This window comes from Diuraphis noxia, unplaced genomic scaffold (genome assembly GCF_037042655.1).
Source record: "Diuraphis noxia isolate RWA-SAM2 unplaced genomic scaffold, SU_Dnox_SAM2 contig0001, whole genome shotgun sequence".
Lineage (NCBI taxonomy): Eukaryota > Metazoa > Arthropoda > Insecta > Hemiptera > Aphididae > Diuraphis > Diuraphis noxia.
Genome location: NW_028301711.1, coordinates 13,467,238 through 13,599,198, shown reverse-complemented (window position 1 = coordinate 13,599,198; position 131,961 = coordinate 13,467,238). Strand labels below are relative to the sequence as shown.

At 30.5% G+C, this 131,961-nt stretch overlaps 7 protein-coding genes and 5 pseudogenes across 8 annotated transcripts; 1 reads left to right on the top strand and 11 right to left on the bottom strand.

Annotated features, from left to right (window-relative positions):
* Nucleotides 1-29,219: 29,219 nt before the first annotated feature.
* On the bottom strand, nt 29,220-42,140 carry LOC149059803 (DNA-dependent ATPase/E3 ubiquitin-protein ligase HLTF-like; annotated as a pseudogene). Its single transcript, XR_016191479.1, has 14 exons — nt 41,840-42,140; nt 35,957-36,148; nt 35,427-35,536; nt 35,220-35,363; nt 34,856-35,148; nt 34,642-34,794; nt 33,465-33,672; nt 33,187-33,400; nt 31,306-31,454; nt 30,970-31,243; nt 30,823-30,912; nt 30,239-30,367; nt 29,949-30,103; nt 29,220-29,559 (listed from the first exon to the last, which is right to left on the bottom strand). The product of XR_016191479.1 is annotated as a DNA-dependent ATPase/E3 ubiquitin-protein ligase HLTF-like (transcript).
* Nucleotides 42,141-51,049: 8,909 nt separating this feature from the next.
* Nucleotides 51,050-52,759, bottom strand: LOC149059802 (uncharacterized). Its single transcript, XM_089216584.1, has 2 exons — nt 51,651-52,759; nt 51,050-51,586 (listed from the first exon to the last, which is right to left on the bottom strand). The coding sequence occupies exons 1-2, from the start codon at nt 52,512-52,514 to the stop codon at nt 51,332-51,334; spliced, it is 1,119 nt and encodes a 372-aa protein (XP_089072710.1). The 5' UTR covers nt 52,515-52,759; the 3' UTR covers nt 51,050-51,331.
* Nucleotides 52,760-61,559: 8,800 nt separating this feature from the next.
* LOC149059801 (uncharacterized) lies at nt 61,560-62,251 on the bottom strand. Its single transcript, XM_089226243.1, has 2 exons — nt 61,808-62,251; nt 61,560-61,693 (listed from the first exon to the last, which is right to left on the bottom strand). Exons 1-2 carry the CDS (start codon nt 62,247-62,249, stop codon nt 61,560-61,562), a joined length of 576 nt encoding a protein of 191 aa, XP_089082369.1. The 5' UTR covers nt 62,250-62,251.
* A 150-nt stretch (nt 62,252-62,401) lies between these two features.
* LOC149059800 (uncharacterized) lies at nt 62,402-63,154 on the bottom strand. The gene has a single exon (XM_089215706.1). The coding sequence runs from the start codon at nt 63,152-63,154 to the stop codon at nt 62,402-62,404; it is 753 nt and encodes a 250-aa protein (XP_089071832.1).
* A 705-nt stretch (nt 63,155-63,859) lies between these two features.
* LOC149059799 (uncharacterized) lies at nt 63,860-65,088 on the top strand. Its single transcript, XM_089215707.1, has 4 exons — nt 63,860-64,178; nt 64,361-64,495; nt 64,565-64,761; nt 64,868-65,088. The coding sequence occupies exons 1-4, from the start codon at nt 64,140-64,142 to the stop codon at nt 65,022-65,024; spliced, it is 528 nt and encodes a 175-aa protein (XP_089071833.1). The 5' UTR covers nt 63,860-64,139; the 3' UTR covers nt 65,025-65,088.
* Nucleotides 65,089-68,276: 3,188 nt separating this feature from the next.
* Nucleotides 68,277-73,234, bottom strand: LOC149059798 (uncharacterized; annotated as a pseudogene).
* A 13,855-nt stretch (nt 73,235-87,089) lies between these two features.
* Nucleotides 87,090-87,613, bottom strand: LOC149059797 (uncharacterized; annotated as a pseudogene).
* A 9,839-nt stretch (nt 87,614-97,452) lies between these two features.
* LOC107171809 (uncharacterized) lies at nt 97,453-100,056 on the bottom strand. The gene has a single exon (XM_015522063.1). It carries the CDS (start codon nt 100,054-100,056, stop codon nt 97,453-97,455), a length of 2,604 nt encoding a protein of 867 aa, XP_015377549.1.
* A 408-nt stretch (nt 100,057-100,464) lies between these two features.
* LOC149059796 (uncharacterized) lies at nt 100,465-102,079 on the bottom strand. The gene has a single exon (XM_089226209.1). The coding sequence runs from the start codon at nt 101,443-101,445 to the stop codon at nt 100,465-100,467; it is 981 nt and encodes a 326-aa protein (XP_089082335.1). The 5' UTR covers nt 101,446-102,079.
* Nucleotides 102,080-102,707: 628 nt separating this feature from the next.
* LOC107171808 (uncharacterized) lies at nt 102,708-108,986 on the bottom strand. The gene is made up of 5 exons (XM_089226203.1): nt 108,935-108,986; nt 104,053-104,444; nt 103,572-103,749; nt 103,044-103,384; nt 102,708-102,872 (listed from the first exon to the last, which is right to left on the bottom strand). Exons 1-5 carry the CDS (start codon nt 108,984-108,986, stop codon nt 102,708-102,710), a joined length of 1,128 nt encoding a protein of 375 aa, XP_089082329.1.
* Nucleotides 108,987-110,439: 1,453 nt separating this feature from the next.
* On the bottom strand, nt 110,440-111,599 carry LOC149059795 (uncharacterized; annotated as a pseudogene).
* A 5,179-nt stretch (nt 111,600-116,778) lies between these two features.
* On the bottom strand, nt 116,779-119,082 carry LOC149059794 (uncharacterized; annotated as a pseudogene).
* Between the last annotated feature and the right edge of the window lie 12,879 nt (nt 119,083-131,961).

Here is a 131,961-nt window from a genome sequence, read left to right as displayed (position 1 = left end):
ATAGTTATAATGCAATCATATATGATATATATATATAATATATATTTACTATATGTGTATAATTTTGAGTTTAGGCTCCCAAAAATAAGACAACTTGTGTACAGCACCCAATTGTTGTGTTATTAATAATAATGTTTTCTTGGATAAAGCTAGTCCTGAAATTTAAGCAAATTATGTCTCATTGGATAACCATAGGATTGATTTGGGATTGAAAATAGTATCCTAGGAATGCCTAAACATTATATGCAAAGGTAATCCGAAACAGGATTGCCATAGGACAGGACATCAGGAATATAACTGGAGTAGTATTGGATTTCCCATTACTTACCCAATACTCCTGTTCCGGATTACCGGGGATCTCCTTGGGTAATTCTAGTGCCATGCGGGATGTGTGTGCGTAGGTAGGTGAATAAGTTGATATTAAACAACACAAATATAAGACTACACAACTTCTCTGCAACATAACAATGTTAGTATATGTTACTATTATACGACCTGTACTTAAAACTTCACACATTGTACTGCATGATATTTACTATTTAGAATGTAACCGTTTTATTTTTTTACAACACCTATGCCCAGTTAAAGGGATGTAGACATGTAGTTTTAGAGCAGTAATCGTAGATCATCTCATTGATGTGTAATAGACTTTGAATGAAAAGTTTGAGACTTTAAAACAACCATATCTGAGATGTGTTGTTGGTCAAATGCACAATGGGGACATACTTATTTTGAAAAGTATTTACAATATAATATATGTTTGAATACTCTGCAATAAAAGTTGTAATTGAGTGCCTAATATGAATACAAATACTTAAAAAAAAAAGTATTTATATATACTTTTAATCTTCAGCTACTTTCATTTTTTTTACACTACATTTTTCACGTTATATATCAACAGAATCAATTTTCGTGTTATTGTACGTTACATTTATAGAGCCTTTACGCCGTATAATTTGGTGTAATTATCAAAGTTACGCATTTGGTTTTTTTTGTTGTCGAATTATCAGAATTAGAATTTTAATTCATAGAAAAAATATTAAAATTAAATAAAGAATTTTTTTTATGCGATTATATTATATAAAACTAAAACGAATAACAAGTATTCGAAAATTTGAGAAAGCCTTCAAATTAACTTTGTTCAAGTACTTTTCAAAAAGTATATGATGTACTGTCATTATAATATATATCTATTGTCTTAAAGTAGCTAAAAATTAATACCTTTATTTCACATTGTGGTGCGGGTAGGTACTACCACAACTATTAAACTATTTAAAAGACAAAAAAAAAAAATAATAATTTGGTACACGGACTACGTACCCATACAATGTTTCATTTATAAAGTAGAAAGGTACACAAAAGTTCAATATTTTACTGCTATACATATTTATTTAAAATTGGATAGTTAATAATTCAGTGTTTTTCGTGTAAATAATTTCTGCTGATCATTGTCAGACATGCTATATTTTTGTCACCACAATGACTTTAGAATGGGTCTTGCTTCAGCCCTAAAAGCTGCAATTTGTTATGGTTGCGCAATGTCTCGTCCCTAGGGCAGGGCGAGTGGAGTCTGGGTACTCACCACAGCAGTGGCTTAATTAGGAATTTGGTTGGGGAGGAGTAGTATTATATGGTTTTAGCAAAATCTGTTAGCCTCATAAAGTAACCTACCACATCAAATATAAAATGTTAATAGTAAAGTAAAAGATTGGGGGGAGTATTTATCACCCTTAATTATGCAACACAGTTAGACAGGCTGCACTATTATAGAAACAAAAAAATTAAGTTTATGGAGAAAATAAAGTTCATAAAGCTAAATATGTTGCTTTAGTTGTTACTTTTTATTTGTATAAACTGTAAAATACCTACAAAACATACCTACCTAAGACTGATATGTTATCTTTTTAATAATAATAACATTTAAAAAAAATATAATTCTAAATGTTATCTGTAAATTTGGTATGAAGTCATTTCTAGACTTAAAATAAAACTACAATGTTTACTATGATAAAATGGAAAAATATTCATATGTTCATAATAATAATATAATATAATATCTATTATAGTAATTTATTGACCCACCTCAGTGCTTTAAATGACAAGCATATGGCCGTACCCATAATTACTGTTGTCACCCATCTAGATGCATCAAATGACTCAAATGTGACCATCTCACAGCGGACTGCATTAAAGACCAATCACTCCCGGCTAAGTGTGCTCTGTGCTATAGTAATCACATAGATTCTTATATAGAATGTATACTTAGCAAGAAATTAATCCAAGCAAAAGACAAAAACTAAAAATATCAGAACTTCAGAGTCAGGAAGCTCGTGCTAGTCATCATGGCAACAATACCAAAGTGGGTCTAATTTGTGCCAATATATTTATTTACATTTCTGACCAAAATACAAACTTTATTAAGATCTCTACTCTCCCTTTTCACTAAATTATAATTTATCAGTGATAAACAAACTCACAACGGCAACGCATTCTCCATAATTTTTTCACAACCAATTACATTCAACGTATTTATGAAATCCACATAACCTTATTTGTATAATAACCTTATTACTAACTACTATTATATTCTTTGTTTTTTCTCTTCTTCTGTGTATTCAATATTGTTATGATTTAATATATTGCTGTTAATTTAACTATGATGTATAGTCGATCTGTAATAGTTGTTATATGAAAGGCTAATAATAATAATAACAATAAAAAAAATATTAATTTCTTAAATGTAATTTATGATATTATATATTCAATATTACAATTAAAATCTTTTTATTTTTTCTTTGCAACAAACCGTATGGAATTAGCTAGTTCTATGAGTAGTCTATATTTTTGCACATTTGTGATAATCAACTACCTACCCAAATTTACCAGAAAAAGCATATTTTGGTAATTATATTAACGCTTTGGTTAGGTTCTATTATTGTCAGTGTGTTATTAAATATTACTGTTTATAGGTAAGTTAGCTACTGTGAAAAACCTATTGTTTTTAAATATTTGATAGATTTAAATAACACTTTAGTTCATTGACGGTGTTAGTTATGAAAGTCTATATGTACTGAAACGGATACAGTATTAAATTATGCTTTTGATGGGTAAGGTAGATTCTGTAAGTAGGTTATCTATATTGGTTAGGTTAATTATTTAACCAAGCCCACAAATGTACATCAATGTAATATAATAGTATAGTCACAAAACATAGTGTTGACAACATGAAATGGTATTTTTATTAAATAGTATACATACATGCATATGTTAAACTTCCTTATTTTGACAAATCGTGTAAAAATCATTAGAATTAGAATAAATTAATAAGCAAATTTAGTTAAGCCAACTTCAATAGTTTGATAATAAAATTATTCAAACATAGACTATCAAAATAAATAAAAAATAATACACTACACTACATTTAGAAGTAACGACTAATTGTAAATTATTTAACATTTACCTAGAACTTAATTATTTAGCTGTGTATATATATTTTTAAAATATACACAATGATTTTGTAAAGATTGCAATATATGTTTTTATTTTATTTTATACCTAACAAAAAAGAAATTGCTGTGTATTCACATGACTTCTTGATTAATTTTGTTAATTACAATATGCAATAAAATAATGGTAGGTTTACTAAATGTTATGACTAAGCAGTGAATAGAAACATAACTTAGTACAATATGAATAGAATCATAGATGGACAAATAGTATAAACATATCGATTAAAAACAAACATACCAACTATATTATAAGGTTAAATGACACATAATTCACACGTTTAAACGTTTTTAGTATTAATATTTTAATCACAGCTACATAAAAACGGTTTAAATGCTGAAGTTTTTCCATTAGCCAGTACCTTGGTAGTATGTCCCAGTAGGTTAGGCGTTAGGCATTTATTTTATTTATTGATATTGATTAAAGTGTTTTTGAAAAACTGTGGTCTCTGGATATCGCTTAGTGCCGTTAATCACTCCGCATCTTATATCTACGTGTACATCATATTATTAATTAATTATTATTAATAATAAAATTGTTAGTTGTAGGACTAGCAAAGTTATTGCGGTGGCTCATTTAAATAACATAGCCACCTGAGATCTTTTGCATTTTTTTCGAATTTTATTTTATTATTTTTTGTTATATTATTACTTAGTTCTTTTTTTAGTGAAGGTTGCTCCACCATCACTGAACACCAATTAGAGCTATATGCCTAAATGTATTTGGATATCCCACAACGACGATAAATGATAATTGATAGGTACCTAACCATTTACAATCTTTTACCGTCTTCCATAATAAACCGTTTTCAAGAAAAAAAAACCATTTAATTAAGCTATGTGTGTGTATACTGTATAGTATACAAAATAGTATATAGTAGTATATAATATAAAATAAGCCATTGGTTACACTAAATAAATTCCAATTCCTTAAAACATACAATATGTTGTCTTCAGTATTATTCAATAACCTATAGGCTACACAACTACCAGCAGTAATTTGTTCGAACTTATGATGACATATATAATTGTAATATAAGTTAGGTTCGATTATATAGGTATATAAAAAAAATTTACTATATAGGAACACCTTGAAGAAAAACACATATATAAAAGGAATATCTTTTATATTACTCATTTCATCAATGCAAATGTAACAGAAACACAATAAAAAAAATTATCATGGTATTAATACTTATTACTAATTTGTGACTAAACCATACTCTGTTAATCATAAGAATTTCTTCACGGCATGCACACCATTTTATTTGTGATATTCATTAATTTCTTAATTCACTTAATACTTTATTATTATTCATCGTGAATTTCTAACTGATGTCACACACATGAATATATATATAAATTCAAATTGATTAAATAACTAATTTTTGTTATCTTAAAATATAGTATGTTTCATACACAAATTATTATAATTTCAAAAGCACATACCTAATATGGTCAATGTTTGTAACTGATTTTCAATTTCATTGTATATATGTCTAATGTTATGATTAATTTCTATGTATTGCTGTCAATGCACAAATTGGTTAATTAATTAGAATCATTATTTATTTTTTTAAATATAACTAATGAGTATAAGAATTGCAACGTTAAGTACAGCGTTTAATGTATGTATTTTAATATTGTTCAAAATGTCTATCAAATCATCAATGATCATATTTATCATTATTATTATTTTTATTATTATTATTCTATTAGGTAGTAGGTACTACTTATTAAAAAAAAAATTGTAAAAGATTGTGATTGATAATATTTTAAAACCAAAAACTATAAGTATGTGTACAACACACACATAATATTATGTAATATATAATAGCAATAGGATACATTACATTTAATTGATGTTTTATAGGCTACACATATTATATGCATCTAACAACTATGTACTTAATTATGTATAAACAATAATAATGTTGTGATACACCAAACCAGGTGTCTATATAAATAATGTATAGCATTTATTATCAAGTTTATGGAACATTTTAATTTCACTTACTACGAACACGTCGTTCGCAACCAGACACCTACATTTAACAACCAAAAGCAGCAGACAAACGTAACAAAATTTTCAGTCTGTTTAAATGCAGTTTAGTTCCCACGCGATTTTTTTCGATTCCCCCCCCCCCCCCCCAAATGTGTGTTTTAAAGCACTGAACACAAAAGTCATATTCCAAAATTCTCGCAAATCATTATTTTAAAAGTTATAGTTAATTATAATTAACGACTTTCAAAAGGTAATAGAACTGATAATGTTTTATTTTCGTATTAAATATTACTGTTTGATGATTACTAGGATCGATCACGAGGTAGCCACTATATAATAATACTTAATATGTTACTTTAACAGACGGCCGGTTAGGTTAAGTTAAGGGATAAGGGCGGTGAAGTTAGGTTAGCTATTTTAGCCCCGGGGGGTTTGGGGGCCGAGCCCCCATCTAACGAGATTGGCGACCGGAGCCGGCAGGCGAAGGGAGCCACTATACTTGATAATTTTGTTGGTTTTAAATAAGCCATGTCAAATGCCTTTGTATTTTCGTTCACTAGTTTCAATAGTTTAATCTATTATAAAACTTTAAGGTAAAATTGTTATTGCAAGGCTCTACGTTATTGTTATTTTTAACACGATGTCCTCTTATTATTTTATTAATACTTCTAATTTTATAAATAATTGAAATTAGGTTTTTGGCTAAATTAGGAAATTGGTTTTATTCAATATCATAAGCTACAACACGGTTGAGGTGTTCATATTTGGCCTGATTGTTCATATTTGTAATATTATTATAATATAGTGATTTTAAAAAAAAATATAATATTTTGTTGGGACATTGATAATATTAAAATTATCTAGGTAAACTTTAAAAGATAATTTATCTAGATAATTCCCAACACTGACCAGGAGCCCATAACAATCCTACGATTTTGTGATAGACGTAATTTTTATAATTCCTTCACTTTCTCAATTTTATTTTAGATGGTTACTTTTAGGCCTACACATACCAGGGCCCCATATGAACGATCGCGGCGGTTTGTGGCGATCTACACCACCGGCGATCATTGCCCGTCCGGCATACGTCGCACGTCTCCCCAGAGGTGATTTTTTTTTAAGTATTCAATAATATTACAAGTACAAAAATAAATCAGTCAAACAATTAAGTATATCATTAAACACCATAGATGCTTTATATTAGATTAATATTATATCTTTAGGTAATATGCATTTTTTATAATGTAATCACGTGCGTATTAATAATACATTTAAATATAATATAATATAGGTATAACTTCACAAAATTATTACAGAAGACGTGTAAGGTGAGTGATATAATTTTGTTTATCGATACGTTGATATTCACCTACTTACCTATACATGTGTCATGTGTGTGCGTAGGTAGGTGAATAAGTTGATATTAAACAACACAAATATAAGACTACACAACTTCTCTGCAACATAACAATGTTAGTATATGTTACTATTATACGACCTGTACTTAAAACTTCACACATTGTACTGCATGATATTTACTATTTAGAATGTAACCGTTTTATTTTTTTACAACACCTATGCCCAGTTAAAGGGATGTAGACATGTAGTTTTAGAGCAGTAATCGTAGATCATCTCATTGATGTGTAATAGACTTTGAATGAAAAGTTTGAGACTTTAAAACAACCATATCTGAGATGTGTTGTTGGTCAAATGCACAATGGGGACATACTTATTTTGAAAAGTATTTACAATATAATATATGTTTGAATACTCTGCAATAAAAGTTGTAATTGAGTGCCTAATATGAATACAAATACTTAAAAAAAAAAGTATTTATATATACTTTTAATCTTCAGCTACTTTCATTTTTTTTACACTACATTTTTCACGTTATATATCAACAGAATCAATTTTCGTGTTATTGTACGTTACATTTATAGAGCCTTTACGCCGTATAATTTGGTGTAATTATCAAAGTTACGCATTTGGTTTTTTTTGTTGTCGAATTATCAGAATTAGAATTTTAATTCATAGAAAAAATATTAAAATTAAATAAAAAATTTTTTTTATGCGATTATATTATATAAAACTAAAACGAATAACAAGTATTCGAAAATTTGAGAAAGCCTTCAAATTAACTTTGTTCAAGTACTTTTCAAAAAGTATATGATGTACTGTCATTATAATATATATCTATTGTCTTAAAGTAGCTAAAAATTAATACCTTTATTTCACATTGTGGTGCGGGTAGGTACTACCACAACTATTAAACTATTTAAAAGACAAAAAAAAAAAATAATAATTTGGTACACGGACTACGTACCCATACAATGTTTCATTTATAAAGTAGAAAGGTACACAAAAGTTCAATATTTTACTGCTATACATATTTATTTAAAATTGGATAGTTAATAATTCAGTGTTTTTCGTGTAAATAATTTCTGCTGATCATTGTCAGACATGCTATATTTTTGTCACCACAATGACTTTAGAATGGGTCTTGCTTCAGCCCTAAAAGCTGCAATTTGTTATGGTTGCGCAATGTCTCGTCCCTAGGGCAGGGCGAGTGGAGTCTGGGTACTCACCACAGCAGTGGCTTAATTAGGAATTTGGTTGGGGAGGAGTAGTATTATATGGTTTTAGCAAAATCTGTTAGCCTCATAAAGTAACCTACCACATCAAATATAAAATGTTAATAGTAAAGTAAAAGATTGGGGGGAGTATTTATCACCCTTAATTATGCAACACAGTTAGACAGGCTGCACTATTATAGAAACAAAAAAATTAAGTTTATGGAGAAAATAAAGTTCATAAAGCTAAATATGTTGCTTTAGTTGTTACTTTTTATTTGTATAAACTGTAAAATACCTACAAAACATACCTACCTAAGACTGATATGTTATCTTTTTAATAATAATTAACATTTAAAAAAAATATAATTCTAAATGTTATCTATAAATTTGGTATGAAGTCATTTCTAGACTTAAAATAAAACTACAATGTTTACTATGATAAAATGGAAAAATATTCATATGTTCATAATAATAATATAATATAATATCTATTATAGTAATTTATTGACCCACCTCAGTGCTTTAAATGACAAGCATATGGCCGTACCCATAATTACTGTTGTCACCCATCTAGATGCATCAAATGACTCAAATGTGACCATCTCACAGCGGACTGCATTAAAGACCAATCACTCCCGGCTAAGTGTGCTCTGTGCTATAGTAATCACATAGATTCTTATATAGAATGTATACTTAGCAAGACATTAATCCAAGCAAAAGACAAAAACTAAAAATATCAGAACTTCAGAGTCAGGAAGCTCGTGCTAGTCATCATGGCAACAATACCAAAGTGGGTCTAATTTGTGCCAATATATTTATTTACATTTCTGACCAAAATACAAACTTTATTAAGATCTCTACTCTCCCTTTTCACTAAATTATAATTTATCAGTGATAAACAAACTCACAACGGCAACGCATTCTCCATAATTTTTTCACAACCAATTACATTCAACGTATTTATGAAATCCACATAACCTTATTTGTATAATAACCTTATTACTAACTACTATTATATTCTTTGTTTTTTCTCTTCTTCTGTGTATTCAATATTGTTATGATTTAATATATTGCTGTTAATTTAACTATGATGTATAGTCGATCTGTAATAGTTGTTATATGAAAGGCTAATAATAATAATAACAATAAAAAAAATATTAATTTCTTAAATGTAATTTATGATATTATATATTCAATATTACAATTAAAATCTTTTTATTTTTTCTTTGCAACAAACCGTATGGAATTAGCTAGTTCTATGAGTAGTCTATATTTTTGCACATTTGTGATAATCAACTACCTACCCAAATTTACCAGAAAAAGCATATTTTGGTAATTATATTAACGCTTTGGTTAGGTTCTATTATTGTCAGTGTGTTATTAAATATTACTGTTTATAGGTAAGTTAGCTACTGTGAAAAACCTATTGTTTTTAAATATTTGATAGATTTAAATAACACTTTAGTTCATTGACGGTGTTAGTTATGAAAGTCTATATGTACTGAAACGGATACAGTATTAAATTATGCTTTTGATGGGTAAGGTAGATTCTGTAAGTAGGTTATCTATATTGGTTAGGTTAATTATTTAACCAAGCCCACAAATGTACATCAATGTAATATAATAGTATAGTCACAAAACATAGTGTTGACAACATGAAATGGTATTTTTATTAAATAGTATACATACATGCATATGTTAAACTTCCTTATTTTGACAAATCGTGTAAAAATCATTAGAATTAGAATAAATTAATAAGCAAATTTAGTTAAGCCAACTTCAATAGTTTGATAATAAAATTATTCAAACATAGACTATCAAAATAAATAAAAAATAATATACTGATACACTACACTACATTTAGAAGTAACGACTAATTGTAAATTATTTAACATTTACCTAGAACTTAATTATTTAGCTGTGTATATATATTTTTAAAATATACACAATGATTTTGTAAAGATTGCAATATATGTTTTTATTTTATTTTATACCTAACAAAAAAGAAATTGCTGTGTATTCACATGACTTCTTGATTAATTTTGTTAATTACAATATGCAATAAAATAATGGTAGGTTTACTAAATGTTATGACTAAGCAGTGAATAGAAACATAACTTAGTACAATATGAATAGAATCATAGATGGACAAATAGTATAAACATATCGATTAAAAACAAACATACCAACTATATTATAAGGTTAAATGACACATAATTCACACGTTTAAACGTTTTTAGTATTAATATTTTAATCACAGCTACATAAAAACGGTTTAAATGCTGAAGTTTTTCCATTAGCCAGTACCTTGGTAGTATGTCCCAGTAGGTTAGGCGTTAGGCATTTATTTTATTTATTGATATTGATTAAAGTGTATTTGAAAAACTGTGGTCTCTGGATATCGCTTAGTACCGTTAATCACTCCGCATCTATTATATCTACGTGTACATCATATTATTAATTAATTATTATTAATAATAAAATTGTTAGTTGTAGGACTAGCAAAGTTATTGCGGTGGCTCATTTAAATAACATAGCCACCTGAGATCTTTTGCATTTTTTTCGAATTTTATTTTATTATTTTTTGTTATATTATTACTTAGTTATTTTTTTAGTGAAGGTTGCTCCACCATCACTGAACACCAATTAGAGCTATATGCCTAAATGTATTTGGATATCCCACAACGACGATAAATGATAATTGATAGGTACCTAACCATTTACAATCTTTTACCGTCTTCCATAATAAACCGTTTTCAAGAAAAAAAAACCATTTAATTAAGCTATGTGTGTGTATACTGTATAGTATACAAAATAGTATATAGTAGTATATAATATAAAATAAGCCATTGGTTACACTAAATAAATTCCAATTCCTTAAAACATACAATATGTTGTCTTCAGTATTATTCAATAACCTATAGGCTACACAACTACCAGCAGTAATTTGTTCGAACTTATGATGACATATATAATTGTAATATAAGTTAGGTTCGATTATATAGGTATATAAAAAAAATTTACTATATAGGAACACCATGAAGAAAAACACATATATAAAAGGAATATCTTTTATATTACTCATTTCATCAATGCAAATGTAACAGAAACACAATAAAAAAAATTATCATGGTATTAATACTTATTACTAATTTGTGACTAAACCATACTCTGTTAATCATAAGAATTTCTTCACGGCATGCACACCATTTTATTTGTGATATTCATTAATTTCTTAATTCACTTAATACTTTATTATTATTCATCGTGAATTTCTAACTGATGTCACACACATGCATATATATATAAATTCAAATTGATTAAATAACTAATTTTTGTTATCTTAAAATATAGTATGTTTCATACACAAATAATTATAATTTCAAAAGCACATACCTAATATGGTCAATGTTTGTAACTGATTTTCAATTTCATTGTATATATGTCTAATGTTATGATTAATTTCTATGTATTGCTGTCAATGCACAAATTGGTTAATTAATTAGAATCATTATTTATTTTTTTAAATATAACTAATGTGTATAAGAATTGCAACGTTAAGTACAGCGTTTAATGTATGTATTTTAATATTGTTCAAAATGTCTATCAAATCATCAATGATCATATTTATCATTATTATTATTATTATTATTATTATTCTATTAGGTAGTAGGTACTACTTATTAAAACTAAAATTGTAAAAGATTGTGATTGATAATATTTTAAAACCAAAAACTATAAGCATGTGTACAACACACACATAATATTATGTAATATATAATAGCAATAGGATACATTACATTTAATTGATGTTTTATAGGCTACACATATTATATGCATCTAACAACTATGTACTTAATTATGTATAAACAATAATAATGTTGTGATACACCAAACCAGGTGTCTATATAAATAATGTATAGCATTTATTATCAAGTTTATGGAACATTTTAATTTCACTTACTACGAACACGTCGTTCGCAACCAGACACCTACATTTAACAACCAAAAGCAGCAGACAAACGTAACAAAATTTTCAGTCTGTTTAAATGCAGTTTAGTTCCCACGCGATTTTTTTCGATTCCCCCCCCCCCCAAATGTGTGTTTTAAAGCACTGAACACAAAAGTCATATTCCAAAATTCTCGCAAATCATTATTTTAAAAGTTATAGTTAATTATAATTAACGACTTTCAAAAGGTAATAGAACTGATAATGTTTTATTTTCGTATTAAATATTACTGTTTGATGATTACTAGGATCGATCACGAGGTAGCCACTATATAATAATACTTAATATGTTACTTTAACAGACGGCCGGTTAGGTTAAGTTAAGGGATAAGGGCGGTGAAGTTAGGTTAGCTATTTTAGCCCCGGGGGGTTTGGGGGCCGAGCCCCCATCTAACGAGATTGGCGACCGGAGCCGGCAGGCGAAGGGAGCCACTATACTTGATAATTTTGTTGGTTTTAAATAAGCCATGTCAAATGCCTTTGTATTTTCGTTCACTAGTTTCAATAGTTTAATCTATTATAAAACTTTAAGGTAAAATTGTTATTGCAAGGCTCTACGTTATTGTTATTTTTAACACGATGTCCTCTTATTATTTTATTAATACTTCTAATTTTATAAATAATTGAAATTAGGTTTTTGGCTAAATTAGGAAATTGGTTTTATTCAATATCATAAGCTACAACACGGTTGAGGTGTTCATATTTGGCCTGATTGTTCATATTTGTAATATTATTATAATATAGTGATTTTAAAAAAAAAATATAATATTTTGTTGGGACATTGATAATATTCAAATTATCTAGGTAAACTTTAAAAGATAATTTATCTAGATAATTCCCAACACTGACCAGGAGCCCATAACAATCCTACGATTTTGTGATAGACGTAATTTTTATAATTCCTTCACTTTCTCAATTTTATTTTAGATGGTTACTTTTAGGCCTACACATACCAGGGCCCCATATGAACGATCGCGGCGGTTTGTGGCGATCTACACCACCGGCGATCATTGCCCGTCCGGCATACGTCGCACGTCTCCCCAGAGGTGATTTTTTTTTAAGTATTCAATAATATTACAAGTACAAAAATAAATCAGTCAAACAATTAAGTATATCATTAAACACCATAGATGCTTTATATTAGATTAATATTATATCTTTAGGTAATATGCATTTTTTATAATGTAATCACGTGCGTATTAATAATACATTTAAATATAATATAATATAGGTATAACTTCACAAAATTATTACAGAAGACGTGTAAGGTGAGTGATATAATTTTGTTTATCGATACGTTGATATTCACCTACTTACCTATACATGTGTCATGTGTGTGCGTAGGTAGGTGAATAAGTTGATATTAAACAACACAAATATAAGACTACACAACTTCTCTGCAACATAACAATGTTAGTATATGTTACTATTATACGACCTGTACTTAAAACTTTACACATTGTACTGCATGATATTTACTATTTAGAATGTAACCGTTTTATTTTTTTACAACACCTATGCCCAGTTAAAGGGATGTAGACATGTAGTTTTAGAGCAGTAATCGTAGATCATCTCATTGATGTGTAATAGACTTTGAATGAAAAGTTTGAGACTTTAAAACAACCATATCTGAGATGTGTTGTTGGTCAAATGCACAATGGGGACATACTTATTTTGAAAAGTATTTACAATATAATATATGTTTGAATACTCTGCAATAAAAGTTGTAATTGAGTGCCTAATATGAATACAAATACTTAAAAAAAAAAGTATTTATATATACTTTTAATCTTCAGCTACTTTCATTTTTTTTACACTACATTTTTCACGTTATATATCAACAGAATCAATTTTCGTGTTATTGTACGTTACATTTATAGAGCCTTTACGCCGTATAATTTGGTGTAATTATCAAAGTTACGCATTTGGTTTTTTTTGTTGTCGAATTATCAGAATTAGAATTTTAATTCATAGAAAAAATATTAAAATTAAATAAAGAATTTTTTTTATGCGATTATATTATATAAAACTAAAACGAATAACAAGTATTCGAAAATTTGAGAAAGCCTTCAAATTAACTTTGTTCAAGTACTTTTCAAAAAGTATATGATGTACTGTCATTATAATATATATCTATTGTCTTAAAGTAGCTAAAAATTAATACCTTTATTTCACATTGTGGTGCGGGTAGGTACTACCACAACTATTAAACTATTTAAAAGACAAAAAAAAAAAATAATAATTTGGTACACGGACTACGTACCCATACAATGTTTCATTTATAAAGTAGAAAGGTACACAAAAGTTCAATATTTTACTGCTATACATATTTATTTAAAATTGGATAGTTAATAATTCAGTGTTTTTCGTGTAAATAATTTCTGCTGATCATTGTCAGACATGCTATATTTTTGTCACCACAATGACTTTAGAATGGGTCTTGCTTCAGCCCTAAAAGCTGCAATTTGTTATGGTTGCGCAATGTCTCGTCCCTAGGGCAGGGCGAGTGGAGTCTGGGTACTCACCACAGCAGTGGCTTAATTAGGAATTTGGTTGGGGAGGAGTAGTATTATATGGTTTTAGCAAAATCTGTTAGCCTCATAAAGTAACCTACCACATCAAATATAAAATGTTAATAGTAAAGTAAAAGATTGGGGGGAGTATTTATCACCCTTAATTATGCAACACAGTTAGACAAGCTGCACTATTATAGAAACAAAAAAATTAAGTTTATGGAGAAAATAAAGTTCATAAAGCTAAATATGTTGCTTTAGTTGTTACTTTTTATTTGTATAAACTGTAAAATACCTACAAAACATACCTACCTAAGACTGATATGTTATCTTTTTAATAATAATTAACATTTAAAAAAAATATAATTCTAAATGTTATCTATAAATTTGGTATGAAGTCATTTCTAGACTTAAAATAAAACTACAATGTTTACTATGATAAAATGGAAAAATATTCATATGTTCATAATAATAATATAATATAATATCTATTATAGTAATTTATTGACCCACCTCAGTGCTTTAAATGACAAGCATATGGCCGTACCCATAATTACTGTTGTCACCCATCTAGATGCATCAAATGACTCAAATGTGACCATCTCACAGCGGACTGCATTAAAGACCAATCACTCCCGGCTAAGTGTGCTCTGTGCTATAGTAATCACATAGATTCTTATATAGAATGTATACTTAGCAAGACATTAATCCAAGCAAAAGACAAAAACTAAAAATATCAGAACTTCAGAGTCAGGAAGCTCGTGCTAGTCATCATGGCAACAATACCAAAGTGGGTCTAATTTGTGCCAATATATTTATTTACATTTCTGACCAAAATACAAACTTTATTAAGATCTCTACTCTCCCTTTTCACTAAATTATAATTTATCAGTGATAAACAAACTCACAACGGCAACGCATTCTCCATAATTTTTTCACAACCAATTACATTCAACGTATTTATGAAATCCACATAACCTTATTTGTATAATAACCTTATTACTAACTACTATTATATTCTTTGTTTTTTCTCTTCTTCTGTGTATTCAATATTGTTATGATTTAATATATTGCTGTTAATTTAACTATGATGTATAGTCGATCTGTAATAGTTGTTATATGAAAGGCTAATAATAATAATAACAATAAAAAAAATATTAATTTCTTAAATGTAATTTATGATATTATATATTCAATATTACAATTAAAATCTTTTTATTTTTTCTTTGCAACAAACCGTATGGAATTAGCTAGTTCTATGAGTAGTCTATATTTTTGCACATTTGTGATAATCAACTACCTACCCAAATTTACCAGAAAAAGCATATTTTGGTAATTATATTAACGCTTTGGTTAGGTTCTATTATTGTCAGTGTGTTATTAAATATTACTGTTTATAGGTAAGTTAGCTACTGTGAAAAACCTATTGTTTTTAAATATTTGATAGATTTAAATAACACTTTAGTTCATTGACGGTGTTAGTTATGAAAGTCTATATGTACTGAAACGGATACAGTATTAAATTATGCTTTTGATGGGTAAGGTAGATTCTGTAAGTAGGTTATCTATATTGGTTAGGTTAATTATTTAACCAAGCCCACAAATGTACATCAATGTAATATAATAGTATAGTCACAAAACATAGTGTTGACAACATGAAATGGTATTTTTATTAAATGGTATACATACATGCATATGTTAAACTTCCTTATTTTGACAAATCGTGTAAAAATCATTAGAATTAGAATAAATTAATAAGCAAATTTAGTTAAGCCAACTTCAATAGTTTGATAATAAAATTATTCAAACATAGACTATCAAAATAAATAAAAAATAATATACTGATACACTACACTACATTTAGAAGTAACGACTAATTGTAAATTATTTAACATTTACCTAGAACTTAATTATTTAGCTGTGTATATATATTTTTAAAATATACACAATGATTTTGTAAAGATTGCAATATATGTTTTTATTTTATTTTATACCTAACAAAAAAGAAATTGCTGTGTATTCACATGACTTCTTGATTAATTTTGTTAATTACAATATGCAATAAAATAATGGTAGGTTTACTAAATGTTATGACTAAGCAGTGAATAGAAACATAACTTAGTACAATATGAATAGAATCATAGATGGACAAATAGTATAAACATATCGATTAAAAACAAACATACCAACTATATTATAAGGTTAAATGACACATAATTCACACGTTTAAACGTTTTTAGTATTAATATTTTAATCACAGCTACATAAAAACGGTTTAAATGCTGAAGTTTTTCCATTAGCCAGTACCTTGGTAGTATGTCCCAGTAGGTTAGGCGTTAGGCATTTATTTTATTTATTGATATTGATTAAAGTGTTTTTGAAAATCTGTGGTCTCTGGATATCGCTTAGTACCGTTAATCACTCCGCATCTATTATATCTACGTGTACATCATATTATTAATTAATTATTATTAATAATAAAATTGTTAGTTGTAGGACTAGCAAAGTTATTGCGGTGGCTCATTTAAATAACATAGCCACCTGAGATCTTTTGCATTTTTTTCGAATTTTTTTCGAATTTTATTTTATTATTTTTTGTTATATTATTACTTAGTTCTTTTTTTAGTGAAGGTTGCTCCACCATCACTGAACACCAATTAGAGCTATATGCCTAAATGTATTTGGATATCCCACAACGACGATAAATGATAATTGATAGGTACCTAACCATTTACAATCTTTTACCGTCTTCCATAATAAACCGTTTTCAAGAAAAAAAAACCATTTAATTAAGCTATGTGTGTGTATACTGTATAGTATACAAAATAGTATATAGTAGTATATAATATAAAATAAGCCATTGGTTACACTAAATAAATTCCAATTCCTTAAAACATACAATATGTTGTCTTCAGTATTATTCAATAACCTATAGGCTACACAACTACCAGCAGTAATTTGTTCGAACTTATGATGACATATATAATTGTAATATAAGTTAGGTTCGATTATATAGGTATATAAAAAAAATTTACTATATAGGAACACCTTGAAGAAAAACACATATATAAAAGGAATATCTTTTATATTACTCATTTCATCAATGCAAATGTAACAGAAACACAATAAAAAAAATTATCATGGTATTAATACTTATTACTAATTTGTGACTAAACCATACTCTGTTAATCATAAGAATTTCTTCACGGCATGCACACCATTTTATTTGTGATATTCATTAATTTCTTAATTCACTTAATACTTTATTATTATTCATCGTGAATTTCTAACTGATGTCACACACATGCATATATATATAAATTCAAATTGATTAAATAACTAATTTTTGTTATCTTAAAATATAGTATGTTTCATACACAAATAATTATAATTTCAAAAGCACATACCTAATATGGTCAATGTTTGTAACTGATTTTCAATTTCATTGTATATATGTCTAATGTTATGATTAATTTCTATGTATTGCTGTCAATGCACAAATTGGTTAATTAATTAGAATCATTATTTATTTTTTTAAATATAACTAATGTGTATAAGAATTGCAACGTTAAGTACAGCGTTTAATGTATGTATTTTAATATTGTTCAAAATGTCTATCAAATCATCAATGATCATATTTATCATTATTATTATTATTATTATTATTATTCTATTAGGTAGTAGGTACTACTTATTAAAACTAAAATTGTAAAAGATTGTGATTGATAATATTTTAAAACCAAAAACTATAAGCATGTGTACAACACACACATAATATTATGTAATATATAATAGCAATAGGATACATTACATTTAATTGATGTTTTATAGGCTACACATATTATATGCATCTAACAACTATGTACTTAATTATGTATAAACAATAATAATGTTGTGATACACCAAACCAGGTGTCTATATAAATAATGTATAGCATTTATTATCAAGTTTATGGAACATTTTAATTTCACTTACTACGAACACGTCGTTCGCAACCAGACACCTACATTTAACAACCAAAAGCAGCAGACAAACGTAACAAAATTTTCAGTCTGTTTAAATGCAGTTTAGTTCCCACGCGATTTTTTTCGATTCCCCCCCCCCCCCCCCCCAAATGTGTGTTTTAAAGCACTGAACACAAAAGTCATATTCCAAAATTCTCGCAAATCATTATTTTAAAAGTTATAGTTAATTATAATTAACGACTTTCAAAAGGTAATAGAACTGATAATGTTTTATTTTCGTATTAAATATTACTGTTTGATGATTACTAGGATCGATCACGAGGTAGCCACTATATAATAATACTTAATATGTTACTTTAACAGACGGCCGGTTAGGTTAAGTTAAGGGATAAGGGCGGTGAAGTTAGGTTAGCTATTTTAGCCCCGGGGGGTTTGGGGGCCGAGCCCCCATCTAACGAGATTGGCGACCGGAGCCGGCAGGCGAAGGGAGCCACTATACTTGATAATTTTGTTGGTTTTAAATAAGCCATGTCAAATGCCTTTGTATTTTCGTTCACTAGTTTCAATAGTTTAATCTATTATAAAACTTTAAGGTAAAATTGTTATTGCAAGGCTCTACGTTATTGTTATTTTTAACACGATGTCCTCTTATTATTTTATTAATACTTCTAATTTTATAAATAATTGAAATTAGGTTTTTGGCTAAATTAGGAAATTGGTTTTATTCAATATCATAAGCTACAACACGGTTGAGGTGTTCATATTTGGCCTGATTGTTCATATTTGTAATATTATTATAATATAGTGATTTTAAAAAAAAATATAATATTTTGTTGGGACATTGATAATATTCAAATTATCTAGGTAAACTTTAAAAGATAATTTATCTAGATAATTCCCAACACTGACCAGGAGCCCATAACAATCCTACGATTTTGTGATAGACGTAATTTTTATAATTCCTTCACTTTCTCAATTTTATTTTAGATGGTTACTTTTAGGCCTACACATACCAGGGCCCCATATGAACGATCGCGGCGGTTTGTGGCGATCTACACCACCGGCGATCATTGCCCGTCCGGCATACGTCGCACGTCTCCCCAGAGGTGATTTTTTTTTAAGTATTCAATAATATTACAAGTACAAAAATAAATCAGTCAAACAATTAAGTATATCATTAAACACCATAGATGCTTTATATTAGATTAATATTATATCTTTAGGTAATATGCATTTTTTATAATGTAATCACGTGCGTATTAATAATACATTTAAATATAATATAATATAGGTATAACTTCACAAAATTATTACAGAAGACGTGTAAGGTGAGTGATATAATTTTGTTTATCGATACGTTGATATTCACCTACTTACCTATACATGTGTCATGTGTGTGCGTAGGTAGGTGAATAAGTTGATATTAAACAACACAAATATAAGACTACACAACTTCTCTGCAACATAACAATGTTAGTATATGTTACTATTATACGACCTGTACTTAAAACTTTACACATTGTACTGCATGATATTTACTATTTAGAATGTAACCGTTTTATTTTTTTACAACACCTATGCCCAGTTAAAGGGATGTAGACATGTAGTTTTAGAGCAGTAATCGTAGATCATCTCATTGATGTGTAATAGACTTTGAATGAAAAGTTTGAGACTTTAAAACAACCATATCTGAGATGTGTTGTTGGTCAAATGCACAATGGGGACATACTTATTTTGAAAAGTATTTACAATATAATATATGTTTGAATACTCTGCAATAAAAGTTGTAATTGAGTGCCTAATATGAATACAAATACTTAAAAAAAAAAGTATTTATATATACTTTTAATCTTCAGCTACTTTCATTTTTTTTACACTACATTTTTCACGTTATATATCAACAGAATCAATTTTCGTGTTATTGTACGTTACATTTATAGAGCCTTTACGCCGTATAATTTGGTGTAATTATCAAAGTTACGCATTTGGTTTTTTTTGTTGTCGAATTATCAGAATTAGAATTTTAATTCATAGAAAAAATATTAAAATTAAATAAAGAATTTTTTTTATGCGATTATATTATATAAAACTAAAACGAATAACAAGTATTCGAAAATTTGAGAAAGCCTTCAAATTAACTTTGTTCAAGTACTTTTCAAAAAGTATATGATGTACTGTCATTATAATATATATCTATTGTCTTAAAGTAGCTAAAAATTAATACCTTTATTTCACATTGTGGTGCGGGTAGGTACTACCACAACTATTAAACTATTTAAAAGACAAAAAAAAAAAATAATAATTTGGTACACGGACTACGTACCCATACAATGTTTCATTTATAAAGTAGAAAGGTACACAAAAGTTCAATATTTTACTGCTATACATATTTATTTTAAATTGGATAGTTAATAATTCAGTTTTTTTCGTGTAAATAATTTCTGCTGATCATTGTCAGACATGCTATATTTTTGTCACCACAATGACTTTAGAATGGGTCTTGCTTCAGCCCTAAAAGCTGCAATTTGTTATGGTTGCGCAATGTCTCGTCCCTAGGGCAGGGCGAGTGGAGTCTGGGTACTCACCACAGCAGTGGCTTAATTAGGAATTTGGTTGGGGAGGAGTAGTATTATATGGTTTTAGCAAAATCTGTTAGCCTCATAAAGTAACCTACCACATCAAATATAAAATGTTAATAGTAAAGTAAAAGATTGGGGGGAGTATTTATCACCCTTAATTATGCAACACAGTTAGACAGGCTGCACTATTATAGAAACAAAAAAATTAAGTTTATGGAGAAAATAAAGTTCATAAAGCTAAATATGTTGCTTTAGTTGTTACTTTTTATTTGTATAAACTGTAAAATACCTACAAAACATACCTACCTAAGACTGATATGTTATCTTTTTAATAATAATAACATTTAAAAAAAATATAATTCTAAATGTTATCTATAAATTTGGTATGAAGTCATTTCTAGACTTAAAATAAAACTACAATGTTTACTATGATAAAATGGAAAAATATTCATATGTTCATAATAATAATATAATATAATATCTATTATAGTAATTTATTGACCCACCTCAGTGCTTTAAATGACAAGCATATGGCCGTACCCATAATTACTGTTGTCACCCATCTAGATGCATCAAATGACTCAAATGTGACCATCTCACAGCGGACTGCATTAAAGACCAATCACTCCCGGCTAAGTGTGCTCTGTGCTATAGTAATCACATAGATTCTTATATAGAATGTATACTTAGCAAGAAATTAATCCAAGCAAAAGACAAAAACTAAAAATATCAGAACTTCAGAGTCAGGAAGCTCGTGCTAGTCATCATGGCAACAATACCAAAGTGGGTCTAATTTGTGCCAATATATTTATTTACATTTCTGACCAAAATACAAACTTTATTAAGATCTCTACTCTCCCTTTTCACTAAATTATAATTTATCAGTGATAAACAAACTCACAACGGCAACGCATTATCCATAATTTTTTCACAACCAATTACATTCAACGTATTTATGAAATCCACATAAACTTATTTGTATAATAACCTTATTACTAACTACTATTATATTCTTTGTTTTTTCTCTTCTTCTGTGTATTCAATATTGTTATGATTTAATATATTGCTGTTAATTTAACTATGATGTATAGTCGATCTGTAATAGTTGTTATATGAAAGGCTAATAATAATAATAACAATAAAAAAAATATTAATTTCTTAAATGTAATTTATGATATTATATATTCAATATTACAATTAAAATCTTTTTATTTTTTCTTTGCAACAAACCGTATGGAATTAGCTAGTTCTATGAGTAGTCTATATTTTTGCACATTTGTGATAATCAACTACCTACCCAAATTTACCAGAAAAAGCATATTTTGGTAATTATATTAACGCTTTGGTTAGGTTCTATTATTGTCAGTGTGTTATTAAATATTACTGTTTATAGGTAAGTTAGCTACTGTGAAAAACCTATTGTTTTTAAATATTTGATAGATTTAAATAACACTTTAGTTCATTGACGGTGTTAGTTATGAAAGTCTATATGTACTGAAACGGATACAGTATTAAATTATGCTTTTGATGGGTAAGGTAGATTCTGTAAGTAGGTTATCTATATTGGTTAGGTTAATTATTTAACCAAGCCCACAAATGTACATCAATGTAATATAATAGTATAGTCACAAAACATAGTGTTGACAACATGAAATGGTATTTTTATTAAATAGTATACATACATGCATATGTTAAACTTCCTTATTTTGACAAATCGTGTAAAAATCATTAGAATTAGAATAAATTAATAAGCAAATTTAGTTAAGCCAACTTCAATAGTTTGATAATAAAATTATTCAAACATAGACTATCAAAATAAATAAAAAATAATATACTGATACACTACACTACATTTAGAAGTAACGACTAATTGTAAATTATTTAACATTTACCTAGAACTTAATTATTTAGCTGTGTATATATATTTTTAAAATATACACAATGATTTTGTAAAGATTGCAATATATGTTTTTATTTTATTTTATACCTAACAAAAAAGAAATTGCTGTGTATTCACATGACTTCTTGATTAATTTTGTTAATTACAATATGCAATAAAATAATGGTAGGTTTACTAAATGTTATGACTAAGCAGTGAATAGAAACATAACTTAGTACAATATGAATAGAATCATAGATGGACAAATAGTATAAACATATCGATTAAAAACAAACATACCAACTATATTATAAGGTTAAATGACACATAATTCACACGTTTAAACGTTTTTAGTATTAATATTTTAATCACAGCTACATAAAAACGGTTTAAATGCTGAAGTTTTTCCATTAGCCAGTACCTTGGTAGTATGTCCCAGTAGGTAAGGCGTTAGGCATTTATTTTATTTATTGATATTGATTAAAGTGTTTTTGAAAAACTGTGGTCTCTGGATATCGCTTAGTACCGTTAATCACTCCGCATCTTATATCTACGTGTACATCATATTATTAATTAATTATTATTAATAATAAAATTGTTAGTTGTAGGACTAGCAAAGTTATTGCGGTGGCTCATTTAAATAACATAGCCACCTGAGATCTTTTGCATTTTTTTCGAATTTTATTTTATTATTTTTTGTTATATTATTACTTAGTTCTTTTTTTAGTGAAGGTTGCTCCACCATCACTGAACACCAATTAGAGCTATATGCCTAAATGTATTTGGATATCCCACAACGACGATAAATGATAATTGATAGGTACCTAACCATTTACAATCTTTTACCGTCTTCCATAATAAACCGTTTTCAAGAAAAAAAAACCATTTAATTAAGCTATGTGTGTGTATACTGTATAGTATACAAAATAGTATATAGTAGTATATAATATAAAATAAGCCATTGGTTACACTAAATAAATTCCAATTCCTTAAAACATACAATATGTTGTCTTCAGTATTATTCAATAACCTATAGGCTACACAACTACCAGCAGTAATTTGTTCGAACTTATGATGACATATATAATTGTAATATAAGTTAGGTTCGATTATATAGGTATATAAAAAAAATTTACTATATAGGAACACCTTGAAGAAAAACACATATATAAAAGGAATATCTTTTATATTACTCATTTCATCAATGCAAATGTAACAGAAACACAATAAAAAAAATTATCATGGTATTAATACTTATTACTAATTTGTGACTAAACCATACTCTGTTAATCATAAGAATTTCTTCACGGCATGCACACCATTTTATTTGTGATATTCATTAATTTCTTAATTCACTTAATACTTTATTATTATTCATCGTGAATTTCTAACTGATGTCACACACATGCATATATATATAAATTCAAATTGATTAAATAACTAATTTTTGTTATCTTAAAATATAGTATGTTTCATACACAAATAATTATAATTTCAAAAGCACATACCTAATATGGTCAATGTTTGTAACTGATTTTCAATTTCATTGTATATATGTCTAATGTTATGATTAATTTCTATGTATTGCTGTCAATGCACAAATTGGTTAATTAATTAGAATCATTATTTATTTTTTTAAATATAACTAATGTGTATAAGAATTGCAACGTTAAGTACAGCGTTTAATGTATGTATTTTAATATTGTTCAAAATGTCTATCAAATCATCAATGATCATATTTATCATTATTATTATTATTATTATTATTATTCTATTAGGTAGTAGGTACTACTTATTAAAACTAAAATTGTAAAAGATTGTGATTGATAATATTTTAAAACCAAAAACTATAAGCATGTGTACAACACACACATAATATTATGTAATATATAATAGCAATAGGATACATTACATTTAATTGATGTTTTATAGGCTACACATATTATATGCATCTAACAACTATGTACTTAATTATGTATAAACAATAATAATGTTGTGATACACCAAACCAGGTGTCTATATAAATAATGTATAGCATTTATTATCAAGTTTATGGAACATTTTAATTTCACTTACTACGAACACGTCGTTCGCAACCAGACACCTACATTTAACAACCAAAAGCAGCAGACAAACGTAACAAAATTTTCAGTCTGTTTAAATGCAGTTTAGTTCCCACGCGATTTTTTTCGATTCCCCCCCCCCCCCAAATGTGTGTTTTAAAGCACTGAACACAAAAGTCATATTCCAAAATTCTCGCAAATCATTATTTTAAAAGTTATAGTTAATTATAATTAACGACTTTCAAAAGGTAATAGAACTGATAATGTTTTATTTTCGTATTAAATATTACTGTTTGATGATTACTAGGATCGATCACGAGGTAGCCACTATATAATAATACTTAATATGTTACTTTAACAGACGGCCGGTTAGGTTAAGTTAAGGGATAAGGGCGGTGAAGTTAGGTTAGCTATTTTAGCCCCGGGGGGTTTGGGGGCCGAGCCCCCATCTAACGAGATTGGCGACCGGAGCCGGCAGGCGAAGGGAGCCACTATACTTGATAATTTTGTTGGTTTTAAATAAGCCATGTCAAATGCCTTTGTATTTTCGTTCACTAGTTTCAATAGTTTAATCTATTATAAAACTTTAAGGTAAAATTGTTATTGCAAGGCTCTACGTTATTGTTATTTTTAACACGATGTCCTCTTATTATTTTATTAATACTTCTAATTTTATAAATAATTGAAATTAGGTTTTTGGCTAAATTAGGAAATTGGTTTTATTCAATATCATAAGCTACAACACGGTTGAGGTGTTCATATTTGGCCTGATTGTTCATATTTGTAATATTATTATAATATAGTGATTTTAAAAAAAAAATATAATATTTTGTTGGGACATTGATAATATTCAAATTATCTAGGTAAACTTTAAAAGATAATTTATCTAGATAATTCCCAACACTGACCAGGAGCCCATAACAATCCTACGATTTTGTGATAGACGTAATTTTTATAATTCCTTCACTTTCTCAATTTTATTTTAGATGGTTACTTTTAGGCCTACACATACCAGGGCCCCATATGAACGATCGCGGCGGTTTGTGGCGATCTACACCACCGGCGATCATTGCCCGTCCGGCATACGTCGCACGTCTCCCCAGAGGTGATTTTTTTTTAAGTATTCAATAATATTACAAGTACAAAAATAAATCAGTCAAACAATTAAGTATATCATTAAACACCATAGATGCTTTATATTAGATTAATATTATATCTTTAGGTAATATGCATTTTTTATAATGTAATCACGTGCGTATTAATAATACATTTAAATATAATATAATATAGGTATAACTTCACAAAATTATTACAGAAGACGTGTAAGGTGAGTGATATAATTTTGTTTATCGATACGTTGATATTCACCTACTTACCTATACATGTGTCATGTGTGTGCGTAGGTAGGTGAATAAGTTGATATTAAACAACACAAATATAAGACTACACAACTTCTCTGCAACATAACAATGTTAGTATATGTTACTATTATACGACCTGTACTTAAAACTTTACACATTGTACTGCATGATATTTACTATTTAGAATGTAACCGTTTTATTTTTTTACAACACCTATGCCCAGTTAAAGGGATGTAGACATGTAGTTTTAGAGCAGTAATCGTAGATCATCTCATTGATGTGTAATAGACTTTGAATGAAAAGTTTGAGACTTTAAAACAACCATATCTGAGATGTGTTGTTGGTCAAATGCACAATGGGGACATACTTATTTTGAAAAGTATTTACAATATAATATATGTTTGAATACTCTGCAATAAAAGTTGTAATTGAGTGCCTAATATGAATACAAATACTTAAAAAAAAAAGTATTTATATATACTTTTAATCTTCAGCTACTTTCATTTTTTTTACACTACATTTTTCACGTTATATATCAACAGAATCAATTTTCGTGTTATTGTACGTTACATTTATAGAGCCTTTACGCCGTATAATTTGGTGTAATTATCAAAGTTACGCATTTGGTTTTTTTTGTTGTCGAATTATCAGAATTAGAATTTTAATTCATAGAAAAAATATTAAAATTAAATAAAGAATTTTTTTTATGCGATTATATTATATAAAACTAAAACGAATAACAAGTATTCGAAAATTTGAGAAAGCCTTCAAATTAACTTTGTTCAAGTACTTTTCAAAAAGTATATGATGTACTGTCATTATAATATATATCTATTGTCTTAAAGTAGCTAAAAATTAATGCCTTTATTTCACATTGTGGTGCGGGTAGGTACTACCACAACTATTAAACTATTTAAAAGACAAAAAAAAAAAATAATAATTTGGTACACGGACTACGTACCCATACAATGTTTCATTTATAAAGTAGAAAGGTACACAAAAGTTCAATATTTTACTGCTATACATATTTATTTTAAATTGGATAGTTAATAATTCAGTTTTTTTCGTGTAAATAATTTCTGCTGATCATTGTCAGACATGCTATATTTTTGTCACCACAATGACTTTAGAATGGGTCTTGCTTCAGCCCTAAAAGCTGCAATTTGTTATGGTTGCGCAATGTCTCGTCCCTAGGGCAGGGCGAGTGGAGTCTGGGTACTCACCACAGCAGTGGCTTAATTAGGAATTTGGTTGGGGAGGAGTAGTATTATATGGTTTTAGCAAAATCTGTTAGCCTCATAAAGTAACCTACCACATCAAATATAAAATGTTAATAGTAAAGTAAAAGATTGGGGGGAGTATTTATCACCCTTAATTATGCAACACAGTTAGACAGGCTGTACTATTATAGAAACAAAAAAATTAAGTTTATGGAGAAAATAAAGTTCATAAAGCTAAATATGTTGCTTTAGTTGTTACTTTTTATTTGTATAAACTGTAAAATACCTACAAAACATACCTACCTAAGACTGATATGTTATCTTTTTAATAATAATAACATTTAAAAAAAATATAATTCTAAATGTTATCTATAAATTTGGTATGAAGTCATTTCTAGACTTAAAATAAAACTACAATGTTTACTATGATAAAATGGAAAAATATTCATATGTTCATAATAATAATATAATATAATATCTATTATAGTAATTTAATGACCCACCTCAGTGCTTTAAATGACAAGCATATGGCCGTACCCATAATTACTGTTGTCACCCATCTAGATGCATCAAATGACTCAAATGTGACCATCTCACAGCGGACTGCATTAAAGACCAATCACTCCCGGCTAAGTGTGCTCTGTGCTATAGTAATCACATAGATTCTTATATAGAATGTATACTTAGCAAGAAATTAATCCAAGCAAAAGACAAAAACTAAAAATATCAGAACTTCAGAGTCAGGAAGCTCGTGCTAGTCATCATGGCAACAATACCAAAGTGGGTCTAATTTGTGCCAATATATTTATTTACATTTCTGACCAAAATACAAACTTTATTAAGATCTCTACTCTCCCTTTTCACTAAATTATAATTTATCAGTGATAAACAAACTCACAACGGCAACGCATTCTCCATAATTTTTTCACAACCAATTACATTCAACGTATTTATGAAATCCACATAACCTTATTTGTATAATAACCTTATTACTAACTACTATTATATTCTTTGTTTTTTCTCTTCTTCTGTGTATTCAATATTGTTATGATTTAATATATTGCTGTTAATTTAACTATGATGTATAGTCGATCTGTAATAGTTGTTATATGAAAGGCTAATAATAATAATAACAATAAAAAAAATATTAATTTCTTAAATGTAATTTATGATATTATATATTCAATATTACAATTAAAATCTTTTTATTTTTTCTTTGCAACAAACCGTATGGAATTAGCTAGTTTATTTTATTATATAATTTTCAATCAGCTAGTTTATACATATTTAAATTTAAATTTAATTGCATTGCCAAGTTTAACTACTCAGTCAATGGTGTACAACATAACTAAATAACATAAATGGCAATACATCAATAGTCTATCAATAGTCTTGATATTAAATTAGAAACAACATATTGTAAAAAAAGTATGACAGTAAAAAAATACAATACACTCAACTAACAAATTAATTTATACAAAATATTAAAATTGTTATATTTTCCTTTTGTGGATACTTAAAATAAAATAAATCACAAATTCCATTTTTAATTATACCAAGAATTATTCAAAAACATTACAGAATAAAATAAAATGTACAGTAGTAAGTATTAACTTTTAACTTAACCAAACTGTATGTTAACGAATAACAATAAAATATAGTACAACACAATAAAAAAACAATCAATTTATTGATGTATGAAAATATTGATATAAATAGTACGTATGTTATTATCTGTTAATATTTAATCATTTTTATTTATAAGTAATTCTGTTAGTTGATCAAGAGTGAGATCAACACCTAACGATGGGCCATCATTGATAAATGTTTTTGTGATTTTTTCTTCGATCGAATTTTCAATAATGAAATGATGTATACATGTTTGTCTAAAAATAATAAATAAATAAAAATATAATTAACAAAATGATTACATTTTTATGGTGGAGTGATAAAAATATTATTCTAGGATAAATTAGGATAACAATTTAGAGAAAATATAACAAAATTAAAGGATTGGAATTAAATTCAAAGAATTTAGTCATTGAAAAATAACTTATACTTTGTACAACTATTAAATAACTAAATTAAGTAATAAATTGTAAAGTTTGTGATTGTAAAAATAAATTGCAGGAATGAGTTTAAAATTAAACTTAAACCAAAAAATTTGGACTGAGAACTTTAAGCCTAAAATTAATTCAAACAGTAAAATGCTGCAACAAAGTATTTTCAATTAAAAATATGATGATACTGAACTACAATAAAACGATTGAATTACTTTATTTGTTTACAACATATTTGATCGACAATTTGGTTCTCAAATGATTTGTCCATAATTGGTTCCATAAAAAATACTGTTGTTGCAAAATTTAATTTCAAATTATTTAATCCTATGTTTAAATTGATTTATATTGTTGTCATCTCTTCTGAATTCTATTAACAAAAACAAAGAATATTATATCAATACAACTGAGGATTTGATTATATTTATAATAATACTGTATTAATGTATTATGTAAATTATGGATTAAATTCGATGTTCCCTACATATGTTAGTATTTTACTGACCTTAAAGTCGTTTAGGACAGTAGAACTATTTGAACAACCCAAATCCAATTGTGTAAACTTTATAGCATTTACGCTTAATGCTGCAGAAAGACAATCCAACGATGTTTTTAACTGAAATTCATTTGATATTTAAAAATAATATTTATGCTTAAGTAAATACTATAGATATAAGAAATACTCAAAGATGAAAAAATTATGACTTTACTACATTGATCTATAGTTATAACTTCTTTCAGTTTACAAACTATACTTCGTATCTTAGTGGAATAGGATCCAATCATTTGAATACTAGTTTTTTGGTTCTGTTTGAAGCACTCCATATTTTCCATAGAATTTGAAGCATGACATTTTAGGCATGTCAAATTGATAGAATTGGAACATTTATATGCTTTTATCAAACAATTATCGCATAAAATATGATAACAATATAACACTACAAGCTGTTAAGGAATAGTAAAATTTAACATTACTAAACATAACTAAATATTTCTACAGTTGTCTACATACTTCAGTTGGACTAGTCTTACAAGCACTACACATTAAGCAAATTTTTGCATGATAATATTGGAAATATATTTTATAACCTTCAAGAAACGTAAAGATTCATGATTGGTTTTTAATTTATCTACATAATGTTCATTTTCTGTTCTTAATGTAGACAAATGTTGCTGCAGCTGAAATATTTAAAAATAATTAATAACAAACAAATCTTTATTTCTCAGTTAACCTACCAAGTTGGTAATCTCAACACTATCATTCATCTTTTTTTATTTTAAATTGAATGTCCAGGTTTTTCAACCTCAGCTAAAACGTCATCAATTGTAGGCAATGACTTAGCTTTAATAATATGTTCGAAAGCGTTCTTACATTTATCAAGATTGAACCAAAACCTCCATATATTAAGAAATTCTGAACTAAGTAAGTTCAGAATTTCCATACATTCAGTTGCTATTTTCATATAATCATCAGTCAAACTATTATTGTCTCTTTCGCACAAAATTAAGCCTAAAAAAAATAAAATGTATATTAATGAAAAATGTAAAAGCTCATTTAATATTTTAACTAACTTCTTAATAAAATTTCATGTTGGGACATAATTTTTTCTTTATTAATTTCTGCAAGATTGTTCATGATATACTCATCAATATCTTCAATATTATTAACTATCAAGTTTTTATAACGATGTAATTGATGTTCAAATCGACAAAATAAACATCTAAAAACATAACAATAATTAATTCATCTAAAAAATAAACAGTAATTACACACAATAATTATTAACAAACTCGTTAATTTTAGCATATTTTAGAATTTATAGAATATTTTTCATTACAATATTTTTTATTCCATATATTATAGAAATTTTATTACTTATATATGGAGCAATATTTAAAAACTAGCTATTGATTTTGACAAATTATATAAAAAAAAAAAAAAAAATACATGAATATACCAACTATATATAGTAATTATTAAGAAAATAATACTAAAGATACCTAAAAGCCGGGTATATACTTTACCAAATTAAACCAGACATAAGCAAAAGGGTGTGCCAATATAATTCTAATAACATTTTCATTGGAAGCAGAGCAATCTACTATTTAATATATTCAAAACCATAATCTATTGTCACAGTTCACACATGATTTAGTAAAATACAATAATGATTATTTTTAAATATAAATTACACGTACAAAGTCAGCTATTCTACAATATTTTAAGAAACTTAACCTGAAATAATTATTGATAATTTATAGTCAATAAACACATATGGATGAAAACAATGTTATTCAAAAGTATATCATATTGTATAGTATCAAATACTGCTAAGATTTCAGTTGTTTGGTATTTTTGATGTGACAGTAACACAAAATAATGGTTCCTGACATTTTGCGTAATTCATTTAACCTAGTAATATGAAAATAAAACAACACTAATTTAAAAGGGTCAAACTAGAATATGATTTTCATTATAAATACAGGAATTGAGTTAATAGTTTATTTAAAAAATACACTAGAAGAAGTTTATTGGTAAGCTAATCATTAGCTAATAGCTGATATATGAGCACAGAAATTATATTAAAAACAATTACTGATGAATAGTATTTGGATGTTTATGTATCATGAATAAATTGGATAAATATGAAAAATGATACAATACGAAGTTAAATTCATAAAACATGCAAATTTTCAGAAAAGTCACTATAATATGGAAAAAAGTTTATACACTGATATTAATATTGTAAATAAAACTAACGTCAAAATTCAAATACAATAGCAAAGATTGAAATTTGTGTGCGTGTCATATTATTTATATATAAGTTCATTCAGGATATACAAATAATTAAAAAAAGTTTATAGAAATACAAATGTGTAAGTAATTAATGGAAATTTTATTTTCATTTTCAAAATCCAAAAACAAGACGTATTCAACTACCTCATCAGTTATGACAAAACTAGAAAATATTAAGTGAAATCAAAATGATGTTACTAATCAACTTGATTTAAAAAAAAAGTATGTTGAACTTCATAAAACGTGTACAACACACTGTCAACTAGGTAATAATCACCAGTTATTATTTAAATTATCTGCTAAGTTATATTGCAACAGAGCCAAATTGTAAGTAGATACATAATAAAATATAGTAAATAATATATGAATAATAAACTATGTATATTTTTAAAGTACTAGTTATATATCTAAAAGTGTATAAAAAACATGATGTGAGATGGTTTCTTTCTCGATGATTTTAATGTGTATGGCACAAATAAATGATAAAACATGTCATATTTTAATCAATACTTTAATTATGCATCTATCTATCTTATGTTAAACAAATTATATGTATCAAGTTTAATATAACTAATATTTATTATTGAGTAAAAACATTACTTGTCTTTTAAATGAGAAGTCTTAATAGTAAACAATTTTTCTATCTCCTGATAAAAAAATTTTCAATATTCGAAAATTGCAACCAATGAACTTTAAATTTTGGAACTGGTAAATTTAACTCATAATTAATATCTTTGATTAAATTACACCATAAAATATCTGAAAATAATAGGATAGAATCTTCCGGTTTTTCTTTAATCGCCTTAGTAAAATTAGCATAATCAAATTTGACTCCCAATAAATTCAAGTACTTCATAATACTAAAAAAATCTAAAAACATAATTTTCAAAACGTTAAAAGGTGTTGTAGATAACATAGTGTAGTAGATGTTTACTTTTTGAAGATTCTTGTACTAGCGTTCCGGGCAATATCCATTTATGGCCTGATTTTAAAGGCGATAGAATTTCGAATACTTTATCAATGTTACTATTGTATGTTTGCGGTTGATCGAGACAAATTCTCCACCATTTTAAGCAAAGTAGTGGTGATTGGGGATACTTCTTCAAATGCTGCAAGCCAGTGACAGTTTGATTTTCATCAACCTTTAAATAATTATAGGTATATAATTTTTAATAATTCTTAATTCAAATATATGTTATGGTTCATGATTTCATGAGCAATGAGCCAATGAAATACATTTATTTGTCTGAATTTTCACTGAGTTAACATTATTTATTTATTATAATACAAATATTATACAATTATTCAATATAATGATCATAAATTGTTTAATAAGTTCCATCAAATTAGCACCCAAATTTCTATAGGTACTATTCAAAATTGTACTAGTATATAGTAATATAATTTTGAAAATTCAATCCAATGTGCCCAGTAAGAAGCATTTTTCTTAAAAAAAATATATATCGAAATTGTATCACTTAATGATACGTCATGAGTTTTTTCTGTGAAGCATGTTTTTGAATAAAAACACAAATAATGTGCAAAAGGAAATAATCTCCGATAAAATTTTGTAATGTAATCAAATGTATTTTTAGAAAACTCATAAAAATTAATATTTGTATGTACTCATTAACATGACCCATTCAAACGCATTTAGACAATTGTCTACTATATTAAAATATTATTAAATTATAAAAAAATAAAAAAAATACCTAAAATCATTATTCTCCTCTTAAACATCTATATCCAAATCTAAGTCTAAAGAACTTAAATGGTTATAAACAAGATAAGTATTTTTAATATTTTTAACTTACTATTATAACAACATAAGAGGAACCTAATTTTTTAAAAGTTTTTTAACCAAACCAAATTTATTTTATCCACAATAATTTATAAAAAAATTATAAAAATTTCTTCGACATATAATTAGATCAAAAAGAGTCAAAATATTTTGAAATTTGTATGATTTACTATGACCTCTCGACACACATAACCATCTTTGTAAAATTGATATTTTCATCGCTCCAAGTGGTTCAGATATACGATTCTATTCTCTATACACTTCTTTGTAAAATATGTAAAATGTATCAACTATTAAATATAATACTTACATAACGTTGTCCATAGCTTAATTCTTTTGCTAGTTTACTATATGTAATAAGTACTACGTCAAAGGTATTGAAAATAGTCGGTTGCATAAATTTACATGAATGAATTCCATTATAGACAAAACACTTAAAGGGTGGGCTAACTATTTTCTGTATCTGAAATTAAAATTACAATATTAATTTTCATAAATAATGTATAATTAAATGAAAATGTTACGTCATGAATCCAGTGTTCCAAACAATAGTCTGGAACAATAATTAGCGTAGCTCTACATTGAATGGGATCATTGAATGTCCAGCAACTGGAACACAAATATGGCAGCCCTCCATATATTTTTGGATTATACACCACACAACTTTCATGTTGTGCTTCACCACACATTCCACAAATCAGTAAAATGCTATTTGATTGTCTATTGTTACAATAACAAGCAAGAATTTCCTCACTCTTGACATTTCTTTTTGACAATTTGTAAGATAAACGCTGAATTATACTTTGTGATGTATCTGCTGTAAATGTAATATAAATTATAATTGAAATATAGCAAGCATTTAATTACAAATTGATGGCATGTACTAACTTGTAAATCCATTGAATGCTTTTGGTATATTAACATAACGACTATTTATTTTTGATATTATACATTGGCATGCAACGGTATCATATAGTCTGATTTTAAATTTTTGTCGAGGTTATCAAGAATTTGGACTTTTTGCCGAAAAACCTAAAAAAGTTATAACAATTGATTCACTGAAATAAAATAAACGGAAAATTTAATATTAAATACTATTTGTGGTGGAAAATTTGCCACAATGCAAGATATCATTTCCAATCGTTTATCTTCATTCAATACATCTGCTAAAATACCCCCTGTAAACTGAGATTGATCATTTATAGCTGAAAAAAAATAAAATTTTCATATTAACTATGCAAATCAATAAATAAATAATTATAATTGAGTTATATATTTGTAAAAATCATGGTTTCATGATTTATTCTTGGACCATCAATTGAAAAGTTTTATGAATATTACACTCTATGTATGTTGATAATATTAGTATTTAATATCTAAAAATGTTGAGATAACTACTTTTGGAAAAATAATGTTTCTTTTGATTGCAATTTGGTATTTTCATTAAAATTTTTCTTTTTTATAAATTAAGTTAATACAGAAACAAAATTTCAAAAACAATAGCAACCAGTTCAATTCACTATTCAGTTAAGGTTTGAATTTTTGGAAATATAAAATGTTGTACCATGGTATTTAATTGGTAATTATAACATAATATAATATTTATCAATTTATCATCAACTTACAATTCCTGCGTTCAACATTCACCATCCATGACACGGTTTTACAGTGATATAAAGCATAGTTTTCATTCAAAGTAAAATGTGGTGGCATCACAAATTTCTCTTCAAAATCAAAATTATAAGATTGAATGGTTTCTATAAGTAGTGGGTCGTAAATATCATTTTCTGAGCACATCAAGAGTGGAAATATTTTTTCTAGTTATCTTTCTGGCGATCGATGACACAAATCTAAAATAAAAAATAAAAAATAGCCATTTAGGTAATGTCTGTAAAAAGTATACTCATCAAAATATTCTAAATTGTACACAATTAAACAATAATTTAATAACAACAAATAAAATGAACATTGCTTTTATATCCTTAATTATAAATTATTATTATAACGGTATATATTATTTAATTATAATATTATGTAACTAAAAAAGATTTTAGGAACCATGTTATAATGTTAAAAACTGCCTAACAGAAAGAACAAAGATGGGTTTTAGTCAAATTCAATCAAAAGATCTTTAGTAGGTACTTCAAACAGGATGCATCTAAGATAGTAAGATAGGCACACTACGTTTAAATAAAAAAATTGAACCATGGATATGGATGAGCTGAGAAAACAATAACATTTTTGATAAAACTGCCGAAAGAAGTTCATTTATGAATAACGGACTGATGAATAAACCATATATAGGTAAAGTGTTAAAAATGTTATAACACGTTACGCGCGTGTTTGCGTAAACTGTACAATTTTAGTATGACATACGTTTGACGTGACTAGGTAGGTACGATGCTCATAATTCACTTCAAAACTGGACCATCGTAAAAAAACCTAAAACACACCTAAAACCACGTAGGTAATGTTCATCAATTTTCATAAGAGGTCGATTCACTCTAAATTTTAAACTAACGCTGTTACAGGCAATCAGCTGAGCGTGAATTTTATAGGTATGATACGAATAATAATAATAATAAAATAAATGTCGGGTATGAAATAGGACGAGTAATATTTTTGACCATCGTTATCACAGATCAACTTTAATCAAATTTAATTAAACATCAAAAAACATGTTAAATAAAATTAGGCTGCCTATTTCGACCCACTCAAAAATTCGGACAGTGGTTTTCGTACTCGCAGGCGCGGTTTCTCGTCAGTCGCCGACGATGGACTGGCGGCGCGGTGGTTGCGCGGTACCGCCAGGCGTCGTTCGGTAGTTCGGTTACTGTTTGGTGGAGAGGTGTTTGCGGTGCGGAGGGTCGTAGGCTGTACGGCAAGAACTAGTGGAGTGGTCAGGTACCGCGGTACGATCGGGCGGTTTTTTTAGGTAGCGGAGAGGTGGAGGGGTGCACGCCGTGTTGCGCGCCTAAAACGATGCTATCAGACATTATACAACGACGTCAATATAAACTACATCACAAAATCAATATTTTCCCATACATTGAGAATATTGTTATCTAGCGGCGCCGACGGAAGTCTGCGTGTTATCGAATACTACACACACACACACGGCGCGCGCGCGTTCTCATAATATTGTACTGTACAACAATTATTATTATTATTATTATTTTCCCAATGACTTGGGCAATTTTGAAAATGAAATCACGCAGTACGTATACGCGCCACAAAACGTTATTAGTTATTACAATGTAGGCACGATGATAGGCGCAAATAACCAAAATCGGAATCGAGCACCCAATAGATTTTTGAAGAAGCGAATCTGCGGGGGCTTTACCCCTCACATTTCTCATATTATATCGACACTCCTCCTTATAACCATGACAGATTATAGATATTATGTTGGATGTAATAATTGTTTATGACGTTAAAATCGGTATGAGGTAAGTATTTTATTCGATATTGAAAATATCTAAACGTAAAAATCAACTTAAATGCTGTCAATAATTAATAGACTTTAGGTTTTCCGAATCAAAATTATACGCAGTCGTAGCGAAGCCCTTCAACGAAGAGCAAAACAAAATGGTTTTTTATTTGGCCACCACTGGCACTGTTCCGCCGCATCAAGCGGTCCACTGGATGCGTCGGAACAGTGCTGGTCAATTGAAATTTGAAATATACACGTAGTGCCGCGTGCAACAGCGAGTGCGTTGTCCGTGTACGGTGTGATCGAGTGGCGGTCGCGGTACGATCGTGGCATCGGGCGGTCGTTCTGTTGCGGTAGGGTGGAGTGGTGGTCGCGGTACGGGACGATCGGTTCTCGCGCCGTATGGTGGAGCGATGTACGCGGTACGACCGACCGGTCGTTTTGTTGGGGTGTGGGGGGAGGGATGACGCCGAGTTGCGCGCCGAATATTATAATAATATTATGCTTGTAGAGAGGAGCGTTGTCAATAGCATTTGGAAATTATAGCCATCACACACACGCGCGCACACACACACACGCGTGTAAACTCTCATGAAAAAAATAACGTCAAGTTAAATAATTTGCATAGTACTCGCAGCCAATAACTTATTCTAATGTTAGGTTAGGGTTAGGTTAGTCGGTCGGCTCGGCGTGAGCACACATGCTCGGTCTGTGCGTGCTCAGGTGTGGACGCGGCTTAATATTTTATATTTAAACGAAAAAAAGCGGGTAAGTCGTGGATGTCGCTCTGCTGTACAGTAGGTTACTGTAATAGATGGGATTAAATTTGAATGCAATGATAGGTATCATTGTATATTTGTATACGAAAAACGATTCTGAACGGAGATGATTTGTCAGTCTAGGATATATTATATTTAAATATTGTCATATATTCTATTTTGAAACAAATATTTTATCTTTCAATTAAGACGCATTTTGCATAAGGCACGGTTAATCAATTAGTGTAGTTATCATATAGTTATCATAATTCATAATACCTTATATTATCATAGATATACGAATACCTGGTTTGAGGATAAATCGTAATCATTACGCGATTTCATAAAAATTTAAAACTCAAACGCTCAAAACATTTTTCCTATAATAACACTTCAAATTTTCTCTATAGCTATTTGAAGCAAAACTTATGAAAAACTTGGTGTTAAATTGTATAACCTTAGATATAAATACAAACAATATTATGAATTTTGAACTACAAAATAATTTACAAATATTCATGGTTTTGACGAATTTTTGTCAATATTTGAAATTCAAATGCTAATAAAAATTTAATTTGAATTTCCGGTGGACATTCTTTTTGTTATAAAGATTGAAAAACTTGTAAAGAGCCTTGTATTAAATTTTCAAATCTTAGGTATAAAAGGAAAATTTTTATGAATTTCTAGAATAAAATAATTTACGAATTTTCGTGATTTTTACGTATGTTGTCAAAATTAAAATTTGAATGCATGTAAAAAAAAAATGTGGCTATATATTTATTTTATTTTTCAACTGCTATTGTAAAAATATATTATGAGCCTTGTATTAAATTCTCAAATCTTAGATTTAAAAAGAAAAACTTTTATAATTTCGATATAAGATAATTTGAAAATTGCCGTAATTTTTAAGTATTAAGTCAATATTTGAACTTCAAATACTAATAAAAAAAAATTGTGCCTATGTATTTTTATAATTTTTTAATCACTATAAGAATAACTTATGTGGAACTTTGTATTAAATTTTCAAGTATTTTGATAGGGCCATAAAAATTTTATCGACACATCAAAAGAAAATTTTCAGAAAAATTGAAAATTTCAGTCATCTATAAATATCTCAAAAAAAGACAAAATATTTTGAAAATTAAATCATGTAAAGAAAATGCCAATCTACATAACTGATAAAATTTTCACGTATCTACGACTTATACTTTTTGAATACTAACAAATATTTAAAATCGTTTCAGTATAAATCGTTATCGGAACGCTATTTCGTAAAAATTTAAAATTCAAACGCACCTCAAATTTTTCCTATAATGACGCTTCGAGATTTCTCTATAGCTACTTGAAGGAAAACTTATGGAAAACATAGTGTTGTATTCTTAATCCTTAGTTATAAACACAAAAAATTTTATGATTTTTCAGCTTCATAATTACTTGCAAATTTTCACATTTTCGACAGATTTCGTAAAAATTTAAACTATAAATGCTTATAAAAAAAAATTGTGCCTATGTATTCTTATAATTTTTTAATCACTTTAAGAATAATTTATGAGGAACTTTGTATTAAATTTTCAAGTATTTTGATAGGGCCATAAAAATTTTATCGACACATCAAAAGAAAATTTTCAGAAAAATTGAAAATTTCAGTCATCTATAAATATCTCAAAAAAAGACAAAATATTTTGAAAATTAAATCATGTAAAGAAAATGCCAATCTACATAACTGATAAAATTTTCACGTATCTACGACTTATACTTTTTGAATACTAACAAATATTTAAAATCGTTTCAGTATAAATCGTTATCGGAACGCTATTTCGTAAAAATTTAAAATTCAAACGCACCTCAAATTTTTCCTATAATGACGCTTCGAGATTTCTCTATAGCTACTTGAAGGAAAACTTATGGAAAACATAGTGTTGTATTCTTAATCCTTAGTTATAAACACAAAAAATTTTATGATTTTTCAGCTTCATAATTACTTGCAAATTTTCACATTTTCGACAGATTTCGTAAAAATTTAAACTATAAATGCTTATAAAAAAAAATTGTGCCTATGTATTCTTATAATTTTTTAATCACTTTAAGAATAATTTATGAGGAACTTTGTATTAAATTTTCAAGTATTTTGATAGGGCCATAAAAATTTTATCGACACTTCAAAAAAAAATTTTCAGACAAATTGAAAATTTCAGTCGTCTATAAATATCTCAAAAAAAGTCAAAATATTTTGAAAATTATATCATGTAAAGAAAATACCAATCCTAATAACTGGCAAAATTTTCAAGTATCTAGGACTTATACTTTTTGAATAATAACAAATATTTAAAATCGTTTCAGGATAAATCGTTATCGTTACGCTATTTCGTAAAAATTTAAAATTCAAACGCAATTAAAATTTTTCCTATAATGACGCTTCGAGTTTTCTCTATAGCTACTTGAAGTAAAACTTATGGAAAACTTAGTGATGTATTCTTAATCTTTAGTTATAAACACAAAAAATTTTATGATTTTTCAGCTTCAAAATTACTTGCAAATTTTCGCGTTTTCGACAGATTTTGTAAAATTTTGAACTATAAACGCTTATTAAAAAAAATGGTGACTTACGATTTTTAATTTTTTTTAGCTACAATAAGAACAACTCATAATGAATCTTGTATTAAATTTTCAAGTTTTTTTGGTCGTCCAACATTTTTTTACCGACACTTCAAAAAAAAATTCTCAAAAAAAGTGAAAATTTCAGTGGTCTATAAATAACTCAAAAAAAGTCAACATTTTTGAAAATTAAACTGTATATAGATAGCACTACCATAAACATTTGGTGAAAATTTCAAGTATTTACAGTGGTTAGTTTTTGAATTACAACCATATAAAATATCTATTTGGTCGAAAACTGATTTTGCGTAAAAATTCCCGTTTTTCTGTCATTTTTTTTTGTTTTTCTCGATTTTTTTGAAAAATGTTGGAAAATGTTTCCTTTGACATCTATAATGCACCAAGGTTCTTCACTTTTACATCGGAAACCACCCCCAAAGTTTGAAATTGAAGCATTATTTCGACTAGTTATGCTGTGCAAAGACACAAAAAAAAAAAAAATAACACACATCATTGTAAAATCAATACATTCATCACTTCGTTCAGAATCTAAAATGTGACATCGCACTAAATACCAACCCAATAACATAATGGACACAAATTATTCCACTAATAAGTAATATTATTCATCGTACGGTATAAATTATGAAAATTGATTTCAAACCAAAGTTAAATGTACGATATAGTTATATATTGTATTATGATTAAAATTGTATAATTACTTCGATAATTCTTGAACGTCTGCCACCGGTGAGTGGACTTCCACCTCCGGTGATTGGACTTCCACCTCGGCGAGTGGAATTCTACCTTCGGCAAATGGAATGGCACCTCCGGCAAATGGAATGGCACCTCCGGCAAATGGAATGGCACCTCCAGCAAATGGAATGGCACCTTCGGTGTGAGGAATTCCGTCTTCAGTGAGTGGACTCCCGCCGCCGGTGGTTGAGTAGCAGACGCAGACGAAGTCGGGTTTGCTACACCACTCGGTCCGGGCACTGGTGACGCGTACACGGAGTTTGGCATTTCGAACGCTTTTTCAACCAAATCACCGTCCGGTGAGATCAAACGTGGCGAAAAATAATCGTTGACGAACGTTTTGGACCGTGTACGGTTAGGTTAGGTGAAGGAGGGACGATTAGGAACAGCCGAACGGTGTATAATAGGCAGAGACGCGGCGGCACGAGAGCGGTAGGACGAATGAGCGGCAACAGGCACGGTACAAGAACGTTAGGCGGACTCGGACGACGTCGTCCGCACGAGGGGAGAATATATTATAATTTATAATTGCTGTAACATGTAGTAGGTAGTAGGAATGGCGTTCGACGATCTGATTGGACGAACCGTGCTCGATAAGTGCGCACCAGCGCAACCGATCCGGTGGAGGTGCTCTTGGGGGCGTGCTGCAGTGTGGGTAAACACGTTCGGCGTATGGTACACGAAATCCGAATAATTTTAACGCCTGCAGTGTCACGTTTTATGAACCGTCGCCCCCCTCCACCCCTGGAGGGGTCAACTTTATATATTATAAAACATTTTATACTTAAAGACGCGGTTTAAGAATTGTTTTATAGGGAGGGAATAATGGGAAAATGATAACGATCCACGCGAGTTTGTAGGGGACTTAATCCATCCCTTTTGAGGTTTCCAATATTTTGATACTAGATCTTGAACATCTTTCAATTGGTCGGTTGGGAGACCCGGCTGGAGTGAAGAACGACCTGTTGTCGTACTGTATCTCCAGCAGCTCCTCCAGCGATGGACCTGGCGCTGCCAGCCATGCGTCCACGGTGGCTGACTCCACAGTGGAAGCTTGGTCTTGTTGCACCTGGCTGGTGGACGCTTCCGGCTCTTTGGGGTTCTGTCCCTTAGCCACCGGTGCGCCCACCTCCATCGCCGTTGGTTGTGTGGTTTGGGACGGTGGTGCGCTGGCGGCCTCCGGTTCGGAGACTGGCGTGGGTAGCTTGGCGAGCCGTATTTGTTGGCTCGCGTTGCGTTCCCTCGTCTGTCTCTTCTCCTTCAGTTTTTGGAACTTTCGTTTGTTCCTCACCTGCTGCGCCTCCGTCCTTACCTTGTCGGTCTGGCTGGCAGTGGGCGTGGCGTTCTAGACTGTGAGCTGTTGTGTTACGCTGCTAAACGCGAACTGCTGAGCGTAAAATTTGCCATGTTACGCACTTGTCAGACGGAGACAACACGTCATGTGGGTGTGGCGTCCTCTTAAATGATAAAAACACAGTTCCTTCCTTTTTCCTCGACACGTTTTAAGTGTTGACCACTTAAGCGCCTCATACGTACCAGGACTCCATAAAAATTATATGATTTGTTGATAGACGCAATTTTTATAATTCCTTTACTCAATTTTGTTTTAGACGGTTACTTTTGGGTCTACACATACTAGGGCCCCATATGAACGATCGCGTCGGTTTGTGACGGCCTACATCACCAGCGATAATTGATCATCCGGCGACCCGTGGGCCATAATCAATGATATAAGTAGATACTTTTTAAAAGTATTCAGTTAGTACAGTCAGTACAGATACAAAAATAAATCGGTCACGTGTGAACCTTTTTGGCTAATTTATTGATTGTGCGATATTAAATTCGAAATTAAAATTCCCAAAATCAATACTGAAATATTAAAATAAATTATGATAAACACGATTAAAAAGTCGATTGCATTAAAATGTCGCTTGCTGCATAGTCTCAATTTTTTCAGTAATATGTAAAATATTATAATAACAATAAAATAACATACTAACACCGCAGTAATAAATAATAATAATATATATTATATAGCAACAATGAAAATGTGTGTATCTAATAGTTAATACACATATACTAGTCATTAATGTAGTACTTAATATATTTCAATAATAATAATAATAATAATAATATATTATTAATAAAAAACTTCGGACTCTTACTAACACTGACAATACATACAAAAAATGTACAATTTTTAAAACACTCATAACTCGCTTTAAAATTAAAACAAAATAAAAATCCCATGTGATAATCTAGATAATAAATTAATCAAAGGTACCTTTGATTTTTATAAGAGGTCGTTCACTCTAAACTCTAAGCTAACAGAGGCCAGAGCTAAACGCAAGGCTGGGCATTCACGTGTTAAAAAGTTCAAATTAAATTAAGAAGTTAAGTTACTTTGAACTAAGTTACTGATCGAGTAATTTTTATTTTCATAAATAACTTCTAACTTAACGAATTTTGAAACGTTTTAGCGGAGGGATCCTAGCCCAAAAAAACCGTGAGTAACGAAAATAAAATCGTTAGTCGCTATCTCTTTCTCTTTACCGCTCACGTTAATTCATTTATTTTTCTTAATATAAATTTTTTAGAGTTAAAATTGTATTTTGATTTTTACAACTTATTTGTATTATATATGCATAAATTATAATTGTGACAATAACCAAATATTATATATGTTTTAGTATGAGAGTGTTTTGCATTATTTCTATATTTGAAATAACAATAGGTATTAACTTAATAAGTTTATTTGTATGTTGTATCCAATATTTATGTGTGTAATCCATTTAATTAACTCCAAATCCAAATTTGATAATTACAATTAACAAATTTAGAGGATATCAACATATAAAAAATATTAAAGTTTAACCATAATTTTGGAAAACTTGTAGCCTGTAGGTAAAAAAAAAACACATTGAAATAATTTATTTGTTTTGTTTAATTTTATAATTTGTTTTAAGTACGTAAGTAGTATGTAAGTATTTCTTACTAATAGTACCTATTGTAATTATTAATTAATACAATTACGTATTATATTTATTAAAAATAGTAAGACTTCCACGTTGCACTATATTATGTTATTTGTTAAGCTTAAATAAAAATGTGTGATCATTTATTTTACATGAAAAAAGAAAATTAACTTATTTTTAACTGAGTTAAGTCAATTTTTTTTCAAATTAACTTTTAAATTTTAACGAGTTAAATAGGTAAGTAAGAAAAGTAACTTTTAGCTTTAGCTTAACTTACATTTTTGTCTTTTGTGTATTAACTTAACGAGTTAAAATATAGTTAACTTGCCCAGCCTTGGCTAAACGTGAACTGCTATTGAATTTGCTATGTCAAACACTTGTTTAGTTAGTTTGTTTTAAATAAACACAGTTTCTTACTTTTTCCTCGACGTTTTTAGTGTTGCTACTTAAGCATCCCATACGTACCAGGAGCCGTGTTGGGAATAGATACTAAAAAAATTAAATTTATTTAAATATAACAATACATTTATCTAGATAACAATATAGATAATAATTATTTTTTTTTAGACTTATTTCGTATTTATACAGCTAAGTATTTAGTATTCTTATATTGTTATATTTATATCAATATAATGATACGACGGCATAATATTCATAACAACTATGAATTGTGCCTTTTATTTTAATCATAACATTTATTATATCAACACCTCAAACCTAAATGATTCATACGCATATAATATATTAATTACTAACTAAGAAAAAAATAATATCTCAAGAAAAAGTTGGTTTTAAATAAGCCATGTCAAATGCCTTTGTATTTTCGTTCACTAGTTTCAATAGTTTAATCTATTATAAAACTTTAAGGTAAAATTGTTATTGGAAGGCTCTACGTTATTGTTATTTTTAACACGATGTCCTCTTATTATTTTATTAATACTTCTAATTTTATAAATAATTGAAATTAGGATTTTGGCTAAATTAGGAAATTGGTTTTATTCAATATCATAAGCTACAACACGGTTGAGGTGTTCATATTTGGCCTGATTGTTCATATTTGTAATATTATTATAATATAGTGATTTTAAAAAAAAATATAATATTTTGTTGGGACATTGATAATATTCAAATTATCTAGGTAAACTTTAAAAGATAATTTATCTAGATAATTCCCAACACTGACCAGGAGCCCATAACAATCCTACGATTTTGTGATAGACGTAATTTTTATAATTCCTTCACTTTCTCAATTTTATTTTAGGTGGTTACTTTTGGGCCTACACATACCAGGGCCCCATATGAACGATCGCGGCGGTTTGTGGCGATCTACACCACCGGCGATCATTGCCCGTCCGGCATACGTCGCACGTCTCCCCAGAGGTGATTTTTTTTTTAAGTATTCAATAATATTACAAGTACAAAAATAAATCAGTCAAACAATTAAGTATATCATTAAACACGATAGATGCTTTATATTAGATTAATATTATATCTTTAGGTAATATGCATTTTTTATAATGTAATCACGTGCGTATTAATAATACATTTAAATATAATATAATATAGGTATAACTTCACAAAATTATTACAGAAGACGTGTAAGGTGAGTGATATAATTTTGTTTATCGATACGTTGATATTCACCTACTTACCTATACATGTGTCATGTGTGTGCGTAGGTAGGTGAATAAGTTGATATTAAACAACACAAATATAAGACTACACAACTTCTCTGCAACATAACAATGTTAGTATATGTTACTATTATACGACCTGTACTTAAAACTTCACACATTGTACTGCATGATATTTACTATTTAGAATGTAACCATTTTATTTTTTTTACAACACCTATGCCCAGTTAAAGGGATGTAGACATGTAGTTTTAGAGCAGTAATCGTAGATCATCTCATTGATGTGTAATAGACTTTGAATGAAAAGTTTGAGACTTTAAAACAACCATATCTGAGATGTGTTGTTGGTCAAATGCACAATGGGAACATACTTATTTTGAAAAGTATTTACAATATAATATATGTTTGAATACTCTGCAATAAAAGTTGTAATTGAGTGCCTAATATGAATACAAATACTTAAAAAAAAAAGTATTTATATATACTTTTAATCTTCAGCTACTTTCATTTTTTTTACACTACATTTTTTCACGTTATATATCAACAGAATCAATTTTCGTGTTATTGTACGTTACATTTATAGAGCCTTTACGCCGTATAATTTGGTGTAATTATCAAAGTTACGCATTTGGTTTTTTTTGTTGTCGAATTATCAGAATTAGAATTTTAATTCATAGAAAAAATATTAAAATTAAATAAAGAATTTTTTTTATGCGATTATATTATATAAAACTAAAACGAATAACAAGTATTTGAAAATTTGAGAAAGCCTTCAAATTAACTATGTTCAAGTACTTTTCAAAAAGTATATGATGTACTGTCATTATAATATATATTTATTGTCTTAAAGTAGCTAAAAATTAATACCTTTATTTCTCATTGTGGTGCGGGTAGGCACTACCACAACTATTAAACTATTTAAAAGACAAAAAAAAATAATAATAATTTGGTACACGGACGACGTACCCATACAATGTTTCATTTATAAAGTAGAAAGGTAAACAAAAGTTCAATATTTTACTGCTATACATATTTATTTAAAATTGGATAGTTAATAATTCAGTGTTTTTCGTGTAAATAATTTCTGCTGATCATTGTCAGACATACTATATTTTTGTCAACACAATGACTTTAGAATGGGTCTTGCTTCAGCCCTAAAAGCTGCAATTTGTTATGGTTGCGCAATGTCTTGTCCCTAGGGCAGGGCGAGTGGAGTCTGGGTACTCACCACAGCAGTGGCTTAATTAGGAATTTGGTTGGGGAGGGGTAGTATTATATGGTTTCAGCAAAATCTGTTAGCCTCATAAAGTAACCTACCTACCACACCAAATATAAAATGTTAATAGTAAAGTAAAAGATTGGGGGGAGTATTTATCACCCTTAATTATGCACCACAGTTAGACAGGCTGCACTATTATAGATACAAAAAAATTGAGTTAGGTTAGGTAACTGCTATTGTAACAATATATTAAGAGCCTTGTATTAAATCTTCAATATTTTCTACCCAAAAAATAAATTTTTATCGATATTAATTATAAAAAAAACTAATAATTATCGAAAATTGCATATACCTGTGAATAGTACAACATAAGTCAAACATTTTTGAAAATTTCATGGCGGATAGAATATACTTATAAAAACATTCGGTGAAAATTTCATGTATCAATGGTCATTTGTTTTAAAGTTACTTCAATAATCAAAATCGATTTTGTCGAAAACTTATTTCCCGTTTTTCCCTTAATTTTTAGTTTGTTTATCCCGATTATTTAGAAAAATATACTTTTGACCACCAAAGTACCAACTAGATTCACTTTCTGATCGAATATAAGGTACTGAAGTCAAAAATTGAAGCTTTTTTACTGCTCCAAAACGAGATGACAGACACAAAAAAAAATATATTCATGGTTTTGACGAATTTTTGTCAATATTTGAACTACAAATGCTAATAAAAGAAAATTGTGCCTATATGTACTCTTATAATTTTTTAATCACTATAAGAATAACTTAAGAGAAACTTTGTATTAAAATTTCAAGTATTTTTATATGGCCAAAAACAATTTATTGACACTTAAAAAAATTTTTTTAGTAAAATTGAAAATTTTAGTTGTCTATAAATATCTCAAAAAAAGTCAAAATATTTTGAAAATTAAATCATTTAAAGAAAATACCAATCTAAATAACTGGTAAAATTTTCATGTAAAAATATCGATTTGGTCGAAAACTGGTTTTGCGTAAAAATTCCCGTTTTTCTGTCATTTTTTTTTTTTGTTTTTCTCGATTTTTTTGAAAACTGTTGGAAAATGTTTACTTTTGACCTCTATATGCACCAAGGATATTCACTTTTACATCGGAATCCACCCCCAAAGTTTGAAATTGAAGCATTATTTCGACTAGTTATGCTGTACACAGACACAAAAACAAACATAAAAAAAAAACACACATCATTGTAAAATCAATACATTCATCACTTCGTTCAGAATCTAGAAGGCGGGTAAGTCGTGGATGTCGCTCTGCTGTACAGTAGGTTACAAGTGGGTTACTGTAATGGATGGAATTAAATTTGAATCCAATGATATTATATCATTGTATACGAAAAACGATTCTGAGCGAAGACGGTTTATCTGTCTAGGATATATTATAGATTATTAATAATTTTCAAATCTTAGATTTAAATAGAAACATTTTTATGAATTTCTTGTTTAAAATAATTTTCGTGATTTTCGTGATTTTTACATATGTTGTCAAAATTCAAACTTTGAATGGCTTGTAAAAAAAAATTGTGCCAATATATTTCTTTTATTTTTCACCTGCTATTGTAAAAATATGTTAGGAGCCTTAAATAAAATTTTAAATTCTTAGATATAAAAGGAAATTTTTAATGAATTTCTAGCATAAAATAATTTTCATGATTTTTATGTATGTTGTCAAAATTCAAAATTTAAATGCTTGTAAAATAAATTGTGACTGTGAATTTATTTTATTTTTCAACTGCTATTGTTAAAATCTGTTAGATAATTTGAACATTGCCGTAATTTTTACGTATTTAGTCAAAATTTGAACTTGATTTGAACGTGATGACAGACACAAAAAAACACACACATCATGGTAAAATCAATACATTCATCGCTCCGCTCAGAATCTAAAAATGTAAAAAAGTTCCCTAGGTAATTGTATTTTTTTCATTTTTAATGCAATTTTTTCATTAATATATATTAATAAAAAAAATTATATGTTATGTACTAATTAAACCTTAAAAAAGATTATAAATGTTTTAATGAAAAATATTCTGAATATAAAATATTTTGAATGAAAAATCACGTTTTTCATTTTTGGTTACAAATGTCATATTTATAGACGGTGACGAAATCTCATATTGTCCGCCTTACTACAAGACACACGAGCAGGCCCTTCAATTAAGAGGACGTTCCAGCATTGGCATTCGTTGTCTCTTGCAGTCTTACAAGCGCGTAACATAGCAAATTTACGCTTAGAAAATTACGTTTTAGTTTAAAAATTAAAGTGAATTGACTTCTCTTAAAATTTATAGGTAAGAACATTATCTGTGTTTGTTCGTTGGTTTTTTAGGATAGTTCAGTTTTTATGTGTGCTATGAATATTTATATTCTATAATATATATTACAACATTTAAAGATAAGAGCGTTATCTGTGTTCGTGTGTCGGGATTTAACGATGGTTCAATTTTTTTTACTCACTGTGATTTACTACTCACAGTTCTATCATTGAAGGAGTGTTCATGTTTTTAGTATTTCAGCTCGCAAGCTGGGGTACCACACGATTGCGTACGATGTATCTTTTTGAGAACACGATTGCGTACGTTAACACGATTGCGTACGTTAAACCATTAACTTTAATATTTACCCCAAAAGTCAAACGATTGCGTACGATTTACTGTGCAACGTTGCCAAATTTATGTTTTTATTTTTGATCAGTAAAATTTAAATTTTATGACTTAAGCTATGGTACCACTTAAAAATCTCAATTTTCGACAAATATGTTATAATATAGTATACAAAATAAAATAATTAAAAATAATAAAATGTTTAAATAATATAGTAAAAAATGTTATACTTGGTACCACTTAAAAATCTCAATTTTCGACAAATATGTTATAATATAGTATACAAAATAAAATAATTAAAAATAATAAAATGTTTAAATAATATAGTAAAAAATGTTATACTTGGTACCACTTAAAAATCTCAATTTTCGACAAATATGTTATAATATAGTATACAAAATAAAATAATTAAAAATAATAAAATGTTTAAATAATATAGTAAAAAATGTTATACTTGGTACCACTTAAAAATCTCAATTTTCGACAAATATGTTATAATATAGTATACAAAATAAAATAATTAAAAATAATAAAATGTTTAAATAATATAGTAAAAAATTTTATACTTGGAACCACTTAAAAATCTCAATTTTCGACAATTATGTTATAGTATACAAAATAAAATAATTAAAAATAATATAATAAAAAATGTTATACCTTGGTACAACTTAAATAACAAATTTTTGATAAATATGTTATAATATTTCTATGAATTTTGTACTTGTTATATTCTTTCATGGCTTCTTTTATACGAATTAAATCAGCATTTTCCATTTTTTTAATCCGACCTTTAAATACTGATTGAATTTTCGTACATGTTTCCACTTGCGTTTCTTTTAGAATTGAAAGAACTACATAAACAGAAGGATGGGAGCTATGAAATTGAGCGTTGTAAGTTCGATGAAAACTTTCAGATCCATTTGTCGTACTTAAAAAAGATAAAAATAAATACAAAATAATAGTTATTATAGCAATTATATAGTTGAATATTTACCGGGGATTTTCGGATGGCTCTTGTGCCCAAATTTCTGGTGGAAATAAACAACCATTCTCCACGTATGTATTTAAAATATAGTCAGAAAACAAACATCCAATATTTAAATCGGGACAAATTGATATGAGTTCACCAAACGCATTTTGGATATCTTGAAAAGGTAAAAATGGTAATCCAAAAAAAAGTTTTAACCATTTTCCCAAATCGGAGTTTTTAGTGTAGGCCAAACGAAGTTCTTTTTCAGAATTAATCTACAAATAACCCAAATGTATTGATTAACTATTGACTTTAATTTATTTAATTTAATAAACTCACTTTGCGCCACCAAGACTGTCCTAAGTGAAATCGACATGCATCTATTTCGATGTTAGGGAAAACTTCTTTTGCCGCTTCATGGGCACCGATTTCAAAATCCAAATGTAGTTTAAGAACCAATAAATTTTTAAAAACAATTTTTTCGCATAGTTCTTGTAAAAACAACCACATGTCTGCGTACATTTTTTTTGATTTATTTGGTAATAAAAAGTATACCACTGGTATATAAAACCCATTTTTATAACCATTTATTGTGTATAGTTGGGTAAAAAATGTTGGTGCATAATTGAAAGTACCATCAGCGAAAAATTCACTTGTACTTGTCATAAAATTAAGATTCTGTTCTGTAGTAACACAAATAAACGATTTATTGTCGGGAATAAAAACAAATTGTTCACCTTGAAATTGTATTATATCGTCATTTTCCATTGCTTTAAGCTGTTCAATTGACTCAGTTAGTGATTTTGGAAAAGCGGGATAATTTTTTCGACGTTTATCGTACATCGCTTTTCGAATTGACCGTACATCTCTGTGCTCGATTTCAGAGTGATCGTTCCCCATAAGTTCGGTTCTAATTATTTTTATAGGTCTTACACAAATAGTATCATTTGATTTTCTTTTACAAGCTTCCCGTAATACTTGTCGTTCAATGCTCTGCTGTGAATTTTCAGTGTGGTTGTGTTCATTAATTGTTTCATGCACATACTCTCCATTTGTCAAAATATTAGCATAACATGTTTTTTTTGTACACAACCATTTTTTCATTCCGTCTTTTCTTTCTCTAATAAACCGATATTTATGCAGATTTAGTAAAACTAGAGGTTTACCCTTTTCAGAAGTTATAAAATTAACTTTATTTTCCATATTTCACTCGAAAAACACTAAACACGCGATGAAGTTGATTAGTCCAACGACGGTTATTCACTGAGTTATTAAATGATGATAGGTACCTATACTGTAGTATTCATAATATTTTATCGAGTGCGAGTATCCTAAAATATCCTAGTAAAATAACCGATTTCGTTATCGCCTATTAAATATCACCTATCGAATCTCAATTAATTTTAAATTATATGTTCTATAATATAGAACAATATTGAGCGCTTAACAGTCGATCGCAATCGACCGGTCGATCTTGGACAATTCCAAAGTCAATCATATTAGAATTTATTTTTAGGGCCACGCGCTCTATATGTTTCTTAATAAGTATAAGAAAATGGCAACAGTGCTTCAAAGTTGCAGATAAAAATCGTACGCAATCGTGAACATTTAATGTTCACGATTGCGTATGTCGATACAGACCGTACGCAATCGTGTTTTACCGGCAAGCTGTTGGATGACTAGATTTCATGACACGATAAGTAAATACAACTTTCTCTGGTACTTCCCATTGTATTTATTTTCCCAACCATTTTCAGGTGGCATGCAGTTTACATTTATTGTTGTACACAAGATTGGATTATTGTATTTATTATTGAACTCAGTATTGTTGTATCCATAGGCGTGCGTAGAGTTTCAAGTCAGGGGCAGCGAATATTTTTACCGGCCCATACATGGGTATTAAGTTAACATTTTTAAGCTCAAAATCAAAATTTAACTTTTGACCTTTAAATAAAAATATTTTAAACAATAATCATTGGTTAATCATAGATTGTTTTTGCTCAACACCGGTATACCAAATCAAAATTAAAAATACATCAAATATCAATAACACATTATTCTTTATTATTATGTTATGTTATTATTATATAGTAATAGTTCGGCCCATACAAATATATTCAAACCGTCCAGGAGCAGCAAGAGCACACCTTGCTGCCCCTGTGCGCACGCCTATGGTTGTATCCTTTTTAGACTTAATTTAATTTAATTATTAAAATGATACATGTGTAATATTTATTGTTTGAATATTCAATATTTGGTAAGTGCCAAATCGTCAGCACAGGCTACAGGCATCATAGAATTAATAATTGTTCTACAAAAAATAATTATGAAGAAACTAAAGATTAATTTTAAAATTAAAGTTCGTTTTTATATTAACATAATTTTATAACAAGTAATACTTTTTTTTTTTAATTTAAAATTATCATGTCTTTAATAATTTTGTTCTCTTAAAATAATATCTTAATTTATTATCCATGTGTGCCAGTGTGGCATTGTCACACGTTTAATGATGATTTATAAAAGTGTAAAATATTATTGAATACTTTAATATTTATAGTTTATTTTAAAATTAAACTGTGTATTTTTCAGGCGCAAGTGATCCGGGTTTTTCTTCACATTTCAATTCGGTTTTCCGCTGCATTTTCCTTGCGCACTTACTTCAGTGTTTCTACCAAGTGCTAATTCTAAACATTTAATTGTTAGAAATATTAATTATTCGATTTATTCCAAGCGCATTTACTTTTGTTTTCTGCGGTTATTCTGCAAAGTGCTAATTCTAAACATTAAATTGTTAGAAATTTACATTTTTTATTGGTTTTAATTGTGTTTTTATTATTTTTAGTTTTCATTTTTTATAGTGTTGTTTTATTATTAGATCATTTTTTAAACATTGTTTTTCTTTTCTTTTTTTTTTAGTGTTAGGTGTAGTTAGGTTAGGTGTAGCTGTCTAAGGTTAAGAAAGTTAATTTTAGACGGCTAAGATATACAAAAGTGTCGTTGAATTACTATTCAGGCATACTAAGTGTCGTTGAATTACTATTTCAGGCATACAATAGTGTCGTTGAATTGCAATCTCAGACATACAAAAGTGTAGTTGAATTAAGTAGTATATATTTGTATGTTCACAGCCAGCTTTTCCACGGTAATTTTTTTTTTTCAAGCGGAAAATTCTCCCTTGGAGCACTCTGATTTACCGCGTAACACAATACGGTGATTACACAAGATTGTCCACCTATTTGCGCCTTACACAAAAATATTTACCGTATCAACTATTTTTCCCCGTTTTTTAAAATTTTTTCAATCAAATATTTTTATAAAAATTATATTTCAAGTAAAGAACACAAATTATTTAATAAACTTTTTTTATTTTGTTCAATAAAATTACACAAGTTTTCTTACTTCTCTAGTAAAAGGTACATATTCTACAATACGATCATGAATTAACAAACAATAAGCAGTTACACCTGTAAGAGATTCCGATGCTTCAATTTCCAATTGAACATCCACTGCTGAGGCTGTTGCCGAATCATTCTGTTTTGAAGTATCAATAACTATAATGGGTGCGTTCGATAGAAAAGTAGATGGACTCAATATAGGGTTCCGTATACTTTTTTCGTAATACGATTCTTGAAACGATGTATACATATCATATAATAATGTAAAATTATTTTTTGAAAAATCTAAATTCAAATTATCATACGGATATGCAATCGAGTTTAGAAATACTTTAACGTTCGTTAGATTACAATGGTCGAATATACTACAATCTTTTGTTAGTGTATTTTTACGACCTTTTTGTAATCCAATTATAATAAATCGTGGTTTTTCTAATTTTGAAGCGGTTTTCAAGTTCCATACTACTTTTTTAGTAGTCCCGAGTTCAGGATATTCAAAAGTTTCAAAAGATCTAAAAGGAATAAACAAACTTTTTTCTTTTTCTACAAGTTTCAATAACTTTAACCTTTCTTCATCATCAACAGTAATATGCGGAACCTTCCAGACTATTTTATTTAATACAACTTTACCTGAAGCAGCAACTATATCACTTTTAAGACTTAACGCATTTAAATCAGTATGACTTCGAGTTAATATTAATTCCAATCTTGAATTTACTAATATTTTTTTATAATCTTCAAACAGTCCTAACCAATATTTCAATGGAATTGAAGTGTAGTCCACCGTCGAATGACGTTCAAAGTTTGGGTATTGGTGTACAATGTAGAAACACGAGGATTGAATAGATGTATACTTATCGATTTATTGAATTAAACACGGTATAGAATATAAATGAATAAAATATTAACACTGATAAATTAATACTATGAGAGGCTCTGATTAAAATATACGTGACGCTCTGTAATAAAACTTAAAAGATGCTTTGCAGAGTAACGCTGGTGTCGTTCACTCTTCTCATCAGACTTCACTCCACCGACTCTCGGGCACCGCCCGGGCCCGTCGCAACGGTCTGTCCGGGGACTTTGGTATGTGCTGACCCAGCCGAAATGGTCACGTAGGCCATCGTGAGAACCAAAATGGTCACACACTCATTTTCCCCTGAGTCAACACAACTGAGCGTTTATATGCAAGCCTCCATACACACTACGTACATACATGTATACATAATATATATATGTACACACATACATACTTGCCTACATACACACTCACCCATATACAACATACCCCCAGCGTTAAACTGGAGCAGTCCCTGCGACCTAATTCATTACTTTTACAAATCTCTTAAACTACGGGTACACCTAGTTACAATACCGCCACATGGTGTCTGTAATGCTTAAATTAACTTAACTTAACTTTTATCTTAAGGCAATACAAAATATATATATTTTTTTTTTATATAAACTTAAAGGTTATCTTGGTCATTATTTGAAAGATTGTCTGCTACCTCTGGACTATACATTTTTACAACCTTATTTCTAAACTTTATAACTATTGTACCTATAAATATTAATAAAAAGGTTATTGTTACATAAAGAATGGTTATGTGGAATTCTACTTTAAATATAAACAATGGTGCTATAGTTTTGGGCTCGAGTTTACTCGATTCTATCGCTTTATGGGCTAGGGAGTTCAAATCCTTAAAAATTTTTACATTAGTGAGGTTCTGCGGTAATACAGAGCAAAGAGTTTCTGTCAACATTGATTCTATATTAAACTTTCGATTTTCTGGTATTATATCTATCTGTATATCTCTATTGGTCTTAGAAAATGGTACGAGTACACAGCTGTCCGTATGAACTTCGCAAGACGGCGAGGCGGTCAACCTACCCACACCCGAGATCTCAACTCTAAAGGTCTGCGGAGGATCTGTGCACGTAATTGTACATAGGTCTGGTTTAGTATAATACAGCCAAGAGTTTGCCTTTGATAACCGATGCCAAATAGGTGTCTCTAATGTTACCAGTTTGAATCTACAGTCTTTCAGGGGGTTAAGAAAGTTAGTTAGATGTGACAACTCACACAAGTCGGATCCCGTTCGGTAGTGGATCGGTTGATCACCCTTACAAAGTGTATATACCCCCACCTTGACACATGATTCCCATTGACTAACCTCTAATGAAATAAAATGTTCGTTATCATTACTTAATGCCAGGTAGTCGACCTCAGGGGCAATTAGGGCTATGGTATTTTTATCATATTGGATGGGTAGTGAAATAGGGTGGTACATTGTATACTCCTCAACAGATATTAAAGGTATTCCTATATAGAAAACTAAGTATTGCTCTTGATGAAAGATTGTTAGGTCCGAAATTTGGAGGAATTCTGTTAGAGATTCTGTTTTAATGTCTAATGGTAATGCTGTTCCAGCTGGTAGATTCATCTTAATTTCTCTCAATTCTGTAAGGAACCTTTGTCCGTTGAAAATCCCGTTTTCTCAGAATCTTGCGGACGAATTGCGACTTGATGATATCCACTGGCGAGGTCTAGTGTGGTGTAATATCTGGAACGTCCTAGTTGGTCCAGAATCTCATCGATTCTTGGGATTGGGAAAGCATCCCCGATAGTTAACTGATTAAGACGACGGAAGTCTACGCAGACTCTGAATTGCGGTTTTCCATTCGCATCTGGCTTCTTAGGTACTACTACAAGAGGTGCATTCCACGGTGATTCTGATGGTTGAATAATGTTATCCTCTTCCAACTTTTCCATTTGTTCGACTATCACCTGCCGATGAGCGTAAGGAAGCCTATATGGCCTGATGTTTACTGGAGCTGTTCCCTCCGGAATTTTAATCTCATGTTGAATTGCTGTGGTGAACGATAGTGGCTCCCCCTCGAGATGGAACAGATCCTGATACTTTTTACAAATTCGCCACAGGCTGGCCTGTTCTTCAGGATTTAGATGCTCCGTCTGGATATATTTTGCTAATTCTGTCATTCGGTTAGCCTTGCTTTCCTGCTCTTCTATTTGATTACAGAGATAGACGCTTGATTCCTTGAAGACTTCATGTTGTACACCTCGTAGCTGGGGTGGGGAGAATTTTATGGAGTCCTCTGATGGGTTTATTATTGAAACCACAACTTGTCCATCCCTTACACAATTGATAATGTTTCCCAATAAAATTCCCTCTTCTCCGATGCTCTGTGCATGTATTATTAGGGTTGTTCCCTCTTTTTCGTCTGTCAAAACAGGTACGAGAGTTTCTGAACGTGGTTGGATGATTAATGTTGGTGAAAACTTCTGAGGTTCTGGAGGTTCTGGAGGTTCCGGCTGATTTATAGGTTCTATCGACAGCGTAGAGGTTCTGAAGTTAATATTTATTTCCTTGTCCCGAAGGAATGGGGTGCCCAAGATTCCTGCTTCTGATATCGGAAAGTTGTCATGTATGACCTGGAACGTGGCAGTCGTGACATTCGTTCCAAGTTGGACACTTAGGGAGACTGAACCTAAGGTGAACACTGGTTGTGAATTGATTCCTGTTAGCTTGTAGATGGTGGTTTCATCGACCAGAATATTTTTTTTTAACTCTGAAAGCTTTATCATGTTGACTTCACTACCGGTATCCACCAGCAACTTTACTTTTTCCTTTATACATTGAGCAATCCTGAGCGAGATCGAATTATTTATTAATGTGGCTGAGAAGTGGAGGGCCGTTGCAGGCTTAAGACAGCGCTTTGAATCTGCTGAACCGAACGCGCGCTGATTGTGCTCGGCTCGTGCCCGTTTTCCGCTTCCTGATTCTCTGTTGCCTTCTCTTGTTGATTCTCCTTTTTGCTGTTAACATATTTCCTTTTCCGGCACTCTTCCAATTCATGTCCTACTTTCTTACAATACCGGCATATTAATACTGTTTTAACGGCATTTTTTGAATTTTGGTTTCCGCTCTGCTGGCTGGCTTTATACTTTTCTTGGTCCCATTGTGAGGCTCTGCAATCCTTAGCGAAATGGTTAGTTCTGCCACACTTGAAACAACCTTTATTGGCGCTGACGTTCTTTCTGTTCTCATTTTGTTTAGACGTTCCGGGGTTGGGTTTGGGCGAATGTTGCTGCTGATTTTTGGCATTAAGTTGCAGGTTAAATAATTGTGTTTCCTTTGCCAGGTTCTGTTCCGTTTCCTCCTCTAAAGCGAATATCAGTGCGTCGCTCAGTTTTTTAGGGCTTCGCGCTTTTAATAATATTCGATAAGACTCGGGTAGACCACTTATAAAAGCGTTGAGCACTTGATTGTGTAACAGCCTGTCAATGTCCGTTTCGTTCGTATAACCTCCCCCTTCCATTGTTGCGCCGATTAAATCGTGTAACAGTTGCTCCATTTTGTTGTAATACTCCTGTACCCCTTCGTCAGGACTCATTCTACATGTTAGTAATTTCATGTGTAACTGTGGAAGCAGCTTCTTCGTTTCCGACATTTCCACAATATTTTTCCGGAACTCCTTATAGGTCGTTATGTCCTTGTACCTCAATGATCGCAATGCTCTTCCTGATAGCTTTATTATCAATCCCTGTACTAGCATCTCTATCTGTTCTGGATTGACCATCCTGACTGCAAAATCGCATGCCCTTAAGAAGTGGTATGCCTGGTCGGGGCTCGCCCCATCAAAGTTCGGTACTACTCGCATTGCTGCTTCGACACTTACTCCAACCTTGGGTGCTTCCGTCATAGAATCTGAAGCTACAGATTTGTGCTGGTCATCCATCTTTCTTATTTGTTGCTCTGGGTTGTTCTGATGTTCTGTCTTATGTGAATATTGTTGCTTTTCACGATTTGGTCGAGGTTCTGGATGCTCTGTTTTTCGCTGATGCTTTGGAAGTTCTGAGTTTTGTTGATTTTCTGTATGCGCTGATTGTTGTTGATTTTCTGGATGCTCTGTAATTTGTTGATGCTCTGGAGTTTCTGTGTGTGGCTTGGTCTTTCGACTCCTTAATAAATACCTAGTTGACCCTAGCAGTTCGTCCGTTCGGTCTATTGTATCCCTTGCCCTTTGTAAGACCCCACTACTTGGTTCATAAAATTCACCACTAGACGGCTCACTACTAGAGCTATCCAAATCTATTAAATTTAAATCAATGCCATCATTTGACCCTGAGTTCGACATGCACTAGCAAAAAGGCCTGATTATTAGATAAATTAAATATACTGAAGCCAATTATTATTATATTTTTTTTTTAAAAAGAAAATCCCACTGAATTAGATTAGATTTGATTTTTTTTTTTTTTTTAATTAAATTAGCAAAACAATACCAGCAATACTAGATAAGGAAAAAAAAAATAATAATAATAACAATAATTATTATACTAAAGAAATAAGTACTAGATAATTTAACTGCCCCAAGTAATTACAAATAAAACTTACGAAACGACGTATAGTAAATACTGTTGCATCATGATTGTGTTGACACTTGATTGTTGTTGTCTACCGCGTGATAAGATTGTGCGCTGTATAATTGAATTGTTCCACTGACCTACTGCTTGGTGTCGTTGACCCACTGCTGGCGACGTTGACCTTGCCCCTTCTCGTGCTGCGACGGTGCGTACCGAAACGAAGACTCCTCCCTGACGGTGACACTGTGTAACACGGCGGCGGCAACGACGACGACGGCGGCGACGACGACGACGACGACGACGACGACGACGACGACGACGACCGAACTCTCCCGTAGATGTGCTCGGAGCGCTGTCTAGTATCGTAACGTAGTAACGGGTTGTCCCGGCGGCGGCGGCGGCTGCGGCTGCGGCGGCGACGACGACGACAACGACGAAGCCGACCAAACTCTTTTCGCCCGTGCGTACGGTGCGCTGTTTCGCAGCTACTATGTATTAGCGACGCCGCGTATTAAAATTTAAATATTATATACGGCACGCGACAACGAATGTAATGACGGCGCGTATGGTACGAGTTACCACTATTTTTTTTTTTTAAAAAAAAGAAAAATCTTACGAACTCTGCGAACGGGTAGCCTTGACGACGGCGCGGGACGATAATGTCGGCGCGATCGTCCGGTGATATAATGACACTGAATATACGTATAATGTATATACCCGAGTGTATATATATATATATATATTTAATATCGTATACTCCGCTGGTCAGATGTAACGACAAGTAGCTACGACCCTACTGGCAGTAGCGCGTATGTTATCGATAAACACTAATACACTATATTACTTATATTATATGTATATTGTATACCTTATGTCACTCGTGTCTCTGATTACTGAACGATTTTCTGTAGGTTTTCTGACGATTTTCTGTAGATTTTCTGTAGATTTTCTGACGATTTTCTGTAGATTTTCTGTCGATTTTCTGTAGATTTTCTGTCGATTTTCTGAAGATTTTCTGTCGATTTTCTGTAGATTTTCTGACGATTTTCTGAAGATTTTCTGACGATTTTCTGTAGATTTTCTGACACCAAAACCGATTGAATTCAGACGGCGGTAGCTTACGTAGGTTCTTTAGAGATCTCCAAAATTGTACTATCGCAAAATAAATTACGACAATTTTTCCCTTTTAGAGATCCCACCGCTGCCACCAATGAAGTGTAGTCCACCGTCGAATGACGTTCAAAGTTTGGGTATTGGTGTACAATGTAGAAACACGAGGATTGAATAGATGTATACTTATCGATTTATTGAATTAAACACGGTATAGAATATAAATGAATAAAATATTAACACTGATAAATTAATACTATGAGAGGCTCTGATTAAAATATACGTGACGCTCTGTAATAAAACTTAAAAGATGCTTTGCAGAGTAACGCTGGTGTCGTTCACTCTTCTCATCAGACTTCACTCCACCGACTCTCGGGCACCGCCCGGGCCCGTCGCAACGGTCTGTCCGGGGACTTTGGTATGTGCTGACCCAGCCGAAATGGTCACGTAGGCCATCGTGAGAACCAAAATGGTCACACACTCATTTTCCCCTGAGTCAACACAACTGAGCGTTTATATGCAAGCCTCCATACACACTACGTACATACATGTATACATAATATATATATGTACACACATACATACTTGCCTACATACACACTCACCCATATACAACAGAATGCAAGCACTGAATTCACCTTTATCGTTTGTTAATTGTGTTCCATTTTTCAAATTCCAGCCAGAATTTTCGTAACAATTATAGTTATCTGGTGTACCAGATAAGTATCCTTTCAGCGAGCTTGTGATTCCAAGAACACGTGTGCTATCTACTTCTATTCCATTTATTTCTAATCGTATTTGTTCGAAGAGGTATGAATAACCATTATTACACAGTTTCACTTTATCAGGTTCAGATATTGTTCCTTCTAAAAAAATAAAGCTCTCGTGTAGATACGGATAAACATCTGTTTGCTGTACTGATATTCGTATTTCATCATTATTATTAAACGATGTTGTGTACGGTGTATATGAATGATATTCAATTTTCGTTATTTTAGAATCCGTCTCGTACCGTGAACTTATATCTAAAATATCACTTTCAGGCATTTTGTTTTAATTGATAACCTAGAGCTTGCAAAATTTTTTTATTTTTCAACGTCAATTTTTTTACTTTATTTGATGTTACCGGTACCACTTTAGTCTTATGACTAGTTGAACTGATCTGAAGTAGCGGATTTATATTGAATTTTAATCCCATATCAAGATCCGTAACGTTTAATATGTAACACGATTGTCAATGCCTCACCAAAATTGTTAATCAATTTATGATCTTGATCAACTAACTGAACGGTTATCGTATCAATATTTGTTTTATTCAATTTGTAATATATTAAATTTGACGGTGACTGTACTACTTTCGATCCTAGCGTTTCACTAGGGAAAAACTCATAAATCGAATGACTTTGAAGATGGTTGTTGAATGATCCTTGAGCTATATTACACATTACTTTTATAGAATTAATTGTGTTTAAATTCATAGGTTTTTCCGATCTATGAGTAGATAAGAGTCTTTCATACTCTGGCTTATATTCTCGTTTTTCAAAACCCAATACAGGTGCCATGCTATGTGCAATCTCAAAGTGTAGTATTCCATTACATTTTATATTTGATCTGAAATCGTTAGGATCAACCGAAATGTCACATGTTAACTGAGTTTTGAATTTTTCATTATAAATATTTATTTGTTCCTTAACGCGATGCTTAATATCTTTAATTTCATAACATCCCTCTTCCAGTTTAATATAACACCACATACGATCATTATTATTATTATGATCACCTACTTCTATAGCAAATTTATTATTATGTTTATTGATATTCGGGAATGAATTAAATGTCTGCAAACATAACAAAGCAATTTCTGAATCTTCGTAAAGGTTTATAGACGGAAAATAATTTGCAGATAATGTGGTTTTGTCCCCGGTTAAACTTAAAGTGACTGACTCGTACATTCTAATATCTGAGATATAAATTTAATAATGAAACTAGTGACGCTTAATATGCAGAGCAACTGTCAATGTCTCATTAAAGTTATCGATCGGATTATTGTTTTGATCAACTAACTGTACAGTTATTGAATTAATGACTGTTTTGTTTAATCTGTAATATATCAAATTTGGTGGCGACTGAACTACTTTCGATCCAGTTCTTCCACTAGGGAAAAACTCATATATTGAATGACTTTGAAGTTGATTGTTGAATGACCCATGTGCTATATTACACATAACTTTTATAGAGTTAATTGTGTTTAAATTAGCAGCTTTTCCCGAACGAAGATCTTCATGTAATGGTCCATAGGTTCTCTTTTCAAATCCAAAAACAGATGCTATACTGTTTGGAACATTTAACTTTAGTCTTCCATTGCATTTAATGTATGTTCTAAAATCGACGTGATCAATAGATACGTTGAATGTTAGCTGTGTTCCCCATTCATTATTGAAGTGATATAACTCTTTCTTAATTTTGTTGTTAATATCTTCAATTTCATAACATCCTTCTTCCAAAATACATATAAACGTTTTTTGTTTATGCGCATGATTTAATGACGGAATTACATCTATCTCCAGTCGGTTATTAGTTAAATTTATGTTTGGAAATAAATTTCGTGTTTTCAAATATAACAAAGCTATTTCCGAATCCTCGTAAACGTTAAGAGGTGGGAAATAATTCGTCTTTTGAGGTCATTAACGTTGTTATATCAAATCTGATTTTCAAGGCGGGTGATTATTTTAGATCCTGTTTCTTTAATAATTCATATAATGCCACTTGTGTTCATGTAAAACAAGTTTGTAGAAAGGTTTTTCAAGTCATTGCTATTAACATTAGCATTTTACATATATAAATTATTGTGGTAGTGGCTAATATCTGTGTATAAAAGCCAATGTAAAACCATTAACGTTCATCAGTCCTCAACACAGTCTACAACGCAGCTCAAAAATGTCTTATAGAACATCAATTATTTCTTCAGAATCAGAGGTAAGTAAAGTTTTTTTAAAAACCAAATAACAAATTGGAGGTCAGTCGTAACACTACTCAACGTTATGGTTATAATTATTAAGAAACATAAAAAAATAAAATATGTTTCTTTTAGATATCAGTTATAAAACCACTTGTACATTTTTAAATAAAAAAAAAAATATTATTTTTATGATCCATAGAATGAACATTTCAGTGAATCCGTTGACTCTAAAGTTAAACCGTTAGCATCAACATCTAAAACAAAAACCACTTTAAAACGTGGTGTTGAGAAGACGAATGAAAAAAAATCTACAAATAAGAAGCAGATGAAAATGGTTAGTTAAATTATTTTTTATTATAAATAAAATATATATATATATATAAATTATATTTTTCATTTATAGAATGCATCATACAGAGACAATGTTGGTGATCGTTTAAGATCAGAAGAATATGATGAGGAAGTTTTCAATTCGCTAACTTTTCGACAAGGTGACGGTTTAATTACGATAAAAACTACATTTGAGGAGAAGCCAACAGATTACTGGGTGATAACACATTATAAATGTTCAAATATTGAAAATGTTCCGGTTAAGGATAGGTAAATAATTTATAATTAATTTACTTTTTTTAAACTATTGTTAATCTTTTTCAATAGGTATTTTTATTATCACTTCATTTCATGATTTAAAAAATAATAATTATAGGTGGAAGTTTAGTGAAGCTGGTGTTAAGTTGTATACAAGCGAAAAGTCAAAAGACCAGACATTGAATGTAAGCTTAAATCAGACCATGCAGTCAATATTTGACACGATGCTACAAGACCCAGGACGTCGTACAATCAAAAGTAAAATAATAGGCTAATTATTATATGTTTTTTTAAAAAATGAGTTTTTTATTGAATAAACAATACAATATATTATATAAATATTTGTTTATTTTATACTATTAAATCCTGAAGTATTAAGTCTGACATTGTATTAAAATGGTATTGTAATATTTCATATAGGAATGATGTGTCATCGTTTTGCAGATGAGTGTAATAACTAAAATCATAGTTTTGTATATACTGGTTTGTGAATTCATTTCTCTGACAACTGATAGGTAGACCACGGACGTCGTTTTTTATTAGATCGTAAGCTGTGTTAAATGTAGCTTGGTAACTTGGTAGACGTTTCTGTTTTTCTGCAATGTAGAGATCTACACAATGTTGAAGCTGTTTAAGTCTACATAAATCTATATGTGATAAAGTGATATAATCATCATTGATATGTAAAGTAATTGAACTCTGCTTAACATTAGTTGAATATGTAAAGTTATCAGATATTTTTGTTCGTCTACATCTGGTGTGTAAATTATTAGTAATTGAAATGTAATTAGATTCAGACATGAGTGTAAACCATTGTTCTAAGTTTAAAGTAATTATCTTCTTTGATAATTTACATTCTAATAACACAATAATCGAAATTTGTTTATTAATTAATAAACCGACTGTAACGCTCTTCTTACTATACGGACGAATGTCGAAGGTTGATTTTGATACGATTATAGGTAGAACCATGATGAATAATATTTATAGTAATGTTTCAGACTATCAATATGAAAAAATCTAGTATAATGTAACTGATGGAACATATACTTTGAACTGAGGTTTTTTTTCATCAGTAAACATATTATATACTAAATCTGTTGTAAAAAAAAATGGTAAAAAAAATGTGAACGTACAGTTCAGTAGATTAGTGTGTAGTGAAGGGAGTAGAGGGAATTATTTATACTTACTTACCTGAAACATGAAATTAACTTATTAAATTAACCTAACGCACTAATCCACTGAACTATACGTCCACGAGATATTAGATTAAAAACTAACACATATAAGTTGTTTATAATATTTTTTTTTTATTTATTACAACATATAATGAAAAGACATGATTTAGCAAACGGTGTCGTATGACCTAGTTTCACAATTACAAATATATTCATTGTTACAATATTTACTTAACACTTTTTGAACAAACTGATTTCCCTTCATTAATAATACATATATACACTTTGGATTATATCTGCAATGTTCAATCCAAACGTCATCTTCTCGTTTCCAATTATGAAGAATAAGTCCACAGCAAAAGCATTCGACGATATCTTCTACTCCTGTATATTTTAACCCACATTCAGCTAGAGCATATTTATTTTGAAAACAATTTAAAGGAAAATGTTCAAAAGATCTTAATCTTGAATAAATTGAAGTACCTATATCCTGGATGGGTTGGAACTGAATTATTTCGTATACGATGAACTAATGATTGAAAATCGCTTGTAAGTTTTGGTAAATTCATTTCTTTAATTAATTGAAATAATAACTTGAAAAACACAACTCGAATACACGACGGATCAGCAGTAACTAAATGTAAAATTATTAACTTGCAACTAAATAGTAGAAATTAAAATATATAAATTTTTAAAAACTAGAACAGTGTAACCAACATGATTAAAAACATAAAAACAATCTCCCTGTAATTTTTATAAAAATTAGCGATATTTGATTGAAAAAATTTTAAAAAACGGGGAAAAATAGTTGATACGGTAAATATTTTTGTGTAAGGCGCAAATAGGTGGACAATCTTGTGTAATCACCGTATTGTGTTACGCGGTAAATCAGAGTGCTCCAAGGGAGAATTTTCCCCTTGAAAAAAAAAAATTACCGTGGAAAAGCTGGCTGTGAACATACAAATATATACTACTGAATTACTATTTCAGGCACACAAAAGTGTCGTTGAATTACTATTTCAGGCATACAATAGTGTCGTTAAATTACTATTTCAGGCATACAATAGTGTCGTTGAATTATTTCAGACATACACAAGTTTCCTACAAAAGTGTCGACGAATTACTATTTCAGACACAGAAGGTAAACAATTAAGTTTAAAAATGAGTTTAAAAGATGAATTAAATGAGGTAGCTCTTTATATAATAACTGAATATTCAAAATTGAATTTTGGGAATGTCTCAGTTTCTGACAGTTGTGTAAGTAATATTTGCAATATTGTATTTAAGAAAAATATTGATCACAAGTTGAAAAAATCAATAGTAAATGCTACACTGAAAAAAATAAGTAGGTAAAAATAAAGAAAACTTGGGTCAATTTAACAATATCTTTGTTACTCCTGAGCTGACAAAGAAATTGTCATTCCTACATCATAAACATTGTTAAATCAACAATAAGAATAAAACTACAATTCTCCTGATTCATATAACAAATACTTTGTTAAATCTACATTAACCATGTTGTTAATAATATGTATTGATAAAATTAATTCAACAATAAAATTTGTTGATACCAACATTAATAATGTTAAATAAACCATAGACATTTATTAAATTAAATTAAATCGTCTGTTAATATTATAATTTGATTTGTATGTTCTACTAAGTTTTTTGTTGTTATTAATATCACCTATACACTTGGTAAAAATAGATTAACCGATATATTTCATTTCTTTTCTTTATTTTTTTTATAGCAATACATTTATTACTTGTATAAACAAATTAAAAATTAAAATGTTCTAACAAAATAAAAATCAACAAGTTAAATATTATCTTTTAAATTTATTCAAATAATATTGATAAAATATATTATTATAAACTATTTTAACAAAATAATATTTAATATAAGGAACATAAATATTAAAACATATGTATTATATGTAGGAGCCTTTTACCACAATAGTTTAAAATAATATTACATTAAGTATTATACATAATAAATAATAATTAATACAAAATATATACAAGCAATAAGAGAATATTAATTAAAACAAGAATATAATAATAATAGTTTTTAAATTGATTCAAATCATGTTGCTTAAGTATACAAAATCATTAACTATTAACAAAATAATATTTAATATAAGGAACATAAATATTAAAATATATGTATTATATGTAGGAGCCTTCTACCACAATAGTTTAAAAAAATATTGCATTAAGTATTATAAGTAATAAATAATAATTAATACAAAATATATACGAGTAATGAGAGCATATTTTAAACAAGAATAAAATAATAACGATTAAAAAAGATATAGAAATATGTAAAAACAGAACTTGAAATATATTTTATTTATTTAGTTCTGAAATAATAAGACTTATAATTGGATGAGATTGATCTGACTTAATATGAATATTATAAAAAAATTTTTGTATAAACAACCATAAAATATAAGATTCATCAGGGTATAACAAATTAAATGTATGGAATAATTTAAAAACTACATCCACTGCTCTCTGGACAGTTAAAACTTTGTATTTTATATCATCGAAATATACAATAATGTCTTTTGGTTCTAGTAATTGACCAATAACAACAATGAACGGTTGTATTGGGATACCTAAACCTGTGAAAAAATAGCAAACAAATTTTTTAATTTTTTTTTTTAATAACTTTTTAATAGACACCTATCTATTTACTTTAACTATTATCATAGTGAATATGTATAATCAATGTTAATACTAAAAAACAAACCTTTTTTTTAGCTATGACATCTTCAAACTGCGAAATTGTATCAATATTAATTAAAAACGATTGCTGAGAATCTCTAATTGAGTACTTTATAGTGGATTTTTGTCCTTTATCATTACGGGTTGATTTTTTCGCAGTGGTAATAAATACTGCATGTAAAAGATGAAAAATACACGCAGCACGGCCATCTGAAAAATAATAAATAATTTTTAACATGTAGTATTTAATACATAAGAGAACCCTTACTTTCTAGTGGATTCTTTTCTAGAACTTCTTCAAGCAGTTTTAAACTTTGGGAATCTTTAATTTTGAATTTTAACAAATCTATAACCCTTTCACGACGAGCGTTAATTTTTGTTTTAATATGTTATACAACTAGCACACACAATTGTGTATGTAAATCTATACTATCTTCAGTCCTGATTGATTAATTGATTTTAGTAATAGGTATTAACGAACCTACACAAATGTGTGGTTGGTTTCTTAAAATTATGTAGACTAAAATAATTCAGATAGAACGTTTAAACCTTAACCACACGATTGTGCAGGTTATTCCTTATCTATACAAAAATTAACGAATATAATATTTCTAAAAATAACCATTTGTTTGGAATTTTCGTCTGGCCTATTCAATACCATTCCTCATTACATTAAAATATCATTTACCAACGGTTATTTGTGTTGGAATGATTACATAATATTTTTCGTACACTTTGACGATTCTTATAATTTAGAATAAACACAGTTATCGTTATTAGTTCCTTCGGTTCGGACGGCTTAAGTTAACCTACACAATTGTGTAGGTTGGTAATCATTTTCGTGTCTTTGCATTTTGTTTTATATTTGCGTTAAAATGCGTCGTGCAAAGCTGAATGCAACTGATATTTTAACAGCTTTAAATGAAGAATCGGAAATAGACGATTTTAGTGGTGATGATTCAGATATTGACACAACGTGGCAACCTTTGCCTAAAAGAAATGCAGGTCAATCGGATCTATCTGGATCAGATTCTGATGAAGACCAACATACATTAACCAATAACGAAGGTAATTATAAAAATAATTTGGATGTCAGTGTAAATACTAATGATACAGAAGTACCAACTCAAACTAGTACACAATCAACATCAAATATTGGATGGAGCCAAATGCCTTTTCTGGGTGTACCACTACCTGAATTTAATGGCCCTCAGTATCGTATTGAATTAGGCTCACTGATTAGTTATGTAGAAAAATATTTACCAGATTTACATTTCGAAGAAGCTGCGCTATATACTAACATGTATGCATTTAGTACTAAGGGGAAAGAATTCAGGGCCACTGCCAGTGAAATAAAAGTATTTTATGGTGCACAGGCATTGATGGGAATTATTAAATATCCTCGATTTTTTATGTACTGGCAGAGAGGTATCGCTTTGGATCTCATATCTTCTGCAATCACTAGAGATAGGTTTCTAGCTATACGCACACATTTACATTTTGTTGACGTAAATAACCGTCCTCCAAACAACAAAAGTAAATTTTGGAAAGTTCAACCGTTGATCGAATTTGTTCGAAATGCGTGTAGAAATATACCTCGATCCATTGGTTTATATTCTATAGACGAACAGATGGTACCTTTTACTGGCAGGTGCCCTTATCGGCAATTCGTAAAAAATAAACCACGTCCCGTTGGACTTAAAAACTTTGTGATCACGACCACCACAGGAATGGTACTCGATTTTGAACTATATCAAGGAGCTGAAACTCCTTTTGAAGACAGCTCTCTTGGATTAGGACCCGCTGTTGTTCTACATTTATCGAAAACAATACCCAAAGAATCAGTACTATATTTTGATAGATATTTTACAACTGTCCCATTGATGACCCGATTAAATGAAATTGGTATTCATGCAACTGGAACAATCATGCAGAATCGTTTGAAAAATGTTCATTTTTCAAATGACAAAAAATTTGAACGTGGTGTATGGGAGGAATTCACAAGAGCTGATCAAAAATTAACTGCCATTAAATGGAAAGACAGTAAATGTGTAACGATGGTATCGACAATAACAGGTGCAGAACCACACCAAATAGTTAAAAGGTGGAGTAAAACCGAAAATAAAGTGATAAATGTTCCTTGTCCTGCAGTAGTAGTATCATATAATAAAAATATGGGCGGCGTTGACTTGTGCAATCAACAAATGGAAGCTTACCGCACATGGTTTAAATCTAAGAAGTGGACGTTAAAAGTTGCAATACACTTCATAGACTTAGCAATAGTTAATGCTTGGATGGAGAAGACGCAACTAAAATGCAAATTCCCCCAAAAAAAATAAAAGATTTAATGGAGTTCAAAATCAATATCGCTAAAGAATGGCTTTCAACACCATTAAACAACAAACGACCAAATGAAGATGATAATCCTGTCTATGCAAATGAAGAACCTCCAAACAAAGTTCAAAATTTTAGAGCACCTATTCCAACAGAAAAAAAGGTGAAATATTTAAATTTATATTGTCTTATTAAAAATGTTATTTATTTTATTATTATTGTTTTATTTTATTTAGCGTTATGATGCGTATGATCACTGGCCAGAAGCTGACAGTTTAAACACTGCGCGGAACTGTAGAAGAGAGGGATGTAAAAGCAGAACCAGAAACAGATGTAGCAAATGCAATGTTTATTTGTGTCTTACTCCTAAAAACAACTGTTCTAGAATGTTTCATATAAAATAAATTATTATTATTATTATTATACAACTTTTTTTTCCAATAGTTCTAACATGTTTATGTCTTACTAAAAAGAAGAATAAAAGATATTTCATAAAATATGTGATTAAATATATTTCAAATAAAATTAACTTTAACTTTTTACGATAAATATGAGTAGTAATTAATTGCAATATTAAACTACGAACCTACACAAATGTGTAGGTTTATTTTTAAGATTTTAAAATGGTTTAAAATTATGTTTTTATTGAAAACGTAATCATGTTTGTATACAGATTTCATTTTAACAATAAAAAGTTGTAAAAATTATAAAAAAAGATCCAGGTTTTTAGAGGTTCCGAAAAAACCTGCACATTTGTGTAGGATCGTTTTAAAACTGATCACTGTATGATTTTAGATTAGTTTTTAATTAGGCATTCGCTAACCTACACAAATGTGTGTATTCGTCGTGAAAGGGATAAGTTTAAATGATACATCTGAATAAATTGACATTAAGTTAGATGCAGTTGGATAAAGCATATTAAAATCAATATCAATCTAGAATAACAAAATAAAATTGTATATTATTAAATAATTAAAATATCTCAGTCCACTTTTCAATAATATACTTGTACTTACTAATTTATAACCAGATGGGAGCTTGTAGCTTGTCCAGTATTTTAATGTATTAGTGGTACTTTGACTATTTTTTATATAATTTAATCTATATTTCACAGTTGCTCTCCAGATAATTTCAATTTCATTGAATGAGCAATTATCGTGTTTCAAACTATTTAAGTATTCATCAATATCAGTTTCTGAATCTAAAAAAAAAAAAACATACAAATATTATTTATTGTACTTACAAGATATTATTATTTAAAAAAGAAAAAACAAATTTAATGCAACAAAATATTTACCAAAGTTTTTCAACTGACGAACATTACTATTTTCATCATATTTTGAAAGTTTATGTTTCTTTGTTGCTTCGATTAGTCCACCATTCTTTAAATTTCTTATAACATTGTGATATTTTGCATATAATTTTCCTTTTGGCGCTTTTTCCCATCACGCATAAAGTAATAATCCTATTAAAAATCATTTTTATCAGTTTGCTAATTTAAAAAAAAAATTGAAAAAACAAATTACCTTAACTTCATTAGGAAAAGCGGCAACAATTTGATTGGAAATTTCTTCAGCAGTTTTAACTGTCATGATAATATTTTGTTTTATAGCTGTTTTAATAATAATATCAACCAGTATTAATCTAGATGCATCATTTAATGAACCAATTTTTTTGTAGTTGGCAAGCACCAAAGATCCCTGTGATTGGTCTTCAAGTATTTTGCTTTGACTTAATACTGGTTTTGTAATTACTGTTGTAGTTTCAGGTGACATCATAGGAATTGCATCTGAAATATGTTTGCCAACACTCTGAAGTTCTGTTAACTGATTTGGAACTTGGTTATTTGTTTTCCATTTTGATAAACAAATTTCAAATTTTATTTGAATGCCCAGGGGAAAATTTTTCACATTGAGCTGATGTTATATTATTCAAACATTCCAAATCAATCATTGAATCTAAACATTTTTAAATTTGTGATATTAACAAAACAGTTATATTTTATGCATTGTTTTTTTTTTACCAATGCATGTATTATACAAATAGCCCAAGCTCCAATCGTTTAACAATAACCACAATTTATATGAATCTTGTTCTGTAATCTTTGGATACTCATTCATTACAGAATTTTGAGGTTCATTCATGTTTTGAAAATTAACAAGATTATCAATATTAGTTTCATTAAATAAATCATGTGTAAAGCCATTTGTGACTTTACTTGCTTCGTCATCACTTAGATCCATTTTATCTAATATACATATAAGCAAATTAATTATTAAATATTAAGTTAAAACATATTATTTTATACAAACATATTGAAAAGATCTTAATAAGTAGGTAGGTACCTATAACAAGCAAATAAAAAAAGTATATTTATAAATATGGATGCAGTTAATATATATTGTATAAATGTAAAAAAAAAAATTCTTAAGAACTATCATTGATAAAGTTTTTAAGATGTTAATAATATTCTTTAAGCCGTATCATAATTTTATTATTAGCTACTCTAATAATATTAATTGGGGGCCCATTTAAATCATCAATACTAAAAATACTCAAACTACCTGGTTGTGTTAAATTGTCTTCAACAACATATGCATCAAAATGTGAATGATAATAATTTACTTTAAATTCTTCAGCAAGAATTAAACATTTATTTTCATCAGAAACTATAATTTGTAAAATTTTAAAAAGATTTAACGTTTCAATCACTTTGGTGACAAACATATCTACTTTAAACAAAGTTCCTCTGTAATCTACTTGGGTAAAACATTTAAATTGGTGATGTAAAATTAAACTTTTTATAAATTGTATATGTTCATTATTTTTTATTTCGTGAGTTTTATTTATAGTTAAATTAGTAGGAGTAGGATAGAAAAGTTGATATGCAAATTTCATTTGCATTTTTTTCCCAATGTATAAGTTATATTTTTACGAGAGGAAGTAGCATGTGCGTATGATTTAAGTTCTTTGTGTTTAGCTTCAAATCTAAAGCACCAAAAATGCCTTGGTGGACCAGACTGCCTAATAATGGTTGGGTAATGAATCAATATGTGATGCTTTGGTTTTAATGAATCGTGAAATAATAAAACATATTGTCTATTATGATTTTGTATTAAATTTTTTAGACTTATTATTTTTTGTTCTGATATACTGTAAGATAAAAGAATGTCAATAATTTGGAGTAAATTTAAAAAGAATAGCCAAACTTCATCATTTTCAGGAACCAAGTCCCCGACCATTAAAGAAAAAAAATGTGTAAAAGTCATCATTTCTCGGGCAGACATTTTGAGATGGACGTTTTGCAAATGTTTTGTATTTATGGAAGGAGAAATATTTCCTATTTCTATTGAACCATAATTAAAATTACTTTTTCTTGAATTTAATGTATCTAAAGAAAAATACTTGACATGTTCAGTGAAATATTTAATAATATGGCACATATCATAATGACATATGCCTTCAAACAAGTCGTGCATTACATCCACACAATAATTTTGTGTAACATGAAATGAAGGTATTCTATTTAAAAATGAATCACCATGAACTCCTGTGTTACGAATATCATTGATAACAACATCATTATTATAATTAGTTACATTCCTCATTAAGGGGGCTGGAGCAACCTTCATATTCCACGCATTTATACCAATAAGCAAAAGTAAAATAAACATACTTCAAGTTGCTTGAATTTAATTTTAAAAACTACATCTGATTTGTGCTTATTTATTCTAGGTTTGCTCGGAAGTGCATTTTTGATTTTTTAATTTTGTGACTATCTAAATTTTAGTCAAAATATAAGTATTTTTTGAAAATAAAATAAACTTACTATGCATAATACTCTATTAACTAAAAATAAAATCGTAAATCTATTTCCGAACAAACCTAGAAAATAGACCAACGAATACAAATCACTTTTCAAAATTAATATAAGTCGATCAAAACAATACGAATTTTTCTTTCTTTTTTGGTACTGTTGGCATAAAATTTGTGCCGGAGAACCGGAACAGAATATTATTCCTCGTTTAATTAGACATGTGCATGCGCGTACGGGCATTCGAACATTTCTAAGAATCTAGGTAGCCGCAACAAAAATAATACCTGTATGCCGGGCGATTATAAATCGATTAGTGATAAGTTGGTTTCCTACTCGATCAAATTTATACTATTACGACAAAACGAAAAAAGTATTACTTGTTTCCAAATAATCGGACAGTGAAGTTCAATTTTTCGTGTCACTTATTTTGTTTGAATTTCAAAATGAATAAAGACTGGCGATTGGGTAAAAAAGCGCGCCTCAGGTTGGGTGCACCACGAAAAAAACCTAACCTGGCTAATCTTAAATGTAAAAAACTTGAAAAAGAACCTGAAGATCATGGAAACGATAATGAGGTAATTATAATACATTGATTATGGTTTGATATATTATGGTTATATTTTTAATGAATTTAATTTTAATTTAATTTTTAAATCAATTTTAAATATAATATAGAATTATATAATATATTATATAGGTAGGTATGATTAAATTATATATTCAGTGGATAATTTATTGTATTGATATTACAATGGTCTGTGTGTGTGTGTGTTGACAAATTGGATTTTTGTATTTCGCTGTCATTCACAATGAATCAGGTACAACAGAAATTGAGCGAATATCTAATATTGTAATTCTAATGCTCATAAAAATTTAATACGACTTTTCCGGTAAAATTTTTTTTTTGATAAAAGTAGACAAACTCATGAAGAATCTTGTTTAGAATTTTCAAACCTTAGATTTGTAAAGAAAAATTTGTATGAATTTTTCTAACTAAAAATAAATTGCGAATTTTCGTGATTTTTACGTATTTTGTCAAAATTTGAACTTTCAATGTTTATTAAAAAAATTTTGACTATGTATTTTTAATATTTTTTAACTACTATTGCGACAATATATTAGAAGTCTTGTATCAAAATTTGAAGCTTTTTTACCCAACGAACAAAATTTTATTGTCATTTGTAAAAAAAAAACTTAAAAAGATTTGTACGAGAATTAGTTTTAGAGTTAAACCAATATCTAAAATCTAGTTTTTCAAAATTTGAATTTGCGTAAAAATTCCCGTTTTTTGTGTTAATTTTTGTTTTGTTTTTCCTGGTGCTTTTGAAAACTATTGGAAATTTCAAAAAATATAGGCATGATTTTTTTTTATAACCATTTTAAGTTCAAATTTTGACGAAATCTATTTAATTATTTTAATTGATATTAATTGAATATTAATATTGTATAAAATATCTAAAACTGAAAACTCGTCTCCGATCAGAATCGTTTTTCGTATACAATGATATTATATCATTAAATTCAAATTTAATATCATCCATTACAGTAGGTAACCCACTTGTAAACTACTGTATAGCAGAGCGACATCCACTTACTTACCCGCAATATTTTGCATATTTTGATTTTTTATGAATTTTTAACCGAACGTGTCTACCGGAGTAGTCGATATTACGTCTTATTGATACATATCATACGAAATAAAAATTACTAAAAATCCAAATTTTGTACTACCGCTTTCAAAATGGTATCCCTCGACTCTAAATGACTTACTCTATACCCCCAAATAGTTTTAAGTCCTCTGGGAAGCGTATTAGACTTGTGGTGGTGGCTAAACGAGGTATTTTTGTGTAGTAATCCTGCACAAAGTTACCATTTTCTGGACAACTCGACTCCACCACCACTTTATGCAAATTATAAGTATCCAAAATGCATTTCCCAAAAAAGGGACATCCTAACGAAGCCAGGGATGTGCTTGGCTAAGTGGAAGTGCAATATTTTGATCTTTTATGAATTTTTAACCGAACGTGTCTACCGGAGTAGTCGATATTACGTCTTATTGATACATATCATACGAAATAAAATTACTAAAAATCCAAATTTTGTACTACCGCTTTCAAAATGATATCCCTCGACTCTAAATGACTTACTCTATACCCCCAAATAGTTTTAAGTCCTCTGGGAAGCGTATTAGACTTGTGGTGGTGGCTAAACGAGGTATTTTTGTGTAGTAATCCTGAACCAATATACCATTTTCTGGACAACTCGACCTCACCACCACTTTATGCAAATTGTAAGTACACAAAATGCATTTCCCAAAAAGGGGACATCCTAACGAAGCCAGGGATGTGCTTGGCTAAGTCGTAGTACAATATTTCGATTTTTAATGAATTATAAACCGATTCGTTTCTACCGGAGTAGTGCAAATTACGTTCGCCGGCACTTATAATATGAAATAAAATTACTAAAAATCCAAATTTTGTACTACCGCTTTCAAAATAGTATCCCTCGACTCTAAATGACTTACTCTATACCCCCAAAAGGTTTTAAGTCCCCTGGTAAGCGAATTAGACTTGTAGTGGGGGCAAAATCAGTATTTTACCCATGTAATCCTGCACCGATATACCGTTTTCTGGACAACTCGACCTCACCACAACTTTATGCAAATTGTAAGTATCCAAAATGCATTTCCCAAAAAGGGGACTTCCTAACGAAGCCAGAGATGTGCTTGTCTAAGTGGTAGTGCAATATTTTGATTTTTTATGAATTTTTAACCGAACGTGTCTACCGGAGTAGTCGATATTAGGTCTTATTGATACATATCATACGAAATAAAATTACTTAAAATCCAAATTTTGTACTACCGCTTTCAAAATGGTATCCCTCGACTCTAAATGACTTACTCTATACCCCCAAACAGTTTTAAGTCCCCTGGTAAGCGAATCGGATATATAGCGGCGGATATACGTGGTATTTTACCTATGTAATCCTGCACAAAGTTACCATTTTCTGGACAACTCGACTCCACCACCACTTTATGCAAATTATAAGTATCCAAAATGCATTTCCCAAAAAGGGGACATCCTAACGAAGCCAGGGATGTGCTTGGCTAAGTGGTAGTGCAATATTTTGATTTTTTATGAATTTTTAACCGAACGTGTCTACCGGAGTAGTCGATATTACGTCTTATTGATACATATCATACGAAATAAAATTACTAAAAATCCAAATTTTGTACTACCGCTTTCAAAATAGTATCCCTCGACTCTAAATGACTTACTCTATACCCCCAAATAGTTTTAAGTCCTCTGGGAAGCGTATTAGACTTGTGGTGGTGGCTAAACGAGGTATTTTTGTGTAGTAATCCTGAACCAATATACCATTTTCTGGACAACTCGACCTCACCACCACTTTATGCAAATTGTAAGTACCCAAAATGCATTTCCCAAAAAGGGGACATCCTAACGAAGCCAGGGATGTGCTTGGCTAAGTCGTAGTACAATATTTCGATTTTTAATGAATTATAAACCGATTCGTTTCTACCGGAGTAGTGCAAATTACGTTCGCCGGCACTTATAATATGAAATAAAATTACTAAAAATCCAAATTTTGTACTACCGCTTTCAAAATGGTATCCCTCGACTCTAAATGACTTACTCTATACCCCCAAAAGGTTTTAAGTCCCCTGGTAAGCGTATTAGACTTGTAGTGGGGGCAAAATCAGTATTTTACCCATGTAATCCTGCACCGATATACCGTTTTCTGGACAACTCGACCTCACCACAACTTTATGCAAATTGTAAGTATCCAAAATGCATTTCCCAAAAAGGGGGCATCTTAACGAAGCCAGGGATGTGCTTGGCTAAGTGGTAGTGCAATATTTCGATTTTTTATGAATTTTTAACCGAACGTGTCTACCGGAGTAGTCGATATTACGTCTTATTGATACATATCATACGAAATAAAATTACTAAAAATCCAAATTTTTTTATTTTGATTCATTACATTGATATAAGGAAAAACTGATATTTTGAGAAGGGGGGGGGGGTATTGAGCACATTTCGTTTTTTCAGTTGTCGGCTTTGAAAATTCACCAAAAATCCAATTCTCGTACTATCGTTATGAAACTCACATCGTCAGATAGGTATAAGCGTTGGCTACTCGTCGTACAAGTTTCAAAAATAAGGACTAAGAATAACGGTGTCCAGGACTTATATCTGAAAAAAGGTAATTATCGATCTGCAATTCCGCGGTAAATCCTATACTTACCTTCCGGATGGCCGATATTTGGATTAATTGATTGATTGAATTTACATACATACAAGTACCGCTTTCAAAATGGTATCTTGCATGAACATTCGTAGCCTGGTATCGATTATTTTCCTTACCGCATTCATATAATATGGTTTACCGTGTTTATCTTATTTTTGATAAGGTGATTTGTGAGTCGCTTCAATATTCTGATAAATAACGGTCGTCATTACTTTATATATCCGTTTTTTTAAGAATTTCCGGCCCTTTTGGGCCCCCTTTCCAGTTTTAAATCGTCTTTCGGGTGTTTACAAAGGTTCCTCTACTGCGAACGCACGTGAAATAATATATATCGCGTCGCCGTTAGAAATTCGAATGCCCGTCTTAGTGGTCCTAAGTTTTTTTTTCGAGATTTCCTCAATTTTTTTTTCCTGGTTTTATTCGCATTTTGACCTCCCCTAACAACCGAAAATACTCCTAGTGCAACTCGCTATTTGATTTGTTAATAAAATCAATTGGTTATATCTGGTTAAATGCGCATGGTTTGTATATTACGTAATATTACCGCTCCCCCGCACCGCAGATCACTTCCCCGCCCTAAACCACCTTAAATAATGGTTTGCAATGAGCAGAAAAAATTTCAAAATTATCACAGGTTAGGTTATAAGGTATAATTCCCTGTGAGTTACCCCGATACCGGTGGCCAAACAATTATTTTGGCACCTAATTTCTCCAAAGATTTCATACATTTCAAACATATCATCGTATAGAGTTCGATGCTGTGATAATTTTGAAATTTTTTCTGCTCATTGCAAACCATTATTTAAGGTGGTTTAGGGCGGGGAAGTGATCTGCGGTGCGGGGGTATTAAATGTTACGTAATCGGTATTGCTCGCGCTGACCATGTAACAATGACGGGCGCAAAACCTCTTAACAAAAAAACAAATATAATAATAATAATTATAAAAAATAAAAATGTTATATAAGTGTAATGTTCCACACTACCCAAGGGGTCTTACACATAAGCGCGTTTTTTTTTAAGTGGTGGTCGCCATTAGCCCTAATCCACTGTTTTACCCTACCTAGTTTAAAGTTTTTTCGTGAAGGCTTTCACTAGCCAGCACTTAAATAAACCTTAGCAATCCTTAGTGCACTCAGTACCGTTTCCGTACATATCAGTGGTGTACACAGATATTTTCAATGAGGGGGTTTTATTAAAAATTATACATAAATATATTTATCAAAATATGTCGTTTAACAATTTTCATATAGGCACTGTATATTTAAAAAGTTAAAGGGGGTGGGGGGTTGAACACCGCCCATGTGTGTACGCCACTGTAGAATATTCCCCCTGATCCTAATTTGTTTAAAAAAAAAAAATTAAATATCGACATTTCATACAGTTTATGTTTGACAAATATTGGTGTTTCAATATTTTATTTCCATTAATCTCATGATTATTAAAAATAATTGCCAAAGTTATATACTGACCGAACTTAATGTCTTCATACCTATTTACTAAAAAAATTATTAAAAACCATATGGTTATAATGAAAATAAAATTTTGAAATGTCAAAATTTTCAGAAAAAATAACCTATCAAAATGACCTATTTTATTTTTTTTCGTAAATAATCAAATACAAAATTATTTTTTAACTAAAATATTAAATTAAATAGAAGCTTTTATTCCCACTAGTCTTATCACAGAAAATATCGTAATGTATCCTGTATAATATAATATAATCAATATATAATATATACGTGTGTGTTTTATAAAGGAGAAGAAAACCTAGTTCCGGAACTTTCAAGACTAGGTGTTTGGAATGACATAACCAAAGCCCGGAGTCTAATGACTTACCACACAGAAAGCTTGTTACTTAATTACAACAATAATGCAGCAGAACTATACAATTCTATATTGACTAAATTTATTGGAGGAAAACGGGTAAACTTTTCGTTAAAAGGTTCATATCAACTTAGGTGTAATGCTGCAGTTATGGCTTATAACACTGGATCAAATCGTTTATCAATCTTTAATAAGCACGTTACAAATAAAAGCCCAGGGAAATATACTAAAATGTTTATTAAAAAGTATCAAAAAACGGCAGAGGCCCGTAAAATCCGACGTAAGCTTTTTTCTACAAAATCTACAAGAAAAACTAAAACGACTTACGTTGGACCCGACGAAAACTATGGGAAAGTCTCGAATAGTAACTTAACAAACTTCACAACAGAAGAAATAGAAAAGTTGAAAAATAATTTCTTAAAACAATTACAACTAAATAAAAATGAAATCCATGATTTAGAAAAAAAAACTGTAAGGCAACACCAATGCGAGGAATGGCATTTAGAAAGAAAAAAAAGGTTTATTTCAATTATTTGTTGATTAAAAATTATATTTTTATTGTTACATAAATATTTATTACTTTTTACTTTATATAGATTAACAGCCTCTGTATTTGGTAAGATATGCAAATTACGTGAATCCACTTCACGAGACAAAGTCGCCAAGGAATTATTGTTTGGGACTTTTAGCGGCAATGCTGCCACCAGATATGGAATCGAGCACGAAGACATTGCCAAACAGCAGCTTGAAAAAGTTTTAGGTAAAAGTATTAAACATTCAGGCTTAATAGTAGACCATGATTCATCATTCTTAGCAGCATCTCCTGATGGTCTGGTGGACCATAATACTTTAGTCGAAATTAAATGTCCAGCATCAGCGAAAAGTATGAGTCCTGAAGACGGAATCACTTCAAAAAAATTAAAATGTTGTGAAATAAAAAATGGACAGCTGCATCTCAAACGAAACCACAACTATTATTATCAAGTTCAAGGGCAATTACATATTTCGTGTAAACTATACTGCTATTTTTGCATTTGGACCCCTAAAGGTTTTTAAATATCACTGTACTATATATTTTGTGCTTATTATCATGATCATCTATATTTAAATAATTAACTACCTATGTATATTGTGTATGTTTATACAGGTTTAATGTTTGAAAAAATAAAACGTGAAGACAGTTTTTGGGAAAACAAAATGAAAGATCAACTAAAAACATTTTATTTAGAAAGCATGTTGCCTCAACTAATTAATGAAATTTATTAATTTATCATAATCTAATAAACTTATTATTGTATTTATTAGCATTTTTATTTCATGTAATTTAATTTTTTTTAATATTGTGTACAGTTTACAGCAGTATCGTAGGTAAAGATTATTGAGGGGGGGGGGGGGTCGATATGTATTTTTTTATATTATTTCACATCTACTTACTCATAAAGAAATTTTCTATGTGGGGGTGGTGGGGGGGGGGTTGAATCCCCCCTTACACATGCCCTTGGTTTACAGTGATCACGGCATATTATGTACGCAAGTGGCTCCTGCTAAAATCAATTAAACGGCTAATAGGAAAATTCGACGAATATTTTGATAGTTATCGTAGTTCCGGGAATTCGTATTTCGTCGTGAATAGGCGATAACGGATTACTCACACTAATGTTCGTTTACATCTCACACATTGACAAGGCAAAATAGTCAATGTAATATTAAATGCCTAAACACTACTCCTTAAAACATGCCATGCTCCAGCCCCCTTAAAAGGCTATCTTCTTCAAATAATTGTTTTGTAATATCTTTACTAGCTCTACAAAATCTACAAAAGTATGAAGCTGAAAAAGATCTAGAAAATTCTAAAATCGAATTTAGCCCAAGATTATCTCCTAAAACAAGCCCCAATATAAAATAAACCCGTGTGTCTCCTTTATCAGGAGTAGAGATAATTATGCCTTCTTTTTCAAAACTATATAAAACATCTGTAAGACATTTAAGACAGGACTCATTACCATAATCTTTCATATCAACTGATTTAATAATAGCTGCCAAAAATATATTATTAAGCTTTGAATTGTTTTCTAATAATGGAAACGAATAATACACAGCACTAACAGCTTGAAATGTAGAATGAGATCCTAGCGGGTTGTTAATTTCAAGATCATCTATGAATAAAAAAAATGGAAACACTATTTTATCAGAAAAATTCACTAATTTGGTTTTCCATAAATCACCTTGTATGAAATTTTTTAAAGAATTAGATGAATTTAAATTATTTAAACGATCAAGTGATAGCTGAAAATTGTTTCCGTGTTCAAAAAATTTTTTAAATTGGAATTTCATGGGCATTATTAGACCTTTTGTAACATGTTCATCATATATAACTTCTCCTTTATCATATACAGAAGTTATTTCTCGATTTATAACTATCTGATTTAAATGATCAATGTACTGCTCTTCCATGAGCCAATTCATTAAACGGTATTCAGTACTACAGAGTGTAAATGTGTTTGATATATCTAATGACAATTTTTTAAATGATGATAATAATAGTGGGTCATTAATTTTTTCCTTTACGAAACTGTCCAATAGATCAGCAATAGGTTTAGTAATGAGTTCTATAATGCCTTTTTGAATATTCAAAACATCTTGAAACGTGATGTTATTCTTTACATGTAAACCGAGAACAAATTGTACAGCAGATTTATGAAGATCAGAAATTGCTGATTGATAATTAAAACTACTAAAAGTATCATTTTGTACAAATATTGAGGGTATATCAGATGTAGTACTAGTGGTACTAAGAGAATCAATACTGGTATTGTTAATCATAGGGTTTTGGGTAGGTAGAAAATCATTTGATATTAACTTAATATGTTTGTTTTTAACATGTCTTTTAAATGAACTCAAGCTATTAAATGACTGAAAGCATGACTCTTCACAACAATCATAAGAACTATCAGGCCCAAGCGAATGAAATACTTTGAAATGGATAACTAATGACTGTAATTGTCTACATTCAGTTTCACATATGTAACAAATCATTATCAAAACTAAATTAAAATGCCTACTTAAAAAAAATGATCAAAAAATCGGTTTAATTTCTTTAACTGTACCTATTCTGGAGTTACTAAATAATTAATTTATTAGATTATTTTATTAACGATAGCCATAAAATAACGATCTTAAACTTCGGAAGTTAAAATAACTTACCTACACAAGTACTTAATTATATTTAATATTTTAATATAACATGACATTAATAATTAATACATACCTTCTATCTTCTAACATGATACAACACGGGAACGTATAGGTAATAGGTATAAAATATTAAAATCACTAAAATCGTAGACAGACAAAAAAAGACAGACTTGACAGAGTTGACGATCAGCGGACGGTAACGTGCTCAGCGTATGGAAAATGCCAAATGTGAAATGAAACGATTATGTAGTTATGTAATAATATGTTTGCAGTCTGCAGGATGGGTCATTGTGGCGGAGCGGTGGGAACGTATCAGCTTGGATATCATAATGGAAATACCCCAATGATACAAAAATAATTGTAATCGTATAATGGATTTTTGTACATTTAAATTGAATATTTGATAAAACGACAATATCGTTATTGTTATTTTATTTTAAGATAATCTTTTCTCATTTTACAAAAGTTTAGTTAATGATGTAATGAAAACATATATTGAAATGACAATACTGTTTCATTATTTTAATAAAATTATTTGTTTTTCAATCATAGCGGTAAATTTTAGAACAATATTTTTTGTAATTGATTAATGAAGTATAATTTGTTATAATTACAATTCATTGTACAAATAACAAACATTTAGATTGTTAATTTAATAAATTATTAATGGAGTATACAATGAGTTCGTTAATTGTATAACTTAATTGTTATTTCAACACTATTATTATAGTATTAACAAAATAGATGTTCGTTGTTTAATAACAAAATTGATTTGTTAATTTTACCTAAGATATTTTTTTCAGTGTATTAACAGAAAAACTTCATCTCTTCGTAAGTGTATTGAAACTATGAAATGTGATAATGTAGTTAATACATCAAAAATGAATAATAGTGCAATAATAAACTATATTGAACATTGTAATTACAAGTCTGACGATTTCGTAAATTACAATAATAAAATTCTATCTGACATATGTAAACACATTAAAGTCACGGCAAATAGAGTCAATTGTTATAAAGTGTACAAACAATGTATAAAGTACCTCAATCTGCCTTCGTGTCTACCGATGGAAAACACAGAAAAAATTGATTCCAATAGTTTTTGTTTTTATGAAAATTCTGGTAATGATAACGATACTTTTGAAAATTGTATTTCTTACTCTGTGCACACAGAGTCTGAACTTCTACAAATTAACAATGTTTCATTGCAATATACAAATGGATCGCCAGAAATTGATTTCATTCAGACTAAAAGAGATCCACTAATACCTAGTAGTACTCCAATTCTACCAGAAAACATAACCGATGAATCTGTTTTTGTTACCCCGAGTAAAATAACTAACAAAAAACATGTTCCAAGCCCCCTCAGGAATGCCTTCTATAAGAAAACGCCTGTAAAGTCTGGTGTTGTTCTACCTTTGGAAACAAAAAATCAATTTCCAAAACAATATGACAACCATGATTTTAAGTGTTTTGAAGGATCTTTTAAATTTTCATTTGAAGAATGGTCTCTTATGAATTATACAAATTTCAGAGGTGAAACCTGTTTGGACCAGACTAAGTATCCTATTATGTTTAGGAAGCGCATAAGAACTGTGAACAATACATGCGTTGTTAATGCTAAAATGGTCAGATATTTTAAAAATCACTGCAACGTGTACATGTATTGTAGCCATGAGGGGTGTAAAACTTTTAGGATTAAAGTTCAGCCCGCAAACGGAGTGTTAGTGGCGGATGTGTATAGTTCTGGTTTGAATTATCATCACAATCCAGATGACACTGGTCTCACAAATCACGTAAAAGGGTTTCAGCGTGACTTGAGCAAAGAAGCACTAAAAAAAAAACTAAAGCGTTTTCCTTCAGGTCAGACACTATTGACTCGGCATCACCCACTCAGTTGAATTGTGGCAATTTGCAAGGCATTAAATCAGATGATGTCAGAAAAATCAGATCAGAGGCCTTGACTGCTGATGATTATGATAAAGACGATTTTCATGATATTTTATTGATGTGTAACGATAAAGAAAACAATTTTGTACAGCATGTCGGTATACCTTCAGTGCATTGCTATAGTAAAGAACAGTTAGACATACTAAGAAAACTGATTAAAAGTCAAAATTCAGTAACTGGTTATTTGGATGCAACTGGTACATTGGTAAGGAAAATTGACAAGAACAGCAAAAGAGTTCTTTACTATGTTCTAGTTGTGAATGTCCCTTTACCCAGGAACTCTAGTGTCACGTGTCCCGTTGTTGAGATGATTAGTTCAGCACACGACATAGTTGCAATTTCACAATGGTTGAATGCTTTTAAAGCATTTGTTTTGAAACACAAACTGACTTGGCCCGTATTCACAAACATAGTGACGGATTTCAGTTATGCACAAATGAATGCCTTGTGTATAGGTTGGAATGGTTTTACCTCCATATTCGATTATCTTAACTGGTGTTACAGAGCATTGGTTGAAAACAATAACGGGTCTAATGTCACGATCATAAACATATGTGCGAATCATTATACAAAAATCATAGTAAACCATGTCTATACATATTTTCAATCTGAGACAAACAACAGTAAGAGTGTTGAAAAAATGAAAAAAAATAATGTTATTGATTGGATATGTTTACTGTTTAACGCAAAGAGTTTGGATGATATTGAAAATTGGTTCAAAATATTTTCATTAATATTGTTGTCTCCGTGTGGTACAGGAGAAATCAAAAATGCCATTAGTATGATGAGAGACAAGTGTAATATTAACCACCAACTGTCGAATGAATCAAACGACGAGGGCAAAGATTATTCAGAAGAGATAAATAAATTTATATGCGAGTCCAACACGAGTAATTCCATGATGTACTGTAGATTTCAGTCTATCAAAGAACATGTTAAAACCGAAGTCTTAAATTGTGCTGTAAATAGTGATGATATAATTATTAATGAATATTATGATGAATTATATTTACACGAATTCATAGTCAAGTGTGTACCTTTCTTAGCATTGTGGACACCTGTTATGAATGATAAAGTCAACAATGGCATTGGAATCCGCCAGAGTAATGCTATCGTTGAGTCTTGGTTTAAAACGGTAAAAGTTGACATACTTGATGGCGACCGAAGGTGGAAATGCGGTCGTTTTCTAAAAGTTATGAGAGAGCGTGTGTTAAATGCTCACAAACAAATAAAGTATAATATTAGAAAAAAAACTTGTACGCGTGCACTTGATTTTGAGAATAAGTCAAGGCAGATAACTACCAAAAGAAAAATCTCGGACATTTCTAGCCATAACCATTTAGAGGCAATAAAAAGTTGGGGGGGAAAAGAGAAATAGCACAGACATCTCCAACACACCCAGTATCGTCCTTTCAAAGCCCTGTCATTAAAAATCCCAAGGTATTCGACTGCTACAGCAGATGAAAATATTTTGCCCATTGCGGTTGATGGTATTGAAAATATTGTGGTTACAAAATGTGACAATGAGACTAGGTTTAATGTTGTTGAGCCTATTAACAATGACATGGATGTACATGACTTGAGTAAGCAAATCAATGATAGTTGCTTAATGAAATCTGTTTCGACACCTGGCAGTCATAAATCTCCATTTCGATAATCAGTGCAATCTATAGATTTATATAAAAATATGCTTCCTAAAGATTTGGCATATTATAAACGAATGCCAAACGATATATTCCAGACAGATTATATAGTAGGAAGTTATGGGTACATATTACCTAGTTCCAGACATACTATGGACGTTTTGGACGACCTGTACTTTCAAGATTTTGATTCATTATCTGGGGAAAATTGGTTGACTAACTTTGTTATAGATATCTGCTTGATGTCATATGCTTTTAAGCTAGGCTCAATGAATATCCAGGTTTTATCAGTCAACCATGTCAGACGTCTGTTTGAAAAAAGAGAAATTGGTGAACAGCATTATAAAACTACTTTTATTCAGGACAGTACAGTTATTCTACCATGGTTAGTTAATAATAATCACTGGATAGTAATTGTTTTAAATTTCAAAACCAAAGAGTATTACAACATGGATCCATTTAATCCATATAACACAAAAATTCGATCATCAAAATTTCAAATCAATGTACCAAAAATGCTAAAATCAAATGTTATATACGGTGACGATTTACAATGTCCAACGTTATCACATATTACATGCCCTTTGGAAAACGTTCCACGACAAAAAGATGGGTATAATTGTGGAATTTATTTAATATACTACGCATTTAAAATTATGGACGATTCTGAATTCAGTTTAGAGTTTAATTCTAAAAATTACAGAGAATATTTAAAAAATTATCTCTTAGAAAATTCTGACGACATGACAAACATATGCTTATACTGTACCCGGCACTCAGATAAGCATCGGAGTCTCCCCGAAGATGACTGTGTAGAATGGGTGTCGTGTTCGGTGTGTTGCCGCTGGATAGCAATAAATTGCATTCCTAAAAAAGATAGAATTGATAGTTATGAAATAAATAATTTCTACTGTTTTCTTTGTCAGAAATTATGAAACTAAAACAATATATAGAAATATTAAATATTGAGTTTAAATAGGTGAACAAGTTTATTGTTCTATTATGATTTATTATTATATCAATAATAGCTGCTATGTTTGGAAAATATTTTTTTTGTTTTAAACCAAGGACAACTGTAACAAAACTAATTTGAAACCAGTGCCTTGTAATATAAAGTTAAACGCAAACAGTAATTTGCATGTATTATTATCATAATCATCAGACATAGCTTCAAAACACAATTTGTAACCACACCAGTTATGCATTTAATATATTATCTGACTTTTAATTTAATTTATTCATGCATAATTGACAGTCCGCAGTCTGATTCAAAGTGGGACGGCATTTTGTGTTTTACTTAGGTAGTTAATTTATATTTAATGTATGAGAAGAATTACTTACTATATATATATAAAGATATTCATATAAACAATCAATTAATTGTAGAAGTAAGAAGTTGCATCTTCATTGTAGCTTTTTATCCCAAGTTGTTAGTACATGACATTTCACTCCATACCATATTCATAAACGGCATAAACCAATAATATAGTAACTATTAAAGTTATTTATGAATATTGAATACGTATTCAAAAATTTGGCAGGCTCTGTTTTCTTGATAAGTTTTCAATTATATACAATCTGAAATCACACAAAAAGCCCAAAAGGTTAATTATATTAAGAACATTGTATTCATCTATATTCTATACTCTAGAGTGATTTTCCAGGGATGATGCTATACTCAATATTGTATCGACTTAAAATCACCAAATCATAAAATGTTAAAATTATATATTATTTAACACATTCAAAATTATTATTGATTTTAATAAAATGTCACCATTATTAAGAATTGAAATGTGGAAAATCATAATAACAATAATAAATTTGGGAATAAGAGTTTGATTTGAACTATAAATACTAATTTACAAATTAAGAACTAGGATATCTATAAATCATAGCAGAGCAAAATTAAAAACAGGTTTGTTTTAAATTTAAATTTTGAAAAAGATATTCTATTGGTACATAATTCACTTATAAATAAAAGCAATAGATATCCATTAAATAATTTATTACTTTCCACAGCTGTGTTTGAGAGAAAATACTAATCGTACCCATACATTTTTCTTAATGTGGGGCCTCCTCTAATTATAGGTCAGTAGGCTTAGACAGGCTCAGTCCTTTCCTGAATTAATTTTATCTAATCATAGAAAATAAATCAATTAAAAAATCACATACAATTTTTTGTAGAGGATACCTACTGCTCAAATGAATGGCATGCAGCGTTGGCTGTGAGTTTATTTTCAAATACATTTTCCAAAGCCATATTGTTGAGTGGAAACATATATATCAATGCTTATAACTAGAAATCAATAAAATTAATACACTATTAATTATTACAATATCTATACTTACTAATTCAAACTGTTTATGCTTAAGGCACAATAGGCTTATGATGATGATGTCCCAGGAGAAAAAGATAGTCAATATTGTCATGTATCTTAGATAAAATCTAAAAATATTATATTAAATAATAATTATAAATTGATTTCTATAAAAATTATATTATCTTACCAGGTGAACCAGGTAATGGAAGATCAAGTATTTCATTAGGTATTACTTTACTTTAAGTTAAGTATGATTTCGAACAACCTAAATGTATAAAGTTAGCAACAAAAACAAATTTAAAAAATATATTTACCAGGAGCATCAGTATATATAGTTGAATATTTGAGCAACAAAACAATGTTTTAATTGAATTGTTAAAACTCCCAACCTTATCACTAGTCATTGGCTCTGAAGACATATTCACATCACGATTATCTTTTCTATATGAACATTAATAAAAGGTGATTAAAAGTTATTGCTGTCGAATGTTGTATTAGTTCATAAATACCTAAAAATTGTGTGGGTGTAACCTGTTCTCCAAATCATTAAGAAACATATTTTTCTCAAAATGTTTTCCATACAACTTAACATTATTTTTTTGATAGAATATATTAGCTGGATTAGCTGTTGAATGTTGATAGATTTCTAACCAAATTTCACAGCTAAAAGTGGAACAAAAAAATTAATTATTTATACGACAAAACACAATTGACTTTTTACTCACTATGTTTTGTACATTAGTACGTTTTAATTTGTTTAGATGTGTCTTAATGTTTACTAGACCAAAAACATTAGGTATGTATAACATTATGTTGTACATTTAACATCGTTGTAATATAAAATACTTACCGAGCTTATTTTTGCGTTTTAATTAATCCGAACGATTTCACTACGCATTTTAAGGGGCCTGCTCGTGACTATTTAATAAGGGGCAACATTTAGGCAATTTGTAGGCTCGTCGCCGCCGCCCGGTACCTATGTGTTAGTCGTAAATGATTATTAGTGTGAGTGTAGACAGACGTGCGTACCACCGCCAACCACCCAACTATTTAGACAGACATCGTTATCTCAAAGTTATTTATAGCGGGATTACTATATATTATAATATTATCCGTAATCGTTCATTCGGAACGATTGAACCCTTATTAAAATATTATTTTTGCTACGTATTCAATTCTACTCTTATTTACGATTCAATTTCATTCAGATAGTGAAGGAAGTGAAAGACGAAGGTTGGTATTTTCATTTTTATTGCAATTTTCGCACTCTTCTTTTGTGTTTATTATATAGTGTAAATAGTATTTATTATGGGCAGTAAGTACAGAGTTAAAAAAAAAACTGTAGCGGCTTATAGGAAGAAGAAAGGTGGAAATAAAATCACGTAAGTTATACTTCGACTTCTAAGTAAAAATGTATGGTCATCAGGTGGTTGGTAGGTATATAATAAATTTAAACATCGTTTAGCAAACGCGTTCAAGATAATTTGACGACCTGCAGCGCTGCGACTGAAAAAAATACTCCAAACTCAGATGGATCAAAGTAATTATTGTCTTTAGATTTATTTATACCTGAGATATAAATGTATATAATACAGTAAGTATGGCTATATTTTTAACTATATTATTATGTTTACAAAAGGAAAACACCATCAAGTACCTGCAGTACTTTAGTTGACGTACCATGTGATGAAGAGCCAAATAATTGATCATTACATTTTATTTTAGATTTAGAGCAGAGCAAATAACCAATGAATATTTATAATTTATTATTATTGCTTTTTCAATAATGTGGATTTTTTTTTTCAAATGCCTATAAACACTGTAGATACTTTATAACTTTTTAAGCATTTATACCTAAGGTCAAAAAATTCAATACAAGTTTCTCCATAAGTTTACCTTCAAATAACTATAAGCTCGATTCATAATAGAAAAACATTTTGTGAGCGTCTGAAAATTAAATTTTTACGGAATCGTTTAAAAGAACGATTTATCCTCAAATAATTTTAGATATTTGTAATTATACAAGTTAAAAATACTTGGAACTTTCATTAGTTGTTTGGATTGGCATTGTCTTAGTTTTTTATTTTATCAATATTGATAAAAAAAATTTCGCTGGTACAAAATACTTGAAAATTTAATACAAGATTCCATACATGTTTATCTTACAGTAACTCAATAATTATTAACCCTTTCAGTCCCGAATTATTTTTTTTGTGATTGTTGGATCATTTGGAGTATTTGTTATGTATATTAAAAATTTTTTGAATCTTGGACTTCTGGTTAATAAATTATAGTCATGGCATTGTACGAGGCCACTGGGCGTTAAGGTAGTCAACATTTTGTCGTTTATTTTGGTACAAATCTACAGTTTTATGTATTATTAAATGGAAAAACAAATACAACTTAAATTATAATAATATTTATATTTATATTATATATAAATTGTTTAACAAAATAAACTTTAAAACCTTCATAAATATAATTTGAAAAAGAAAATCATTTAATAATTCTATAAAAACAACAAATTAAAATAAAGTCATATCTTTGACAGTAAAAATTAACATAACATTAAACTTCAGACATTAAAAATTAAAATAACATCAAACCTTGGTCAGTAAAAATAAAATAAAAACAAGTTAAAAATACAAATCTGTAGGAACTTCATTTTTATTGTGGTATAAGGTAAAACATTTGTTTCTTTTTGTGAAGCACAAGTGGACTTTACATTTTTTACAAAACACATGGCTGCGAGGCTTGCATCCTTCATACTTGCAACGGACTGCATTATCTAAGTTGTCAAAATCAGGAAGATGACCTACATTATCATGCCTCACTTCATTAAATGGTCGCTGGTCAATTCTTTTAATAATTTTTTTTTGCATTTCTGGAGTCGGTGATGATGATGGCGATGGTGATAATGAAACTGGACTATTTCTTGGTCTTCCTCTTTTCCTTATAACAATATTTCCAACCAAAATAAGAGTTTCAGCTAATCGCTCTTTGAAATGCAGTAAATCCATAATATTTTTGTTAACAATATTCAAATGCTTACAATCCATTTTATATTCAAGCCAACTGTTTACACATGCCATATCAAAGGCATGTGTAACCATTCGTAAGGTCCATTTTCGAGATTTCATAAACGTTCTAAAGAAACTTATTAGTTGGTCATATTTGTCGACACCTCCCATTGATTGGTTATAAAGTTTCACTATTTCAGGCCTCTTTATGGAAATGTATCTTTTTTCTTTTTTGCAATATCTAGACACTTCATCTGGAGTGCCTGATGTTATAAAATTTGACCCTAATGAAACTGGCTTGTTATCATACCATTTAACTAGTCCAATGTTGCTGTTGGGTATATCAGAACTTACTTCAAATGTAGTCCCACGACCCATTTTAGATAATACTTTATCATTTAAAAATGGTGGACTAACAAATCTATTAACTCTGATAGTTCCTGCAGCTAAAATTTGTTTATGTTGTAATGCATGAAGTAGGTTAAACGATGTAAAAAAATTTTCCATGTATAAAAAATGTTTATTTTTTTCAAGCAGATCTGTAAGATGTAAAACAATAGCACTACCTAAACCATATTTTTTTTGTATATCTTGTTTTACTTCTGTAGTAGATCCCTGATATATTATAAAGTTATAAACTTGACCATTTTCACCGCATAACAAATACAATTTAATTCCCCATTGATTGGGTTTTCCTCGCATGTATTGCTTCTAGAGATCAGCACGGGCCGGGCCAGCCCGACCCATACCGGGCTTGGTACGGGCCGGGCCATAATTTAAATATTACGGATTGGTTATAGGTGGGATCGTAATATTATTCATTGGGCCGGGTCGGGTCCGGGTCGGTCAAAAATAAAACTTATTAATTTAATTCGTAACACTATGTGATCTAGGTTATCTAAATTAATAATAATAATTGTATTCCCAGACTGTATGATATTTATAAATAGATCACTGGTAAAAACCAATAATACTATATACTAATACTTATCGCTATTGTTGTGCGATTATGTTTTTCATTTAATCTTTATTATTTCGTCGACTGGCAAGACATAACATTCAAATTCAATTAATACACAATTACACGCTGAACAGTGAACACGGTCCAGTCAAAAATTGATACTTCACAGTTTTAATTTTATTATTGTGCAATTGTGTTTTACATTTAAATATTTAATCTTTTTATTTTTTTTGTCGTCTGACAAGATATAACAATATTAAATTAACACACGTTGAACGGTGAACACTTGGACACTGGACAGGTCTCGCGGTCCGGTCTATAATGTCAGATAAATAAATGTTTTTTATTAATTTATTATTATTAAAGCTTTTTACTTGGAGATGTACTAATTTATATTGTATAGGTATATTTCACTTAAGATTTTAATGATTAGGTGTAGACAGTAGACACTGTAGACTGTACTGTAGGTACTAAAAACAAAAATATTATATTTGTACAATGTACGTAATATTATAAATATTATAAAATCCAGCCTTATGAATTTAAAAATTGTAAATAATAATAATAGCATGTTTTAAGTCTTTAAGATAAAAAGTAATAGACAATATTATTATTATAAATATAATAGTTGCATAACAGTATTATAAATAATATATTATGCATTAAAAAAATTTAATTGTAATAAATTCAGTCTTATGAACAAATAATAACATATTTAAAATAATGAAAACAAAAATTAATAATTCTTACATAGTTAAATAACAGAATAATGTATGAAAACCATTTAAATTTTATAAATTCAGCCCTATGAAGCATTCAACCTAAAAATGTATTTTTAAATTGAATTAAAATTGAATTTGTTTTTTTAGACATTGAAGATGATGTAAATGCAAATGAAAGAGAAGATGGTGACTCTACGTCTACATCATCCTTTCAATATCCTGAACCATTAAAATCAAAAAAAAAACATCCAGAGCAAAATTATTTCAGGTGAATGTATTTTAAGTAAAGTTGAAGGCAGAAGTGGTGTTTGGGAGTCGTTTGTAAAAGTTCTTTATAAAAATGAAATGGATACAGGTTTTGTAAGTTGTACAAAATGTAAAATACTTTTAAGTTATACTGCATCCAATGGAACATCACACTTAAAGAGGCATAAATGTGTATTAGTAAATAGATCTACATTAAGTATTGACAATTATTTTGAAAAAAAAATTGAAAAAAAATATTCCTACACAAGTTGCGAATGAAATGGTAGAAAAGTGTGTGAAAATGTGTAGCTTGGATTTACGTTCTTTTGAGTTTGTGGATGGAAATGGTTTTAAAGAACTTGGTCAATATTTAGTTAATTTGGGTGCAAAGTATGGACATCTAGATATTGATAGTTTACTACCCTATCCAACAACAATTTCTTGAAATACCATTAAAACTGCAAAAGAGTTGCGTGACAAATTAATGTTGAAGCTTATGCCATATTTTTATGAAAACCGTTGTAGTGCCACAACAGATATGTGGACGGATGATTATAAAAAACTATCTTACATTTCTATCACTATTCATTATATAAATGAAAACTGGGAACTTAATTCAAATGTTTTGCACGTTGGACAGTTCCCTTATGACCAAAAAAAAACTGGAGATAATATACGAAATAATTTAAAACAATTTTTTAATCAGTGGTTAGATAATGAAGAAAGCGGAGACAATTTTCTTTCAAAAATTACATGGGTAACTGATAAAGGTTCTAACATAATTAAAGCATTGGATAGAAACAACCGACTTAATTGCTCTGCACACATTTTACATAATATTCTACAAACAACATTTGATTTCACAAAAACCAATTCAAAGGATCAATTAATTAATGAATTGTTAAGTATGGCTGTTGATTTTAGTCCTATAGAAAAACTAATATCTGCTTCTAAGTCTCTCATTAGGTATATGAAAAAAAATGGTGACAACAATTTGCTTTCTAGACCTTTAGTTCAACATGTAGAAACCAGATGGAATTCCAATTTGGCTATGTTGCGTGCTGTACATGATATGTATGATGAACTTATAAAAATTTATGGTGCGGAAAATAGAAAAATGAATGACATAAACAAATCATTATTATCCAAATTGATCTTCTTTTTAACTCCATTCAAAGAAGCATCTGATCAGTTTGAAGGTACAATAAGACCTACTATACAACTTGTGCTACTTCATCGGGCTAAGCTATTAAAACATCTTAATAGTATAGTCTCTGAGGAAAAATATGACGATATATTTAAAAATTTAGCACATCGAACTCTAATTATTTTTAAAGAAAAATTTAAAACTAATATTTATCATGGTATGGCTTTATTTTTGTGCCCACCATTCAAAAAGCTGAGGATGGTCGAAAATATAGACGAAAGACAAGGTATTATTGAAAAAGTTAAAATAGAGTTATCAAAATTGCAATCCAACCTCATTTCTAACTGCAGTCGGTCTGAACACTCTGAACCTGTACCGATTGAAGAAACGATTCAATCAGAAGAGGATAATATTTTCTCTGAGTGGAAGGATGATTGCTTGCCATCAGACAATTATAATGATTTTAACAATGAACTGAACATTTATCAAATGGAATCATATAATCAAAATCAAGATATTTTACAATGGTGGAAGGAACACAGTGATAAACTTCCTCTAATGGCTAAACTTGCATCAAGAATTTTAGCGATCCCTCATTAGGTTTATTCAAAACAATATTTGGAGGAACAAAAGGCTGTCTTTTCCATCGAATATTGCGCTTTTCTATATATTCTAGACTAGAAGTGTTTGTTTCAATTGTTTCATTAGTAACTGTATTATTTGTTCCCTCAATTTCAGTAGTTCTATCAACAGTTATATTTCTCAGTGCTTGATTTTGTGGTTGACATTTTGGTTCAGTACTCACTGGCTACAATATGTAAACAATATAATTTACTTCCAGTAAAAACTTAATAATCCACTCTAACTTATAATATCACTTACAACAATTTCAGTTTCCTTATCATCAACATCTTCAACTAATAGTAAATTAATATTCTCATCATCAAAATTGTTCAATAAACAATCAAACTCTGTTGATTGAAAATATTCATCATCTTCATCAGATAAATCAGATAATTCTGAATTTGTACCATCTCCTAGTAGTTGGAGAATATGATCATCTGCTAAAATATTATGGGATGCCATTTCTAAAATTATAAAGTAATAAATAACCTAAATTAAAATTAAACAAATAAAAATTTAAATACAGAAGTATTATAATATTGTGTGATAATCACGATAACGGTGTTTCGAATATCTTGATACCACAAACGCCCAATGGCCTTCCCAGTGGCCAAACAATAAGCACATGTTGTGCACCGTTTGGCGGTTCAAAGTACATTTCGACTATTTGTCGTCAATCTTATACATGTTATCATGGAGGTTACAAAAAATTAGATTTTTATAACGACATTTGTGCGAATGATCGCAACTCACGCATTTGCAACGGCCCCGCGTAGTCGACACCTACGCAATCGAAGGGGCGCTGCGGGCGCACACGGGCAGCAGGCAGATCCGCCATTAAGGGCTGTATGGGCCGCGCATCTAATCGGACGCAAATAGTGCAATTTGCTAAAACTCTGTGCAAAACAGACCGGAGTGATACAACCCAAAATTGACGCGATATCAACGCTGTTAAAGCTCGCGGACCAGCATGACACGTCAACACATGCCACCGTCGGCACAACAACAAGGCGAAATGCGAGCTCTTAGCCAACAATACGGGGTGTTTACAATCATATGCGATTAGCGAATGACGTAACCGACCGCCGACGCGGATCACACCGTCGGGGTCAATGAACGGCGACAATCGCGCTAACGGTTTGGACGATACTCGTGTACCAGCCGATAACTCACGGAGTAACGCGGAAAAGTGCACACGCTGTGACTCAACAATCAACACCTGCGCGGCACCATCCAGGTCACATTTGCGCAAATATATGGGACCATCGCAACGAACAATCCTTCGTCGACAAAGTGCAATGAAACGACGCATGAACGTGACTACACGCAACATATGATCGTAATTTGAAAATCGCGTGAACCATTCACTAGGTCCGTCGGCAATGAGGGTGGTACAAACTACAGGTCGCATTTCCGGTAAATCACAAAGCGGAAGAGACGGACAGGATACGTCCCAAGTCGTCGGGTCGTTGTACACGATCTGTGGACCACGCCAATACAAATCAAACTGCGATAACACGGCCGGCATCACACCACGTGACGCGCAGTCGGCGGGGTTATTGACCGATTCAATGTGCTGCCACCGACAATCGGGTAATAACGTGTGAACTTGATGCACTCTATTAGATACATACACTTTAATTGATTCATGCGGGGCCTTTAACCAGGATAACACGATCATCGAGTCCGACCAAGCTCTAATATCAACAATATTAAGTTGTGCCGTTAATATATTGCGGATGCGACTAAGCCACCGGGCCAACAATAATGCGGCATTTAATTCGAGACGTGGAATAGTCATTGATTTTGTTGACGCTAATTTAGTTTTCGTACCTACCAAAAATACGGAGTCCCCTACAATTACATCCGCCACCCGCAAGTACACCACAGCCGCATAGCCCCGTTGCGATGCGTCGCAAAAACCTAATAAGTAACACGGTGCGCTCCGATGCGAATTAAAATGTCGAGGAACGCGAATCGATAGTAAAGATGGTAAATCAGAAACAAAGGTGGCCCATTCGTCATGGATATCCGCAGGGAGTGGTTCATCCCACGATAAACCACGAAGCCAAGTTCGTTGCATAATAGATTTGGCTAAAAACACAACAGGCCCGAACACGCCAAGCGGGTCGAAAATTCGAGCTACTAACGACAAAATACCACGTTTGGTGTATACGGGTGATTGCTCAAGGCTTAGCGCGCAACACAAATAATCACCGTCGGGGTGCCACTCTAGACCTAACACCTTGGTACCCTGACAGTCGACCGTTTCGAACGGTGTAGGTGTCTGTACACGATCCGCGGCCGGAACCGCATCTAAAATTGACTTAGTGTTCGATGACCATTTTTTCATTCCACACTTTTTTAACACACAAGTCAAATCGGATTGGAGCTTTAGTACATCAACAATAGTGTCGGCCCCGTCACATATATCATCTACGTAGGTTTGGCGCGTCAACGCGTTACGCACCCACTCGGAATCGGTGCAATCGTCGGAAGCAATCGACTGTAACACGCGCAATGCGAGATACGGCGCACAATTCACGCCGTACGTAACAGTATTTAATTCATATTCGAGCAATTTGTCATGTGGTGACGCTCGCCACAAAATGTGCTGGAATTTACGATATTTTGGCAAAATCAGTACTTGCCGATACATTTTGCATATATCGGTTGTAAAAACATGTTTATGTACGCGAAAACGCGTCAGGATATCTACGATGTCTTGCTGCAATTTAGGCCCGGGGAGCAAACAGTCATTTAGTGACGGTCCACGGCCACATTTCGCGGAAGCGTCAAAAACAACACGAATTTTATTAACATCGACCTCCGGGCGGTACACCGCGTGATGCGGAATGAAATAGCAACCCGGGGAAGTAGCTACCGACATATGTCCCAACGAAATATATTCCGACATAAATTGAACGTACAACGATTTTAATAACGGATCCGCGGACAACTTGCGTTCCAGCGACTCGAAACGCCGTACCGCAATATCACGGGACGCAACAAACAATTCGTCCGAAACTGGCACACGGAACGGCAACGGAACGGAAAAACGACCTGTGCGTAGGCGCACTGTTTCATTTACAAACAATTGTTCACACTGCCCTTCCTCAGTGAACGTTGCGGGAGCTACATCCGGCTCCTCAACGTGCCAAAATTTTTCCATGAGACTTTCAATAGACACGGTTAACGAAATTGGCAATGAGTGTAACGGACCTGGCTCATGAACAGACACTTGGCCAATTAAAATCCAACCGAAAATAGAGCTGAAAGCAGACGGTAGCGAGCCGTCAACAGAAATCTTACGACCGTCCATAATCGACGCATAAACGTCGCTGCCCAACAACAAATCAATAGGGGACGATACATGGAACGATGGGTCCGCTAGCGCAAGGTTGGAATACTTATCCTTAATATCGGCTGACAGCGTTTTGGTAGGTCAATGAAAATTATACGTCATAACTTTTTAAAAATAAAATGTTTTACAAACTTCAACTAAAATTGACATATTAAATTACCTTTTTAAATTCCAATTTTTAACAAATTACATTTTAACAAACTAATATTGAATTAACAGAATATAATATAACCTTTATAAACTTAAATTTTAAACAAAATTAAACTTAAATAGTTAACAATAAAACATTTTTTATAAACGTAAGAAAATTATTTAAAAATGTCTTCAGGAACTTCAGTTTCAAACTTATCAAACATAGTGTACACCTTACCATTCATTATAATCAATTTCGAACTTCATAAGGCCCCTTCTTTTGAGTTCTGGATGTTTTAATATACCCACAACATCAGTTTTATCGATCCAATAAATATCTTCATGTTCTGGAAAAACAAACATTTTTCCCGAATCTAATTTAGTTGGACGATATTTTAAAAAAGATACTTTTACTTTTGTTTTTTCTGTTTCCAAAATCGTACCAATAAATAAAATTGTTTTTGTTGAGCATTGTTTTGATGCAGTGCTGTTCGTGAAATCTCCTACTATCCAATCATTTACTTTCAGTACTTTAGTAATTTTAAACACGCCTTTCAAAACTTTACCATTTCTTTCGATGTTAGTGGCAGGTTGTTCAGGTTCATCCTCATCTTCATCAGACCCATCCCAATCTGAACCAATTAGAATTCCATCTTCAGAACTGGTATTTCCATTATCTGATTTATTTATATTGTCGTCTTCATTTACCGACATTTCACTGTCACTACTAACTTCCTGATTGTCAACTTCAACACTTTGACCCGGTTCAATCTTCATCCGTTGTCGTTTTGTCGGTGCCTTTTTCTCAGTGCTAGGGTAACGCATACATTTTAGAATTGACACTAATGAATCGTTAACTACTTCAGCCTCAGATTCAAGACTGTCATTCGCATTTGATTCAGGAGGAAGCATTTTTAAGACTGGTTCTCTATCCAAAGGAATAATTCCACATTTTCTAAAGCCCGCTTTTATGTTATCAACTTGATTTCCTTCATTTTTTTTCATTAATGTATTTAACAGTTGCGGAAATTGGTCTTTAGGTATAGAGCACTCTCTACTACCTTTACCTAATCTCCGTGTCGTTAAAATGCTACGCCAAGCTTGTTTCATGGGACGAAAAAAAGCAACATCAAGCGGTTGAGTGATGTGTGTTGAATTTGGGGGCAAAAACATAAATTCAATATTATACTTCGAACAGGCCTTAATTCCCTCCATAGTCAAATGGGTCGATAAATTGTCAACCAATTATTATTTTTTTACCTGGTTTGTTTCTAACGAACGGTACAACTATTTTGAGTAACCAATCTTCAAAACATTGAACATCAAACCACCCTGATTTACTTCTATTATACCTAGAATTTGGAGGTCCTCCCCTAATCCATGAATCGTACATATGTATTGCCTTGTAGACCGTGTAAGGTGGTAGGAGTTCTCCAGTTCCAGTACAGGCAAACATTATAGATGTCGAGGCCTTACTCGAATTCATTACTCTTTCAGGATACTTGCACCCTCTTTTAGTAATAATTTTAACTCGACCTGGGTCATCGCTCAGATTCGTTTCGTCGTAGTTAATAATATTTTCTGGCAAAACGTTATCTAAGGATTTTTCTAAATTATCAAAGTATGAATTTATAATTTCTCTACTCACCTGTGTCCTTGCACGTTTTATATTTTGACACAGTCGCTGACTTAAAATATCTTTGTGACGTTGTAAAAACGATAGTGCAAAATCTCTGCCAGGCATGTTACCTTTAAATATTTTAATTGTTACTCTTTTTCTATCTAAATATGCCTTTACTATACACCTCAAATCAAATGATGTTAAAGGGTAACCCCATGTTGAACATAAAATTAACTGTTCAGCTAAAAATGTTTCGGTTTCATATGACAAAATACTCTGGCCACCTAGTTTTTTCATTTTTTTATTAGGGTATTATTTTTTTAATTTATTGTGCCTATACAGATCCGTTGTCGGAATATTATGTTTTTTCGAACAAGCCCGAAAGGTTAAACCATTTTTCAAATCTTCTAAAGCAAGTTTAATTTGATTTTCAGTGTATTTGGTATAAGGTTTTTGGCGAACAGTTCTTTTGTATGTACGGGCCATTTTCACCACGGCTATTAATCAACAACAATAAAACTGTATTTTACAATCAATTAAATAATATTCAAATGAATAAATAACATGATTTTCAAGAATTAAACTTGTTGCATACCTATGTACCGATTCTTATCGAAGTAAAAGTCTGATACATATCGACAGTGGCGTGCAGAACATTTTTCAGACCTGAGGCAAACTATACAATTTGACCACCCACCCTAGTCCCTACCACCATCAGGTTTTTCGTTATTTTTATTTTTATTTTTTTTTTCATAAAAAATTATAATTATTATTAAGTTTTAAGGTATAATACAAAATAGGACACATACTTAATTTAAAAAAATATCAACCATTATATAAGATTATAAAAATGATTTTATTTAAATAATAAAGCTTTCTTTAATAAATCAGATGATTTTCCAAAAATATTTAGGACTTCATTTATATCAATGGAAATATCTCTTTCGCAGCTTATCAACATCAGGCTTTCTAACCTTTCCTGTAGCATTGTGGACCGCAGTCTTGTTTTTATCAATTTGACCTGAATGAATAAATGTATACAGATAATTTAATATTATATTTATGTACATAATTGGTTATTACATATTGTATAATAATATTATAGATTATACTCGTATATCTAAAAAAGTGAATAAAGAGTTCAAGTTTCTTTTATTTTATTCTAAAATTTGTCATCTGGGGAAAGTATTACCTTTGAAAAAGAACGTTCAGCTGATGCAGACGATGCTGGTATTGTACCAAGTGCTTTAAAAGCTTGATATAAGTTTGGAAAAGCAGCCACTAAAGTGTAATTAGAAAGTACATGAAGAATGGTCTCAATATTAATTACATTTTCTGTTCCTTCGCCAAAAGAAATGTCATTAATTTCTTCATCATCGTCATCACTGCTAATGTTTGCATTAAGTAGCTCATTGTAATTGGACTTATTATTATCCTCATGTAACTTAGTAGTCAAGTTTAATCCAGTTAGTAACTCACTTAAACTACTACTAAATTGAATATATTCTAATCTTAAACTTGCTGTATCAATACCTTTTACCCAATTAGAAATATAATTAAAACAATCTACTGGAAGTGGCTTTTTTTCTTTAGAAATTTTAATAATCTTTCAGGTGATAAAAGACATAAGTCCTTTAAAATGTCTCTTGCATCAGAGAATCGTGAATTTATTGACATTATAATTTGATCGAGAACTTTATAAAATGTATTTTTTCTGTACCTTTCAATAGGCGATTCAGGAATTTGGTCTTGTGTATTTTCACCGGGCATTTTTTTTTCCTTATCCTCACTGATTTAAAATCGCTTGGTAAATCATCATCAAGTTTATGAGTTCTTGCAAATAATTTTGCTTCATTTATAATTGAATCACATTCTTCTTCAGAACGCATGCCTGTTAACTTTACTTTTCATGAATTTACCAATTTTAAGGCTTGTATAAAATCAAGCGATTTACTTTGCAAATAATTGGAAAGTGGAGTTGTAATATTAAATATATTTTTTAGTAATATCATTGATAATACAAATTCTAATGTTGTTATTGTTATTATAAGACTTTTTGCTGTCGAAGCAGTTACTCTATCATTTGACTCCTTCAATATACTTAATGTTTTTAATAATTCCTTATATTTTAAATGTATTACATCAATAACACGACCATGCGATGTCCACCTTGTATCAGAAAAGTGCTTTAACCGTCTTACTCGTTCAGTTGGATTCAATTCTTTTTGACAATTCACAAATACAGCTGTTCTTTTTCTTGCTCGCATGTATGCTACTAATGACTGCACTTCACCAAAAAAATTCCTTGTGTCTTCACAACAATCACACGTATCGACTATTTCTAAATTTAGTTGGTGTGCAAAACACCATATATATAAAGCTCTCGGGTTTTCCTTCTGAATTAACGTTCTTAACCCGGAATATTCTCCCTGCATTGATGCAGCACCATCATAAGATTGAGCGCACAAATCTTCCCGCCAATTTATACCATATTTTTCAGTAATATTTTTAAAAGCATGAAATAGTCCCATACCAGTACCATCAGTTGCCGTTTCTAAAGCAGCCAATCGTTCTTCTATATTACCTTCTATGCCTATTAATTTTTTTAAATATCAAGAATTCAAGAATAAGAAAATATTAATTAATATGGGGCGAATTGCAACAGTTTTTTTGTCTATTTTTGTCAAAGAATATTCAATTTTAGTGTAATGCTTTAAATAAAAATATACTTCAATTCTTAGTGATAAATTTAACCTCCAAAATCATAATTTACATTACTCAATACTCAACATTCAAAGGTGGATTAAAATTAGTTGTAAAAGAAGAAAAATTGTAGGTCAAACAGTTAAAAGGAAATTTTTATTTTAATTAATAAAATAATAAAGTAATAACAAAGACTGAAATATGTTAATGTTTTGGATATTTTTATGTTTATAATAGGTAATTTAATTCAGTATATAAATGCATTCTGAAACTCTGAGCTTTTCCCAAAACTAATAAATTTTTCCTAATTAAGAAAAATATTTACTTACCAGAATTATAATTTTGACATATCAAATAATTATGCTGTGTATGTTCTGTACCATTTTCTTCAATACTAGAAGGTGGAATATCTTCGTTTTTAACTTAAATTACAAATTTACAAATATTATTTATTAAAAATTAAAATATTTAGAATTAACTATGTAGATATGTTAAGAGGATTTAAACAAACTAGCAAACTATAAATAAATACAGTACTGTAATAATATAATATTGTATTGTTGAAGATATTTTTCCGTTGTCCAAGTAAAAATTTAAAACAAATAAGATAAGTAGGTAGGTACCTAGAATTTATATTGTATAAGTATAATTATAATTTATAATTAAGTTTGACTAGTTAAAGGACTTCTAGTTCTAAAAAGCACTAAATAGTGAATATGCAAGTGGCAAGTCTAATGTCCTTATGCAATCAAAAACTCAAAATGTACATTTAAAAAGCCAAAAATATCCGATAAAATTTTTTTTATGATTTTATTGGTTAAATATTGTCAATTGTATTGTAGGTACTACTTAATTTGTTAAAAGTAAACGATAACAAATAGTTTAAAATGTTTAAATAACTTTTTTATTAAAAAAAAAAAACATAATAATCTAATATACCTAAATAAGTAATTGAGACAATTTAGATGTCATAATTAATAATTTACAGTTACCTTTTTTTGGAGAATCCTGTTCTTCATAAATCTTGCGTTTTTTAGTAAAAAAAACTAGACACATCGTTTACAACGTTAGATTTTTTTAATTTGGCAATACTACAAGAAGTTAAATGTCTTCTCCAATTGGTGTCATTCAAATTTAATCTTTTTTTACCACATAAACAATTAATATTAGTGGACATTGTTTTAAATTTAATATTCAAGTGTTCAACATAATGTCACAAGACACAAAAACATATTTTGACGACAAGAAAATAAAACAAATAAGTTGTATACGACAACAACATCGACGACGACGGGTTATGATGATTAAATAATATTGATAGACTCTTGGTAGTCGGTAGGTATTTGGTAGGGGAAAAATAATTTCATGATTATGCATTTTAAGCCTATTTCTATTTTTAAAAATAGATTATTATCGCAACAATTTATAATATAAAAGATCATACACTACACACGGTAAACGGTCAATCAGTCCCCAGACAATTGGTCCCCGCATAAAAATGCCGTATGCGGACAATTGGTCCCCGTCATAATTTTATACGCGGACAATTGGTCCCCAGTAATATTAAATAATAATAATAATAAACCTAATAAGCCCTTATCTTATTCTGAATTTATATTTAACTCCCAATTCACATAACGACAAAACACAATTAATATTATGAAGAAACCCAGAAATTATGATAGCAATGATAGCATGACAGTATTCATTATTATAATTTATTTAATTTATCATCATTGATTTATGTATAATATTATTATTATACCTACTTTTACAACTTTTGACACATTTATAATGCACTGATTTTAAACGTACTGATTAATAACATACTTCTAGGGCTTAATAAAACTATTAAAACTAATAATACCAGTTTAATAGGTACACTATTATTATTTATTGCATTACCATTATGAATTATTAAGTCTAATGAGTTACTATACACGTACTCCACACACGTTTTTCGTACTCAATTGATACTTTAACAAACTATATAAATTTATATGATATTTAAAACGTACGATCAAACTAGTGCTCAGTTCACAGTTGCACACCTACTTACCCACCCACCCACCCATTTTCCCTGAGGCAATTGCCTCAAAAAATAGCTGTTCAGCACGCCACTGCATATCGATACGTACCGAATCGTATTGGAGTTAAATTCCGATACGCATCGTTACGTACAGGTTTGTATCGGAGATATGGGTCGTTACAATACATCACTCGTATAAGTCGTAACTATTCTTGAACTATCGATTTGAACCACGGACTAAGATATACAGGACTGGTATCGAAAACATTATCAGTGATCCCCAAATGTTTCCAAAGGTACAAGTGTAGTATCTAGCGCCATCTATTTTAGGAATTACACATTAATCATAATATTCATTGTACAATGTACACCGGCAAACTTTTTGCAAAATTATTAAATTTGATGTTTTCTTTAAAATGAACATAAATTATTTTAATAACTAAGGGTATATTTATTTGATGCTTACTAATTAGTACAAATTACTGAAGCAATTTAAAGTTTGAAAAATGTTGATATTTCATAACATAAATGATCTTATGTAGGTATAGATCATAGACATATTAATAATTAATATGCATATGGTAGAGATGAAACTATTAGAATTAATAAAGTATTTGTGTGATATTCAATGAAATGTACTTAAAATTTAAGGTTTTTTATGACTTAAATTAATAATATCTATTATCTAACTACTGCCTTGACTAAATACTGTAAGACCATACTTTTACCGATTGGTATTATTACCGCAGTGGCGTGCAGACAAGACACAAATGGGGCTTAGGCCCCACTTGAAAATGGGGTGGGTGTGGGTTTTTTTATTTAATAAATATTGTGTTTTCATATAACTGTATAGAGGCCCTTAATAAAAAATATATTATTTGTAACTTTTAGTTTTGGGTGGGTGGTGGGTGTAATAAGTTAACTTTGCCCTACATGGAAAAAGGGATCTGCACGCCACTGTATTACCGGATATAACAACTTCTAAAAATATTACTTTATTAAAACAAACTTTATTTTTAAAAATATATACATATTACATGGATATTAGATAAATATATTAATTATATAAAAAACCAATAGTGTATATTTTATGGAAAAAAAAAAGAATATTAGCGAATTGTAATAAAATTAAATATAACAAATTAGCAATATAATAAATTATAGATAAACATTACCTAACTTAGTTTATTTTATTAAAATAATAGAAATGAAATAAAATTGTAGATTGTGTATTTGTTTACCTATTAATAGGTATTACAACATTTAAATATTATAAACATTAAGTGTTAACCAATTTAGCAAACTTTTTTTTTTTTGCATTCATTTTGGGTTTATTTTTATTAATAATTAGGGAATACTGTCTCATCCTCATAATTATGAAATTTGAAACTATGTGTGACAGGACTTCTTTCTTGTGTATTTTACAAGGAAAATCAATAGACTTATTACTATTGAAAAAGTCATCAATTGTTAAAAAAACATTATTATTTTTGCAATATTTTGCAAATAAATTTTCGACTGCCGTCAACAATCTAAAAATGAATTCATTTGGATAAGTCAAACCTCCCCGTGATTTTAAATTGAGAAATGTAGCTTCAGGTTTATCAGAGTACGTTTTTTTACCTGAAAATAAATTGTTATTGTCAAAATGCTATTTAAGTTTAGTTTATTGTAATTTGTTTATAGGAAAGATGTTTGTATAAGTACTTACCAGTTATTACAGTAAGGCAATCTTTACATTTTAATTGCTTTGTGAGATTTTTGGTGATATAGCCACAAATATAATATAACACACAGTCTTCAACATTTGCCTTGTAATAATTATGTATATTACCATCAAATATATCATCTACATCTACATCATTTATTATTAAGGAGTCAAGTTTTTTTTTAAGGTTTCAATTTTTTCAATTCTCTCTGAAACATTCTCAATATTTATAGTAGACTTAAAATCATTAATTGTAATTGTTTGTTGTGTATTTTGCTCTAAAACTTTACAATTTCCAGTTTTTGGTGGTTTTAATAAAGAATAGATAGATAACATTTTATACACTTGGAGAAATGTAGGTGTACTAGGGTGCTCATTAGGTCCAGAAGCCTGTCTAGTCATACCAAAAAATTGATATAAACAAATACAATTTAATATCTACATTATAATCATTATATGTAATAATATGTATAGTACTATAGTACTCTTTACTTAAAGGAGCACACAACACAAAAAATAAGTTTTTTTTATTTGAAAGAATGTTCAATTATAAGGATAATGGTATAGGTTTTACGTTTTACATTTAAAAACAATTTAAAGAATTTTTTTTTTGTGTAGTGTGCTCCTTTAATTATATACTTACCTCTACACGGTCTTGATTCATTTTGCAGGTTAGAACATATTTGAATCCACATTTATCTAAAAGATATTTTGTCAGTTCTAATGTTGATTAAATGGTAACACGTAATCCATCAGCAGTGTTTTGAGTCAAGTATTCATCTTTGGTTATTTTTTTAGTTTCTACTTGTTCTTCCCAACGGTTTAACCAAACTAGATTATCTTCCAACACCTGGTTCAAAAAATCAAAAAAATCATAGTGAAATAATAATATATTTTAATTACAGCCAAATGTACCTGAAAATCAAGACTATTTTTTTTTATTCCTTCTCCAGGGTGCTTTCTATTAAATACATCAAAAAGTTTATTGAAACGGTCAGTAAAAATTTGTGTTTCATAACTAATTTTTAAAGATTCAATTCCAACATACTCTCTATAGAATTCTATGCCCTTGGCCATAGAATCACTAAAAATCTAGAAACAAGTAATAGTTGATAATGACAAATATATTTTTCTGATATAAATTTACCTGAGTTGCTAACTTGACACTCATTTTACTAAACCCATCAACTTCTATGTGCCTTAATGAAATTCTAGGACAGACCCTTGTTGGAGAATTTAAATTTCTATTTACATCATTATTGTAGACATCTTGATAATGAGACCATCTTATAAATGCCTTTTCAGGAGATTCCTAGAAGTTTAATGTAAGTATTATTTAAATAAATTATAAGAAACATTATAATTGTATTTACCCTTAAACTCTTTTTACTATAGAGTCTGTTTCTAACATTTTTTATGAGATGGGGAGCATCGGAAAACATAAAAATTTGTCGTTTAGGGTCTAAGGGGTTTTGGAATGAATTAGACACTTTATCCTTTTGACCACTTATACCAAGTTCGACCCATAATTTTTGGTTGGTTGATGCCCCATCTGAAACCACACCTTCAACTCTACATCCAATATTTTCCAACAAGCATATTGCTTTAATGACCAATTGAGCCAAAACCAAACCTATGATATATTAATAAATATTGAATCAAAAAAATATAATAGATTATAAATCACAATAATATTTATAACTTACAAATAAAACATAAAAGTACAACACTTAATTTGTACATAATTATATATACATTTAGTATGTACACACAATACATAATATACATGAAACTGGACATTCAAATCATAGAACACAAATAAAACGAAGAGCAAAATACCTATAATCTAGAAATATACCATTATAACATAGATATTATTACAATATATTAAGACTGTATATTAAAATCATGCAACATTCAATAATTAACCACATACAGTTCCTAATATTAGTAATATTTAAAAACATAAAAATGCATATACCTACCGCAGTCCACAGTAACATACAACTAACATCTAACACATAAAATAAAGCATATACAATTAAATCATGAAGTTAAATATTATACTGATGTTTTTTGGTTGTTTATTATATTATTACTGGTTTGTCAAAACAATATTATTATTGATCTGATAAACAAATAACACAATTACAGTATTTCAATTTTAATACCTTTAACTGGACCATGAGTTGCAAAAACTGCAATAGGTTGAGTAAAATTTAAAGCTAAACTTTGGAACATAAAAACTAATGCATGATTAACTTTTAATTCAGAAGAATCTACTTCTCCGCCAAAATTTTCCAATCTACAATAAGTGAGAGTCTGAGAGTTTACATTAAGACTTTCTCTTAAAAACATTTCATCGTAAACTAACATACCATGTTTTTGTTCAGATCTAAGTATACCAATTTTTTTTTTTAATATTTGGAAAAATTTCTTGTCAAAACCACATTGAATGTTTATCATTGATAAATATTTTCTAATAGTTCTTGGACATGGTAGAGGTAATACTTCTTGTTCTCTTAAAAATCGGTAAGTAGTGGAAGATCTATCAACGTCAAAAAAAAAAAATGTTAGTCATCAATTAATATTACCTTAAATGGTAAATTATTCACCTAATTTTCAATAAGATGCATAATAGTATCCAATTTTCTGAATACTTCCTATTTTTAGTGTTTATAACTTTACTGGCATTGATAATTTCTTGAATAATTGTTTTTTGTGATGTATTCAAGTTGTTACTTTCAAATAAATCAGCTACAGATTCATTTGTCAATTTTTTTGATTTACATTGTACTTCATTCAATGTTACATTCAATTGTTCTACTCTTATTTTAAACCTTTAATAAACAAATATGATGAATGCATAGTTTATTGTAAATATTATTTTCTTTCACACTTTTTCACCTTTTATTGGATTGTTTAACCATTTTTGTTTTTCTCAAAATTTGTTTTAATATACTACGTCTAGTAGGAGTCAGAGTAGAGCCAACATATGTTTTATTTCTAATAGATAACCTTTTTCTATACACCCTAAAATAAGGAAATAATAAATTAAATCGTTGACATCTTTTTGTAGAATTAGTAAGAATTGAACATTCGTTATGGCGCCATATTGAACCGTCTTAATTAGTGTTTTTAATATGAATTCCTAAATACAAAATGTTTAATTTAAGATTATGTAGAAAAATATTAATTATTAACTAAGCAATTAGAAATATATAGGTACCAGGAAAATTGATGACACTTGGACCACCTTGACAAATTTGTTTCTGTTCAAACAATTTAATAGTTTCATTAATTTTCATAAAATCTAATGGGTATGTCAATTGTGATAGACCTGTAGTGATCCCTCACTAACGCCTATTATTTGAGTTCAGCGACGTTGGATTGACAATCAGGTTTTTCAAAGGGGACGGTGATAGAGTTACAAGTTACACAACGTTGAAAATATTAAGTATTTTTATTAAAGTAAAATATAAAATTATATAAATTTGAGGACAGAACGTAAAGTATCTGCCCGAGAAATTAGTAATAAAAATTGGAATGAACTTATGTATAGCGGTGATGTTGAGGACAAGCCCAACGACTATACTAAGTTCTACATTGAGTGAGACACAAACTAATTCTAATTCTGCAATGGACCTAGTCCTGTATTTATGCAGAATTTTTACACGGTAGAGATTGTAGGGAGTGGATCAAAGGAACCGCAAAGTGGTTGTTATTGCGAGTGTTTGGATTCCCAGTAATTCGGCGAGCCAACGCCCGTACATTCGGCAATATTCTAATCTAATTTATTGCTCTGTTTTCGGACTTATTTGTAATCGATACGCGGTTGAATCTGGTATCGATAAAACTGTCATTCTCGAGGTCCAGGAAGACAGTAGTATAATTGTAATGTGAATTGTAATTATAATATGTTAATGTAATTAAAAAAATAGTAGAGCGTCTCCGTCGGTTTACTAAATTCCTCCCCTCGAAGATGGAAGTCCCTGACTTCCTCAATTAAACCCATATGGTTTTAATTTGGTATAGTGGACCTCCGGGCTATTCCGTGGTGTAAGTGGAAATTCAATTATATCTTCACTTTGATGACCCGTTCCTGGTTTGTTAAGTTCTTCATTTTCTTCACGAACGTGTTTTTGACGTCTGTTTTTGAATTTTTCTGTTATTTTCTGTTTAATGCTGTGTATCATCATTAATATCATAATTATGACAATACAGCCTATAGTTATGTATAATACATAGTTACACAACTGTTGTATGTCTTGAATCTCTTCGATTTTTCCGTTGATTTTGGTTTGACTGTCCAAATTTTTCTTTGAGTTCGAAACTACGTGCAAGTCGTCCATGTTATTTGTTTTTACGTGATAGTCTTCCATTAAGTTGTTAGTCTCTATTCGTGGTGAAACTTGGTTTAGGTCTATTATTGCCCTTGGATTAAAATCTGCGTATTCAGATTTATAGTCGACCTTTCCTGGTAATAATATGTCTCTAGTCGCGTAGCCTTTGCAAGTTTCGTTTAAGTGAATGATTCCTACTCCTTTGAGTGTGTGGCTGGTTGATTCTTTGTCTTCATCACAGGTAATGAATAGTACATCATGGTTGGTTACGTATATCCATTCATTTTTGAATCTTTTTTTATGAAAAATAGTCGTACCGATTTGAACATGCATTATTTCACAACTGGGTGGAACTTCAGAAGGATCTTGCAATAGTAGTACTTCACATGTGGGTCGTGTGTTGCGAGGATGTAAAGGATTGCCTTCAGGACATAATAGAAAATCTCTAGCGTGTTTACAATGAGTATAGTAAGATTCATCATAAGTTGCATAATGTTCTTTAGATTTACTTATAGCTAGATACTTATTAATAGGTTTTATATAAACACAATCATTGTCAATACATACTGGTACAGGTATTAAATTATATAAAACAAAATCATTTTGGTATATTAAAGGTAAAGAAATTATAAAAACTAGGTTGTCGTTAGCATAATAAATAGCAATATCTGAGAGTTTCACTAGTTCATAAATGTTAGTTATTTCTAAGTCAGTGGGTAAAACTGTTCCCCCTGGTAGTGATATTTTAATATCTTTAACGTGTTCTAATAACTCCTGTGGTGTTATTAAACTTGGGTGTATAATTCCTATTTTTGCTTGGTGTATAATTTCTAATAAAGTATTGGTTTCTAATATATGTTTTGTAATTAATAAATTAACCTGTATAAAATGTTTGGTTAAATAATTTTTGATTTGTTGTTCCTTTGTAATATTTGTTAGATCATTTGTATCTAATGACACATTAAAATATCTGTGTGTTCCTATACCATGGTTCAGTTGTACTACTTTAATTTGTTTTTTAATTAATTTAGATTGTGAAGAGTTCTGAGCCAGTCCTATGTTAAAGTTAAATTTTCTTATGCATTCTAAGTTGCATATTCCATAGATTAACCTAACTGTTTTTGTTGCGAATTTAAGAAGAGCATTACGTTTAATAATTACGTGCCCTATAGAGTTCAATACTTGTTTTTTCTGTTGTAACTTGTAAATTTTGAATTATATCGTTAGCTACAATAAGTAAATTAGTACAGTCAAAATTATTGTTTACTGGGTGTACACAATGCTTTTGTTTTTTCTATAATAGTATCTATGTAATCAAATTGTTCGTTATATTTGGCTAGACTAATGTACGCAGTAAGGTCCCATTGAGACGTTATAAGTTTCAACGGTCCTCGATTTTCGTAGTAGATACCGGAATGTTGGTTTAAATGTTCGTCGGTGAATCGTAAAGTTCCTGACGTAAATGGTATTGTTAGTAGTATAAGTCTGGAAATGTTTTCAGTTCATTAGTCATACTTAAAATAAAATTATCATTATACCCAAACCTTATAAAAAAAAATGATAAAATAAATGATTCCCTTCTTCCCAATATTGTGTGTTTTAACACTTAAATCTAATAATACGCATATGTACTTATATATCCTTTATTTTTATTTAATTACTTATTTATTTATTTATTTATTTATTATATATATATATATATATATTTACTTAAGATATAACGTAATAGTGGTAATTCTTTTATTGGCGGTCGTTATCATTTTCATGATAGCGCTTAACGTTATTTATATGAATTCTATATTCGCGACGACCTTTTTGTATTGTTATATTTTCGTTGTCGTGTACCAAAATTATTTCATACGGTCCTTGCCAATTTAAATCAAGTGGGTTCTTCTTGTTATGCTCTTTAATGAGGACTTTGTCACCTACATGGAGATCGATAGCATTTATAGTAGTATCGTAATAATTTTTATTTTGTTCCTTCTTTTTTATCAAATTGTCCCTACCGATTTTATGTGCTTCCTGCATAACCCGTCGGAGATCGAAAACATAATCGTCATAGTTATATTGTGGTTCTGGTTCTTTATTAAGTGCAGAAGGAATATTAGGTTTGGTCCCGAAAACTAACTCATATGGTGTGAAATTTGTAGAAGTATGGGTAGTTGTGTTATAACAAAACATAGCGTAGCATAAAAGTTTGTCCCAATTATTGTCCTTGTCTACGAAACTTCTAAGATATGTTTTTAATGTTTTGTGGCTACATTCCAAAAACCCGTTTGTTTGTGGATGCCATGCGGTTGTTTGTACTTTTTTAATATCAAGTAGTTTGCACATGTTTTTGAACATGTTGGAAAGGAAGTTTGTACCGCAATCTGTCAAAATTGATTTAGGAATGCCAAATGTGCAGACATAGCATTCTACGAATGCTTGTGCTACCGTGGATGCGTCAGTGGATGATAAAGCAATGGCCATGGCGTAACGAGATAACTCGTCTTGCAATGTTAAAATGTAAGAGTTTCCCATTAGTGTTTGTGGTAGTGGCCCTACGATGTCAAGGCAAATTCGTTCGAAAGGTTTAGTGACCGTACTGGTTATCAGCATTGGTTGTTTTGTCTTTTTATGCGATTTATTCTTTTGGCCTAGTTCGTAATTTTTAATGTACAATTTTACGTCTTTTTTCATATTACGCCAATTGTGGTTAACCTTGAGTCGTTTAATGGTACGTGATACACCGGAATGTCCTCCTAACGGTGAGTTGTGGTTTTCGTATATAACTTGTTGTTTCTCCTCCTCAGTAAGCTGCCCCCAGTATAAATTTTAATTACGATGTTTGTGGATTTGAATATATATCGGAACATCGTTCGAATTCTAGAATAACTGGTCAATGACGTAGCTCCGTCTAATTTTAGTGTAGAAAAGGATTCGATTTTATTATCAATGCAATAATCTTTTATGTTTTTAATTGCCTGGTAGATCTCTTCGGCAACAAGTGGTGCCGAATGGTATGGTATAATGTTATAGAAAATTATGAAGTGTGACCCATTTGTGTGTTTATAAAACTGGTTCTCGTTAGTGAACTCTATTTCATTAATGTTTATATGTTTAATAATTTCGCGTACGGTCGGGTGTGTTATTACTTTATCTCGCGGCAGTGTAACAACTATGTTCTCTTGGTTAACGACCTTGTGGAGGTCGTCTTCGATTTCTAAAATTTTTGAATTAAAGATCGGTTTATTTTCCGCGTTTTGAAACTCGTTATAGTCCGTGTTCGATTCTGTTGAACTGGTCTGTACTACTCGTATGCGTGATAAACAGTCTGCGTTCGAATGTTCCGGACCAGCTCTATAAGTTATAGTATAATCGTAATCGGCTAGTTGCAAACTCCAACGCATTAATTGCGAAGACGCGTCTTTAATACCGAACAAGTAGGTTAGTGGTCGATGATCGGTTACTATATTAAAATATCGACCATATAAATATGGTCTGAAATATTTCACGGCCCATACGATGGCTAATAATTCTTTTTGAACAACACTATAGTTAGTTTCCGCTTTATTAAGTATCCTACTCGCGTATGCTATGGGTTGGTCCTTAGGCACATCACCTTGAGATAATACGGCCCCAATTGCATATTGCGAAGCGTCGGTGCACAAATTGAACTTCCCTGCTTCCCAATCTGGATAGACTAGTAATGGTGGGCTCATTAAAGCTTTTTTTAGTTCCATAAAACTATGTTCGCAATTATCAGTCCATACAAATGGTACGTCTTTTTTAAGTAAGTGAGTTAGTGGTTTTGCTATTTTTGCAAAGTTATCGACAAAACGTCTATAGTAATTTAGTAATCCTAAAAATGATTTAATTTCTTTAGCATTTTTAAGTCTAGGATAATCTCGAATACATTTAAGTTTGTTTGGATCTGGTGATACCCCGTTTTCATTAATTACGTGTCCCAAATAGATAACTTCCTTTCGTAAGAAAGAACACTTTTGAGGCTGTAACTTAAGTTTATGTACACGCAGTCGATTAAAAACGTGTTCGAGTTTTTTCTGATGGTCAACTAAGCTAGACCCGTGTACTACGATATCATCGAGATAGGCGGTACACATTTCTTCGAGACCCATGAGAACAGATTTCATCGCGCGTTTTATACAGAGAAGGCCGTTTTATACACGTCGGCTGGATCTATTTTGATTTGGTGGTATCCCGAGGCTAGATCGAGAGTGCTAAAATATTTAGATGTTCCTAGCGATTCGAGTATTTCGAGCAAGTTAGGAAGACCATATGCTTCGTTTTCCGTTACTTCGTTAAGTTTTCGAAAGTCTACGCAAATCCGTAATTTAGGTTTCCCTGTCGAGTCTAAGTTTTTTTTCTTTACTACTACTAACGGAAAATTAAAAGGTGATTTAGAATCGCGTATTATATTGTTATGTTTCATTTCTTTGATTTGTTTTTCGATTTCCTCCTGATAAGCCCAAGGTAAACGGTACGGTCGTATATTAATTGGTTTTGTGCATCGCGGCGTGTTTATCGTATGCGTTACGACATCGGTAGCGCTTAAATAGTCACCCGGTAAGTAAAATAAATCCGCGTAATCACAACAGAGTTGTAAAATATTTTCACGTTCCTCTTTATTTAAATCGTCCGTTTTAATTTCACTTTTTAATTTTGTTATACGATCAGTTTGTTTATCATCTACGAAAGATGCTTTAAGTACTGTCTCGTGGTATGGCTCCCAATCAATATGTTGTGTGGTGAGTTCGTCGATAACGAAGGGTTCTTCGGAAATATTAATAATGTTACTTATTATAGTATTATCATTTACTGGGCTAATGCTATTAGCAATAATAACGTTTTCGTTTACGTCTTGTTTTTTTATAGTTATCGCGTCGTGTTTAATTTTATCGTCGTTTTTTATTAATAGTACACAGTTACTACGCGGCGGTATTATAATCTCTTTAAGACTGGTTTGTTCGGGTATCGTTAAAATATTCTGACTGTAGTCCATAATGACCTTATTTTGTTTCAAGAAGTTACGTCCGATTATACCGGATTTGGTTATAGGAAAATCGCCGAATACGACGTCGAATTTTACAAGGACGTCTACATCATTAATCTGCATAGTCGTAACTATGGTTCCTATCGTAAATATAGGTATCTCGTTAATACCTTTGATAGTGCGTTTTTCCTGCTCGTTAACAATAACCTGTCCGTTTAATGCTGTGATTTTTATGAGGTTCATTTCCGCGCCTGAGTCAATTAATAATTTTATATTATGCGGATTAAAATTATGCGAGCTACATACTATATGTGCTCCTCCTCAAAGTTAGTGACAATTCTAACGTTGTTTTGGTTTATTTCCATGTTTTGGGACTTTCACTTTCGTTCCCCTGACCATTAGTTTTATTTTTTTCGTTGTACATACGTTTCCTACAGTCTTTAATATTGTGGTTAGTCTTTTTACAGTACGCGCAGAATCTAACCTGTCCTTGATATTCTTTCTTTATAACAACGGGTTTTTCGTCGCGATAATTTATGGGATTTCTAAAACCTGTACTGACCGATGTGCTTACGTTATTACGGCACTCGTTTGCATAATGTCCCATTTTATTACATTTATTGCATTTAATATTTTTTTTATTCGTGTTATTTTTCCCGTAATTTTTATTATTATTAAATCTTCGGTTTAATTGTTGTAAATCCTGCTCTTCTTCGAGAGCGATTGTAATTGCTTTTTCAAGAGTGTTAACATCTCGAGCTCGTAGTAGTGCCCTAATTTCGGGTTGTGCCCCGTTAATAAATGCAGCTAGTGCCCCCGTTTTATGCGAGTTAGCCACTGCCGTTGCAGCGTTATGATCTAGTCCTATAGTTAACGCGCTTACCAATTCGTGGTAACATTTTTCCGTACGTCCGGCGAAAGTTCGAACGTTTTCACCGAAATGTTGTTTTATATTGCTTAATTGTGATTGCAAAAAATTAACTGAGTGTGTTGCCCCAAATACTGTGCGGAGGTGGTTTTTAAACGCTGTCCATTCCGTGAACTCGCGATAGCGTACCGCTTGGTATGCGTCCCCTCCTAATTGTGCTAATATGTTTTCAAATATCATAGGTCTAATGGTTTCGCTAACGTTATTCATTATATAGTTACATTTTGTTATATATGAAGATAAGTCTGCTTCGGAACCCCCGTTAAAAGTCGGAACCATGCGTAAAGCAGATTCAAGTCCTATGTTTACACTCATTATGGTTGTACGTAAAGTTTGTGGGTTGTATCTAGTTATTTCCCAACACCTATTCGGACTCTCAGACATATACTAAATAATTGTTCTAACTGACAACTTACAAAATGCTCATGATGCTGTCTGGTCCTAAAAATTGTCCTGCGTGCTGATGACTGCTCTGCTGGCTTGCCGTTGATGCTCCGCTAGGCTCGTCGTTGATGTACTTGCTTTGTCCGTTCTTATTCCTGATGCGTGGATCAATGACGTGGTTGAACTCGAGGTCCGCTGATGTACTTGATTCTGGGTTGGATACCAAAATACTTCTTTCAGGTGACCCCACACCTGACACCAAAAACGTGTAGTGATCCCTCACTAACGCCTATTATTTGAGTTCAGCGACGTTGGATTGACAATCAGGTTTTTCAAAGGGGACGGTGATAGAGTTACAAGTTACACAACGTTGAAAATATTAAGTATTTTTATTAAAGTAAAATATAAAATTATATAAATTTGAGGACAGAACGTAAAGTATCTGCCCGAGAAATTAGTAATAAAAATTGGAATGAACTTATGTATAGCGGCGATGTTGAGGACAAGCCCAACGACTATACTAAGTTCTACATTGAGTGAGACACAAACTAATTCTAATTCTGCAATGGACCTAGTCCTGTATTTATGCAGAATTTTTAGGTGCTGCTCGGATATGCGGTCTACCGACATTTTTCTGCTCAGATATGCGGTCTACATATTATGTAGACCGCACACCTATGATACGCAGTTAATAGTAATAGTAGTATGTAAATAAATAACCAAATTAAAATAATAATCAAATATATTAATTATTAGTATATTAGTAAAAATCATTAAAAATAATGGTATGTAAATAAATAATACAATACGCAATGTCATAAGTCAAAAATATTTTTTAAAAAAGCAAAAAAAATATTACTAAGAAAATTAAAAATTATGTAAAAAAATATTAAAAATAATTTTATGTATAAAAACCTTAACGATAAACTGCTTTAATGTCCCTCAAAAATGCAATAAATAAATCAGGTTCTTCTTTCCTAGCAACTTTCCAACAATAGTGGTCGAGATGCGATTGCAAAAGTTGCATGGTTGTGCCTCTCATCGTTTTCATAATTTTTGTTTTTGCATCCAATCATGATCTCTCTATGCTCTGAGTGTGAGCTTTCGTCAAAGGATCAACGTAATTTTGCTGGTGGTTAACAGTGTTATGAATATATCCATTATCTTTCAAACATCTATAGGCTGCCCACTCGTCTGAATGAATAACAGAGCCAGCTTCACACTCTCGTAGATTAATTGGTAGTAATGTGTTTTTGTCTCTTCGAAGAACATAAAAATATCGGCAGTCAGAACCATTTTTAAGCCCAAAAACCCAAGGTCCATCAACTCTTCGTCCATGGTTTCTACCGTTGTATATTTCAGCATCTCTGTCTTCTGATGAAGCGGGTTTATCACCATTAAGTAACCTTCCACGATTATATTTTCTTTTTCCGGCAAATCTTGCCTCATCAATCTGTATTGGATTTATGACAGTTCCCAGCATCTTTGGTCGTTTTTGAACAATACTTGAACATACTTCACGACACATATTAAACCAGTCAGTAACTGTCTCCTGGCACCTACCTGTTAGTGTGGCTGTTGTTATAAGAGGTATGTCCAACACAAAAAAAAAAACCAATTCTAATATTTCTGTCAATTTTAGTTTACTATTAGACTTGTTGTTCAAGTCCTCATAGTGAAAAAATTTATTGCCTTGTCGTACACTGCGTGAAGTCTGGCACCCTTTTTTTTTGCACCGAAGAACCGGACGAAATTCACCTCCGCGATCACGTTTTCTACTATTTACCATTTCACTACCGCACTTATGGCATGGTAACGTTTCGTTGGCAGTATCTAATAAGCCATGCTCCCTTAAAAATGCAGTGGCATTTTCTTCACTACAGGCGATGGTCGAATAGAACTCTTTTAATTGCATGATGAATATACGGTTAGGTTACTGATCGACGGCTGTTCGATTATTAACAAACTTAATAAATACACTACCCCACTGTGATATATCAGTGATTTTGTCTTTTAGTATCCAACAATAAATATAGGTGGAAAATACAAAACTATATCGTAGGTATACATTATATTACAGCAAAGTATATTTGGGTCAATTTTATCTTTTAATGTTTTTTTTATCACTGCTCAGATATGCGGTCTACATGTATGTTTGTAGACCGCGTCCCATCGGTAGACCGCATATCCGAGCAGCACCAATTTTTACACGGTAGAGATTGTAGGGAGTGGATCAAAGGAACCGCAAAGTGGTTGTTATTGCGAGTGTTTGGATTCCCAGTAATTCGGCGAGCCAACGCCCGTACATTCGGCAATATTCTAATCTAATTTATTGCTCTGTTTTCGGACTTATTTGTAATCGATACGCGGTTGAATCTGGTATCGATAAAACTGTCATTCTCGAGGTCCAGGAAGACAGTAGTATAATTGTAGTGTGAATTGTAATTATAATATGTTAATGTAATTAAAAAAATAGTAGAGCGACTCCGTCGGTTTACTACAAACCTAATACTTTAGGATCTCTACATTTTTGATTGACATAAAAGCTTATTTTTAAAATATTAGACTGAAAAACAATTTGTTTCTGAATGACCAATTTTATTTCACTACCACATTCAGATTTAATTGGTTTATACAATGACACTATACATTCATCACGGTACAACATCCAACCAACTGGCATTGATAATTCCTCATAACTGGTAAATGTTTCCTAAATAAATAACAATAGTTAATTAGTGCTTATGAGTATTAAAATTCATACAGTAGTCTATAGTTCTAGACAGTCTATTTTTAGGTGAAATAATCATAAGTCATTAACAAACTTGTATTGGGATCTGTGAACTAAGACATATTCGTTTAGCAATAGGTTTATTAAACAACTGTTTTCTAAATGGTTCAGTAGTTAATGTACTTTTTCCGGATGGGTCTGGTAAATCAGGAGTTACAGTATTATGGTTTTCAGTGGTATCAATTGATGTATTAAATATTGATGGAATAGCTCCCTTTCTTAATCCAACCAAATGTCTTTTAATCTATAGGTAGTTAATAATTATATTACAGAAATACAAAATATTAAAATTTAAGCATATTCAAATATTATGTAAAATTCTTAATTTTATTTTTTCCAAATCATTAGGTCCATTATAATGAGTTATCATGAGTGCTCAGCGCAGACATAAACCACTTTACGATTTGAATTTACTTTTCGAATAATTTCGTTCCAAGCATAAAAATCTGAGTCTCGAACTTTAAACAACTGAACAGCTTGTTTGCTTTTAATAATCGAGCACGAAATCACCGAACATTGACGAGGCATTTTAAAATCAGATTAACCACAAACCAACGTTACGGCAGTCACTAATTAAGTCTACATGATACGTCTACAAAATATAATAGCCAGTAACCACTAAGATTAGGTTTCATAAATACAATTTCAATAATTATATTAATATAATATTATTTCAAAAATAATTATTTAAGTAGGTACATTGCCATTTGCCAATATACGCTACTAGAATGCGCTAGTAACCACACCTGTACCATTAGAAACATTTGAGGACCGGCCTTCTACTACCCCCCGGCCTTGTCGATACCAGTCCTGTATATCTTAGTCCGTGATTTGAACAGATACGTGTATCGATACGCATAAATATCCTTGTGGTGATTACGACGTGTTATCACCACTTACGCTAGCGCGTTCGTTTTATTATTGTCGTTACCATTTTGTTCCTAACTTTGTATTTATGTATCACATTGTAAACGTTTTTATTATTGTATTTTTTGCTATGTTCCTTGTATCATTCACTGCGTGAATTATTTTAACTTATTGTATTTGTATATTTATTCTCTTTGTTAAGTCGCCCGCGACGACTTTTCGTACACTTTTTCTCCTTCCGCGCGCGATAGCTTTTTCGCCGTTACGGGCTCGAAGCCATCATCGCTCGCCATGTCGAGTGACTTTTTTCGTGACCGTCATTCCCTCAAGTCCGTACTCTCACCGCCTCGCGGCTATCGTTACGACTCACGTCGACAATCATATTTTTTGTAGTACTTTTTCTATTGCTGTGTAATAAAATTTAACTATTTAAACTTGTCTTAATAATTATCTTAACCTACTGATTTTGTCAGACACGTTGGTCGTTAGAGTTGAGACGGTATTCCTCCTCTAACGCCACATCCTCTTTTAAAATCTAGATTATCAGTGTTCCTATTCACCCGATTTTTTTTATAAATATGTTTTCTAACATTTCGGGCTCCGTAAAAAAGTCAATTTTTCTTATACACATACGAAAAGTGTCTTAATCATCATCAATATGTGTCTTGTATTAGAAAAATGTATCGTAAACAACTTACTTTTGATTTATATACTTAATCCTGGAGAAGTTTTTCCACATAGAATCGTAATTGATAACGTGTTATCATTGGAGGTAAACAGCTGCCATCCGGTTGAACATATATCGAAATTGGTCTAAAATACATTTAGTACCAAACGACGTTAGTACTAATGATATTGGTTAAATATTCGTGATAAGAGAATAATAAAACAAATCTTTTTCCAAGTTTGTTCCTATTGCACCTTCAGTTCCTATTCGCCCCTTTTGACGGCACCTCTTAGGAAAATCGGAGCATACATAAAAAAGAAATGATAGTGATGCATAATCAGAATGAAAAAAAAAGGGAAATGTTGGGGGAAAAATAATACTTGACGACGACTGTTTGTACTGAGCTGATGATGTTGGAGATGGCGTCGCCCGCCACGGGCCTATGACGTCGCTTCAACCCATCATGGTAGTATTCCGCCGATGGTGAAAACAAATAACAAGAATTTTGAGTCCGGGAGACGTGTTGCGAGAGTCAATGGTGTTGAGCAGAAAAAAAAACGAACAGGAGATCGGTCATCGATGGTGGTGAAAAACAGACAGTGCGGCAGTAGACGTCGGTGGCTGGTCGTAGGCCGTTCCGGCGTCTTGAGATTCTTGGGTATAGGGGTGGTCAGTGTCGTCGCGTCGGGAACTTTCGTATAATATGTATAGTGGGGAAAGAGGTTGCCCTGTCCGTATGCGCATGCGGCTGCGACCGCGACGCCCGACAGCAACGGCAGAGCGCCCGCTGCGACATCGACGCGATGGACACTGCATTTGGGGGAGATCAGGGGACTAGTATTACATAACAGTGTTTTTGTCATTATAATATTTAATGAGCGCATGCATAATAAAAGAGATTATGGAAATACTATGAATTATATAATAAAAGGACGTGGACATATTATAAGATTATAGTAATGATAATATGTAATATTCTAATAAAAAGTCTAAAAGTTCTGTGACGCTATAAAATATAAAAAAAACACTAAAAAATACATTACAACCAGCCACGCTGTGATGCCGCAGGCACTAAAACGGTAGAGAACAATTTCAAAATAGCTCAGATTAATTTGGAAGGCTTGACTCGAGCCAAGGCTGACATTTTGGGGAAAAGATTTGGTGACATGGATGTATTGGTGCTACAAGAGACCCACATACCTGACTGTGAAACAAACCACCTAAAAATAAATGGTTTCGATCTGGTGCAGCATATTGGCCATAATAAACATGGGTTGGCAACATATGTAAGCCAAAACAAATCGTTCCTAGACATTGAACAAGTGACCGGTAACGAACATACAGTTGGTATCTGCATTGGTAACCTAATCATCTTCAACGTTTACAAACCCCCTCCCAGCAAGTGGATTGTTATCGTTTTGCCAGTCAGTGAACATCCTGTAATACATATATCGGAGATTTTAACTCTCACAATACTGAGTGGGGATACTCCATCGACAATGAAGAAGGTGAAATACTTTCGGACTGGGCAGCAATTAACCACCTTAAACTGATCTACGATGCCAAATAAGGAGGCACTTTTAAATCTGGTAGATGGGGTGTGACGACATCGCCGGATCTCTGTTTCATGTCGGAGGACTCTAATGGCCGGCCTACCTCTAACCGTAAACAGAGAAATCAAAAACCCTTTCCCAAGAAGCCAGCACTTGCCAACCACCATGATTATCGGTCTTATAATCCCAACCATAGACAAACCTTTTATGTCTCGCTGGAACCTGCATAAAGCAGCATGGCCAGAATATTCAAAATACGTTGATGATAATATCAACTGAATCGTCCCTATACCGGACAAGTATGGCAGATTCATCAATCTAATAAATACAGCTGCAAAGAAATCGGTACCTAGAGGCCATAGACATAACTATACCTCCTGCTGGACTAATGAATGCGAAAAATTACTAAAAGAATATGAAAGGGATGGAAATGAAATAAATGCCGACAAACTCATCGCCTATTACTTAACGAGGAGCGAAGGAAGAGATGGACACAGACTATGAATGAGATGGACTTCACCCACTCGAGTAGGAAAAGTTGGTCTCTACTAAGGAAACTTGGGACAGCTCAAACCTCATGGCAAGGTAGCAAAGTCTCACCGAACTCCATCTCAACCATTCTTCATAATACCGCCAATAACCCAAAAAACCCGATAAGATGAAGGTGAAAGAGCTTCAATTATGTACAGAAAAATCCGAAAATATGAATGACTTTGGAATGGAGGAAGTGGAGGCTGTCCTAAGACTTCTAAAAAACGGTAAAGCAGCAGGTAAAGATGGTATACTTCCGGAATTCCTCAATCATATGGGCATTAATGGGATACTTTGGCTAGCAAGACTTTTTTCATCAGTAAAAAATAACAATACATTGCCAAAACAATGGCGGGAAGCTAAAGTAGTTGCAATATTAAAACCTGGTAAGCCTGATGATGACCCAAAAAGCTACAGACCGATCTCACTTCTATCCGTTGTCTACAAGTTATTTGAAAGAGTACTTACTACTAGAAAGAATCCAAACGAAAATCGAAGAACACCTGCCTGCAGTTTTAGACAGGGAAGAAGCTGCAGTGAACAAGTACTATCACTGACGACATTTATAGAAAACGGGTTTCAAAAGAAACTAAAAACGGAAGCTGTTTTTCTAGACTTGTATTGCGCCTACGATACGGTGTGGAAACGAGGTTTATTTTTGAAGTTGGCCAAAATCCTAAGATGTAAAACATCATTGCGTCTAATTAACAATATATTGTCAGACAGAAAATTTAAAGTTCACCTAAATGGAAAGGTAAGCAAATACAAATTCCTTCAAAATGGTCTTCCCCAGGGCTCAGTACTCTCCCCCATCCTGTTTAATGCCTACATCACGAATACCTCGTCACGCAAATTAATGTACGCGGATGACGTGGAGTTAGCAGCTCAAACAGAATCACTTGAAAAGGTTGAGGATATTTTAAACGAAGACCTAGTAAGAGTACAGAAATATTTCAAATCCTTGTTCAACACTCTTAACCCTAATAAAACCACATCCATAGCGTTCCACTTGAGCGACAGAGATGCTAACAGAAAACTTAACTTGATAGTTCAAGAAACCAAACTAATGAGTGACGATGCTCCAAAAAATCTAGGGATCAAACTGGACAGAACATTAACCTACAACCACCACCTTGAAAATGTAAAAAATAAACTGAAAATAAGGAATAATATTATTAGTAAACTAGCCGGAACAAGCTGGCGCTGCCGAGCAAATGTACTACGCATATCAGCACTAGCCTTGGTATACAGCGTCGCGGAGTATTGTGCCCCCGTTTGAGAGAGGTGTGCATGCAAAAAAGGTTGTCACACAGCTGAATAATACTATGCGAATCATTACAGGCTGTGTCCGGGCTACCAACCTACAGTGGCTTCCAGTCCTTTCGAACATAGCCCCCCCGGAGGCTCGAAGACATCTCTCAACTGTTAAATTGTTACAGAAAATCAATAAATTCGTGAATCTCCCTGTATAAAATGACATAAATAGCGAACCACCTAAAAGATTAAGATCAAGGAACCCAATCTGGTCAATAGAAAATAGTTTTGATAGCATGGAGGATATGTGGAAACAACAATGGGAAAGAGGTAACGCAAACAATAGACACCTGATAAGCGACCCAACTCAAAGAGTCCCAGGATTTGACTTTCCGAGAGCCTTATGGATCAACCTAAACAGGATACGAACGGAGCAGGGTAATTGTAACTACCTTCTACATAAATGGAAGATAAAAAAACTCTCCCTTTTGCGACTGCGGAAAAATACAATCCATCAAACACATTGTGGAGGAATTTCCTCAAACTAGATAAAAGGGAGGAACTGGGGGACTTCAAAAGGGCGATGACGAAGCAATAGATTGGCTGTCTAAGACCAATGTTTGCCTTTAAATATATTATGAGCTTTTATTACCATTGTTAAATTTATTAGTTTATTGTAAATCTATCTACTCTAGTCCTTGTTACTTTGTTAATTTAATGTTTATTTTGTTTTGTTTTCACCAATAAACCTACGCCAAATGCAAAAAGAAAAAATTATATATTTCACCTGTCATATTGGATTCTTTCCTCTTAGAATTAACACGTAATTTTTTCTTTAAAGGTCTATTCAACTCAAAAAATCAATAATTTTTTTATTACCCTAAATAGAATAGAGTTTGACTAGGATAAAGATACCACTAAAAACACGTTTGTGATTATTCGTTCGCTAGTCACGATGATTTTTGACATTGCGTTTTACGTCACGGATTAGTTCCCCGTGGCGCCGGCCATAAATTATGCACGGCAATATTTATCCGTTTTCCAAATATTTTCTACTAAATTCATTTTTAAAGAACCATCCAACTCAAAAAATTGTCCTAAGCTTAAGTTATAGTATATACGAAAGAACGACGAACTAGGAAGATTATATAACAAACCTAATATCAGTTTATTCTTAAAAGCGAAAAGATTGGACTGGGCTGGCCATGTTTGCTGGCCATATATAAATATAACACACCCACTGTGCAAAATGAGTTACACAACTTCTGTTTGAAGTTAGATTTAGGTCACATTTTAAACTTCTCATATAAATATTGTATGGTATTCAATTAGATATCCTTTAAAGATTTAAAAAAATAATAAAACTATGTGAAGCTAAGTGGACATTTCTATAAGAAGTTATTTAGTAACTTCACATGGAAAACACAATGTGATATTTAGTGTATCTATAAATAGTAAATAATATTCTAAATCAATAATGAATTCTATATGCAGTTAAGCATACATTTCTATTGGAAGTGAATCAATAACCTAATATAGTAGAGTATGTGTAATATTAATATTATAATGATATATATATATATATATATATATATATATATATATATATATATACACATTAACGCACTAAGCATCGGCCAAATGGCCCCCATAGGGGTGGCCTCTGTACATACGCGGCAAAAGTAATGGCACAGAGAGGAGGGGACCCGCGTAAGTCGTCATCGTCGTCGTCGTGGTCGAAATTATGGCCGTAACACGATTGCGGACATTTTAACTTTTTACCTGAAAAAAACATAACACGATTGCGGACTTTTTACCTTTTAATATTTGAGAAAAAACAACACGATTGCGCACCTTATAAATATTTTACCTTTGAGCAAACACAAATATTTAAATAATTTGAAATAAATGGTTATAGTTTAATAATATTTTATTACTCTAATAACCGATAATAACTGATAAATGTTAGTGGCTGTGCTTTTTCAACGTACGAGTATTCACATCCGATGGATAATGACGCGTAATTACTGTGATATATTATAAGAGTTTTTTTTTACTATAGGTATACGTATTAAGTTATTATTAATATTGGTAAATTTATTTAAGTATTTGTGTTTGCTCAAAGAAAAAATATTTAAGGTGCGCAATCGTGTTGTTTTTTTCTCAAATATATAAAGGTAAAAAGTACGAAATCGTGTTATGTTTTTTTCAGGTAAAAAGGTAAAAAGTCCGCAATCGTGTTGCACCGGAAATTATAGAATAATTTGAGCAAGCACCCAGTTCTTTTCTTCGCGCGATGACGTCATAAACGGGCGGCCATGTAAAATTAATTGCTCCACGTGGAGCAGTTATTGTGTGTTCGATTAATTAAAAATTTTACAACAGTTTTCAAAAAATCTAGAAAAACTAGATTAATTAAAAATCTAGTTAATAGTTCAAATTTTTACGAAATCTGTCGAAAACAAAATAATATTAATTAATTTATATATATTAATATAAATATATCTTAATACATTTATTATTATTAAATTATTTAATATATAATATAAATTATATCAAAATATTTATATTTATTAAATTATAATATTATTATTTTAATAGAATTTTTATGTATTTAGTGAAAATTTGAACTGTAAATGCTTATAAAAAAAATATTTGACTTACGATTTTTATTTTTTTTTAGCTACAATAAGAAAAACTCATAAGGAACCTTGTATTAAACTTTAAAGTTTTTTTGGTGATCCAATATTGTTTTACAGACCTTAGATATAATAGGAAAATACTTTATGAATTTCTAGTTTAAAATTATTTGCGAATTATCTTGATTTCTATGTATTTTGTCAAAATTCAGACTTTGAATGCTTAAAAAAAAAAATTATTCATATATATTTCTTTTATTTTTTAACTGCTATTGTAAAAATAAGTTAGGAGCCTTGTATTAAATTTTCAAATATTAGATCTAAAAAGAAAAATTTATATGAATTTCGATCTAAGATAATTTGAAAATTGCCGTAATTTTTGCGTATTAAGTCAATATTTGAACTTCAAATACTAATAAAACAAAATTGTGCCTATGTATTTTTATAATTTTTTAAATACTATAAGAATAACTTATGAGGAACTCTGTATTAAATTTTCAAGTATTTTGATGGGGCCAAAAAAATTTTCAGAAAAATTGAAAATTTCAGTCGTCTATAAATATCTCAAAAAAAGTCAAAATATTTTGAAAATTAAATCATGTAAAGAAAATGCCAATCCTAATAATAACTGGTAAAATTTTCAAGTATCTAGGACTTATACTTTTTGAATAATAACAAATATTTAAAATCGTTTGAGGATAAATCGTTATCGTTACGCTATTTCGTAAAAATTTAAAATTCAAATGCCTTTAAAATTTTTCCTATAATGATATTTCGAGTTTACTCCATAGTTACTTGAAGGAAGACTAATAGAAAACTTAGTGTTGTATTTTTAATCCTTAGATATAAACACAAAATTTTTTATGAATTTTCAACTTCAAAATTACTTGCAAATTTTCGCGTTTTCGACAGATTTCGTAAAAATTTGAACTATAAGCGCTAATTAAAAAAAAATTTGACTTACGATTTTTAATATTTTTTTGCTACAATAAGAAAAACTCATAAGGAACCTTGAATTAAACTTTAAAGTTTTTTTGGTGATCCAAAATTGTTTTACCGACACTTCAAAAAAAATTCTCATAAAAATCGAAAATTTCAGTGGTCTATAAATAACTCAAAAAAAGTCAAAAATTTTTGAAAATTAAACTGTATATAGATAACACTAACATAAACATTAGGTAAAAATTTCAAGTATATTTACAGTGATTAGTTTTGGAATTACAACCATATAAAAAAATCGATTTGGTCGAAAACTGGTTTTGCGTAAAAATTCCCGTTTTTCTGTCACTTTTTTTTTGTTTTTCTAGATTTTTTGAAAACTGTTGTAAAATTTTTAATTAATCGAACACACAATAACTGCTCCACGTGGAGCAATTAATTTTACATGGCCGCCCGTTTATGACGTCATCGCGCGAAGAAAAGAACTGGGTGCTTGCTCAAATTATTCTATAATTTCCGGTGCAACACGATTGCGGACTTTTTACCTTTTTACCTGAAAAAAACATAACACGATTTCGTACTTTTTACCTTTATATATTTGAGAAAAAAACAACACGATTGCGCACCTTAAATATTTTTTCTTTGAGCAAACACAAATACTTAAATAAATTTACCAATATTAATAATAACTTAATACGTATACCTATAGTAAAAAAAAACTCTTATAATATATCACAGTAATTACGCGTCATTATCCATCGGATGTGAATACTCGTACGTTGAAAAAGCACAGCCACTAACATTTATCAGTTATTATCGGTTATTAGAGTAATAAAATATTATTAAACTATAACCATTTATTTCAAATTATTTAAATATTTGTGTTTGCTCAAAGGTAAAATATTTATAAGGTGCGCAATCGTGTTGTTTTTTCTCAAATATTAAAAGGTAAAAAGTCCGCAATCGTGTTATGTTTTTTTCAGGTAAAAAGTTAAAATGTCCGCAATCGTGTTACGGCCATAATTTCGACCACGACGACGACGATGACGACTTACGCGGGTCCCCTCCTCTCTGTGCCATTACTTTTGCCGCGTATGTACAGAGGCCACCCCTATGGGGGCCATTTGGCCGATGCTTAGTGCGTTAATGTGTATATATATATATATATATATATATATATATCATTATAATATTAATATTACACATACTCTACTATATTAGGTTATTGATTCACTTCCAATAGAAATGTATGCTTAACTGCATATAGAATTCATTATTGATTTAGAATATTATTTACTATTTATAGATACACTAAATATCACATTGTGTTTTCCATGTGAAGTTACTAAATAACTTCTTATAGAAATGTCCACTTAGCTTCACATAGTTTTATTTTTTTTTTAAATCTTTAAAGGATATCTAATTGAATACCATACAATATTTATATGAGAAGTTTAAAATGTTTTGCGTAAAAATTCCCGTTTTTCTGTCACTTTTTTTTTGTTTTTCTAGATTTTTTGAAAACTGTTGTAAAATTTTTAATTAATCGAACACACAATAACTGCTCCACGTGGAGCAATTAATTTTACATGGCCGCCCGTTTATGACGTCATCGCGCGAAGAAAAAAACTGGGTACTTGCTCAAATTATTCTATAATTTCGACCTCGACGACGACATACGCGGGTCCTCTCCTCTCTGTGCCATTACTTTTGCCGCATTAACGTACTAAGCATCGGCCAAATGGCCACCATAAGGGCGGCCGCTGTACATACGCGGC

Coding starts and splice junctions, on each gene's coding strand:
- LOC107171808 (XM_089226203.1), bottom strand. CDS start 108,986: ATGTGGATTCAAATATGTTCTAACCTGCAAAATGAATCAAGACCGTGT. Junction 104,445..108,934: donor TGAATCAAGACCGTGTAGAG/GTAAGTATATAA, acceptor AAAAATTAATAG/GCATAGAAGGTAATATAGAA. Junction 103,385..103,571: donor CCTGAATCGCCTATTGAAAG/GTACAGAAAAAA, acceptor ATTGGGTAAAAG/GTATTGATACAGCAAGTTTA.
- LOC149059802 (XM_089216584.1), bottom strand. CDS start 52,514: ATGGAAAATAAAGTTAATTTTATAACTTCTGAAAAGGGTAAACCTCTA. Junction 51,587..51,650: donor GACAGTCTTGGTGGCGCAAA/GTGAGTTTATTA, acceptor GGTTATTTGTAG/ATTAATTCTGAAAAAGAACT.
- LOC149059800 (XM_089215706.1), bottom strand. CDS start 63,154: ATGTACGAGTCAGTCACTTTAAGTTTAACCGGGGACAAAACCACATTA.
- LOC107171809 (XM_015522063.1), bottom strand. CDS start 100,056: ATGGACGGTCGTAAGATTTCTGTTGACGGCTCGCTACCGTCTGCTTTC.
- LOC149059799 (XM_089215707.1), top strand. CDS start 64,140: ATGTCTTATAGAACATCAATTATTTCTTCAGAATCAGAG. Junction 64,179..64,360: donor TTATTTCTTCAGAATCAGAG/GTAAGTAAAGTT, acceptor TATGATCCATAG/AATGAACATTTCAGTGAATC. Junction 64,496..64,564: donor ATAAGAAGCAGATGAAAATG/GTTAGTTAAATT, acceptor TTTCATTTATAG/AATGCATCATACAGAGACAA.
- LOC149059796 (XM_089226209.1), bottom strand. CDS start 101,445: ATGGAGGGAATTAAGGCCTGTTCGAAGTATAATATTGAATTTATGTTT.
- LOC149059801 (XM_089226243.1), bottom strand. CDS start 62,249: ATGCCTGAAAGTGATATTTTAGATATAAGTTCACGGTACGAGACGGAT. Junction 61,694..61,807: donor TTGCATTCTGTTGTATATGG/GTGAGTGTGTAT, acceptor GTGTTGACTCAG/GGGAAAATGAGTGTGTGACC.